Here is a 142,500-nt window from a genome sequence, read left to right on the forward strand (position 1 = left end):
ATCACCCTCTATGTTCATGTGCATCACATCACATCACAGTATCACCCTCTCTCTGTTCATGTGCATCACATCACAGTATCACCCTCTCTATGTTCATGTGCATCACATCACAGTATCACCCTCTCTCTGTTCATGTGCATCACATCACAGTATCACCCTCTCTATGTTCATGTGCATCACATCACAGTATCACCCTCTCTATGTTCATGTGCATCACATCACAGTATCACCCTCTCTATGTTCATGTGCATCACATTACAGTATCACCCTCTCTATGTTCATGTGCATCACATCACAGTATCACCCTCTCTATGTGCATGTGCATCACATCACAGTATCACCCTCTCTATGTGCATGTGCATCACATCACAGTATCACCCTCTCTGTTCATGTGCATCACATTACAGTATGATATATACAGGGTGATATTACAGTATCACCCTCTCTATGTTCATGTGCATCACATCACAGTATCACCCTCTCTATGTGCATGTGCATCACATCACAGTATCACCCTCTCTGTTCATGTGCATCACATTACAGTATGATATATACAGGGTGATATTACAGTATCACCCTCTCTATGTTCATGTGCATCACATTACAGTATGATATATACAGGGTGATATTACAGTATCACCCTCTCTATGTTCATGTGCATCACATCACAGTATCACCCTCTCTATGTTCATGTGCATCACATCACAGTATCACACCCTCTCTATGTTCCAGATCAACGATGAGATGTCCAAGATCGTACGCAAGGTCCTGGACAACTATGGCAAGAACACGACCACTGAACAGGCCTGGGACTTCATCCAGCGCAAGGTGAGCTTGCTGAGGGAATTTGCAGGATCTGTACATGCTCAGAAGAACAATACATTAATGAGGCAAGACAAGAATTCAGACTTATAAGTATGAGCATTTTTACTCGAGTAAGGAGAAAACTTACATGACTTGTCATTGTAATAGAAACCCCCAGTCTGACTCCCTGAGACATTGTACTGGTGTTCTTAATATAGCCCCCAAAAGCCCTCCAGCCGAGACAACACCCCACAAAGGAATACGGCCCCATACCAGATAACCATCTGGTGAGACTGAGGGACAGGTACTAACATTAACTCATGGGGAAAAGTTACACAGAAATACTAGTCGAGTTCCTCAAATAAATAACATTGCTCAGTGTCCTCGACAAGCTGCGAACCAGGACTCCATTCTCTAAACTACCTAAACAAAAGTAGAAGATCTGTGTCACGCTCTGCCAAGCTTGTATATCTGCTATTTTTTGTGCAGCCAACGCTAAAATGTAGTAAATTCTAAAAGGACACGGAAGCTTTTCCCAGTTTTAATGCGTATGTCTGTCATCAGGAAATGTTGAACGGGAGGAGTTAAGTAGGATGTCAGGTGATATTTCCTCCCGATGGGGGCTTCATTCATTCCCACGGGTTGGTTAGGGTACAGCAGTGCCAATACCAGAAATGTACAGTACAGTATGTCGAGGAATTGGACTAAATTGGGTAGAACAATTTACCAAAACAATAAATAAATTAAAATTAAATGCTCAAAACACAATGCTTGTAATATACATTATGCTTTATTTATTTTTTAAATCGATAGCTTGTAACATATATTTATATAATTTTCTTTGCTTTATTTATTTTCCAAATGCCCCCTGGCTCCCCCTGGTGGGCCCCCACTAAACACCTGTGGTCTTCTAAATAGTTCAAATGGCTATTAGATTTTAGATTTTGGACAAAAGCGAGACTGTTCCCAAGGTTCAAGGTTGTACTTTATTGTTCCATCTTGTGTACAGGTACATAAGAGTAAAACTTATTTTTTAGCTTCCTTACAGACAATGCAGCAGCATACTGTAGATAGCATAACATTCAAAACAACAAAAGCACAGCAAACAAAGGGATAGAATAAAGAGTGCAAGAAAGTGCATTCAAGGAGTAGAGAAATAGTACATGATTTCCCTCTAGTAGCAAAGTTAGGTAATGTTTTGTGAACAGCTTCACAGCAGGTTATGTTCCATATATACAACACAGTTTAGTTTAAGAAGGTGCAATTCGGGGCTAAGTTCCATAAAATAACGTTGCTGTCGGGAGGAAACCTCATAACTCCATTTTTGAGGTTTTTGATTATTTTTTTGGCATAAATCAGTGCTATTGAACACCCTTTATGTCTGTGTGTTGTTTCGAAAGTATTGAACCGATGGAAAGTAGTAAAAAGTGCTTTGGAGTTTGGACAAAACCTCTTAACTCCATTGGATCCTCAAAATGTCTGCTAAAGCAACTAACTCCACCACCTCTCCTCCTCTCATGGAAGTCATTGACAATATATAAAGCCACAACACCAACTTTGATGAGGTAGTATTGCTTTGTTTTAAAAATATAAGGTTTACTTAATTTCCTGAAAAATGTATATTTTTAATTTCCTGAAAAATGAACATTTTGGAGTTATGAGGTTTCCTCCCGACAGCAGAGATATATACAATAACATGATATATTCAATCATATTCGATCAAGTATATTTTGATCAGCCATCCAACCAAGAAATGTTTCTGAAACAGTGCGACTGAGCTCAAACTAAGCATTGGTAACCTGAGGATTTGATACTTGACGTACATCATCCAGGGCTGTGCGCGTCGGTCAGGGATTGAGTTGCCAGCGGAAATCACCTGAACATCTGAAGCATTGTTCATGGCTAGATTACAAATGATGTTCTGTGACTAGAGTGTCAACAACAGGCTCCATCTCTGCTCTAGAAAGTGTCCTTCGGCAGAACCGTGTAACTTGACCTACAGCAGCATCCCACAGCCTGAGGGTAAACTGACGTTTGACACCTGCCACAAAAGTCACAGTTTCCGACCAATTTGTATGGGTCGCTATTAAGTCCCAGAAATACATAAAAAAATATTAACAGGTTGAACGCCTACAATGTACGGCCGTCTTTCAGGCTAGACTGCCCATGTTTAAAGTTACCTTTGCACAGCCAGTGCACCGACCGCTGAGTTGCTTTTCATGAAAATCCACTTTAAGACGATGTAATCGCTTGTTGTAGTGTTGAAAGGTATTCCAAAGTGTCGACCACAACAGACCTGGCGCTTGCTAGGCGCTTAACCCTTTGCACACCGGAGCGACAGACCTTGCTAGGCGCATAACCCTTTGCACACCGGAGCGACAGACCTTGCTAGGCGCATAACCCTTTGCACACCGGAGCGACAGACCTTTTTGCGATGACGTAAAACTGATTCAAAATGTGGATTAAACAATGAAAACATAACTCGGGCAACTCGCGAATCGCAGGGAAAGTGTTCTACAATTAATTCCCTCGAGCAACTCGTGAATAGAAGTCAAAGTGTTAAGAAGTAGTGAAAACGGCAGATCTACAAGCTTGTAACGCGGCGTGAAGTGATGCGCTGTGACCTTGTAGATCTGCTATTTTCACTAGTTTGGGTCCCGGATAAACGTCTTAAGTTTTCTTTTATGTCTTGAGCTAAAAGGTTTGGGAACCACTGATCTAAAGCAGAGCAGGCCAGTCATCCAAATAACATTAACATTATTAAAAATGGATTATTATATAAATTGTGGATCATGGTAAATTCAGGGGTTGAACGTTTGGGTACCATTGAAAATTTAATTATGCTTTAAGTAGCATGTGACATGTCAAACTAGGGGTTATTCATAGGGGTGCACAGTTATGAAATTATGACCGATATCCCATCTCAGATTATTTGCAGAGTCATATCTGACGATACCGATTGACCAATTCCGATATTATACAGAGGACCACAATGGAAACAAGCCTAGGCCCTATAGGGGCTTGGCCCAAAGCCTGTTAATAAAGTAATCAATACAATAGCCTATACTCTTTTCAAAGTGTCTGTTTTCACAACTGAATGACTACTGAATGAGTACACAAATTAAATGTAAAGTTTATTTTTACTTTTACTGAAGATTTGATTTGATCATATTTGATTTGGCTTTAAAAAAAAATTCATTTAAAACATTTTTGCTGGTGTAAACCGATTAAATAATCTGTATTATTTTGAGACCGTTCCGATACCGATATGGCATTTGTATGGCCGATATGGCCTATTCCGATGATGCTATGGCCGTTTACTTATTTTGTGTCACCCGCCATCTTTAGCTTAGATTGACTGGCCTAGAGGTTCCCAACCACTGGTACTATACCACTGTCTGGTGGTACTTGGGCCCTCCCTCTGGTGGTACTTGGGCCCTCCCTCTGGTGGTACTTGGGCCCTCCCTCTGGTGGTACTTGGGCCCTCCCTCTGGTGGTACTTGGGCCCTCCCTCTGGTGGTACTTGGGCCCTCCCTCTGGTGGTACTTGGGCCCTCCCTCTGGTGGTACTTGGGCCCTCCCTCTGGTGGTACTTGGGCCCTCCCTCTGGTGGTACTTGGGCCCTCCCACTGGTGGTACTTGGGCCCTCCCTCTGGTGGTACTTGGGCCCTCCCTCTGGTGGTACTTGGGCCCTCCCTCTGGTGGTACTTGGGCCCTCCCTCTGGTGGTACTTGGGCCCTCCCTCTGGTGGTACTTGGGCCCTCCCTCTGGTGGTACTTGGGCCCTCCCTCTGGTGGTACTTGGGCCCTCCCTCTGGTGGTACTTGGGCCCTCCCTCTGGTGGTACGCAGAGGAGTCGCCTAAAGGAGGAAGAAAATGGTTGAAATAGGCTCTCAAGATTTGAGAACGGATTAATCACATTAGAAATATCATCAGTTGTGCCGATTAGTGATTAGACAGAGTTTTGTCAGAGCAGCAGCATTATTGGCTTAGGAATGGAACAAAAAAGGCAGGTATACGCTCCTGTGTTTTAACATCAGTTGTTATATGGTGGTACTTGGAGAGCCAAATATCTGATATAAAGGAAATTAAAGGTCTCGGAAATTCGTCCTCTGCATTTAACCGTCCTAACTTATTAGGAGCAGTGGGCACTATTCTAATACAGCACCTCGGGGAGGGAGCAGTGAGGGGTTAAGTGTACAGTGTCTTGCTCAAAACCTTCTGTCTGGCATACCTCAAGATAAGTCATAAAATGTTGTGTAATATGAATAGTTGGAACGACAAAGTAAAGTGTCTTGCAGTTCATTGCGATTTCTTAACACATGTACCAACCACCTGTTTTTATTTTTTTCATCCTGGCTCCAAACCAATATAACCACCGTGTCTCTCCTCTCCAGAGTAATCCTTATGATTTCTTCCTATACTAAAAAGAAGGAATCCGTGTTGAAGAACTGGTGATTTAATAAACAAAAATAATTCAATCACGTGAACAGCGCAGGGTTCTAATTCTGTATCAAATGTCCGTAGTAAACGGCAAAAGTAATATATAATATATCTCTCCCTCTGATTCGAGCGACCGCTTCCCTCTACACCAGAACCGAAAATAGTAACAAGCTATCCCATAATACGTCAGTGCGCTCAGCTCGCCAACACAGTTAACCCGCCCCCACGATTTTTCAAAAATAGCAGATCTTCAAGCTCATAGCGCGGCACTTGGTGACGCGCTACGAGCTAGATCTGCTATTTTTCAATAGCTAAAGTATAACATAATGCTTATAACACCAAAAGTGGTTCCCGCCCCGGAATGGGTTAACCAAATCCATAATATTTGACAATGCATTTCCATTCCTGTCTGGACACACAGAAGTTTACCCAACACCCCCGGCCCCATTTACAACATCACACAAGCCATTGTATCATTCTCTGTCTGTGATCTCTCATCTCTCTCTCTGACACGTCTCCGTTTGAATAAAGCACACAGATTATTTAATCAGCTGTGTGTGTGTGTGTGTGTGTGTGTGTGTGTGTGTGTGTGTGTGTGTGTGTGTGTGTGTGTGTGTGTGTGTGTGTGTGTGTGTGTGTGTGTGTGTGTGTGTGTGTGTGTGTGTGTGTGTGTGTGTGTGTGTGTGTGTGTGTGTGTGGCTGTGTGGCTGTGTGGCTGTGTCTCTGTGTCTCTGTGTCTCTGTGTCTGTCTGCAGATGGAGTGCTGTGGTTGGACCGGTCGTATGGACTGGGATCGCAACGGGGTGATCGTCAACAGCTCCCAGCTGCTGTTCCCCTGCTCCTGCCAGAATGTGTCTCTCGCCACGGGGGGCAACGTCTCTGACGTTGGCTTCTGCGAGGCCCCGGCGGCGGATGACTGGCCCGTTTACGACGTGGTACGGAAGCCCTTTTCCTTAAAACTGTGTGGTCGTGGTCGGTGACCCATTTTGTTTGTGGGGGGTCGCAGACACATTGTCATGGGGGATACCGGAGAGCTCGCCTGTTGTCCGACTCGCCGCAGTTTAGCGCATTTTAGTTTTACTTCACCTTCATTTAAATTGCATTGAATGGAGAGTGAGAGAGAGGATAGTTGTTTAGAGTTTACACTAGATGAAGTAGGAATGCTACATTTTAAACACCAAAGTACCGAAACAATGTAATTAATTAGTAAACAATATCCTGAAATGGTAGGCCTACTTCAGAATCAGAAGCCTTTATTTGCCATACATGTAAACATGTTAGGAATTTGTTTCAGTAGTACAGTTACAGAATGCAGTGCAGTTACCACAGCTGCCATGGACGGCGCTATATTGGATACATTGGTATTCACATACTCACGTTGTTATCATTATCTAGCTGACCATTTAATTGCACAAAATAATTTGATCACTTTGGAAATGAACTATAACATCTGTGAGTTTGACATACATGTTAGCATAACGATGAAGACAAGTTGGAAAACTGGCGAGTTCTCCGGATACCGTCATGGGTATCCAGGGGCGGAGCCATGCAGGAACTCTTTATGAGTAAGGCAACGCCAATACGAGGTAGGCAGACCGACCAGGCACTGGTCGGTCTGCCTACAGACGAGAGGCTGGTCTGTAGGCAGACCGACCAGCCACTGGTCGGTCTGCCTACAGACGAGAGGCTGGTCTGTAGGCAGACCGACCAGCCACTGGTCGGTCTGCCTACAGACGAGAGGCTGGTCTGTAGGCAGACCGACCAGGCACTGGTCTGCCTACAGACGAGAGGCTGGTCTGTAGGCAGACCGACCAGGCACTGGTCTGCCTACAGACGAGAGGTCTGCATGTTTGCGAGCGTAGGAAGAGAACAGTCCAGAGCTGCGATAGATCCCTGATTTTCTGTGGAGACCTGGCGATAGAAGCGTGCAAAAGCAGCAAAACGAGGGACCAGTGAGTCGATGTAATCCCTCTATCTGCGCCTTGGTCTGCCCCGGGGTCTCCTCCATAGAGTATATAAAAGGATAGAGACTGATCTGGCGCGAAGCTCCGCCCCCTCCGCTATTCATGTCAGTGGAAGTTGCTCAGTGGCGTTTTGAAGCACCCGGAAGGACCGTCTCAAAACGTCTACTTCCGCATTTGCCAACCAAATTTTGGTTGGCAAATGCGGAAGTGCAACCGAGCGCTCAATGTTAAAGCCCAGCTGCACGGGGTTTCCCGGTCATGAATCCACGGGTCCGCCTGTAGTCCCTCCTCTTACCACTAGGGCCCAGTGCTTCAACGTTGGAGCGCCTCACTGGCCCCTTGGTCTCCTCCCAGTGGGACGTGCATCGAGGACCTCCCTAGGGAGACACTCGAGAGGCATCCTAACCAGATGCCCGAACCACATAAGCTGGCTCCTTTCCAAATTGTTAATGTTAACCACTTAAACACTATTGTACTTTTTGTACGACAAATACCCCCAAAATAGCAGATCTATGTTTGCCATTTTTGATGGCATTTTTGATTATGCCCAGAATAGGGATTCTGGGGTTCATGTGGTTATCAAGTCATGTCAGAGCTGCTTTATGTGCCATTTCCATGCATTAAAGTTCTCAGCAACGACTGATTTCGCTCATTTCGATTCCATTGAAGACTGCACACCGAAAATAGCAGATCTACAAGCTCACAACACGTGCTGTGAGCTTTGTAGATTGGCTAGTATTTTTGGTCATTAGTTATTTTAAGATGAAAGAATATTTGAAGTGATCAAAACTAGCAATAGAATAAAGGGTTTAGAAGCATCTTCCAGAAACATGAATGTCCCAGTTAAATGTAATTTCATCTTCATTGTCATCTTCAGCTGGTCGGCCCTATAAAACATCATCATTACATTTTCAGTCTTGAGATGTTATTCAGCTTTATTCCATGCATTTCATTGTCAACTTCCTCTTCTTCCAGGGCTGTTCCTCCAGTGTGGAGAGTTGGCTCCTCACCAACCTGGGAGTGATCCTGGGCATCTGTCTGGCAGTGGCTGTGATTGAGGTACGTAATGATTAGACATGTAACGATTCACTCAACTTACGATACGGTTTGTATCACGATATGAGGTTCACGATCATTTCATGATTCATGATTTTAAACAAAAAAAATGTTCCAGGGACTCCCCCAGAAGCAAAGATTTGAGTTAAAAACAAAAAATATTTTCCAGAAAAAGTACCATTTTATTTATTTTTTATATAATTTATCTTCTCCCCCGAGCTTTTTTCACATTTTTTTATTTAACAACATTGTAAAAGAAGTAGCATTACTTTTGACAGTGCAGAAATAATTGCCTTCCTTGATGTATTAATGAGCATCAACGACCATCACCTGGGCACAGACACACAGCTTATTCACTTTCAGTAGTAGAGCACTGTAGAGGGGTCTACAGTGCTCTACTACTGAAAGTGAATAATTTCTCTCCAAAAGCACTTGAATATGATGGAATATGATTAAAGCTTTTGTATTTTTTTAAATCGATTTTTTTATTTTATTAAATCGATTCATAATATTATCGTTGGGATTAATATTGATATATATCGATATACGATATATCGTTACATGCCTACCGTCTGGTGATTAGAATTTCACAGGTTCTCTTCCCGGCCCGACGTGACTACGACGTGTCCCTGAGCAAGACACTACTAAACCCCTAACAGACAGTGTTGTTTTTGACAGCAGATTTTAGTTTTAGTCATGGTCTCTTGAATAGTTTTCATTTAGTTTTAGTCACATTTTAGTCACCTGGAATGTTTTAGTGTTAGTCTAGTTTTAGTCGACTAAATCTACAGTTGATTTAGTCAACTAAAATGTATTTTGGCAGGCAATACACTGACACCACGCTAGACAGGAACGCCCAAAAACGTCACATCCGGGGTAAGAATTTACCCCGGAATTTTCTATGGCTGCCAATGCAACTTGGTCCAATCCTTAATCACATACGGACAAACATCTATGCCGATGCTATCTAACTTGCGGAGGTAGCGTGCCTTGTCCACGGGCAACAGATCTTTCAACGTATGGCATTGCAAATGCGTTTGATAATCGCTACTCTGCTCAATATTGTTTTGAAAATGCCGCAAATTGCATTGCAGTGAACGAGCGAAAATCACAACTTCCCCCGTTTGTGGGCGGAGTCATAGTTTTAGGCGCTGTTTACGCGCCGTGGTGTCAGTGTATAGATGTCATCGTAATGATTTTTTTCACTTGATGAAAATAGCCGATCTACAAGCTCACAACGTGTCGCGCTGCGACGCGTTGTGAGCTTGTAGATCTGCTAGTTTCAGCATGAAACCAAGTGTAAAATGTACCAAGATAATGTCCCATGTTAGTCTAGTTTTTATTTGTTGACGAAATTGTCAGTATATTTTGTCTTAGTTTTAGTCATCATAGCTTAGTTTTTATTTAGTTTCCATTTAGTTTTCGTCAGTGGAAAAAGGTAGTCGACGTCAAATTGCACGGTGCACGGGGGCACCAACCTCCACGCCAGGAGCAATCGGGGGTTCAGAGTCTTGCTCAAGGACACTTGACACTAACTCTGGGGGAGCCCATCCACAGGGATCGAACTGGGAACCTTGCGGTTCCCATCGGTCGCTCTACGGGCCACTCTTATAGAGCACCGAAGTCTGACGTCACTTTCAGTAGAGGGCACCAACACACAGGTTCATGTATTTTTTTATTTGCATTGAAATCTACATAGGGCGATTTTAGGTCGCTTCATATAAGAACTGTGTTTGAAAAATAAACCGACCACCCCGGCCTTTCTGTCAGGGGAGTGGCTGTGCGTCGTTAATGATGTCCATTCATATTTGATACAGCCAGTTTCTGGAGAAAATGGAATTAATGTGACCGCAAAAGCCTTGAAACTACATATGAAGGCAATGTCGCTGCTAATATACGTCACGCCCAGCTGTCAACACATTGCGTTCCTGAGATTCCTCGTTGACGTAAGCTCAGCTGGTGGTGACTCGACTCGTACTAACCACGAAACATTAAATATCAATAAAATAAAAATAAACGTAATTGACATTCAGTTTCTCTTGTGCGACGGACAGATGCAGCCACACGCATACCCGGAAATGTAGTCTATGGGTTGTTTGACTCGTTTCTAACGCTTATTTTGTTACTCTTTGGGTATATTTGTACATTTCCACCTTCAGTCGATGCTTCATATCCATATGAGTGAAAAGGCCGGGGTGATCGGTTTATTTTTCAAACACAGTTCTTATATGAGGCGATCTAAAATCCCCCTATGGAGATTACAATGCAAATAAAAAGTACATGAACCTGTGGACTGATGCCCTCTACTGACAGTAGAAGGCAGTGACGTCAGGACTTCGGTGCTCTATTACCTGAGCCACTGCCGCCCCTAGCATCTACCATTGCATAATGCTTTTCCACGTACGTACATGATGATAGCTTGGAAATAATGGCATAATAATATGCAGGCTGCATTCTAATCTTTGGTTGTCTCATTTCACCTGCTATTTAGTGGTAACTTTCAGGGGGTATATTATCGTCGCTTTCGCTGGGGGGGGAATTAACCAGTATCGGTTACATTTTTGTAAAACCCACAGATAGACTTAACTGCTCTTGTTGCCCATGTATGCCTTTTAGCTGATAGAGAGATGAGGCAGGGACCCCCTAATGCCCAAAACCACACCAATGGGTCACCATGCAACTCCTTGCAACCAAACGGTTGTGTGTAGTAGACCCATGTAGACGCATGTAAGTTGCAAGCAACCGGTGAATTGAACCAATTGAATCACGTGGGTCGACTACATGCCTCTACAGGACATATCACACCGCCAGGACGAACGCTAAAACCGCTTTGTTGCGTCTCTCGACCCATTGGGTGTGGTCTGGGCTTTACGTGCAGAGTAACATGTAGCATGCAGTACATCCGTCACTTGTGGAGGAGTCACATGCACACATAGGAACCAGCACTGGTTGCACTGGAGCAGTGTTGTTTTCGTCGACTAATACTATGACGAAATATGTTCGTCGACTACCTTTTTTCACTGACAAAAACTACATAAAAACAAAATGAAAACTAAGCCATGATGACTAAAACTATGACTAAATATACTGTTGATTTAGTCAACAAATAAAAACTAGACTAAAATGTTAGGAAGGGACTAGTGGTCCTAGATCCAGTATAAGATCCAGTATAAGTCCTAGATCAAGTATAAGTCATTTTAAAATTGGTTGCATGCTGCAAATAGCCGATCTACAAGCTCACAACGCGGCGCACTGCGACGTGTTGTGAGCTTGTAGATCGGCTATTTTCAGCAAGTGTAAAAACAGCCATTGCGAAATACATTTTAGTCGACTAAATCAGCTGTAGATTTAGTCGACTAAAATCTTATATTTAGTCGACTAAAACTAGACTAACGCTTAAGCTTTCCAGGTGACTAAAATGTGAAAACTATTCAAAAGACTGTGATTAAAACTAAAATAGAAATTTGCTGCCAAAAACAACACTGCACTGGAGCACTGCCTTCAGAGGAGAAAGTTCCCTACATAATTTCTCTCATTTTAAATAACTGTCTTGAACGACAGTTACTCTCCACCGTGCTCTCATTCAGTACAGTCTGTATAGGCTAGGTTGTTTTGTTGTCTCCTCCTGACACGTCTGCTTTTAACACGAACCGAGGCAACCGCCATGTGCTCAACTCAAATGTATAAAAGGCACTAAAATAGCAAATGTAGTTCTCAACACTTCTATGAAGGCACAGCAGCCGAGGGAAACAGACATAATACAGTATAAGTAAAAGTAAAGTCTGGTTCGCAACAGAACACCACATTAAACTGTCATCTAGCAGTTACGACTTCTCTATTAATCATGGTCATTTATATGTTGAACCTCCTATATAAAATATGTACACTTTTGCTTGACTGGGTCTATATTGTTGTTTAACTTCTGTTGCTTTGCTAATGACGTATTCTCAGACCCCTTTCCTATCAAAAGATAATTTGGTGGTAATTTGGTGCCCCCCCCGGTTTGAATACCCATGTTTTAGAAGATAAAATGTTTGACCTGTTCGTCATCTATTTTTGTTTCACAGCTCCTGGGCATGATTCTGTCTATCTGCTTGTGTAAGAGTGTGACACAACGAGAGGACTATACCAAAGTGCCAAAGTACTAAAGCTGAGTGGACGAAGATGACACACACACACACACACACACACACACACACACACACACACACAGAGAAAGAGAGAGCAAATAATGCGTTCTGTCACCGCTTATGTGGTGAAACGTTTTGTCCAAATGTAAAAAACAAATGTTTGTTTGCTTTAAATTTTTGTTGGATTTATTCAGTTTTTTTTTTAATGTTCCATTTGAGGCACTTTTGTTCCAGTCCAGTTCCCCGACCTGGATCACTTAAAGCCTCCTAGTTCAGATGAAAGATTTGCGACGAAACTAAACAGTTTTAGACCGTTTGCAGAGACAAATCGCAGCGGTCTGCATTACCCCGTCGCAGCTCGGCTGATGACGGCTGATTTGAGTCTCGTGTGATCAACAATGTTACTGCCATTATTATGATTTATCTGTTTTACCTGACGCTTGCACAACATGCTAATGTTCCCACGTCCTTTTCCAACAACAGAGCGCTAAGGTCCCAAAATATTGATATCTTATATGGAAATAATCTCACGTGTTTTATTATTGTTTTCCTTCCCATACATGGGAAAGGACGGGCCCGCTGTTTATAACCCATAGCCTGGAGGGACTGCTATTTGGTTGGCTACACGGTATAAGCGGAATATACACAATATATAGCTCCATAGATGTAGAGGGAAAGGTTGTGCTGTCAGGGAAGTACAGGTTGACGTGATGTGAGGAACTTTTTTCTATGGACGCTGGGAAACGGCCTCCGCCAGTCGCTTTGACGTGGACTGTCCAGTTTTATAATGTTGCAAACCACAATTTGGGGGTATTCTGTTTGCGGTACAGTGGTTGTCAGGTTTTAACTCGGCTCGTCGTGAATCTTTGGTTTGACCGAGGCTTTTGGTACTATAAAACTTTTGAGTAAAGCTGAAAATGTCCAACATTGAGTTCATGTCCAAAATTGAAACCTAGTAGCGCACGTTCGCCAGAAATGGCTTATTATCTGCAAGCTCATGTTGTGAACTTGGAGATCGCCTATTTCTGGCGAAGAGATTTGGAAAACGATGGCAGACCAAGTAGTACAGACTACAGAGCCAACTGGGCTCTTTACAAAGAGTTTAAGTGGTTGGCATTTTCTGGAACAGGTTGAGCAGGTATTGATGGAAGACATAGATTAGGCATAAGGTCAGAGGGAGGAGGAACCTTGCCTCTTATCAAATACACAGAACGATATTTGTCTGCGTGCCTTGTTGCTAAAATAGAAGATTTACAAGTTTACTATTTTCGATGCGAGACACCGGCACACAACTAAGTTATAAGTGGCTTTCATAGTGCCTCCATGCTCTTAGATAAATATTATTATTATTATTATTTAAGCGCTTAAGGTGTCTATGAAGATGTCTTTGGAAGCTAATTGCAGCATTATTTCCCCTTGAACAATCTAAAGGGGAAACATGAATTTTCTTTAACGAATGACAGAATGTGATTTCATCTTGGGATTCCTCTTCCTGCTAAATCCATCCATCCGCCTGGTGATTTCGGATTGTAGATTCGGTACTTCAGTGTTGGTTGACGTTTTTTTTTGTGAATTTTAGTTTTAAGTGTATTGTGTATATATAATATTATTAGTTATGCTCATGGGACTTTGAACCCAAGAGAACATTTCCTTTTTAAGCCTAGTTTATATGTCCTCGTACGACTACGTTGCTCGCGGTCATTAACTGATTCTCAACTGCAATACAAGACTCGTTGCAACTCGCTTCTGGGTTTGTTTTGGCGAGTGACGCGGTCGCACGACAAGGTATAAATTGGCCCCTAGAAGCTGTCACTCCATGGTTAGTACCTTTTTTTTTATGTAGGCTCTTTTCTTGTATTATTTTTCTTTATTCTTAAGTGTGGACACAGGATTTCTTTGTTTACCAGTCATTTTTGTTCAGGTATTTAGAAATAATTACATAAGAAGGACCACTTATATGATGCATGCATGCCAACCCAAAAGTGTTAAAAACTCGGTTTACAATTGCCTTTTAACGGGGAAATGCTCTTCAAGAAATTACCTGATGCTGTAAAGGAGGGAAACCTTGTAAGTCCAAAACCGTCCCTTTTTATTTACTTAAAAAAAAGGTAAAATATTAATTAGCCGATCTACTTCACAATTTTTATAAAATGTAAAATAAATGGAGATACAAGGTTTTCTGTCGGCAACGATAAACATCAGAACTGTGACTTCTTCTTCCCCTGTTTTGTAATCTTTAATTGTTTAATTGTTCAGCAAAATTTTCCTCAAAGCGCTTGAGACGTGAATTTTTATTATTTTTTAAATCAGGGATGTTTAAACTTTGACTAAGTGAAGGGAAAATTGATGCTATACACAATTTAAGTTATGTACTTGATGTGAAAGAGATATTGCTTGGCGGGGGGAGAAATAAAAAGAATATCCATCTTGGAACTTAAATGTGTATGTTTATACAGTAAATCATTTGGAATACATTTATGTACATTTTTTTAACTTTTCAGCAAACGTCTTTTCAGCAAACGTTTTTTTCCTATGTTTTTATGATGTACAAAAGATATCCTGTTTTTGTTTGGTTTTTTTGTACAGTACTGTATGTTTGAAACACATTCCATTAACCTCGAAATAACTTCTAAAAAGGTGTAGGTGTGATTAAACTGGAGTAGTTTGTGTATTCTCACCACAGTTGTTCCGTTTCATTTTGCCAATAAACCCAGTAGCCAGACTGTTGTTTACGCTGTCGTTTCATTCATTCAGTAGCCAGACTGTTGTTTACGCTGTCGTTTCATTCATTCAAATCCATAGAGACACACGGGGACTACAAATGTCACGCCCCCAAATGAGACGGCGTCCCCACTTCTGGTCCGTTAGAACGGTGTACTGCAGGCCAGCCCATAGAAGTCCATTGAAATTCAACTGTAGTTCATGGGCAGAGTTAATGGGGGTGCAGGGGGGGCAGGGGCACCGCACTTTTTTTTTTTTTTTTTTTGTGACCCCCCTGGGGGGTCGCAGCCCACGGGTTGAGAACCCCTGCTTTAAGAGACTGGCATCACTATGGTTACAAATCTGCCGTAAAGCAGGTCGTCTCTGGGTGACTAACGTGAGTTGTTGTGACTCTTATGTACATGCTGCTGTGTTGTTATCCTGACGAAGCTTTTCAGTAAACTTTACTATTTTGATTATAATCATTAAGGACATTCGAGACATATTACAAAGATGCCCCCGCCAGCCCCTCCCCTCTGCAATGAACTAGCCTACTTATTTGCGCAGTTTGCTGTCAGTGTTTTCTTATAGTTGACTTTAGAAATCAGGTAAATAAACAAACTTGCAGGATTGCAGTGTCCTGTCAATGCCGGTTGTTGTTGTAACTTGTGGTGTGCTTCTGACTGTAGTTTTTAATCATCTCTCTTATCATGACATGATGACTCGGTGTGTGTGTGTGTGTGTGTGTGTGTGTGTGTGTGTGTGTGTGTGTGTGTGTGTGTGTGTGTGTGTGTGTGTGTGTGTGTGTGTGTGTGTGTGTGTGTGTGTGTGTGTGTGTGTGTGTGTGTGTGTGTGTGTGTGTGTGTGTGTGTGTGTGTGTGTGTGTGTGTGTGTGTGTGTGTGTGTGTGTCGTCTGCTTCTGCTGCTGTCCTAAATAACAAATTTGTAGGGGTTAGGGCATTGTATAAAAACGGCAAAATAATTAGGTATAAGGTATAAAAAAAAATGTGCATGCGTGCGGGATTCCCCCCAGACATTCCCACCCCCTGGGGTCAAGTTCAAGCTACGCCCATGATGTCACTCCTCCATTTAGTTGGGTTATTTCCCAACTATTCAGCCAAGTTAATTATAAAACAACAAGTTGACAACGGTAAAACACCGTCAGAGCTCTGAGGTATAGGTAGAACATACTAACATTATTAGTAAGCCCGTGACATGTTCAAAATATAGACATGAATGAACAAAATCAGTCGGTATTGGGATGTATTATTGAGAATTCCACTCTTCAAAGTCGGCGCTTGTAGCCTAGTAAAGGCAGTGACGTCCCTTAAAAGCGTCAGGTTCTCTGTCTGCCGTCTCCCCTCTGCTCTGTTAACATTATGGCTAACTCATTCAAGTGGTAAATTAAATGTGAAATACATCCTCTATTGAAAAAACAACATATTATGTTGACAAAGACACTTCATACATTTGGAAACATATTTTTATTCAAATCAATACAGTCTTCAGTTCATTTGGTATTATTTTAAAAGTAGGTTAACTGATTCCTGATGGCCTTTGCTGCGTGATATATATATATATATATATAGTAATATTAGGTTTTGTCCACATTTCCCAGTTTGAATCGCATATTTCAAACAGTTTAGATTTGTTTGTGTGGCCAAGTAAGGGAACAAGATTCATTCATGACAATATAACTGCCACCAGGTCCTCGTTGGAAATAAAAAAGCTTTATTTCAGAGAATATTATTTTACCAGCTGTAGTAAAAGGTACACTAATTGTGTGTCACTGTGTGTGTCGCTTGTCAAAAAGAGCATCTTCCATTTTTTTTGTTGGTGAGCAACATCATCATGATGCCATGGAGTAATTAGACATTAATTAGACCTGAGAGAAAGCAGTGGTGGAAAAAGTACTCAAATGTTACTTTTACTTAAGTAAAAGTAATGAAATGTATAGAAGTCCCACATCCAAAATGTACTTAAGTAAATTATCGGCATCAAAATGCACTTAAAGTACTAAAAGTAAAAGGACTCATAATATTGCAGAATGTCTCATTTCACAAGTTCAAAATGTGTACAAAATCTTGGCCAAAATGTATATAGGGCTGACCGCTGAAGTGGTAAAGTACATATACCTCAAAATTGTACTTGAGTAGGTCTACAGTTACTTTCCACCACTGAGAAAGCAGTATAATTTTAGTATTTCACATGTTGTCTTGTCTTGCCCCTGCCTGTCTGTCTGTCTCTCTCTTCACATCTTTTTCCATTCCTCAAATAACCTATCAATGATTTATAACTCACATGGGGACGTACAGTTCTGCCCAGAGCCATCTAATAGAAGAGAAGAGAATAGAAACCGAGCGCTCGAGCACTGTTCATGCAGCCTGAAAGGGGGACAAGCTGGAGTTTGAAATATATTGTTTTCAACGAGGCCGGCGCAAATATACGAGCAATTTTAGGCATGTGTGCAACGTGCCAACTGTTTTAAAGTATTGTACAGTGACAACTAAAGTCTCTGTAATGTTTATGTTGTACGATTACTACAAAACAATCTAAAATAAAGGGATTTAAGATCATTACAGCTGGGCTGTTGCCTGGGTCCAATGCATTTCTGCCTACTTCCGGTCCAAGACCTATTTGTTGTCCCCATTCTCAATAGAAGTCTATAGAAGAGCCGCCATTGGACTGGCCCTATGAAGTGAACAGAGTTTTCATAACTCTCTTACTCTATGGCTCTGGTTCTGCCTACATGGCTGGCTGGTTGCACACATGTAAGTTCAAGAACATCTTTCAAGCAGGTTTGGTATTTTATACTGAATCCACTAGAGGGAACCAAAGCTCTTGTATTTAATTTAACCAAACTGTTCAACACCTGGCGTTTCATTGTCCCCCACAATAAAAGTAGCCATTAAGGCTGTAATATATGAGGGTGGTTCCCAAACTTTTTCACGTCAAGGAAACCCCACATTGACACTATAAGCCCCGCCGCGGACCCCCTTTAGAAAATATATGCTAAGGACCCCCATTAAGGCTCTAGCAGTGATTCTCAACCCGTTAAGGACCCTCAGTTGGACATGCATTAGTCTACGGACCCCCATTTAATGGCATTTCTATCTCTGGGACCCCCAATGTTAATTTAACTCTGAGAGTGTACAAATGTATGTACACTACATTTGTACACTCAGAGTTACAGACCCTTAAGGGTCCATTTGGTTCCTTACTATCGTTTAGCTGGGGATCCCCCTGGAAGTGGAAGTCCCTCAAGGACCCCTGGGGGGTCCCCGGACCCCACTTTGGGAACCACTGCCCTATAATGCCACAGACATGTGAGAAACAACAGCTGGACAGGAAATGGACAAGACACATTAAGTTGCCACTGGTGCGCTGTGTGTGTGTGTGTGTGTGTGTGTGTGTGTGTGTGTGTGTGTGTGTGTGTGTGTGTGTGTGTGTGTGTGTGTGTGTGTGTGTGTGTGTGTGTGTGTGTGTGTGTGTGTGTGTGTGTGTGTGCGTGCGTGCGTGCGTGCGTGCGCGCGCGCGCGCGTGTCGTGCATACATACTCATGGCACAATCCAGAGCAGTGAGGTCATCATCCTCAGCTTAATGTAATTTAGCCTCACAATGAACACTGAGATGAAGTCATTATTAATATGGATGTGTCTGCGTGGGGTCGGGAGGGGAGAGGGAGGGTATGGATGTGTCTGCGTGGGGTCGGGGGGGGGGAGAGGGAGGGTGTGTCTGCGTGGGTTCGGGTAGGGAAGAGGGAGGGCATGGATGTGTCTGCGTGGGGTCGGGTAGGGAAGAGGGAGGGCATGGATGTGTCTGCGTGGGTTAGGGGGGAGGAAGAGGGAGGGCATGGATGTGTCTGCGTGGGTTAGGGGGGAGGAAGAGGGAGGGCATGGATGTGTCTGCGTGGGTTAGGGGGGAGGAAGAGGGAGGGCATGGATGTGTCTGCGTGGGTTAGGGAGGAGGAAGAGGGAGGGCATGGATGTGTCTGCGTGGGTTAGGGGGGAGGAAGAGGGAGGGCATGGATGTGTCTGCGTGGGTTAGGGGGGAGGAAGAGGGAGGGCATGGATATGTATCACATGGAACTATTTTTTGGGCGTAGTGATATGGACACAAAAATAGTAGTTCTGTGTGATAGAGGGGCCAAAAATGAACGAAAGTTGCACTAATATTTTAGAAATAGGTCAACAATACAAATTACGTTAGTTTTGTGGATTAATTTACTTTGAATGCGTGGCCCCAGTGCCCCCCACAAAATGACCGGAACTAGGCCTACTTAATATTTTACCAAAACCAGAGCAGAACTTGGGAAATCAATAAAAACACCTTAAATATTTTATTTCTTTCAGAAATGAAGAATCTTTCACTCAATAGGAACTGCTCCTGTTGAAAGTTGATGATGTCATATGTCCATGTGTGGTCTAGCCCTATGGAATGTATGGAATGCATTATATTAATAAAAACACCTTAATACTTCCTAGGGATAATATGGGCATCAATGCAATATTTTAAATACGTTTTATTAGCACATGCATTCCATATATTCCTGGCACACACATATGACATCATCAACTTGCGACGGGAGCCGTTCCTATTCAGTGAAAGATTCTCTATTTATGAAAGAAATAAAATGATTAAGGTGTTTTAATTTTTTAATTTTAGTTATAGAGGGCAAGTATAATGTTTTATGGCATATTTGTCTTATTAGCCAGGGATCCCTTTAAGTTAAAATAAATATGAACTATCCCTTTAAACCTGCTCTGTTACATCTGTCTTCCTCTCCTTGGGGCTTTGAGCTTTAGCTTTTCCACATGATGGCTATAGCATGGCTAATGTGGCATTACGAGACTCACCTGGACTTTATTGACATAGCTGCACATGTCCACAGATTCCTCTGGAGGTTAATTCATCCCAACAGTAAGTTGTATGTTTGCTGTAGAAGGTTCACTGGCTGTACGTGCAGCACTCGATCTGCTCTGAGCATTCTTAAGGTGTGTATGTGTGTGTGTGTGTGTGTGTGTGTGTGTGTGTGGTATTGGTATTGTTTGGTTTTCATTAAGCTGGTGGATTTGATTTGGAAATATTTGCATTTAAAATGCCATACCATCCAAGTGACTCTAGTGTGAGGCTTTGCTTCTCCCTTTGACAGGTAGCCCCTTTGAAATCCCGTAAGAGGGCACTTTTGGACAAAAATAGCGAACATAGCTGATCTACAAGCTCGTAGATCAGCTGTGTTCAGGGCGCAACCCAGCACTCTTTAGCTAGTGGATGGAGATGCGGTGTACGACATGGATTTCTAAACAAATTTGTTCAACTCAAAATGTTCAAGTTCAGGAGACTTCAGGGGAAAAAAATCTATTCTCCTGAATGCTGCCTTCCAGTATGGCATGGAAAGGAGAGGAGTGGCATTTGCATTTCTTTCACTATAGTAAATGCTGCATTAATTTGAGGTACAAACAGGTAAAAGGGCAGGGGCTGAAGCCCCCTTTGATGTCTATGTGTGCACGTCCCTAGGTGTGCCAAAGCTACTATTGACAGCGGGAACTCTGTGGCCATACATAGCATGGTGTTCTGGCGGGGTCAGCCATGTTGTTTTACTCTGGGCCTGCAGGTTATCTCCCTGTGGGACAGTCAAGCACTAGCCGTACAGCTTCGGTCCAGATATACCTCATATCTGTACTGACAGCACATTTATCAGTGTGAGGCAGAACGTATATATACAGTCTCGCTGTTACAGTGGCTGGCTGTCCCCTAGCTGTCAGCTGCTGCTGGACTTTGTCCATACAATTTGATAGACTTTGTTGTTGCTCTGTGTAAGCCAGTGATTCCCAAACCTTTTCATGTCAAGGACCCCCAAATTGACACTAATTAGCCCGCCGACCCAGAGATAGAAATGCCATTAAATGGGGGTCCGTAGCCTATTGCAGGTCAAACTGTGGGTCCTTGAAATTAAACGGGTTGAGAATCACCGCTAGAGTCGTAAAAGCTTGCTATGGGATCACTTTTTTGTGGAGCTGTTTTTGTGCTTTTATGGTTTGAGTGTGTGTGGTTTTTCAATCAAGTGTCATGGTGTGTGGCTGTGGAGCGACCCTATAGCTGGATGTTTAGGGTACTGTACTGTACTGTACATACTGTACCACATGTTGGGCTCTAAATGCCTGACAGTGAGTCCCTGGCTGCTTCCATCCAATGAAAGCCTGGGTATACCGAGGCCAGGGACGTGCAGAGAGTGTTAGAGAGGCAGGGGCTGAAATCCCGTTAAGAGGGTGCACTTTTGGACAAGAATTGCGAAAATAGCAGATCTACAAGCTCACTTGTAGATCAGCTATTTTCGGGGGTGGGGCAACCCAGCAGCACTCTTTAGCTAGTGGAGATGCGGTGTGTAACGACATTGGATTTCTAAACAAATTTGTTCAACGCAAAATACTGTGTTCAAGTTCAGGAGACTTCGGGGGGAAAAAGCAATTCTCCTGAATGCTGCCTTCCGGCATGGCATGGAAAGGAGAGGAGTGGCATTAGCATTTCTTTCACCACAGTAAATGCTACATTCGTGGTCTGGAAAGGGCAGTTGTTTTACAGACGGGTAAAAGGGATACGCACACTGCTGTATGTTTGCAAACATACAGTAACATAAGCCTGTTACAGCCCCAACAATACAGTGAATACTGTACGGTGGGCTGTGGTTCATATGGCCTGTGACAGAACCTGCTAGATTCAGAGCTGCATGGGTGTGACTCCTACACACCTGCATCAAACGAATCGATGCACAACAGGATGAATCGGCCATGCCCCCCCACACACACATTCACACACATTCAGAGGGAGAAACAGAGCTGTCATGACTGTCAAGGATTTATCTGGTCTTATCATATCATTATCATATCATTTTTTATTTTAGTGATTAGCTAATTCAAAGGCATGGCAGTGTGTGGTGTGCGCGCTTGGAAATAAAGAAGTTTGTTCTCAGAACCTTGGCTGTCATCTATCCCAGAGGTTCCAAAAGTGGGGTTCCGTGGAACCCCAGGGGTTCTTGAGGGAGTCCCAGGGGGTCCCCAGCTAAATGATAATTTGGAACCAAATGGACCCTTATGGGTCTGTAACTCTGAGAGTGTACAAATGGAACCAAATGGACCATTTGGTTCCATTTGTACACTCTCAGTTACTAACATTGATTTTACAATATAAATTGGGGGTCCCAGAGATAGAAATGCCATCAAACGGGAGTCGGTATATAGACTAATATGCATGTCAAACTGGGGGTCCTTGAAATTAAACAGGTTGAGAATCACTGCTAGGTCCGTATAAATCTTCTCTTATGGGGGTCCCTGGCATATCATTTCAAATGGGGGTCCACAGGCTGATTAGTAATTAGTGTCAATTTGGGGGTCCTTGACATGAAAACGTTTGGGAACCACTGATCTATCTACTTTTGAGCATGTCACTTTAAAAGACATGTATCTGTTGACCTAATAGTTATCCCACGGAAATAGGTGGACCAGCATGATGAGTGACGCTTGGTAAGTTTGGTAACAGATCTTTGGTATTTTTCGGAACAGAAAAAGGGTGGATCGAGGACCCACAATACATGTGGAGAGGTGGGTTGGATTAGGCTGAATATCAGCGGATGTGTTGCAGGTAAATTCAATCAAATAATCACTGTTCATTCTGGGCGGGAACCCCTTTTGTTTTTTTAGGCATTGTGTTATACTTTAGCTATTGAAAAATAGCAGATCTACAAGCTCATGGCGTGGCACCGAGCGTGTAGATCTGCTATTTTTGGAAAAATCGTGAAAATGTGGCGCAAATCTTTGAATATATATTCTATCAGAGCTTAGGTTTTTTAATCTTTGCTTCTGGGGGGGTCCCTGGAACTACATATTTTCAGATGGGGGTTGGCGGCCAATTACATATATATTTTTGGGAGTCCTTGACTGAAATTGTTTGAGAACGAAAACATAAGGTTTTTCAGAAAACTGTCAGGATTTTGTAGAATCGTCCTCAGGTCTAAATGGGTTGAGAGCAGCAGTGAACTGTGCAGTGTGTTCACACAGTGTTGTTGTGTAAGAAAAACATAAGAAATTTACTTTCTCACGAGAACAAACGTACGTTCTCCCACACAAGGACGTTTAATGACCTTGTGTGGGAGGTTCATCGTCAACAAACCTATACAGCACCTCAAACAGACATAGGAACAGATGATGTGAAATGGTGTTGGGAATGCAGTTCATATGCGTCTGGCTGGCACTGGGAAGCCTTTCAGAAGAAACAGTTAAAGTGATGAGCCCAACAGAACCTGGCAGAGTGTAATAATCTGTCTAGACCTGTCAGTAAGGCTTTTATGAAGACACAACCTAATATGGTCTCTTGTCGGGTGGACAAAGGACATCTCATGTCAAATATATGTCAAAACTGTTATAAATAATAATAATATAATAAAATAATAATAATAATAAATATAATAATATAAAAATAGCAAAAGTAGCAGATCTACAAGCTTTGAACATTCAAACTAAATTAAAGTAGAGGAAGAGGACTACAAAAAAGTAATCAGGGTACTTTATTAAAGTTAGAAAGCCGACATGTTTCGACTCTTTCAGAGTCTTCATCAGGGCATACAGTACATGCCCTGATGAAGAGTGAAGACTGATTTTATATCTGCCCTCTCCTCCTTTTTAAGTGGTGCAACCACTTCATTAAGTAGCTTTGTGTGTGCCTGCCTGGCTGGCTGCCTGGGTCTGAGTACGAAAATAGCATTTGGTTGATTTTCAAAACCAAGCGTCACTGTTGTCTACTGCAGCCTAACACACACATACATATTAACTGTATATATGATGATTTCAGGTGTATCAGTACAGTACAGTAGAGGTGCAGGCCCGCGGGAAGTACTTTACACTCGCAGGGGCTGAGCGTCTAGTAGGGGGTGCGCGCGCGTAGCGCGCGCCGCAAAAATGCGCGTGCACGCGCATCATGCACGCGCATTTTCGCGCATTTTCACGCGCAAACGTGGCCTTTACTTTCCCTCTCCACACGCAAGTTATATGAACGAACTGACACAGGCAATTAACCAGGATAAGGTGCCACCGTGCCAATACTGTGATACAGCATATTTTATTCTTTTTTTTCTTCTTCCCCTCCTGTTCGAGGGGGGGCTACAGCCCCCCCAGCACCCCTACTTCCCTCAGCCATGTAGAGGTGTGATTTTTTACCTTTCTGAATCTGTAGTGCTCGAATCATTCCTCTTTCTTGTTCTATAGTGCCGTTGATCCTTTTGGCTTTACACGGGCCGGGGGCCAAATGCGGCCCTTTGGCTGATATGACTCTGACCGGCTTATTCACTTACAGAATCTGTTTCCTGCCGTGAATTGCGTGTGATTGACAACTATAGTTTACCATTATTTTGGACAATTTGATTGAATAAGGAATAAGGAAACCTCACTTTTTAATTGCCTAATAATAACATACACTCTTACCAGCTTGACAAAACAATGACATTTACTGTTTTTTTACATAGAAATAAAATGTATATTATGCAGAACTGAATTCAGCCTTTTGGCCCGGCCCTCAACAATATTTTTAAGTGGTGCAACCACTTCCTTAAGTGACTGTGTGTGTGTGGGTGGGTGGGTGGCTGGCTGGCTGGGTGGGTGCCTGAAACAGCATGGTTGTTTTTCACCACCTGTGCGCAACCTAACACACACACAACCACACACGCACATATGAACTGTATATATGATGATTTCGGGTGTGCCAGTACAGTACAGTGACAGTACAGTACAGTACAGTACAGTACAGTACAGTACAGTACAGTACAGTACAGTACAGTACAGGGACCGACACACGGTAACTCTGTCATTTCTCAACCGTTTCGGACGCGGGGCGGCATGCTGGAACCGGCCCGCCCCCCTGGGCGTGTTCCTGGGGGTCCCCCCCCCCCCCGGGGACCCCCACACAGAGTTGCACCACTTACTTCACACGGGTGTGATTTTTGTTTCTCATTTGGCTATTTGGGGAAAAGATTATTGCCCACCCCTGCTTAATTAAAAGTAGAATCGAATGTTTTTAATTCACCAGAGCCAAACAGCATATTTAAGAGCAGCTTTTGTTTAGGGATTTAAGAGTTATAAAAAAAAAATTAATTAAATAAGTTTTCATAGAGGGTCATATAATGCTTATGCTACTCTAACCATAATGCACATGCTTCAACACTTTTGACTTACAGTAGCTGTGAAGACGCAATAGCAGGCAATGTTCCTTTGGGAGAGTCTAATTGATGGTTGGCTCGGGGCAAGGAGGCAGAGTTATGAGTTCACTTTTACATGTCGGTGTGATGTGCTCTGCTTCCCGCTGTGAAACCCGCTGGTGTTTTCTCACCCGCTGCGAGAGTGGAGAATGTCTTTGCATTATTTAACACCAGCCTCCGGGTGCAACCTGCAAGCCAATTGGAAAATTATACTTTTCTTTCTCTCTAAAGGAAAGACATAATAACAACCTGTTATGATCTCTGTTGGATTTCATTTGTTTGGTTTTTTTATAGCTCTTTTTCTTTTCTTTCTTTTTTCCCTTGGACCACACACAGAGACAGGGTTGATTTCGTCGACTAATACTATGACAACAAATGTTTGTCGACTACCTTTTTTCACTGCAGAAAACTAAATGAAAACTAAGCTATGATGACCTAAAACTAAGACTAAATATATTGACAATTTTGTCAACAAATAAAAACTAGTCTAAAATGTTAGGAAGGGACTAGTGGACATTGTACAAGAGAGACTTTTCGTTACTGTCGTAACAACATGGGAAAGTTAATATTTGCCTCGAACCTGTGGTACATGTACCACTGGTGGTTTGATTGATTGATTGATTGATTGATTGATTGATTGATTGATTGATTGATTGATTGGATATTAGAACTTTTGTTTCATGACAGTACAGTTCTCTGGTACAAGGTCAAGAGAACCACTGCACTAGACCGTTTTGGAAAGGCCCATTTTGTTTTATTCCTTCACTTGTTCAACAACCTGGTATTAAAGAGCATAAAGAAAGATCTTGTGTATATCCTCCTTATTAGCATTAAAAAGTAATGCAACGAGTAGTAATCAAGTAATGTAAGGCATGACTTTTTTCAAAAGTAATGTGTAGTGTATTACTTTTTTGAGTAACAGACCCCAACAAAAAGCTGTAGACATTTAGCATCTTAAAACCCATTTAGACCTGAGGACGATTCTACAAATGCCTTCTGAATCCTGACAGTTTTCTGAAAAACCTCATGTTTCTATGTCAGTCGTTCTCAAACATTTTCATGTCAAGGGCCCCAAAAATATATGTAATTGGCCGCCGACCCCCATCTGAAAATATGTTGTTCCAGGAATCCTCCAGAAGCAAGGATTTGAGTTAAAAACGTTCGCTCTGAAAGAATATATATTCAAAGACTTGCGCCACATTTTCATGATTGATCGTAGGTCTGCTATAGACCTACGATCTGCTATTTTTCAATAGCTAAATTATAACATAATGCTTAAAACACCAAAAAGGGAATCCCGTCCAGAATGGGTTAACCAGAACAAGAACAACTTCCAACTAGAAAAAGTGCCCTTCTGGGCACAGGTCTCCACCAGGAGGATAGGACTGTGTGAGATGTTTAGGAGTAATATAAACATGTTTGCCTTTGATGGCAATTGGATGATTTGAGGCATTTTGTTCCAAAAATGTGTTTAGCAAAAATCAACCTGTTGGTGGCGCTATAACAGGCCAATGTGAAAAGGGTGGGATATATTCCTCAGCCCAGTAAGAAAATGTGTGAAAGATTTCACGTAAATTGCATGCTGCGTTCATGATTTGAGGCTTTTGTTCAAAACGGGGCAATCTTGCAAACTGTGAAAGCCAATTATAGCCAATTATGATGGAATATGAAATATCGGACAGATCCGACTTGAGCACATGACCATAGAGATACTGTGTAACGATTTGTGAGATTTTTGGACAGAATCTGGAGGAGTAATATCAAAAAATGTGTTTTACAAAAGTCGGCCTCCTGGTGGCGCTATAAAAGGCAGATGCGGAAAATGCAGGTCAAAGGTTTGTCCTTGGCCTCTAGGGAGTGTGCATGCAACGTTTCACGCAGATCGGTGCAGTTTTAGGTAAAACATGTGAAAAGCTGCCTCATGGTGGCGCTATAACAGGCCGTTCTGGAAAATGCGGGGCAGAGGTTCATCGTTGGCATCCAGGGAGTGTGTGTGCAAAGTTTGGCATCGACCGGGTTAACGGTGCCGGAGATTAGCTGTACACAGACGGACGGAAGGAAGGACGGACGGACACACACACACACGGACGGACACACACACACACGGACGGAGTGCAAAACATACTCTCTCCCCATGCCTTCGGCCTGGTGGAGACAATAATGTACAAGATCATAAACAACATGAACCCTATAGTCAACAAAGGACAGCGCCGTCATGTAAATAGAGTGCTTGGCTTTGCTTTGCAAAGAAAACAATTAAGGGTGCTATTATGTTTTCTGATTAAAACAATGTCTACTCTGGAAGCACACATTATGTGCATCAAACCTATAAAGCTAGCATCTGTTATTGGCATTGGTTACAACTTACAATATAAGCATCTGTGGACAACACACATCTGAATACATGTAAGGCATGGCATCAAAAGAAACTTTGAATCAAATGAGAAGAAAAACACCTCATACAGTCCACAGTAAGAGTAGATTTCATTTAACTCGGAATAATTATACAAATGGAACCAAATTGAGGGTTCTGCTCAGAGTTTCATCATTCCATCATGACGTATAAGAGCGCCCCTCACTAGTCACTTCACACGGGTGTGATTTTGTCATTTTATATTCAGCTATTAGTGTAGATTTTCATTTTACACAAACATTACATTCCCATTGACAATGAATGGAGAATTTACGTCTGAGCAAATCATCTTTTCCGTCCTATACACAAACAATAATTCCCATTGAATTATAACAATTATATCAACATAGGTTGAAAAGTGGTCCTTTAACATCAGAAGAATGTACATGATACCAACATAATAATAATTGTCCTACTACAAGGAAAACATGCACATGTACATATGATACTCTTTTTCTACTCTTGTTTGCTCTTTTTTGCACTCTATATTCTATTTTGTTTGCTGTGTTTTGCTGTTTTGATGTCGTATTATATTTTTGCTCTTTTTTGCACTCTATATTCTATTTAGTTTGCTGTGTTTTGCTGTTTTGATGTCGTATTATATTTTTGCTGCTGCATTGTCTGAAGGAAGCCAAACAAAAATAAGTTTTACTCTTATGTACCTGTACACAAGATGTAACAATAAAGCACAACCTTGAACCTTGAACCTTGAACCTTGAACATGACAGTATGAGGGAATACCAAGGTACAGTAAGGCAGAAAATAGCAGCCTAGACAATGGGACTAACAGGACACTGCCAAAGACATCAAGAACTGCCAGCCAGCAAACTGGTGCTGTGGGAACCAAGTCACACATGGGCATCTATCACACGGAAGTCCCACACACAGGGCTGCGGGAAGGTACAGTATGTACAGTAGCAGGTGCTGAACGTTTAGGAGGGGGGGTACGCACATTTTGCGTGCATTTCCATTTCCATGCAGAAATGTGGCTTTTACTTTCCCTCTCCACACGCCAAGTTATATGAACAAACTGACACAGGCAATTAACCCATTAGAAACCCATTAGGGGAAAAGAGTGTAAGTGTATATGCTATGGCAAGGCTCCGATTATCAAAATATAAATGATAAAAGCCTATGTTTTATTATTATTTTCCCCTTCCTGTCCGAGGGGGGCTGTGCCTGGGGGGAGGGGGTGCTCCAGCCCCCCCCCCCCCCCCCCCCCCCAGCACCCCTACCCCCTCAGCTATGCACATGCACACTAACATAGATTAGCCTACTGTATACAGCCTGCTCAAGAATGATGCAGGAGCGCCAGGGTACCAGGGTACCAGGTACCAACGGACTGGTCAGATGTATGGATAACCGGGATGACACACACACACACACACACACACACACACAGAGCGAGAGAGAGACCGTTAGAACCGGTTTTAAAAGATTTTCTTTTTAAACAGTGGATTGGATGAAGCATTAGCTAATTGCCTTTGCCCCCCCCCACACACACACACACGCACGCACACACACACACACACACACACACCAGGAGGGAGGGAGGGAGGCGACAGCAGCAGAAAACCTGCTGTTTTTATGGCTGGTGGGCGTAACTATACAGCCCAAACAGTCCGTAGTAAAGACGGTGGCGCTTCACGCAAGACAGAGACACAGTGCGTGATGAGTATGAAGCTTTTACGCGCGACTAGCAGCAGCCTACTGCCTACATTAACGACTGTCACTGAATACTAGCCTATTATAATATGATCGGTGCAATCGTGGTGGATCTGGATTTATGAAAACAGAGACTCACTGGGACACATCTAGATCTGCACGTCACACTTCAACTAAATAGAATAAGGATTTGATTGAACGACTGTTGGGATTCTCAGAGGACACGGCGTTGTTTTGTTGCGGTAAGAATAGATGCGATTCTTTCTATTTATTATTTGGCTTTACACTAACTGGCTTGACGGCACATTGTTACCACGTGCTATTGATTTGAAATCAAGGAATTTCATTTCAGCAGTTTTTCATGTAAGCTACTGAAAGTGGTTCTGACGCGCTGCAGGTTAATCGCAACCTTACCGAACCTGCAGTCTATTATTATTTGACCGATGGAAGCATATTGTTCAGGAGTTGCCGTCTAGTTAAGTTGTGTGTGTGTGTGTGTGTGTGACTGTGTGTGTGTGTGTGTGTATGTGTGTGTGTGAGTGTGTGCGCGCGCGTGCGTGAGTGCGCACGCGGCATATCGATTCGTGTCCCAATAATAACAGACTTATTGAATACTGAAGTTGTTGAAAAGATACAATTCGGAAACACTTATATGTCCACTTTCAGCTTATTAGATTTAGTGAGAGTTTATTAAAATCTTAATTATTAGGCCAGAATATTGCTATTTCGAGTTTTCTTTTTGACTTTTTCTTTAACGTACGTAAATTATGCCAGTTGTCGAAGTTTAGCTTTGAGAGTGGAGAAACACTCTCAAAGCTAAACTTCGAAACACTCATGATATTATGACTGCCAGGTGTCGTGTGTGTCGTGTGTGTGTGTGTTCGTGCGTGGGAGTAGGCATATGGATAAAGTTCAGCTGTAGGAAAATGGAGAAGAGTAACATAGAAAGGTTTCAATGAATGGATGCTTTAAGCTTTAATTCTTTGCACCGGCACTGCAGTGTTTAATTTAATTAGAAAAAATGCATGCATATTAGACAATTATTTTATAGTTTTAGAGTTCATGCTCCAAAGTTCGATGATGATGATTTTGATGTAGTATCTAATGTATAGATCCTAATCTACATAGATCCAATTTACTTTAATGAGCTAATTGGATATTATTTATAGAATGAAGAGTTTTGTTTTAACAATTTCATGATTCATCTATTTTTACTATTTCTCCCCTCTCACCAAATGACTCCACCAAATGACTCCACTCAATTAACTTAGGCTAATTAACTTAATTCTCACATTGATTTTCTTTCTCTTTTAGTAGTTCACTAGTTAAATCATTGTGCCTTTAACCACTTGAAAAACACAGCAGGCCTCTATACTGTTGCTAAACATTGTGAGCTTGAATTAGCCTGGCTAATAAGCCAGACTAATATCACACAACACTGTCGCGGTATATTAGTCTGGGCTGGCTCCACTTGGATTTCATTTCCCGGGGGGCGGGTTCAAACATTTTATCTTTGACGCAATTGGTCAGAGCTACTGTCAGTCAAAGGTCTCAAGCATTGAACGTCACTGTACCAAAGCCCGCCCATATTGCATACCGTGTCCCGATTGGTCCGACCTGTTCTCGGTTGTAGGAAAGAGGCGTGCTACTGAGCCTCGCCAGACCGTAATCCGCTGGTAGGCAATTTTTTTTTGCCAACGGCTGATTCGGTCTGGTTTATTAACCAGGCTAAGCTTGAATGGCTTCGGGCCATCTCATGTTGGCTTGTGGTGGACATTTTTGTCAACATTCCAATTTTGCCACAAAATGAGTGGACAATAATATTACCAGAAACGCATACATAGATAGCCCTGAATGACCATAACAGCAAGTCCATTTGGTTCCATTTGAACACTCTCTGGGTTAAGGGAGTGCAGGGTACATTTGGTTCCATTTGAACACTCTCACAGAGTTAAGGGAGTCTTTGCAAATACTACAGACATGTTGGTGACCCCTGGTTTGGGCTAAATCATTTTGAATGCCTTCGTGTGAATGAAACTGTGACTTACTTACAGTACATGTCTGTTGGATAATGCACCATGCTAAAGGACGTACATATCTAGATTGAACATGCACTATATTTATTTAGATCTGTGGTTCTCAAACTTGGTCATTTCAAGGACTATACCATAACACAGACCTGTAAGGACTATACCATAATTAACACAGACCTGTAAAAGGGCCCATTTGGAACCCCCCTCCCTCTAGGAACCCTGAGGGGGTTCCCCCCTCCAAGAACCCTGAGGGGGTTCCATTTGGAACCCCCCCTCCAGGAACCCTGGGGGGGGGGGGGGTCTTCCACTTTAAAGACCACTGATCTAGCTAGATGTGAGCGCGCCAATGTTGTCTGGTCACGTGATTCACAGATCCATCTGTCCCCCTCCTTTGATTTGATCTATTTGTGGATTTGTGGATTGTGTGTGTGTGTGTGTGTGTGTGTGTGTGTGTGTGTGTGTGTGTGTGTGTGTGTGTGTGTGTGTGTGTGTGTGTGTGTGTGTGTGTGTGTGTGTGTGTGTGTGTGTGTGTGTGCGTGCGTGCGTGCGTGCGTGCGTGCGTGCGTGCGTGCGTGCGTGCGTGCGTGTGTGCGTGAGTGCGTGCTGCCTCGCTTGGGTCACAGAGCGTTGAAAGACCATCCAATGCCAATAGAATCACCACAGGTCAGGAAGCACAATGCTGTGTGCAGCACTGCGTGCACTGTGGTCACCATGCATGGTGCACTGGTCACATTTATATATCGCCTTTATCCAAGTCGCTTTACATAGATTGTGCATTACATTCACCCATTTACACACACATAACATTCATACACCGATGGCGGTGGAAACCATGCAAGGCGGAGCAATTAGGGGTTTAGTTTTAGTGTCTTGCTCAAGGACACTTCGACACTAACTCTGGGGGAGCCCACAGGGTTCAAACTGGCAACCTTGCGGTAGGTTACCATCCGGCCACTCTACCCCTGAGCCACCGCCGCCCGGTAAGATTCATGTGGGTTAACCACATGAATCTTACCATGAGCATTATGCATAATGTAATAACGGGTGAACATTCTGTAGACTGGATACTTCTGCAAAAGTAGCAAATCTAGTAAGCTCATGAGGTTGCTGTGAGGTGGTAGATCAGGACATTTTGGTGAAGAGATTATAGGGCCGTGATGGAAACGAGTCCCCAGGACTGTTTTGCGCAATCATTTTAACCCCGGAAGTCTTACTGTACGATGCTGTTTACATTTCTGAGTAATAAAGTATTTAATCAATTAATTAATCAATTTGATGTAGAGAGAAAAAAACGAGGAGACTATAGTAGACCCCTGGGGGAACCTGTTGGGTTTACCGGTTAAGTGGTAGCAGGTCGAATCTCAGCACTACACCTGATTGCAACTGGTTTTCTGAACAAAACAAGTCTGGGATGAATCTTCTTCTGTTTAAAGAGTTTATTTTGCCAGGTGCTTGAAAAGCATCCTGGCCTACATTCACTACTATGTCTAGAAGCGACCGTAGTAGACACCTTTTCATGATTTGCTGCCTCGTCTCTAGGGTGCCATGTCTAAGCCAATGGGAGACTTACCCATAAAACTCCATAGTCTGAACAGCATAAAACCCATACTCTGAACGGCGCAACGTGAAGCTGTGAGCTGAGGCAGAGGCTGCGCCAAACACACACATACTGTTCATAAACAAGAGCTTTCTGCACCTGGCAGTTATGACTCGTCATTCTTGTTTTTACACTATTAGGATTAAAGTAATTAGCTAATGAAGAAATCCTTTACGACAGACGGAGTGATATGGCACTCTCCTGTCGTAAAAAGGCTGTTTCTAGTAATAACATAAACGCACCCATCCTTGAAGCCGCTGATTAAATGACCACCACGCTTGAACAATGCCTATTGACATGCAGGGCTTTTCCAAAAACACACACACACACACACACACACACACACACACACACACACACACACACACACACACACACACACACTGAGAGGGCACATGATGCTAAATGCTAATGCTCGGCTACTCTTTCAAAGACTTCCACTCATAATGAGATTAAGTTGCAGTCAAACTGAATTTAAAAGCAGATGGTCGCCCTGTCACCCTGCACAGAAGACCTCCCCCACCCCACCACGTCCCACCATGTCCCACCATGTCCCACCCCCAAAAAAAAAGACAGAGCACTGTTGCTGTTCAAGGTTCACGGTTTCTTCATTGTGTTAGATCTTGTGTACTTTACTGGACTACTGGTATATAATATTCAACAACAATATTTAGCCGTATAGCCATAGCCGTCTTCACAAATGTGATCAGGTAAGTGGCCATGACCGTTTTTAGCAGAGTTTTTAGGAGTGTTTTCCGCGCAAAACTAATGCTTGGAATGGATTGAGAATCATGAATAACCCCTAGTTTGACGGGTCACATGCTACTTAAAGCATAATTCAATTTTGATTTGTTTTCCTTATATAGGTTTTCAATGGTACCCCAACGTTCAACCCTTGAATTTACCATGATCCACAATTTATATAATAATCAATTTAGAATTTTGGATGACCCTAAAGATCATAAAATACCTTGAATGATTACTATTGCAATTTCTTTTGGGTCACCCCCCCTTTTGTTTTGTTATCTTAGATTGACTGGCCTATGCAGGGGTTATGAGCCATAGCTGTTTCACCCTGCAGGGCAGCGGCTGTGTGGATAGTACTGTATGAGCCAGAGCTGTATCACCCTGCAGGGCAGCGGCTGTGTGGATAGTACTGTATGTCACCCTGCAGGGCAGCGGCTGTGTGGATAGTACTGTATGAGCCAGAGCTGTATCACCCTGCAGGGCAGCGGCTGTGTGGATAGTACTGTATGAGCCAGAGCTGTATCACCCTGCAGGGCAGCGGCTGTGTGGATAGTACTGTATGAGCCAGAGCTGTATCACCCTGCAGGGCAGCGGCTGTGTGGATAGTACTGTATGAGCCAGAGCTGTATCACCCTGCAGGGCAGCGGCTGTGTGGATAGTACTGTATGAGCCAGAGCTGTTTCACCCTGCAGGGCAGTGGCTGTGTGGATAGTACTGTATGAGCCAGAGCTGTTTCACCCTGCAAGGCAGCGGCTGTGTGGATAGTACTGTATGAGCCAGAGCTGTTTCACCCTGCAGGGCAGTGGCTGTGTGGATAGTACTGTATGAGCCAGAGCTGTTTCACCCTGCAGGGCAGCGGCTGTGTGGATAGTACTGTATGAGCCAGAGCTGTTTCACCCTGCAGGGCAGCGGCTGTGTGGATAGTACTGTATGTCACCCTGGGCAGGGTACTGTATGTAGTACTGTATGTCATCATGCATGTGGTATGAATGATAACTGTGGTTTTACTGCAGCGCTACACAAAACCAAACGCATTCATTCTATTTTACTACCGAGTTACAGCTGAGACCCTGCGATTAAGAGCAGGGTCTTGTTACAGTATGAAGCACCCATAGAAAATCCCCCCCCCCCCCCCCCCACACACACACACACACACACACACACACACACACACACACACATTTAACATCTTTATTGTCTCCACCAGGCCGAAGGCATGGGGAGAGAGTATGTTTTGCACTCCGTCCGTGTGTGTGTGCGTCCGTCCGTCCGTCCTTCCTTCCTTCCTTCCTTCCGTCCGTCTGTTACCAGCTAATCTCCGGCACCGTTGGCCCGATCCATGCCAAACTTTGCACACACACTCCCTGGATGCCAACGACGAACCTCTGCCCCAAATATTCCTCAACGGCCTGTTATAGCGCCACCATGAGACCGATTTAGGCAAAACACATTTCTGTAGATTACTCGTACACATTTTATCCATACATCACACAATTCGGTATACACTATCTCCATAGTCATGTGATCAACACGGATCTGCACCATTTCCCATCTTCCTTCCTGATTGGCTAAGATTCGCTTCCAAAGCTCACATGATTGGTCCGTTTCGAACAAAATGCCACAAATCACAAACACAGTGTGCAATTTCCGTGAAATTATACATTTCCACTAGGCTGAGGACGACATGACACAATTTATTTTCCAAGCCAGCCTCATGGTGGCGCTATAACAGAGCAATTCCTGTTTTTACCTATAACTGCATCGTTCTGTGTACAACTTTGTATGCGCACTCCCTAGAGGCATGGAAAAACATTTTCCCTGCATCCCTCCACATCTGCCGGTTATAGCGCCACCATGAAGCCGATTTCTGCAAAACACATTGTTTATATTAGTCGCACAGATTTCATCCAAATCTCATGCAAATCGGTATACATGATCTCTGTAGTCAGACGAGTCTGTTTGATTTCTCAGATTCTACACTGATTGGCTAAGATTACCTTCCAAAGTCTTCAGGAGTGGCCCGTTTTGTACAAAATGCTGCACATGTCCTGCTCATCCAGAATTCTATCCTTGCTATGAGTGATCAGACTCTGCATTTCCTCAACACAATGAAGAAAATTGTTGCAAAAAACAAACAAACTGTTTATATCACTCCTAAACATTTTGCCAAACATCACACACATGTACTCCTATCCTCCTGGTGGAGACCTGTGCCCAGAAGGGCACTTTTTCTAGTTTGCACTCACATTTAAATTCTTGAGCACAAACAATAGTGGATGCGCAAACTTGTGGAAAACTACAACAAGTGCTTCAGGATACAGGTCACGGCGGGTACAGGAAGCATCGCCCTCTCCATATATGGCGACTGCCAATTATCGCAGACATACTGAACACAATTTTGTCAAAAGCTCTCGACTTGGGCATGCCTGCAATCACACACAAACACGTTTGTATTAGCTACTATACTTATGAGGATGTCACAATTTATGTCATTATTTCTTTAATTGTTTGTGGTGGTGCAACTCCAACCCACCCCCTAAATCTAGCCTCCTAAACTACAACCCACTCCCTAAATCTAGCCTCCTAAACTACAACCCACTCCCTAAATCTAGCCTCCTAAACTACAACCCACCCCCTAAATCTAGCCTCCTAAACTACAACCCACTCCCTAAATCTAGCCTCGTAAACTCCAACCCACCCCCTAAATCTAGCCTCCTAAACTACAACCCACCCCCTAAATCTAGCCTCCTAAACTACAATCCGCCCCCTAAATCTAGCCTCCTAAACTCCAACCCACCCCCTAAATCTAGCCTCCTAAACTACAATCCACCCCCTAAATCTAGCCTCCTAAACTCCAACCCACCCCCTAAATCTAGCCTCCTAAACTCCAACCCACCCCCTAAACTCCAACCCACCCCCTAAATCTAGCCTCCTAAACTACAACCCACCCCCTAAATCTAGCCTCCTAAACTACAACCCACCCCCTAAATCTAGCCTCCTAAACTACAACCCACCCCCTAAATCTAGCCTCCTAAACTACAACCCACCCCCTAAATCTAGCCTCCTAAACTCCAACCCACCCCTAAATCTAGCCTCCTAAACTACAACCCACCCCCTAAATCTAGCCTCCTAAACTACAATCCGCCCCCTAAATCTAGCCTCCTAAACTCCAACCCACCCCTAAATCTAGCCTCCTAAACTACAACCCACTCCCTAAATCTAGCCTCCTAAACTACAACCCACTCCCTAAATCTAGCCTCCTAAACTACAACCCACTCCCTAAATCTAGCCTCCTAAACTCCAACCCACCCCCTAAATCTAGCCTCCTAAACTACAACCCACTCCCTAAATCTAGCCTCCTAAACTACAACCCACCCCCTAAATCTAGCCTCCTAAACTACAACCCACCCCCTAAATCTAGCCTCCTAAACTACAATCCGCCCCCTAAATCTAGCCTCCTAAACTCCAACCCACCCCTAAATCTAGCCTCCTAAACTACAACCCACTCCCTAAATCTAGCCTCCTAAACTCCAACCCACCCCCTAAATCTAGCCTCCTAAACTACAACCCACTCCCTAAATCTAGCCTCCTAAATGCCTAATCTCTAAAACTCTAAAAATGGTCTCACAATGTCTATTTCTCAATATTCTACTGTACTGGTTGGGGACGCACACGCACACGCATGAGCACACACACACACACGCACGCACGCACATGCACACACACACACACACACACCAAGCACCCCCCCTCCCCGTATGTTCATAGTGTGTCCTCCAGAAACGGAACCAGATGGCTCTGGCTGTTACAACGCGGCTGCTACAGCAGCAGCGGGTCTCCCTGTGTGGTCCTGCAGGTCCTTAAACACTAGTGCTCCAATGGCTCTGTTAAGAGTTGCATAATCTGTAGGAAAAGGTTCTGATGAGAAACCCACCCGCCCATAAACTCTGCATGGTGATCCTCCACACAGCAACTGCCAACATGCACCTGGTTGCTATAGCGCATTGGTTCCCAAAGTGGGGTCCTTGAGGGAGTTCCAGGGGGTCCTTGAGGGAGTTCCAGGGGGTCCCCAGCTAAATGATAGTTTGGAACCAAATGGACCCTTATGGGTCTGTAACTCTGCGAGTGTACAAATGGAACCAAATGGACCCATCGCAGAGTTAAATTAACATTGGTTTTACAATATAAATCGGGGTCTCAGAGATGGAAATGCCATTTAATGGGGGTCTGTAGACTAATGCATGTCAAACTGGGGGGTCCTTCAAATGGGGTGAGAATCACTGCTAGAGCCGTAAAAATCTTCTCTTATGGGGGTCCGGTATGTTTTCAAATGGGGGTCCGCAGGCTAATTAGTGTCAATTTGGGGGTCCTTGAAATGAAAAGGTTTACATTACAAGCACTATACCCTATACTGTGTAAATAATATATAGTCTGGCACAGTTGTTCAGTATAATGTTTTGTCCATCCAAGTTGTGCACATAATAATAAAAATCACACCCATGTGAAGTGAGGGGCGCTCTTATCATCGTACATAATCATGCATCATCTCATACTGCCCAATCAGAATGCCTGTTGCCAGAAAGTTACGTCATATTTGGTGGACATTTGACCTAATTTCTCAAATATTGAGACGTGTGGGGACAAAAGCTGTATATAGCGCCCCTCAAAAATCATGTGAAGTGAGGGGTGCTCTTATCATCAATCATCATCACACACACACACACACACACACACACACACACACACACACACACACACACACACACACACACACACACACACACACACACACACACACACAGGCTCAATATATTGACATGCACACAGGAGCAGTTAGCAGTTTGGTTCCTTGCTCAGTACACAGGAGGTGAATTGGCTCCTCTCCATCTCCGGTCCCCACAGTGCTGTGGTCTACTCTGTGCTGGAACTTGAACCAAGTCAAGTCCCTACAGACTGAGCTGCTGCCTAGTGCCTACAACCTCCAAACATGACAGTGCTTTGAATTATCCACAAGTCCTGTTGCATAAATTCTTCTGCAGGAATATGAATCATGAAAAAAACAGTGCTGTTGCCTTCATAAGTGATATTCAACATTTACAGCACAACAAAGCTTTAGCATTGACATTCAACTAAAAAAAGCTTATTAATAGACCTGAAAGGCACAAACCTAAGCTTTCTGTATTTTGTTTTGTTATGTATTTGAGAATTTAAACAATTGGAACAAAATGGTTTCTGTTATCAGAGACAGTTTTTTTTGTTGGACTGTAAATGTGAAATAGATATCAGCGGCTACACAGAGGGGGCTGCAGTGGAACATAAAGTGGTTCTGGTTCCCAAACCTCTTCTGGATTAGAGCCAACGTGAAAACATGGAAAACACGGCTGTCACGTTAAGTGGTCAGATGGGTGGGCCGCCAGTGTTGTTTTTGGCAGCAAATTTGGTTTTAGTCATAGTCTTTTGAATACTTTTCATTTAGTTTTAGTCACAATTTAGTCACCTGGAATGTTAGTGTTTAGTCTAGTTTTAGTCGACTAAATATCATAAGATGTTTGTCGACTAAATCTACAGGTGATTTAATCGACTGAAATGTATTTTGACGGGCCTTGATGCCGTCATAATGGCGCGTTGTGAGCTTGTAGATCTTCTATTTTCAGCATGCAACCAAGTGTAACATGACTTATACTTGTCCACTAGTCCCTTCCTAACATTTTAGTCTAGTTTTTATTTGTTGACGAATATATTTGTTGACCAATATATTTAGTCTTAGTTTTATTCATCATAGCTTAGTTTTCATTTTGTTTTTGTCAGTGAAAAACGAAATCAACACTGTGGGCCGCCTACATTTTCAGAGCATGTTTATTGAGGGGTGCTAGCCTTCTCCTATACACAGGTTTAATGTTTGTCTTGTCTAGACAAACATTAAACACGCCATTAACCGTGCACAGAGTTTAATGTTTGTTTTGTCTGTCACTGAGCAAATCAGCATATGCATGTCAGAGGAAAACCTCGGCCAACGAGTCTATATATAGACTATACCCAATTCAGTCCGCGATGATGAAAGATGATAAGGGTTGGTAAAGCGCCCCTCACTTCACACGGGTGTGATTTAAAAAATAATAATCAATCGATTGTGTTCTGGATTGGATAAGTAACGTATTATACTTTAAGTTGAATATGTATCAGTACCACAAAGAAAAGTCATCTTTTCAAGGTTTTAAAGAAAAAAATTCCTAGCAACATTTTCTTATTACATTTATTTTTGAGCGGTGCCTAACCTCTCCAACGATTGGCCGTGTCTGTCTGTCTGTCTGTCTGTCTGTCCAATGGCGTGTTCTTTTTTGTCCTTAGTCAATTATTTTCTCTTAGTGGTTGATCAATCAACCTGAACTTGCACATGGGCATTGACTATTGGCAGAGATTCAGAGAACGAGGAAGCTGATTTTATACCTTTCACAAAAGTAAGTTGTTTAAAATGTTGCTATGGGCTATGATGGGATCAGTAGAAAGATGAACATACCGTGGTTTTAATGGTTGCTGTTTGATTGTCAGGGAGACTGTGGTAGCGTTCTGCGATTTTGGCTTGGCTGACATTTTTTTCTTTTTAAATGTCTTTTATTTTAAGATATTTTTGGGTCTTTTTCTGCCTTTGGACAGGAAACAGATGGACAGGAAACAGGGGGAGAGAGATGGGGTGAGACATGCAGCAAAGACTGTCAGGAACAGGACTCGAACCCACAGTATTTATGAGCTTATAGGTGCCCGGACTGCAAGGCCAGCAGTCCGGGCCGGCTGGCAGGTGTTTCTAGTTGTCTAATTGTAGTGTGCTGGATCTGGGCTCGGTGTAAAGTTGTAAAGGACTTCGATCTAAATGCATAGCAAGCAGCAGACCCAGAGAGGCCTATATAAGCATTGAGATCAGATATAATCCTTGTTGTTCAAGCAGAAGCTTGAATTACAAAATGATCTCATAAATTGTGTTGGCAACAAACAACCCACAGTAGCACTCAGCATGCTAGCACTCAGCATGCTACAGTGACATCATGACAAATCGGCAGACAGGGGCATTCATACAGACTAGAGCAGTGCCCGTTGGAGCCTCTACTTTACTGCACTGGCCTACTTGGAACCCATATACTCTCATATATGGAGTTCTTTGTCTGGCAAGCCCAAATATGGAGTCTAAGCAGACGTCAGAATGATGTCAGAACAGGCCAGCTCCATATATGGACACCTTTTTCGGTGGGTCCGACCAACTCAACACCGGGCACTGCACTCCCTGTGGGGGTGTGGAACGCGCTGTGTCCAATTCGGTGGGGCGAACGGTTCTCGAGTTACGTGGATTACAGACGTACATACATGACACACACAGAGACTTGGTGCATTTATAGTTGGATATGTGGCATTGGTTGGTATATTGCTCTGATCTGATCATGTGATCGATCAATATGGTCATGCACTTTTGCCACGGCTATATGTTCTGTAGTCGCAGTTGATGTGTAGTTGTGTACCCTTCAAAGGGTATGGACTAGTTTTAACTTTTAATAATTTGTCAAATGCAAAATTAGATCCTGCATGTTACCTGAAGAACTGTCTCTGACCTGTCCTCTCTTAACCTACCTCTCCTCAAAATAAGCTCAGAGAGTTCAAATGAGTGTGTCAAGGAATTCTGTATCAATCTGTATTTGTTGAGGCGTGAAGTGTCAGATAGAAGTTTATAATTCATGAGCACAATATGGGACCATGTCACAATGTCACGAAGTTCTCCAAGAAAAGCACAGCTAGTGCTACATACGAAGATAATGGAGGAACCACTTGTGTCACAGGATCAAGCTGTACCAAAACATTTACATACCAAGCTTGTGCCATATGGCATCATTCTGAAATTCAAATGGTGAGAACATATCGAAGGCCAAAGGTAAACTCAGTGGTGTAAAGTAACTAAACCTACATTTACTTCAGTACTGTACTTAAGTACAATTTTGAGGTATTTGTACTTTACTTGAGTATTTCCAATTTCCTTTTACTTCTACTCCACTACATCTCAGAGCCAAGATTTTTGCTACTATTTACTTTGGAGATTAAAATTTTGATTAGAAAACAAAAAACATACATAACCACTTCAACCATATACATTTCGGCCATTTGAAAATAGCAGATCTACAAGCTCACAATGTGCCACGATGTGACGCACTGTGAGCTTGTAGATCTGCTATTTTCGAAAGATTTTGTACACATTTTGAACTTGTGAAATGGGACATTCTGCAATATGAGTACTTTTACTTTTAGTACTTTAAGTACATTTTGATGCCGATACTTTTGTACTTGTACATTTTGAATATGGGACTTCTACTTGTAACGAAGTACATCTACATTGCAGTATTTATACTTTTACTCAAGTAAAACATTTAAGTACTTTTTCCACCACTGCGTAAACTCATCATAACATGAGTAATTGTGTAATTGTGTAATTCTACCTTAATTCTTTCACAAGTGACAGAAGTGGACACATTCACTTTATGACAGAGGGAAAAACATTAGCAACATTAGTCACTTTGTTTATGCATAGAAAACCTCTGTAGTTTCTCAAGCAACATTGGCGATAATTGAAAGAATAAAGGGGCATGGTGGTGTGTGGCATGTGGGAAGCATTTGGTCAGCGTGAGGGTGAGTCAGTCTTGTGTACCAACTACCAACTACCAGGCCTGTCATCCTCAGCTATCTGCTGTCTAGCAACCTGGAGTGCTTTATTAATCTAATATTACAAATGTTGAAGCTCTCTCTCTCTCTCTCTCTCTCTCCCTCTCCCTCTCCCTCTCTCCCAAAGCCTAAACCACACCAAAGGGTCGGGTTGGGACAAAACGTTTTTTAACAAATTAACTGCTCATGACGGAGCGTTCCGCCAATTAGAATCCAACCGGCAACCTTTTCGTCATAAGCTTTATTATTGATATCAAACCGGATCTCTGTTTTTTTTTTTGCCTTTCCTTCTTCAGGGATCCTAGGCTGGTTTCGCTGAATAAATCTACAGAGCTCTCCATGGTTTTGATAAAACGCGCAATGTTATAAACACAACACCAACTTTGATGAGGCAGTATTGCTTTTTTTCCCTCCAAAATATAAGGTTGTCTTAATTTCCTGAAAAATGTTGGAGTTAAGTGGTTTCTTCTCGACAGCAGAGATGTTTATTTCAGTGTTTAACGTCCCTAGCAGCGAGGCTCTTAGGATGGCTGTTGTCATTCTGTTTATCCATCTGTCCGTCCAACACATTGGTCCCAATTTAAATTACATATCTCGGCAGATTGCACAATGCACTGTTTTCCTGTCAAGACACTTTACACACAGAGCAGAGACCCAACATTTCCCCCCATGAGCAAGCATTTGGCGAAGGCAGCAACTGGCAAAGAAAAACTTGAGTTAAGTAAGTAAGTAAGTAAGTAAGCAAGTAGGGCCCTCCTATTGTGGAATATGGCTTAAAACAGAAAGAAAGGCCGATCTAAAAGCTAAAACATATTGCAACGCGATGCATCGTGATTTGTGACCTTGTAGACGTGTTATTGTCTCCACCAGGCTGAAGGCATGGGGAGAGAGTATGTTTTGCACTCCGTCCGTCCGTCCGTCCGTCCGTCCGTCCGTCTGTGAACAGCTAATCTCTGGCACCGTTAACCCGGTCGATGCCAAATTTTGCACACACACTCCCTGGGTGCCAACGATGAACCTCTGCCCCAACATTTCCAGAACAGCCTGTTATAGCGCCACCAGGAGAACGACTTTCGGAAAACACATTTTTTGATATTACTCCTCCAGATTCTGTCCAAAAACCCTGCAAATTGTTACACACTATCTCTATAGTCATGTGTTCAAGATGGATCTGTCCGATATTTCATATTCCATCCTAATTGGCTAACATTGGCTTTCAAAGTTTACAGGATTGGCCCTTTTGAAACAAAAAGCCTCAAATCATGAACGCAGTGTGCAATTTACGGGAAATCTTTCACAGACTTTCCTACTAGGCCGAGGAATATATTCCATCCTTTTCACATTGGCCTGTTATAGCGCCACCAACAGGTGGATTTTTGCAAAACACATTTTTGGAACAAAATGCCTCAAATCATCCAATTGCCATCAATGGTGTAAGAACAAATGGCACCCTTTTCACATTGGCCTATTATAGCACCACCAGGAGGCCACAACCTGACCTGCCCTGGTGGAGACCTGTGCCCCGAGGGGAACTTTTTCTAGTTTTCTTTGTTTCCAAAAGAAGAATATGACATGACGCCTTGGGTGAAAGTGGTTTAACTGGCCCAATAATCTTGTGAATTGAATTTGAATTGAAATAAAATAAAATAATATACATTTTGAATCATTCATTTTTTATTTATTTTTCTCTCTTTTCCCTCTCCTTCCAACTGGCCGTCTTGGTGCTCCCTAGCGGCCCCTAGGAGGGGTCCCGGCCCCCAAGTTGAAACCCAACTGGTCAAGGTCACAGTGTATATAGTATAGTGTGAATCCACTGCGTGTACCATAAGACATGTTTCATCATTGATGTGAGGTTACAGAGCCCGGGGCGTTTCCTAGATAGCACATAGCATCACAAACATCAGCATCCATCATGATTCTGTCCTCCTTTCATGTGTTGGTTTCTATAGAAACAGCCGTTGCCGATGTAGCCTGCATGCCCTTTATATTACATTGTGTGAATTCAGCTGAACCTCTGTCCTGAGGGAGGGAGGATAAATTGTTAAGCTCTACATGTGGAAGTATGTTGTTAATCTTATTGAATATTGTGAATCATGTTAGTAATACAATATGTACATTGTACACGCACGCACGCACGCACGCACGCACGCACGCACGCACGCGCACACACACACACACACACACACACACACACACACACTTTCTGTTGCTTCTCAAGAGCAACATGTTATTTAGTCAAATTACTGAGATATAAAATAAAATTCAACCTCATGCTACTATAACCATTATATTACAGGCCTATTATATCATTTTATGCATGCAGGTTTCTGTCACGGTCAGCTCTGTTGGGGGTCAAATCAATTATTGATGATCTGTTTTTTTTTGCCAACCTTAACAGAAGATCGATAGAATAGAAGTGTTACAAATATACAGTAAGTCTGCTCATCCTCCCCAGTGGGAGTAATGAATGTATATCGCTACAATAGCTGAGCCTCAGGGTCTCACGTGAATTCAACTGCCCTGTTACCAGGGACATGCAGAGAGTGTTAGAGAGGCAGGGGCTGATATTCCATAACAGGGCACCTTTGGCCCAAAATAGTGAAAATAGCAGATCTACAAGCTCACAATGTGTTGCGCTGCGACACGTTGAGAGCTTGTAGATCAGCTCTTTTCGGGGCGCAACCCTGCACTCTTTATCTACTGGAGATGCGGTGTACGACATGGATTTCGAAAAACAAATTAGTTCAGGAGACTTTTGAAAAAAAAAACAATTCTCCTGAATGCTGCCTTCCGGTATGGCATGGAAAGGAGGGCATTTGCATTCTTTCACTATAGTAAATGCTGCATTCATTCGTGGTCTGGAGAGGGCAGTTGTTTTACAGACGGGTAAAAGGGCAGGGGCTGAAGCCCCCTTTGATATCTATGTGTGCACGTCCCTGCCTGTTACGTACACTGGCAAATATCACTGACAATCCACACTTTCCTTGCCTTTATCTGTTTGGATTTGGAATTCAGAAAACACTTAATGCAGGTTCTGTAAAAGTCTTAACAAGATTACAAAATCATTACAAAATGTTTACTGGAATACTGGCATTTACGTCTTTATTTAACAACATACTGGAGAGCCAGAGAACCCGAGTCATCAAAGACAGGACATGTACATGCAAATATTGAACATAAAGTTTTACATACATGTTGTCAATTAAGTTATCAAGTTTATTTACTGTAGTTAAGCTAATACTGTGCCTCAGTATCTGAGTAGCAGGAGACTGTAGATTGTCGTACAATTCTTGTAACACTGTGAATGGTGAAATCACAAAAGCACTTGAGTTGAATTAACAATTGCCGTCCAGTTGCCATCATTCAATATTGTTCTCTAGACTAGAGCGAACAGGACGTACTTTCCCTCGGAATCATGCACGATTCATAGGATAGTAAACACTGCTCGTATGATACAACTACTCAGCCTATAACGACTTCCAGTGAGGCAATGGCAGAACAACGTCTCACCTATAAACCAAGCTGATCTTCTCCTCTGGGAGGGAAAGAGCAAGGGGGGTGTCTAATCTTGATGACTCCTCTGGGGAATAGAGAGCAGTTAATCAGCTATTGATCACTGGTGTGGAGCCTCGTTTATTGATTCCACTGCGCCACAGGAGGAGGGGAGGGGGGTCTTGCTACAGACCTGACACATGATGAGTTGTCACATTATGTCCATCCTCGTTTTTCTTTTATAAAATATAGCGATCAATATGTTAGATTAATGACTTGTTGATGTGAGACGAACAAACAGACAGGTCTGACAGACAGGTCCTCTTCAGAAATATTTGTTCAACATTCAGAACATATGGTAGACAACAATATACCATTTGCAGACCGCGGCCATCTTGCCATCATAGTTTGGAAGCACTCGTTTTTCCGTAAAGCAATGTCCTGCTGCTGCATTATGTGCAAATTCAAAACAGGTGGTACGCAGGGCAGTTGAGTGATATCTAACGAGCACTTCCAAACTGCAACACTTAGGTCACATTCCCACCTAATACTTCGGTAGACTCGATGCGAATGGGCGGAGAATTTGGGATTCTTGCATATTTAATTGTAATCAAGTGTGATTGGAAGCGAAGCGAAACCCTCGTTTTTGCTCGGAGTAGAATGCGGTTCTTTGATACGCATTAGGATTCGAATGAGCCTTCACACCTGCCAAACGAAGTGCACTTTCTGACAATGCGCAGCAGGATTCGTTTTAATCGCAGCAAAGCTTTCTGGTGTGAATGTCACCTTAGAAAAAGAATCACCTGCAAGGACAGAAAGTAACATGTCTACAGTGGATTTTTATGAAACAAACACTTTGCAGATAGAAAGAGAATAATTCAAAGTAACTTTCCGTACAGCTGCAATGTTGGTGAGTTTGACGTTGTGTAATACAATCAGATAGGACTTTTCTGTTTGGATGAATGGGCTGCCATTGGGAAGTTGCACCTTGTTAGGACCTTGCCATTAACTTATATGGTAAGATGGCCGCGGTCTGCATATGGTCCATGGCACCCCAAGTAACAGACTGTTTGTGACGTTGTGACCTGGAAAGTGCCGGAGGTGTATCATAGTAGCCCGGAGCTCAAGGCTCAGAAAGGTTTTTTTTTTGCAGTGCTCGGATCACCCCTCTTCTTTCTAATTCTACCATGGTCTTTATCTATCTGAAGCGCGGTGGCAGGCCCTTAAAGGTTGTGCTATTACGCTATAGGAGAGAGAGAGAGAGAGAGAGAGAGAGAGAGAGAGAGAGAAACAAAAGGTTCTTTGAAAACAGTCCCCCTGTGTCTCGATATTCAGAGCTCTCTCCAAATGCTCTGAATTGGTCTAAAGCACATTGACACTTAAATCATTCGACACCACAGTGAACCACAAGGAGTAGGAAATCTGTACTTCAGTTTCACAAAGCCAACATTATCAAGACATAAAGTGGGGTCCGGGGACCGTCAGGGTTCCTTGAGGGGGGTCCAACTGGACCTTTTACACTAGGGTCTGTAACTCTGAGAGTGCACACATCTCAGAGATATGGAGGACCTTGAAATGTTTTTTTATTTTTTTATTTTTTTAAAGTTTGCGAACCACTGTTGTTAGAGAAATGCCAGAATGGGAATCCTAAACACTGCAGCTGTGATGTGAGGTGTCGTATATCTGACCAGTGACCAGTGACCACACACTCGCTGGTATCATTCAGTGAGCATTTCCCTCATGTTTTCACTACAGTGGTACAGCATGGTTTCTGTCTCCAGCAGGGAGCAGAAGGAAGGGGGTTTCTGTCTCCAGCAGGGAGCAGCAGGAAGGGGGTTTCTGTCTCCAGCAGGGAGCAGAAGGAAGGGGGTTTCTGTCTCCAGCAGGGAGCAGAAGGAAGGGGGTTTCTGTCTCCAGCAGGGAGCAGGAGGAAGGGGGTTTCTGTCTCCAGCAGGGAGCAGGAGGAAGGGGGTTTCTGTCTCCAGCAGGGAGCAGGAGGAAGGGGGTTTCTGTCTCCAGCAGGGAGCAGAAGGAAGGGGGTTTCTGTCTCCAGCAGGGAGCAGGAGGAAGGGGGTTTCTGTCTCCAGCAGGGAGCAGGAGGAAGGGGGTTTCTGTCTCCAGCAGGGAGCAGAAGGAAGGGGGTTTCTGTCTCCAGCAGGGAGCAGAAGGATGGTTTCTGTCTCCAGCAGGGAGCAGGAGGAAGGGGGGTTCTGTCTCCAGCAGGGAGCAGAAGGAAGGGGTTTCTGTCTCCAGCAGGGAGCAGGAGGATGGGGGTTTCTGTCTCCAGCAGGGAGCAGAAGGAACATGGTTTCTGTCTCCAGCAGGGAGCAGAAGGAAGGGGGTTTCTGTCTCCAGCAGGGAGCAGGAGGAAGGGGGTTTCTGTCTCCAGCAGGGAGCAGAAGGATGGGGGTTTCTGTCTCCAGCAGGGAGCAGAAGGACGGGGGTTTCTGTCTCCAGCAGGGAGCAGAAGGAAGGGGGTTTCTGTCTCCAGCAGGGAGCAGAAGGAAGGGGTTTCCAAATTGAAGCACTAAGTATTCTTGAGGCTTTAGTCCATCAGCCAACATCATGATGGTGGAATTCTTGTCTTGCCTTCCGCTTTCCCAAGATATTTTAGACCAGAACATGTTCAGTATGCGGTCAAATTCACACTGCTGGACATAGTGTGGGAGGGCAAGACATTTGTTTGTTAGTAGAAATGAGAAAAGTAGTTTCTCAACAACAAAAAAGGCAATATGTTTCTGCTTCCACTGTCTTTACAATATACTGTATATTGAAACAAGGAAGGAAAATGTTCTATTTGTGGCTTGCCAGTACCAGACCACTGATGCTAGAACAATTCACCCCCAAGACTAACATTCACTGGACACCACATAGGTAATTAATCATAGTGGTTTATAATTAGCAAAATGCCAGGAAGATTGACCGTTTACATAAAACATTCCTTTTGCGCAGAGAAAAAAAGAAGAAAGCCTTGTTGTTTTATTTCAGATGAACCATTATGGGGATCGATGGAAGATTGCATTCAGATTAACGCTCTTATCATACTTTGTTGACCATGGGGGTCTATATTGATCCCTTCCTTTTTTTCCTATCTACATCAAAGCTCAGCTGAAAATAGCCCACAAGCTGCCAGATCGTCTATTTCTGCTGAAATGTCGCCTATTATATAGTGTTGTTTTTGGTAGCAAATTTTGATTTTAGTTTTAGTCATAGTCTCTTGAATAGTTTTCATTTAGTTTTAGTCACATTTTAGTCACCTGGAATGTTTTAGTGTTAGTCTAGTTTTAGTCGACTAAATATCATAAGATTTTAGTCGACTAAAGGCAGGTCCACACTGGACCGACGATCAGCAGTCTCCAGTCGCGAGACTGTCCGCAGGAGACTCCCCGACGAAAAGCTCCCGTCGCTTGCCGTCCCTAGTGCCTTATCGACGCGTCGGAACCCGTTGATGAAGAAACGAACATGTCGGGTCGTTTGCCGATGTCGGGAGCGACGCCATCCATGTTGTAGTGATGAGGGGGGTAAATTATTCCACTGTAGAGTGGACGTCTTCTAGTCTGCTCGTCATGTTTCAGGGCTGACTATACTGGTGTAGTGTGTGAACTAGATACCATATTCTCAATATCAACTCTCAAATACCAATCAATCAACTCCAGTCTCCAAATCAACTCCAAAGCAAGACTAGCGAAAATAAGGCTATCTTTGTTTGTTTTGGTGTGAAGCACTGTGTTGCCAGATTCTGTGAGTGAAAGCGACCAGGTCTTTGAAAACAAATCCAAAAGAAGCAACCAGTTTCACTACTTGAGCCCTATTACATCAGCTATTTTTTAAATGAATCATGAAAGCAAGCCCAAATAAGCAACTACACTTCAGAAATAAGCCCAAACTATAAAGCAACGGGCAACTATGAATATTAAGCTATGTTAAAGGACAACTAGCCCAAAGTTGCTTAATAAGCAGACCTGGCAACACTGCAAACCAGCGCTTTCTGCAATTTGCATGGTGGAAAATTATCTTTCGTCGGCAGACTGTCTTTGGGCAGATAAAAAATGCTAGTCTGTTTTAAGTAGTCACCTTAAATCTACAGTTGATTTAGTCGACTAAAATGTATTTCGGCGGGCCTTGATGCCGTCGTAATGACTGTTTTTACACATGCTGAAAATAGCTGATCTAGATCTGATATTTTCAGCATGCAATCAAGTGTAAAATGACTTATACTGGATCTCTTGTCCACTAGTCCCTTCCTAACATTTTAGTCTAGTTTTTATTTGTTGACGAAATTGTCAGTATATTTAGTCTTAGTTTTAGTCATCACAGCTTAGTTTTTTCCATTTAGTTTTCGTCAGTGAAAAAAGGTAGTCGAAACGAACATTTTTCTAGTCGACAAAATCAACCCTGCTATTATAAGATGCCCAGAATGGCTATAGGGGTTTATGTGGTTAAACGCAAAACCCAGCCGGACAGGTAGAAAATGCATTGAAAGATAACGGGGCAATCCCGTAGCGAGTCACCCCTCAATGTGTTTGCGATTAAAGCCAGCCAGGTCACGATCACGTGACATCCACACGGATCCACCTTGTCCTCCCTGTTCGATACTGCAGAGCACGTACGCTGCTGTCCTGATGGATGAAACCATTCCCAGCCCCTCTGACACTGATTTATTGCACTGCTTCTCAAACATGTTCATGTCAAGGAGGACCCCCAAATTGGTATGCATTTGGCCGCAGACCCCCCCGCTTGGAAAGATTTTTGTGTCAGACAGAGATCCCCATAAGAGAATATGTGTTATGTATAATTTAAAAATCACACTTGTGTGCAGTCTCTCTAGGTCGTCCTCAGACGAGCCCTCCATCGTCGCCTCCATTCATCCCGGTTCTCCATACATCCGGCCAGCTCGTTGGTGCTTTGCGCTCCTGCATCTTTCTTGAGTACATCCACATATGTTAGTATGGGACGTCCTCGTGACCGGTGCCCATGTGTTCCCACAGCACCAGTCTGCTGGCTGGGAGCTCTTGGTGTCTTTGGCAGTGTCCTGCGAGTCTCATTCTCCTGGCAGTGAGGGGCGCTCTTAACATTATACATCATCACACATCATCTCATGAACAACTGAATTTATGTGATTGGTTAGCCGATTTGCTCGTCTACATATGACGTAAATTTTCCCTTCATTGCCAATGGCATTTAATGTTTGTGTTGCCACAAATTCACGTCATATATGGCGGACATTTGACCTAATTTCTCCTTTCATTGTCAAATATTGAGACGTGTGAGGACAAAAGCTAAAAATCACACCTGTGTGAAGTGAGGGGTGCTCTTATCATTATACATCACCATACATCATCTCATGAACAACTGAATTCATGCGATTGGTTAGCCGATTTGCTACATATGACGTAAATTGTCCCTTCATTGTCAATGGCATTTAATGTTTGTGTTGCCACAATGTTTGAGGCACATGTGACCTAAATTCTCCTTTCATTGTCAATGGCAAATATGAGACGTGTGTGGACAAAAGCTGTATAAAACAGATTATTATATTTAAAAAATCACACCCGTGTGAAGTGGTCAGGGGCGCTCTTATCATCGTATATCATCTCATTCCAACCAATCACAATGTGCGTCCTCACCTTCGTCATCAATGTTTGTGTTACGCAATGTTTGTGTTTAAACAAACACTCAAAATTGTCCATGGCATGTAATGTTTGTTAGGACAACATTTGGGTTACACAAATACACACACCAAAAGCTGGACAAAAAAAGGATTTTAGAAACACAAAAAGGGGCTATTTTTGAATGGTCAAAGTATATGGTTTAAGTGGTTACGCTTATGGTAATTGTGTTGCTATTGTAGCAGAGTGGCTCAGAGCCTCTGCCTGATGGCCTCAAAAGTCTAATATCTCCCCCAGTTCAGCAAGATATTCCTGTGGTCTAGTGGTTAAGATGCGGGAGGCCCGAGTTCGAATCCTGGGTGTTACACTATTTTAACGAATTTTGTATGCTGGGGACCCCAGTCCAATAAATCACTCCTGAGAAGCAGTGATTTATTGGACTGGAGGCGCCCCCCCTGGTCAGCAGTAGGTTACCAGCACCCAACTGGAATGCTGCTTTGTGGCTTCCATCTGGTATCTTGTTGCACTGATACAATGTGCTGACACTGCAGTCCTCCTTGCTGTGCACGGGCTCCTTGTGTTGTGAATGCTAAAATAAATCTCCATTTTGTATTTTGAACGGTGAGGTGCTTTGGCCTCTAATGCAGCATGGGAAAGGCGCACGGACGAATTATATAGGTCTATATAAAAACAATGTTTTTTTCTCTTTGCTTTTTGTGATCAGGACATCCCTAACACACACCTGCATCTTTGTATGTTTATAGCAGTGTTTTTTTTTGCAGCAAATTTCTATTTTAGTTTTCGTCATAGTCTCTTGAAACGTTTTCATTTAGTTTTAGTTACATTTTAGTCACCTGGAATGTTTACTAAACACTAATATTTAGTGTTTAGTCTAGTTTTAGTCGACTAAATATCATAAGATGTTTGTCGACTAAATCTACTGTTGATTTAGTCGACTAAAATGTATTTTGGCGGGTCTTGATGCCGTCATAATGGCTGATTTTACACTTATCACAACGCGTCGTGCTGCGACGCGTTGTGAGCTTGTAGATCTGCTATTTTCAGCATGCAACCAAGTGTAAAATGACTTATACTGGATCTCTTGTCCACTAGTCCCTTCCTAACATTTTAGTCTAGTTTTTATTTGTTGACAAAATCGACAGTATATTTAGTCATAGTTTTAACATAGCTTAGTTTTTATTTAGTTTCCATTTAGTTTTCGTCAGTAAAAAAAGGTAGTCGACGAACATTTTTCATCATAGTTTTGGTCGACGAAAACAACACTGGTTTATAGTACTATACTGTATATACTGTATTGTAGGGTCCATCCCACTATGGCAACACCTCAAGGGACAGACAGTACTACTACAGTATTGTACCGCAGGAAATATCCCTGGAGAAATATGCATGAAGATGACTGAACATCAGCAGAGCTGCTCTTGTACTGACTGCATGAAACTGGAATTGTGTGTGTGTGTGTGTGTGTGTGTGTGTGTGTGTGTGTGTGTGTGTGTGTGTGTGTGTGTGTGTGTGTGTGTGTGTGTGTGTGTGTGTGTGTGTGTGCGCGTGTGCGCGTGCGAGCGTGCATTAATGTTTATAAAGGCAAAGCTGTATTTATCAAGACTAATCTCAACAGAATAAAGGACTGCCATAGTAGTCTCTCGAAGCCAGACTGTTACAACCCACAATATTCAAATGCCTCTGTCACACAATCTGGAGCAACAGAAGTGCTGAAAATGATCTCAGGGTAATAACCGGCAAAGGAGGATTCATTGTAATGTAGAAATCATCAAACAGTAGAGCTGACATTGGCTACCAAACGTACCGTTAAAGGAGAATTTCATACTAGAAGGCTTTCTTACCTTTATTTGTAGTTGTTACGTCCCCACCAAAGAGGTCCAGGTGTTATTTGTAGTTGTTACGTCCCCACCAAAGAGGTCCAGGTGTTATTTGTAGTTGTTACGTCCCCACCAAAGAGGTCCAGGTGTTATTTATAGTTGTTACGTCCCCACCAAAGAGGTCCAGGTGTTATTTGTAGTTGTTACGTCCCCACCAAAGAGGTCCAGGTGTTATTTGTAGTTGTTACGTCCCCACCAAAGAGGTCCATGTGTTATTTGTAGTTGTTACGTCCCCACCAAAGAGGTCCAGGTGTTATTTGTAGTTGTTACGTCCCCACCAAAGAGGTCCAGGTGTTATTTTGTGCAAAAGTGCATTATTGGCTATTTCCCCTAATATAAGCCCTCAATGGGGGTTGGGTTTTTGTGCTAATTCGCTTATTTAATCGAAATAAGTAGTAAAGTGTGCCGTTTGGGATACTATTTACATTATACATAAGAAAATTGAGCGACGGAAATAAGCGAATTAGCACAACAACCCAATGCCCCATTCAATTCAATTCAATGCAATTCAATTCATTGAGGGCTTATGGTAGGGGAAATAGCCAATAATGTGCTTTTGCACAAAATAACAACTGGACCTCTTTGGTGGGGACGTAACAACTACAAATAAAGGTAAGAAAGCATGGAATTCTCGCATGGAATTCTCTTTTAAATTGAGATTATTATAGATGACAACGCTGCGGACCAGGGGCCAATTAATTGCACACTTTAAACCGATAAAGTTCATGTCTGTTCAGAACTGAACAGAACTGGGTCGTATAGCATGTTCTAACACACTCACACGAGTCACGTTCTCCCGTTGAAATTCATCACTGGCAAGTGAAAAGAAACGACTGGTGACTTCACGTTTATCATAGAAGACATATGCTGATGTCAATGTATGTAAATTGGGAGAAAAAGAATAATAATAATAATAAACTCTATCTCTCTCTCTATTTGTAATGTGTGCCTCCAAAGCAGACAATGTTTTTTTGTGATTGCAACAATGCTTTGTGTAGCCTACTCGTGTACTTGAACATTATTCACTGTCATATGCTTTCATGCTTAGTGTTTCTTGTCACAAATGAGCTATAATTGTGCCTTTTCTGATCTTTTGTAACCATGGTGTGGTGGGCGGCTTTGCTATATAACTCATGTTCTTGTGGCGTGATTCATATTGTACTGTAGCTGTCTCAGAATGGTGTTTATAGTTCTGTGCACATCTGACTATAACACATTTTCAACACATTTAGGTGGTCTTGCTTCGTTAACCCAAATCTCACCCAAAGGCGACGTAATTATCCTGAGTCACAGATCCATCCATCCATCCATCTTCAACCGCTTATCTGTAGTCGGGTCGCGAGGGCAACAGCTCCACCAGAGTGCTCCAGACTTCCCTCTCCAGAGCAACATTAGTGTCTTCCTCCTGGGGGATTCCGAGACGTTCCAAGGCCAGTGAGTCGATGTGTTTCCTCCAACTGCGCCTTGGTCTGCCCCGGGGTCTCCTCCCAGTGGGACGTGCGTCGAGGACCTCCCTAGGGAGACGCCCGAGAGGCATCCTAACCAGATGCCCGAACCACCTAAGCTGGTTCCTTTCCAGGCGAAGGAGCAGCGGTTCTACTCCGAGTCTCTCTCGTGTGACTGAACTTCTCACCCTATCTCTAAGGGAGATGCCAGCCACCCGTCGAAGAAAACTCATTTCGGCCGCTTGTATTCGCGACCTTATTCTTTCGGTCATGACCCACACTTCATGACCATAGGTGAGAGTAGGAACAAAGATTGCTCGGTAGACAGAGAGCTTTGCCTTCTGGCTCAACTCTGGTGAGTCACAGATCCTGCATTTAAATGCACCCAGCATTTACTTAATTAGAGGCTAGCTCACACAGACTGGTCAAATAGGCAGTAAATGCACAACTTACACAGCTGAGTGCCCACTGACAAGATTGCAATTAAGAATAAATTACCAGCACCAATGAGCATTGTGCCTGTGCCTTTTACAGATGGCTCTGAGGCCTCATTCAAACGTATCAAACGCAATCAAACAAATGTTTGGTCATTTTTTTGTTTTTTTTAGGCCACCACAATGCTTTTCCAATGGGAGGCACATGGTTTGACCAAACATTTGTGTTTGATTGCTGATTGCTGTTGGTGTTCTGCCCCGTAAGGGTCCATTTGGTTTCATTTTACGCTCTCAAGAGTTAAATTATTGTTAAACATATACATTACTCAATTTACAAAAAGTCTACACAATTAGAGAATATTGAATAATAGAACAACATATTCTAACTTTTGTGTCTTTTGATTCTGAAAAAGGTTGAAAAGCACTGATCTATCTAAAAACCAACAAACAGCATCAGGGCCATGTAGTAGTAAATGCACACAGCACAGTTGACCGCCTTCACACCCTCGCTGACGGCCAACGTGAACATGCCATCCTCCTCCTCTTCACATGCCCACTCGTCACGTACGTTGCTGGCATCAGAGGGGCCAGGCTGTCCGTGTCGCGCCAAACAAAGAGTGTGCCATCTGACGGTTTGCTAGGTTGTGCTCGCAGGTCCATCGTGTTCCTTTTGTACTGACTGAGTGCACTGGTGGCCACAGCCACTATTAAAGTACCATTTACAGATCAACATATGGAATGAATTCTGTACTGGCCTTATATGGAGTGTGTCTTGAGTGTACAGGGTTTGATGAGGTCAGATCAACATTATGGAATGTCAGAACAGGTCAGCTGGAGATCTAAGGGTGGCAGCGGGGGCAGTGTCCTGAATGTACAGGGTTTGATGAGGTCAACATATGGAATGAATCTGTATTGGCCATATATGGAGCATGTCACGAGGCGTGACGGACAGACGGACTGACTGGTTTTCATAGTAAACTGCGACCGTAAACACACATATTTCTTAGTTTTGAGATTTTCTGAAAATGTCTACATTTCATTTGATATCGTTGCTGTCTGGAGGAAACCACCTAATTCAATAATTGTTTTGCATATAAATCAGTGCTACCATCTTCACGTCTGTGTGTGTGCTTGTTAAAACAATGTTGAACCAATGAAAAGTAGTAAAATGTACTTTGGCTAAAACCTCTTAACTCCATTGGACCCTCAAACTGTCTGCTAAAGCAACTAACTCCACCACCTCTCTCGCCCTCTCATGGAAGTAACTGACAATATATAAAGTCACAACATCAACTTTGATGAGGCAGTATTGCTTTGTTTTCAAAATATAAGGTTTTCTTCATTTCCCGCAAAAATGTACATTTTTCATTTTCTGAAACATTTTGGAGTTAGGTACCGTAGTTTCTTCCCGACAGCAGAGATATTAGAAAGAAATTGAGATTTGTACTTTTCTACTTAAGTTTTAGTTTTTTCCCCAAAGCATGCTATTTTGAATATTGATTGATTGATTGTTTATTTATTTTCGTGTCCTGCACACAATGTGCCCAACCCTCATGGGTTTATAAGACACCATTTCACAATTGCATTTACAGCATGTTTACATTACATAATTCATTACATTACAACTCAGATTTATACAGAGTACTCTGTCTTCTTTCCCAAGCTTGACAAATAAAATCTGCCACAACAAAAGTCCCTTTGGCGAAACATATCTCCATTTAAACATCTTTTTAAATCTAGGAAATCCCCACAGATAGAAGACATATTATTAACCAAAATATCCCTTATGTCATCATATTTAGAGCAGTAATACAAAAAGTGAACTTCGTTTTCAATTTCATCAAGATCACAGAACAAGCAATATCTCTCTTCTTCAGTGGCATTAAACCTGCCAGTCTCCAGTGCTAATGGTAATGTTCCTGACCGTATTTGTGCACAGAGAGATCGTTGTCTTTTGTTTAAATTATACTTCACATAAGGTTCTACAGTGTATATTTCCTTTATAAGGCAGAACACTTAAGTATTTGTAAAAGCATGAAGTACTCCAGTACATTAACTCATGTACACATTTGACTGAGCAACTTTCACTTGGAGTGGAGTAATATTTTTTTTTCTTTTTCTTTTTGTAAACACACAAAACACACAAACATATACAACCGACTTCCAATTAAGGAAGTCGGATAAGGCAGGAGTATCTATACTTTGACTCAAGTACAGTATATATTTGTCTCTGTGCATCTCCAGCCATGCTTAAAGTGTGTGTGTGTGTGTGTGTGTGTGTGTGTGTGTGTGTGTGTGTGTGTGTGTGTGTGTGTGTGTGTGTGTGTGTGTGTGTGTGTGTACGTGTGTGTACGTGTGTGTGTGTGCGTGCGTGCGTGCGTGCGTGTACAATGTACATATTGTATTACTAACATGATTCACAATATTCAATAAAGTTGCTCAAGAGGTAGAGCAGGTCGTCCAATGATCCATGGGTCGGCGGTTCGAATCCCGGCCTCCTGTCTACATGTCGAAGTGTCCTTGGGCAAGACACTGAACCCCAAATTGCTCCCGATGTGCTGGTTGGTACCTTGCATGGCTTCCGCCGCAATCGGTGTATGAATGTGTGTGTGAATGGGTGAATGTAATGCACAATCAATGTAAAGCGCCTTGGATAAAGGTGCTATATAAATGCACCATTTACCATTTACCATTTACGTGTGTTTGTTTCTACCCAGGGCCAAGGGGAGGTTCCAGCCATGGAGGGAGACTGTCTCAGCTGTATAAAATACCTCATGTTCATATTCAACTTCTTCATCTTTGTGAGTTCACTAAATGCATACTCTGCACACAGACACACACACACACACGCGCACACACGCACGCACGCACGCACGCACGCACGCACGCACGCACGCACGCACGCACGCACGCACGCACGCACGCACGCACGCACGCACACACACACACACACACACACACACACACACACACACACACAGACAGACCATTGAAATGTCATCATTAACTTTATTCATTATGAGATAGTTTGTAATTTGTTGGTGAGTTCTGGCTGGCTTTGATTAAATGCTAAGCTATAAAACAGGACTATAAATCATATATTCTATTGTTGTCTCCCCCATCGAGCAAACTCACCTTAGGACAGCTAGAGACCATGGGACTGTCTAAGGTTATGTCTAAACCTAAACCTAACCAAGGGGACACCTTTTTGCAAAACAATTTATGTTAATGAGGTTTAGTAGAAGATTTAGAACACTTTCCTGGGGGTCTTTATGTGTGTGAGCCCAGTGTCTCTGATGTCATGCATGGACACTGGGCTCACTTACTTCCTGGACTACATCAAGGACTATTAAAAGAGGACAGGAAGCGAAGACCGTACGGCGGACTCCATGTTGCTCCCTGGAAGGAAAGAAACATGCGCAATTGAGACCAAGAAAGCTGAACGTGGAAGTGTTGGCTGCATATATAGCCCCTTGCGCATGTTTCTTTCCTTCCAGGGAGCAACATGGAGTCTACCGTACGGCCTTCGCTTCCTGTCCTCATTTAATAGTCCTTGAACTACATGAGTCCTTGAACCCTCCCCCTATCCACAAGGAGGAGCAGTGCACCAAAGCATAATTGGTCCTTAAAAATGTCCATTATAAAATGCCAAACTCCTACTCTGTCTGTGTCTCATAGGAGGGCTGTGGGCAGAAACCTGTCCACCAGTGACATCATCGTTATGCAGATTTTATTTTAAACAAGATTTTTACAAAAAATATTTAGATTTTTATTATCGTGAGAACGATGGCTTTCAGGAATTCAGGAATAGAAAGCCTGCATGCGGTTTCTATTAGCTTGGATTAATCCCTATCAATGATGTCACTGGCCTACAGCCCTACAGCCCTCATGAGACACAGACAAACAATTGTGGCATTTTATCACGAACATTAGTGAGGACCAATTATATGAAGATAAGTTGAAAAGTGGTGAAGTGGTCCTTTAACCCTAACCCTGGCCTTAATAGGGTTTACTGGAAAGGGAATTTTTTGCATATTTGCAGAACAATTATGTAAAGTGGATTGAAATGCATGGCTTTACATTGGGCTATCTAATGTGCCGGGTACACGAGGACGTCGCGGGCTGTTCCCCGCCTAAGTTTGCGAACGATATAAAACTTTACTGCGTCTACATTGCGGTTATGTTAATTATGTACGACGTCCACTCGAGACCGGTAAACTGCTTCGTTTTCAAGATAAAGATGCAGTACACATGGCTGGCCTGTAGATGGCCAACAAAAAAAAGAAAAAGCTTATTCTAAAAGTATATGAAAGCGTTGGTATTTCACACAGGTGTTGCCAAATAACAAATTATCTTGATCAGATGCGCATATGCGTCATATCAATTTAATGAGCAGAGCAGTGCTGCTTCTCTCTCTGAGTCTGCACACACTGACTGACCAGCTATGCCTACTAAACCATAATATATGACAAACCTTGGATTAATTCTTCTGAAAACAGCAGCAAGCACAAAGTAAGTGTGAGAGAGAGAGAGAGAGAGAGAGAGAGAGAGAGAGAGAGAGAGTGTGTGTGTGAGAGAGAGAGCGAGAGCGTGCGCACCTTTTTTTAACACGCAGCATCTCTCTCTCTCTCTCTCTCTGTGACTGTGACTGCGTCTGACACAGACGCGGTCAATAATATATAGCATAAATAATAGGCCAAATATAACACTTTCCCTCTATCTGTGATCAGCTCCTCACACACAACTCCTCTCTCGTGCATGCCTCAGCAACTGTTTGCGTGCGTGCGGGCTGCAGATCGGCTATTTTTGGAGAAGAGATTTATAGACATTATGTGCAAATATAAAATAGCTGTGATACTTATATGTAAGTGGTTATGGTGAAATAAACCATTAACACTGGTTAGTTTGGAGGGGGCGAGGGGACTATGACATCACCGTTTCAGCAAATTAGGCGGCATTCGCTGTACACACGGAGACGTGAAAGTCGCGTCTCCAAACTTTCCCACTCTGGAAGGTAGTTTCAAAATTAGCCGTTAAAGTCCCCCAAAACGCCGTCTCCGTGTGACAAAAAGGGCAGATCGGCTAATTACTTGCCCGAGAAACACCGAAATCGTCCTCGTCTGGATTACCCCTAAGACTTAGCAGCACAGAGAGGGATAGCCGTTAACACATAGAACAACCCTATAACCCATTTAGACCTGAGGACGATTCTACTAATGTCTTCTAAATCTAAATCATGACAGATTTTTGAAAAACCCTATGTTTCTATGTCAGTGGTTCTCAAACATTTTCATGTCAAGGACCCCCAAAAATTATATGTATTTGGCCGCGGACCCCCATCTGAAAATATGTTGTTCCCCCCCCCAGAAGCAAAGATTAAAAACATTCGCTCTGAAAGAATATATATTCAAAGATTTGCACCCCATTTTCAGGATTTTTCAAAAGAATAGCAGATCTACAAGCTCGAGCTTGTAGATCTGCTATTTTTCAACAGCTACAGTATAACATAATGCTTAAAATAAAAACACCAAAAAGGGGTTCCCGACCGTCCTGAATAGGATAACCCTGCAGTGTTCTCAGACAGTCAACACATACAGTAGGTATAGGTATTAAGCATTTAGGGCTATGGAACAGAGCTAACGTAATTACCCCGTCTGTCTGTGTCTCTCTCTCTCTCTCTCTCTCTCTCTCTCTCTCTCTCTCTCTCTCTCTGTCTCTCTCTCTCTCTCTGTGTGTGTGTCTCTGTGTTGCAGCTGGGTGGCTCTCTCCTGCTGGCGGTGGGTGTCTGGGTGCTGGTGGATCCGATGGGTTTCAGGGAGATCGTGGCTGCCAACCCGCTGCTGTTCACCGGCGTCTATGTGGTTCTGGCCATGGGCGCCATGCTCTTTCTGCTGGGCTTCCTGGGCTGCTGTGGAGCTGTGCGCGAGAACAAGTGTCTCCTGCTCTTTGTGAGTCATTCTGTTATGTTGTCAGCAGAGATGTTTTGTCATTCATTCATATACCGCAGAGTAGGATATATATATATATATATACACAACAAAATACATGCCATACTGTTGGTTTTTGTAATGCTGAAAATATACATGGTGCAATTGTGCCCCCTGGAGGAGTTGAAATGAAATTGCATCAAGTGCAGGTAACAACAGGACTTTGTGGTGCATTTCATGGGTTCGCAAAGTTAGGGTCTGGGGACCCCCAAGGGTCCTTGAGGGAGTTCCAGGGGGTCCCCAGCTAAATGGTAGTTCGTAACCAAATGGACCACTCTCAGAGTTAAATTTCACAGTACAAATTGGGGGTCCCAGAGATAGAAATGCCATTAAATAGGGGGTCCGTAGCCTACTGCATGTCAAACTGGGGGTCCTTGAAATTAAACAGGTTGAGAATCACTGCTAGAGCCGTAAAAACCCTCCCTGGCATATGTTTTCAAATGGTCTGCGGGCTAATTATTGTCAATTTTGGGGTCCTTGACATGAAAAGGTTTGGGAACCACTGGTTTATCTCAATATCTGGTATGAAATAAATAGACATTATTTAATTTTATTATCTAGGCCAGGACATAATAAAGGTGAGTGAGTGAGTGAGTGAGTGAGCAGGTCTAACCAATTTAGACCTGCGGACGATTCTACAAATCTACAAATATAGACCTGCGGACGAGTCTTCTAAATCCTGACGGTTTTCTGAAAAACATTTTCATGTCAAGGACCCCAAAATTATATGTAATTGGCCGCCGACCCCCATCTGAAAATATGTTGTTCCAGGGACCTCCACGGAAGCAAAGATTTGAGTTGAAAGCGTTCGCTCTGAAAGAATATATATTCAAAGATTTGCACCACATTTTCAAAAATAGCAGATCTACAAGCTCAGCTGCACCAGTCAGCGTCAAACATTTGGTGCATTCTTCCAGTATAGGCCCAGAAGGAAGATACTCCCTCCACACCCATGCTGGGCACAATATGCGCTGTAGAGTGCATTGCTGGAATTTGGCGGAAGTATACCAGTCAAGGAAACGACGTTGACACTTTTACAAATCTGTTAACATTCTCCGTATATGAAACAAGTGTTGTGATTGGTCGACAAATATTGTATCCGGGGGAAATACATCTGACGGATGTTCCGGACCGACATATCCGGCTAATGGCTATGCACTCTATGCCTTATATTGTGACCAGGCTTTTCTTTTTTTGAGTAAGCCTGGTACCGAGGCTACTCCACACCAGTTTTCAAATCCCCTTTTTTTTTTAGTGGCCTGATATTTCTCAGTTGTTGGTGGTAGCTGGTAGTCATGGCTGGAACTTCTCACCTGATGTTGTGAAGGGAGTCCCAAATGCTCTAGACCTTATACCTTATTATGTTACTGTATGTAACAATAAATAATCTTGACTGTATAACCTACGTGCTGCACAATTAATAGAAAATAGAAAGAGATCTAGATTCAGACACCTGTGCAAAATCTAATTTTGTGAAGAATGGTGAAGAATGGTGCAGCTCTAGTTGGCTGTCCAATTCATTTTAGTTACTCTTTGGTTTTTGTTTGTTTTTTAATACATGTTTTCGTGCAATTTTTTTTTAATGGTGTGAGAATCGTTGTACACTTTCTCTCTTCTCAGTTCTTCATGCTCATCCTCTTCATCTTCCTCACTGAGCTGGCAGCGGCCATTTTGGCTTTCCTCTTCCGGGAGCAGGTGAGTTTGTGTGTGTCTTTGCCTGTTGAATGTTTCCCTTTGGATCAATAAATACATGAAATTACAAGAGACGCTTTACGACATGGCTCTGAAAGTGTGTGTGTGTGTGTGTGTGTGTGTGTGTGTGTGTGTGTGTGTGTGTGTGTGTGTGTGTGTGTGTGTGTGTGTGTGTGTCTGCCCCATGACTGCCAGCCAAATCTAGCCTGAATCAGATCTGTGCCTCATCCAGATTGGAATCTGATTTGTTTAAATAAATAAGATGCAGACAGATCACATACAAGTCACATGGAATCAGATTATTTCCAATGTGACTTGAGCCACATTCAGAGGTGGTTTCAAATCTGATTTCAGGAGATCTGTCTCAGTCTGAAGGCAACAACCTGATCTAAATCGGATTCCATGTGACTTGCATGTGACTTTTTCGCATTTAGACTTAATTAAACAAATCGGATTCCAATCTGGATGTGGCACGGATCTGATTCAGGTTAGATTTGGCTGCCAGTCTGAACACGCAGATCGGATCTGCTCCTATGCAAACGGCAGTGTGAAAGGTCGGGCCAAAAGATCGGATTTGAGGAAAAATATCAGATTTGAATCGGATTTGACGTGACTGCAGTCTAAATGTAGTGGCTTTTGATTTTTTTTTTCTGCCTTTATTGATAGGATGAAAGTATTATTATGTGACAAAATTTGACTGAGGGACTGCCATTGGATTTTTTTGAATTTTCGTTGTCATGTCATATGAAAGCAGGGAATCATAGCTTCAAATTGACACATTGGTTGTTGAGAAAACAGGCTTGAAAGGTTCACTTCTGTGGTCTCTAACATTACACCTAGCTACATGTTTAAGCATTTATTTCATATTTCCATGTCGATTTCAGCTCTGACACATATTTCAGTCATGCTCTAGTATGTGAAGAGTCTGCCTGTGCTATTAACTCATTTTAAAAAAAAGAAAAAAAAAGTTTTTCGCCTCAGGTGAAAAGCTGGAGTTTGCGCGATCGCAGGCTCTCAGTAAAATCTGGTCACATATATACTGTGTTACCGTATACTTTGTGTATCTGTGTTACCGTATACTTTGTGTACCTGTGCTATCGTATGTACTTTCTGTGTGCCTGTGTTACCGTATACTTTGTGCACCTGTGCTATCGTATGTACTTTATGTGTACCTGTGTCTATGCAGCTGAACAGAGAATACTTCACCAGGGAGTTGAAGCGTCACTATCAAGGCCACAACACCACCGACGTCTTCAGCTCCACCTGGAACGCCGTCATGACCACGGTAAGATGGTTTCCTCTATCGCCATGGTAACCTTAACTTACTCTATTGCCATGGTAACCTTATATTACTACTCTATCACCTCGGTAATGTTTATAACAACAAAACCATGTGACCTTCTCCGGTTCCAAAGGCGCATCATTCCCAAGTATAATTCTTAACAATAGCAGATCTACAAGCTCATCACAATGCATTATGAACGTGTACAGTAGATCTAGATCGTCCACTTTCGAAAATACAAAAGCATAAAACAGCGCTTAATTGGTTAATGTACATTTTGTAATAGTAATGTAAATTTGGTCACATAACTCACAAATAGATTAAACCAATATTTATTATAGAATGAGAAGTGTGGCATATAATATTTTTGAGTGGTGCAACCACTCCAAGGAACAGCAATGTCCGTGTTAACCTATGTGACTATGTTTGTGTGTGACACATGTGTGACTATGAGTACCAGTAGGGGCGCTGTTGTGCCAGAAATAGAGAGAGAGAGATAGTGCTGCACTGTTGCCTGCTAATGAGAGAGAGAGAGAGAGAGGGGGAGGGGAGTTGCACCACTCAGTTCACACGGGTGCGATTTTTTCTTGGCGTTCGGCTCTGCTACATTTTTGTCCCTGCTCGGCACAATTAGACACCATCATTAAACATTAAGAGCAGGGAGATAGATATACAATAACAACCCCCCATGGGGAACAGAAATAACAGAGCCCACCGGTGGTGCTGGGGTGGTGGTGGTGGGAGCAAACAGTGCATAACAACAACCAGGAACCAGAAGGAAGGCAGGAAGAAACAAGGGGCCAGTGAGGCTATTCAACGTTTAAGCAATGGGCCCTAGTGGTAGGAGGAGGGACTACAGGCGGACCCGTGGATTCACGGGAAACCCCGTGCAGCTGGGCTTTAACATTGAGCGCTCGGTTGCACTTCCACATTTGACCACCAAAATTTGGTGGTCAAATGCGGAAGTAGACGTTCTGAGACGGTACTTCCGGCAGTCTTCCGGGTGCTTCAAAACGCCACTGAGCAACTTCCACTGACATGAATAGCTGGGGGGGCGGAGCTTCGCGCCAGTTCAGTCTCTATCCTTTTATATACTCTATGGGAAGAAAGCATGCAGTCTAGGTGAGCTTAAACACCCTGCCCAATATTGGTCAGCTGACTGCCACATCAGCGAATGACATGTGGGTCTTGCAAACACTGAATACACCCACATGGTAATGCAGCATATTAACCCCTTGAGTAGAGTATATATATGTATGCGCCCTTGAGCATAGCATGAAGCCGCTCGAGTATATCTGATTGAACTTACTCCGCAAGCTACATATCATTCTTCAAAATAACTAGTAGCGAAGGTTTTCAGATAATTGTAGTGGAGTGAAAAGAAATATGGAAATACTCAAGTAAAGAAATAAATACCTCAGAATTGTGCTTTAGTATAATACTTGAGTGAATATACTTTGTTACTTTCCATCACTGGTTCCCGTTTCTTTGCACAGTTTGACTGCTGCGGTGTGAGCAGCCCGGAGGACTTTGAGGAGAGCATGTTCAGGCTTATCAACCCCAGTAAGATGGTGCCTGAAGCCTGCTGCCAGAGGGCCGCTTACTATGTTGACATGGAGCAGTGTGTGGGTGGGAGCATGGCCTTCCGCTACAACAAGGTAACATACTAACAACACATTCACTATTAGCATTGATTCTCAACCTTTTCAGTTTGTATATGCATTAGAGACCACAGACCCCCATTTGATAGCTTTTGTTGGACCCCAAGCTAATCTCCTCAGTGTTAATTTAACTCTGAGACAATAATCAGACTTATCAATTTAGTCAGTAGCAAAAAAATAATCTATTTTGTGTTGATTGATTAATATATAAAAATATTTAAATAAAAATATTCCCCCAAAAATAAACGAGGGGGATAAAGAGGGGGAAATAGACCCACAGCAAAGGCCGTCGGAAATGGTACTCCAACGTGTGGACGCGCTGTCAGGCTACATCAGAGCGTACTGTAAGTGGACGGTCCGATAGACCAGCGATCCGGGCCTAAAGCGGACATTTTTAACTCAAATCCTTGCTTCTGGAGGCCCCTGAAACAAGATGGGGGTCCGCAGCCAAATACATATAATTTTGGGGGTCCTTGACATAAAGAAGTTTGAGAACCACTGATATAGCAATATATGTTTTTCAGAAAACTGTAAAAGACATTTTTAAGAACCTCATGTCTTCGTGGGTCGTGCTGTCGGTTTGAATGTTTTTTTCTTCTTCTAATTGTCACATTTCCAAGCAGGGCTGTTACTCAGCGATGATGGACTACTTTGAAACCTACATTTACATGTCTGGAGCTCTGGCCATCATGGTGCTGACTATCGAAGTATGTTCACAGACATCTTTATGATAATGATAATCAGGGTTGGATATTTCTGTTTTTGATATCCCCTCAGTCAGTGGTCATTCATTTTTATGGCCATAAAAATGCCAACCAACCAGAATGACCAGAAAGTAATGATACTGGGAAATGTCTGATATGTTCCACATTTGTAATTGATAATATCACAATTTAACAATTTCATTAAAACAAAAAAATATATTAACCACATTAACCATGGCTTCCCAAATTTGGGCACATTTGTCAAAATGTATCAAAAATATAATTTGTTTTTTTATAGATGTTTTAATTTTATTTTTTATTAATAGCACATTTACAAGCTCACAATATGTGGTGTATAAATGAGCCATGTCCAACTCTTGTCTTTCTCGTTATCTCCCCAGCTCTTTGCCATGGTTTTTGCCATGTGTTTATTCCGAGGAATCCAGTAACCTACGTGCGCCCGATGCCATGAGCTGTCAGACGAAACAGACCATGAAAGAAACAGAAGAAACGTTAAAACAACATAAAAACACATGTTTCTGCAGTATTGTTTACTTCTCATGTGTCTCGTGGAAGTGAGAGTTTGGATTTGTTCCTCACGGTCGGCCATTAAGCTACAGCAGGGCTGGGCAATATATGAATACTATATCGTTATCGTGATATGAGACTAGTAATATTGTGATATGGCACAAGTGTTGTCTTCTCCTGGCTTTAATCATTTAAGCCCTATCTTATACTAAAAATCGTCAAAAATATCAGATCTGTCTTTAGATGAAAATTTATGTTATCACAATATTGGTATTGAGGTATTTTTGGTCAAAGACTGTATCATGATATTGGATTTTGTCCATATCGCCCAGCCCTAGTTTGAGGTACAGCTTACAGCAGACGGAGAATGATGTGAAGTGAAGCTGGAACTGTTCCGACATCTAACCTACAAAATGAAGTGTCTTACAGTTGAGGTCACTCCTACTCCGTCTGCACTGTTCAAGTTGATTTTAGTGCTAAAACATTATCTAAACTACACTATTTGGACCAGTGGTTCTGTATCTGATTATATTTCAAGGAAGGATCCCCATAACTGTGAGAGTGTGCAAATGGAACCGGGTCCATTTGTACACTCTCAGAGTTAAAGACTTCCATGGTCCATTTGTACACTCTCAGAGTTAAAGACTTCCATGGTCCATTTAGATCCATCTCAAGGAAGGAACCCTGAGGGTCCCTGGGTCCCTGGACCCACTGAGTTAGACCATTAGCGGAGAGGGTTTGTACATTCAAGGTTCTGTTTGAAGTATTATGACAATGGAGTGTTAACTACTATAATGTCATGGGATGCCTGTAAATTGATACATGTCCACTTAAAGGTGCTGCAAAGGTGCTGTCTCCAGCTCTTTAATAAACAAAATAAACACATTTTCAGGTGGGTCACATGAAATTGGATTATCAGCTTACATTTTGTGTTAAAATTTCAAAGAATGTCTGCTGATTGTTCTGTTGAATCACTTCTAATTCACTTGTTTGTTTGTTTTTTTTCCTGATCCTGTTCTCTCTCTTGATTAGATGAAATTGGTATCCCAACTTGAAAATAAATGTTCTATACATTAAAGAGCTAGGGAGACAGACAGGGAGACACTTGTTACTGAGCAAACACTGTACAGTAGTGGTTACCATCAGAGTATTGAGTGTATATTTCAACAAGAAATTTCAGTTGCGCCCTCTTTAAAGTGTGTGTGTGTGTGTGTGTGTGTGTGTGTGTGTGTGTTGGGCTTGCATGAATTTGTGCAACATTTGTAGATATTATTAATAAGCAGGCCTGTGCCAGTGTACAGTGTTGTTTTTTCACGTGCCATATTGTGTAATGATGTTTATCGCATCAGTTGTAAAAAAAGAGACTTTTTAGCTATGATGGATCATTTCTGTACATGTGTTTTAAAATTTCTCTGAATTTGTATGTCAGTTGGTGAATTGACATTAAAATATCTCCTGCGATGTTAACAGTGGTACCAGTTTTTCATGTATGCACAAATACACCGTAAGACACACACACACACACACACACACACACACACAGCTTTGGTGTAATTCCACTCTGAAACTATTATCCATTATTATATTATCCATTGATAAAAACGTTTACATCATTTCAATCTATTGATTACTGACTGTAATTAATAGTTCATTAATCTGTCTGTAAAGAAATTGAGAGCAAAGCTAATGACATTAACTTTTGGACAAACAGGCTCTTTCTTCTGTTGGCTGTGATCATTTGCATGTAGATAGATATATTCATCTATTCTACATCATGTATGTCTTCAAACCGCATACATGTGCACTGACTGCACTACAATAAAACCTGCCCTACACGTGATTGCTAAATGGCACGTTGTTTACATTGCTGTCATTCCATAGAGGGAGGGAGGGTTTTTCCAGTCTTTCACATGCCTGTACACGAGTCTCCATCGGTGTGTTCTGCCTTGCGCACTGTAGTGCAGTTTGTGCACTAATGGCAGGAGAATGTTGGAACTTTTTACTTGGAAACGTTTTGTAGTTTCTGAGTTATTTAACTTAAACGCCCAATGCATTCTCAATGGCAATAGCACAAACTTTGGCATGCTATACTAGTGCTACATACTTACACCTAGAAACCCCATTCAAACCTATTTAGGTTCATCTTACGGTGGACATGTTTGCCTGAAAAGGAATCTCTGAAATGTTTAATAGTTTTAGAAATATGGTGCTTTCAAATTTGAGAAATGTATAATGGGGCTCAATGGCAGATAGTGGCAAAAAAAATGATGATTTGAACCAGCACCCTCCTACAGATTGTGTTGGGTTTGAACCAACACAATTCTACTAGGAATTCTACAGATATCATCTGATTTATCAGCTGGGCCACTTGGGCCTGATTTACACTGGCAGCCAAATCTAGCCTGAATCAGATCTGTGTCACTTCAAGATAGAAATCCGATTTGCTTAAATAAGTCTAAATGCAGACAGGTCACATGGAATCTGATTTTTTCAAATGTGACTTGTGTCACATCCAGAGGTGGTTTCAAATACGATTTAAATCCGATCTGAGGAGATCTGTCTCAGTCTGAATGCAACGACCACATGAAGTGACCTGAGTCACATTATCAAACTGTCTAACGTCACCCGCAGCGCGACCCGAGCTACTAACATTATCATTACTATCATACAGAGCGTGTATTTTTGTGTATTTTTATTTAAGTAAACAAACAAGAGAGAGAGAAAACAACCAAACGAGAGCAAAAGAAAACAAGCGAGAGGACAGAAAAGAGAGGAAAACAATATTGCAACACACATTTGTTTTATAGGAATAATGTCACTTCATTATGTCAGCACTACAGCGGAGCGGACAGACGGTGAAATCTGTACCAAAGTCCTGACGTCCCTTGCTCATCCCTTGGTCCAGGGTCGAAAAAGTTGAATTTTAAATCGTCGTCATGGAGCACATGAGCCGGGGTAGACAAAGGAGTCTCGAGACCGGTCCGTCGCCTCGTTCGGTTATTTACAGGCATGTTTACCAAGATTATATTATTTATTTATCCATAAATAGGTTATGATGTAACTAAATATATAATTATTTCTCCTCTATAGCCGCTATTTTACATTTTAGACTTTAAAAAAATTCTGGTAGTGAAGACAGAAATGTGCATAATGTCAATATGCTGCATTAACATTAACTCCAGCTCCGTTGCTCAAAGCAATAACAGGAAGAAAGGCAACATATTCAAATACAAATAATTCCATAAATGCATAAGCACTCTTGTTTCAATCCTGAAATAAACCACTGAACAAATATTTCCATATGGTAGTTTGAATACAAAGAAACCCTCTCAACACACCTGGTAGTGAAGACAGAAATATGCGTGACGGAAAAGCGTGACGACACGACACGATACACCACACAACGTCGTGTCTGTCTGTCTGTCTGTCTGTCTGTCTGTCTGTCTGTCTGTCTGTCTGTCTGTCTGTCTGTCTGTCTGTCTGTCTATCAATCAATCTATAAATCTTCAAGCCTGCCTAACTTCTAGTATTTTATTTTGAAGTTGTAGAAGGACCAAGACCATGTGATTTAACCATGTGACCAGGGAACAGAATAGACACGTGACTTCATTTTTTTATTCAGAAACAAATGGAGCAGTGTGTGGAATCAGACTGAATATTTAAAAAACAGGAAAATAAGCCACGTTTTGTTTGTGGGATTCAATTGAACCAGTTTTTGTGATTTTTCGATTAACCTTTTCACATTTTTCAATTCTGAACAAAAAAAGGAATCAAATTAAACAAACAAAAATCACATGTTTTTTATATGTTGGATTCAGATTCAAATATGGCAATTATTCCCCTGACCCATTGAGCCCCATTATAAATGTCTCAATGGACCTGTAAATTAAATTACAACAAAACAAAGGCACTGGTGTGGTACTCCTGGTTTACCAGAACGGGGTTCAAGTCCCTGCAGTGCTCTGCTCAATTTGTTGTATTTACATGGTTTATTTAAATTTTCTGCTCATTGCTCTTTTCATAGATGATAACCCCAAGGTTCTCTGTTTGTACTCCCTACAGTTAGGCTACCAAGTCTATTTATTACTTATGATTTCTGTTCACTCCGAGACCATGGACTATAGCCTTTCGCTTTCCGTGATTTTCACCTTTTTTTCAAATCTTCAACAATGATGAATTGCGCATTTATCATCATTTATCATTTATCATGTATCCCTTATCATTATTTATCATTTATAATTTATAATTTATCATCATCATTTATCATTCATCATTCATCATTCATCATTCATCATTCATCATTCATCATTCATCATTCATAATATATCATCATTTATCATTTATCATCATTTATCATCATTTATCGTCATTTATCGTCATTTATCATTCATCATTTATCATCATTTATCATCATTTATCATCATTTATCATTTATCATTTATCATCATTTATCATCATTTATCATCTATCATATCTATCATTTATCATCTATCATCATTTATCATTAATCATTAATCATTAATCATTAATCATTTATCATTTATCATTTATCATTTATCATCATTTATAATTTATCATCATTTATCATTTTCATTTATCATCATTTATCATCATTTATCATTTATCATCATTTTCATTTATCATGTATCATCATTTATAATTTATCATCATTTATCATCATTTATCATTAATCATTTATCATCATTTATCATTTATCATTTATCATTTATCATTTATCAATTATCATTTATCATTTATCAATTATCATTTATCATTTATAATTTATCATCATTTATCATCATTTATCATCATTCATCATCATTTATCATCATTTATCATCATTTATCATTTATCATTTTTCATCATTTATCATTTATCATAATTTATCATTATTTTATCATTTATCATTCATCATCATTTATAATTTATAATTTATCATTATTTTATCATTTATCATTCATCATCATTTATAATTTATCATAATTTATCATAATTTATCATAATTTATCATCATTTATCATCATTTATCATTTATCATTTATCATTTATCAATTATCATTTATCATTTATCATTTATCATCATTTATCATCATTTATCATTTATCATCATTTATCATCATTCATCATCATTTATCATTTATCATCATTTATCATCATTTATCATTTTTCATAATTTATCATTTATCATCATTTATCATCATTTATCATTTATCATTTATCATTCATCATTTATCATTTATCATTTATCATTTATCATCATTTATCATAAGACCCTGCTAAACCTCCACCAGCAGAGGATGTCCTCAACATTGACACCAGTCCTCCAACTAATGAAGAAGTAATGCTTGCCATCAAAGCTATGAAGTGTGGGAAAGCTGCCGGCATTGACTCAATACAAGCAGAGATGCTGAAAGCCGACCTTAATACATCTAGCAAGGTGCTAGCAGACCTCTTCAGAAACATCTGGGAGAAGGAAACTATACCTGGAGACTGGGACTGATAGGACTGGGCCTGATAGTCAAAATCCCCAAGAAAGGGAACCACCAAAACTGCGACAATTGGCGGGGGATCACATTACTGTCGATACCTTCAAAGGTTTTCTGCAGGATCCTAATTGGCAGAATTGAATCCGCTGTTGATCAGACACTGAGAGAAGAACAGGCAGGATTCAGAAGAGAGAGGGGGTGCACAGACCAAATCTTTGCTTTGAGAAACATCATTGAGCAGTGCATAGAATGGAACGCCCCACTGCACATCAACTTCATCGACTTCCGTAAAGCATTTGACAGCCTGCACCGTGACACCCTGTGGAAGATCGCGAGATCATATGGAATTACATTTAAAATGGTCTCACTGATGGGGTTGTTCTATCGTCACTTCGAGTGCAGTGTCCTTGCTGATGGAAAACCATCCGAATGGTTTACCGTGGAGTCTGGTGTGCGACAGGGGTGCATGTCCCCCATCCTCTTTTTGATGGCCATCGACTGGGTTATGAGGAAGACAACAGCAGACATACCCAGGGGCATCCAGTGGACTTTGTTTTCCCAACTCGAAGATCTCGACTTCGCTTTTTCGTCACGCTTTTTCGTCACGCTTTTCCGTCAGGCTTTTTTTTCAAATCCTCGTTTTTCATTTTTGACCATGGGCTGTAGCCCATCTCAGACGGCATACTATAACACGCCGTTTTTCATCATTTTTGACGATTTGAAAAAATGATGAAAATCACTCGAGACAATGGACTATAGCCCATGGTCTCGGAGTGATTTTCGTCTTTTCTCAAATCCTCGTTTTTCATCATTTTTGATCCCGCACCTCCCTCGTATTTGGGGAGGCGCTGGGGAGGCACTGGAGTCCATGGTCTCGGAATGGTTTTCGCCTTTTTTTCAAATCCTCAAAAAAGATGAAAAACGGTGTGCTATAGTATGCCGTCCAAGACCATGGGCTGGGGGGGTATTTGGGGAGGCACTGGGGGGACACTGAGGGGGCACTGGGGGGGCACTGGGGAGGCACTGGGGGGGCACTGGGGGGGCACTGGGGGGACACTGGGGAGGCACTGGGGAGGAACTGGGGAGGCACTAGGGGACACACTGGGGAGGCACTGGGGGACACTGGGGAGGCACTGGTGAGTGATTTTCATATTTTTTTCAAATCCTCAAAACTGATGAAAAACGGCGTGCTATGCCGTCTGAGACCATGGGCTATAGCCCATTGTCAAAACTGATGAAAAACGATGATTTGAAAAAACGACGAAAATCACTCCGAGACCATGGTCTCGTTTTTCATCATTTTTGACCATGGGCTGTAGCCCATCTCAGACGGCATACTATACTATAGCACGCCGTTTTTCATCAAAAAAATGACGAAAATCACTCGAGACAATGGACTATAGCCCATGGTCTCGGAGTGATTTTCGTCTTTTCTCAAATCCTTGTTTTTCATCATTTTTGACCATGGGCTGTAGCCCATCTCAGACGGCATACTATAAGCATGCTGTTTTTCATCATTTTTGAGGATTTGAAAAAAAGACGAAAATCACTCCGAGACCATGGGCTATAGTCCATTGTCTCGAGTGATTCTCGTCTTTTTCTCAAATCCTCGTTTTTCATCATTTTTGACCATGGGCTGTAGCCCATCTCAGACGGCATACTATAGCACGCAGTTTTTCATCATTTTTGACGATTTGAAAAAATTACGAAAATCACTCGAGACAATGGACTATAGCCCATGGTCTCGGAGTGATTTTCGTCTTTTCTCAAATCCTCGTTTTTCATCATTTTTGACCATGGGCTGTAGCCCATCTCAGACGGCATACTATAGCACGCAGTATTTCATCATTTTTGACGATTTGAAAAAATGATGAAAATCACTCGAGACAATGGACATAGCACATGGTCTCGGAGTGATTTTCGTCTTTTCTCAAATCCTCGTTTTTCATCATTTTTGATCCCGCGCCTCCCTCGTATTTGGGGAGGCGCTGGGGAGGCACTGGAGTCCATGGTCTCGGAATGGTTTTCGCCTTTTTTTCAAATCCTCAAAAAAGATGAAAAACGGTGTGCTATAGTATGCCGTCCGAGACCATGGGCTGGGGGGGTATTTGGGGAGGCACTGGGGGGACACTGAGGGGGCACTGGGGGGGCACTGGGGAGGCACTGGGGAACACTGGGGGGGCACTGGGGGGACACTGGGGAGGCACTGGGGAGGAACTGGGGAGGCACTAGGGGACACACTGGGGAGGCACTGGGGGACACTGGGGAGGCACTGGTGAGTGATTTTCATATTTTTTTCAAATCCTCAAAACTGATGAAAAACGGCGTGCTATGCCGTCTGAGACCATGGGCTATAGCCCATTGTCAAAACTGATGAAAAACGATGATTTGAAAAAACGACGAAAATCACTCCGAGACCATGGTCTCGGAGTGATTTTCGTCTTTTTTTTCGGTGCACACCTGTAAATGCAATCAGCAGGACACCGCAGGGAATCGAACCCCGTCCTAGTGAACCAGGAGTGCCATATCAGTGTATTACCTTTCGACTCATTTACTAGTTCCAGAAACCCCACTAATTTACATTTATCTCCCTACATGTTTTCTCGGAAACTACGGCGCTGTCCGTGGTGATGATCATCCATCCGAGGTTCGGATCTGATTTGTGAATTTTCACAGCATCGCGATTGAAATATTAACGTTTCTGGTGGCAGACCACAGGTAAGGTGAGTTGTTTACCACAGAAACACATGATGTAACATTGAAAACTCATGTAACCTTGTGTGTCTATGTAGTAAATGAGCTAACAGAGAGGAGACTGTTTTCTCTCCTCTATATAGCCCACAAACAGACATGAAGACTTGACATGAAGTTGACTTATACTCGTATAAATAAAATACGGAGAAGGTCTGAAGCAGAAGGCAGATGAATGAGGCAGATCTTTCAGCATTCCAAGTGGGGAGGCTGTTTGATAGCACTGTTAGCAAAGTTAAGCTAACGCTGTCTGATAAGCTGCCAGCTTATAGCCTACTGCCTGAGCTATGGTAGCACAGGAAAAGATAAGCTATATTCGGCTAACGCTTCCCAAAACTTGGTTTAGCGTTCTCGCTGTGAGTTAGAATAACCACCAGGTAGAATACAATTCACCTCGTGGTACAAGTGTGGGGCCACTCGTCCTTTATCGGGCTATGTGCACAAGTAATCTTTTTCCTCTCAGTGATAACACAGCTTGATTCGTTCTGTACTGCAGAAGAAAAGGAAATGGGGTGAAAATCATTCACTGAACATCACCTAGGTCTAAAATTACCTATCATACACGTTGATGATTTGCCAATGGATAGAACCATGTGAATCATTTAGCAAATAAATTGTCTGAAGTAGCTTATTCTAGTCATTGTTTTCTAAAATGGTGGCTATGGGTAAGATGAGCCAATGTCTGGGGGTAAATTGAGTCAATACTATTCATATTTTTGTTATTAAGTCTTTGCTACTCAAATTATACTGAATGACCTTTAATTTGCATGTACATACTCATTTAAGAGAAGTTTGCAATATTGCAAATATAAGGTTCTGAATAAAAATCTTTATTAAATTGTCTTAATATTGTTTAAATAATAAATAAACAAATAAATAAGACAATTTGCAAAAGGGAAAACTGTTATTATATTATTATCGAGTTTAAAGCTTTTAACATTAAAATATCATGTGGTTCAACTTGCCCCTCGACTTGGATCAACTTACCTGGGGCAAATTGAGCCACATGACCACTTTTTTTTTAAAAAGGGTCATATTTTCATGGCCCTTTGTCATAGATGCTTACTCATCATTTCAATTGATACTGATTGAAATGCTTGATGCTGATACTTGATTCTGTCAGAAAACGTGTGTTTAGTCAAATATCTCCACTTTTCCACGAGCTGCAGGTGGACAACGTACATTCACTCCAGGGGAGACTGGAGAGGATGGACTGACGTCATCACAAATTGAACAGGGAAGCACAAATGCATGCCCCACTATTATGCAATACCCGTTATACCCATTGTGAGGAGAATTCCATGCTAGAAGGCTTTCTTAGAGGAATTGAATGGGGCTACAGGGTTTTGTGCTAATTCGCTTATTTCCATCGGAATAGTAGTAAAGTGTGCCGCTTGGGATATTATTATTATACATTATGAAGAGGGGATATATACAAAAAAAAAGATTTTTGAGCGATGGAAATAAGCGAATTACACCCCATAGCCCCATCCAATTCCCATTCAATTCAATTCATTGAGGGCTTATGGTAGGGGAAATAGCCAATAAGGAGGTTTTGCACAAAATAACACCAGGACCTCTTTGGTGCATGGGGACGTAACAACTACAAATAAAGGTAAGAAAGCCTTCTAGCATGGAATTCTCCTTTAACCGTCTGTCTGTCTGTCTGTCTGTCTGTCTGTCTGTCTGTCTGTCTGTCTGTCTGTCTGTCTGTCTGTCTGTCTGTCTGTCTGTCTGTCTGTCTGTCTGTGTCTGTCTGTCTGTCTGTCTGTCTGTCTGTCTGTCCTTGTCTCTTTAATACCCATCTATGGAGTTCCCTGCTGTATCCCTATATTGGCATGGCCATGGGCATATGGGGGATCAGCGGTTCTGGAAAGTCCCTGTGAAATCTGGAATTCCATAATTCTAAATATTTTGTATTATTGGACAAGTAATGTGTGCTCATCCTGCATGTTGTCATCTGGGGGTGTCCGCCTGAGACCTTGTTTCACTTCAGGCTCTCAGCCGGTACCCCTGGGGTGATGCAGGCTTGTTTTTAGTACCTTTTGTCTTGAGTTCAGTTCCTGAGTGACACACCCAAAGGACATTTACATGCTAGAGATAAACAGTAAGGGTCTACCTATCTGGGGGAATTCCACAACTCGACTCGACTGCTCTCCCAGCTTTCAGTATTTTGTATGGTAGGACTAGGGTAGGGTGTCCTGTAGAAATAATATACGACATCCCAGTGCAGTGGTAAACGTCTGTGGAGAATGCGTGGAGAATGGCTGAAGCATGTCAAACTGTGGAAAGTAAGTAATCAAATGGCAGTTGTGGGGTATTCAACTGGTGTGGGGAATTTTCCAAATCAAGTATTTAGGGTGGGGTTTTCATGACAATCAATTGCGGCTCATTTGGGCTAACCCTAACCCAAAAATTCAGCCCACAACTCAGCAATAGTGCCCTTTTCACGTTCTGTGCAGTTTCTGCAAAGCAGCCCCTTTTTACTGCACCTAACTGATTTCTTTGTGATACCAGGAGATTAACATAGTCATAATGCACAAAATCCCAGCCTGAGAGAACGAGGGACAATGACTTTCTCTATAATACCTATCACTCCAAGGTCTACGCTCATTGTTCTCTTTGACAACACCAACCCAGATCCAAATCTCCTTGACCCATTTCTTCCATTTTGAGACATGCTGTTGTGCTCTAAGGACTGTGAGAAGTAGGACTAGACACTTTCTTTTTTTTTTACTAATGTAGTGCCCTCTGCAACAGAATCTATGATAAAAAAGCAGTACTACGCAGTTATGGCCAGCAGGTGGCAGTGTGACTCCACCACTTTCGAAGGTTCATAAACCAACACACCTCAAGTCCTTGAGAGGAAAATGTGAACCAATACTGCTTTGTGCCACCCACATTAGGATGTTCACGTGATCTTTCTCTTGTTTTCAAATCAAACTCGCAGGGACTTTGTGCTCAACCACCAAGGACATGCATAATCATATACAAGTCAATACAAGGCATGATGGTGGGTGAACTGGCTGCGTTGTTAAGGCTCAGGCAGCGCCCCCCTCCCATCCCTCCTTTTCTTTTCCCTCTGCCCTGCTCGGTGCCCTGATCCTCGTTGTTTTCGCCCACTTAAAGCCGATAATGAAATGTATGCACTGGGCAAAGCAGGCGATTAATCAGAACAGATGTGTATCTAGGTGAGTGCCAGTGCGAGTCTCTGGAGCGCGGCCCTGCCGAGGTGCAGTCTGCCTGACGGCAAAGCGACTCCAGAGCCGGGTACTGAGCGAGAGTGGAGCCGGGGCTGTCACCACCTGCACACGTGCCAGCCTTATTACAATTAATTAGCTGCTGCCGAAATGTCCCCACACTTCAGAAGCCATCATGTCAACATCTATGGCGACGTAAAAAATAAATAAAAAAAAACGGCCTACTGGTGGGGTGCTGTCGTGTTCTCTGGCTTGATAATTCACTGCCTGACACAACTCGGAATCTTTTTTCTCCATGATTTACAAGCAGCAGTCTTTGAATTTACACTTTAATGTTTTAATGACTTGCTTTGTTGACCGGGAATGAATATGTTTTCGTGTAGGCTAGTTTTTTTTGCCATCAGTGTCACTTATTGTTGGGCTATAGGTGTATAAAGATGCCTATACCTTCATACCACCACACAAACACTGGCTTTAGATGAGTACAACCAGCCAAACCAGGCCCGGATTTAGTTTTTGGGGATTTTTTGTCGTAATTATGGATGGCCCTTATGCGTACTGATTTCAGATTAGTGAATTGGAAAGTGGTGCATGAAGTTAAGAGACAATAGAGCGCCACAGTCCCCTTTCAGAACGACGAGGGCACCAGAAGAGAATTTCCCATTCATTTTTCCCATAGACGTTTCAAAAAGTATTTATTTAAAGACCTGGAAGCCTCAGACAAAGCCAACAGCCAAGTTGACAAAATATGACAATAAACAATTTTTTTTGGGGCCGAACAAATACAAACTCTAAGAGAAAAGTGTTGTACCCTGCCCTTTTTTTCTTCTAATTATTTGTTCTGCCCAAAACAAATGTTTATTATTGTCAATTGTGTATGTGTGTGTGTGTGTTACTTTTACTTAAGTAAAGAAATGGTGTAAGGTCTTATATAGACTGATTAGTGGCAGCGGTGGCCGAACGGATTGCGGAGCGGTCTTGATACCGGAAGGTCGCCAGTTCGAATCAGCGGTCCGACACGTTAAAATTACCACCGCTGAAGTGCCCTTGAACAAGGCATTGAACCACTACGATGAAGTGTTCTATGAGCAGGGCCTGGCTGGAAACAAGTTCTTGAGCTTAGCCCAGATACCCTGGGTAAATATAGTAATCATTTAATTTTCATTTCATCAACTGTGGTCTGATGTAATGAAATCACACCCGTGTGAACTGGGTGACCATAGCAACCATGCTCATTTTTTGGTACGAACAGACAGACAGACAGACACGTAAACTAACAAAGCCAGTCGTAGGAGTGGTTTACACCACTCAAAAAATCAAATCACAGTTGTGTGAAGTGAGGGACGCTCTTATCATCATACATCACATTCCGTGCTCAGCCAATCAAATCATCACAAAATGTCATTCCGGCCAATGACGTCTTCACTTTTCTGCCCTCACTTTTATCCTCAATATGTACTTATGCTCAGCCAATCAAAATCGCTATGGGGTGATCAGCCAATCATCAGCCAATTGTTTGTGTTCACACAAACCCTCAAAGCTGGGCATAGGAGGGGCTAGCGCCCCTCAGAGAAATGTGAGTACTTTCCACCTTGCAGTCACATGGAAACCACACAGAGCAGGCAGATGCTCAAGCAGTGAGAGGAAGAGGACTTTGAGGAGGAGGTCATCAACTGAATGGCAGAGGACAAGTACCTTTTCTGAGAGCTCGGTGCCCATATCCCTCGGCTGCGAGGAGGGCTTAGGCCTCATCAAAGAGATGCCGTGTGCGTGTGTGTGCGTGTGCGCGCGCGCGTGCGTGTGTGCGTGCGTCCGTGCGTACTGTGTACCCGGTAGAGGCCTGTGGCAAGTAACAATGCGTCTCTAGTGGAATCAGTGACAACAATTGTGGATTGTTTCATGAGTCATCATGTCACGGCCATGACAGCTTTATGCAATGAGCAGTGTTCAACATAATAGTATGTATGACATCACATTCCAGTATATTGCATGCTACTGGGATACCACCCAATAACAAGTATTCAAAGTCAGAAATCCAGTTATTATAGAAGTTTTCTTCTTTCTATTCTCCTTTTCACAACTTGCAACTCCTTGCAACCATTATCCCAATTGGCAGTCGCAAGGAGCTGCATTGGTGTGTAGACTGGCCTTAAAGGGGAATTCCACTCATTTTCAACATTTTACTATTTTACATTACCTTAGAGCTACCTTAGAATGGGGGGGACTTTTTTGTATTATTTCCACACAACAGCTCTTAATTAATGACATAGTAAAATGTGGAAAAGGGGTGGAATTCCCCTTTAACTGACCCCCAAAATAATTTGGCGACCGACCCACAGGTTGAGAACCCCCATGGTCTAAGAGATGTAGTACACAATTTTATTTACATTTAAGTACTTTTAAGTCTGTCTGTCTGTCTGTCTGTCTGTCTGTCTGTCTGTCTGTCTGTCTGTCTGTCTGTCTGTCTGTCTGTCTGTCTGTCTGTCAAATGGTCGATATAGAGCGCCAAAGTCCTGGCGTCACTCGCTCATCCCCTGGTTCATAGAAGTCCTGACGTCACTCGCTCATCCCCTGGTTCATAGAAGTCCTGACGTCACTCGCTCATCCCCTGGTTCATAGACGTTTTTCTCTAAGGAGAATAACATGGGGTCATCTTAAAATTGTCTCATATAAGCATTGTGGTCCAAAAATAAACAAACTGCCCCGGCAATATTGTCAGGGATGTGTCTCTGTATCGTTTATGACAGTCAGTCCCTCATATTTGATACAGTCTGTTTCTAGTAAAAATGTAACTAATTCAGCAGCAGTACACATTAGCGTTTTCTCGTGTTTTATTTTTCAATCACAGTTCTTATATGAGGTGATCTAAAATCCCCCTATGGGGATTAGAATGCAAATAAAAAGTACATGAACCTGTGGATTTAGCGCCGTCTACCGATATTGACGTCAGATTTCGGTGCTCTATAATTAGGGTACCTCTTTTTTCCCTGAGATCCTGAGATTCACATTCTACAATTGTTTAGTCAGTTAAAGGGGAATTCCACCCCTTTTCCACATTTTATTATGTCATTAATTAAGAGCTGTTGTGTGGAAATAATACAAAAAAGTCCCCCCCATTCTAAGGTAGCTCTAAGGTAATGACATAGTAAAATGTTGAAAATGAGTGGAATTCCCCTTTAAGGCCAGTCTACACACCAATGCAGCTCCTTGCGACTGCCAATTGGGATAATGGTTGCAAGGAGTTGCGTCGCAAATCATTGGTGCGGAGTCTGCAGACTTCATGGATTATGGTCCACAACGGGAGCAATTCTTGCAATTAATTCAGTTTAATTTAAACTGCTGTTTGTGTTATGAGTGCACACGTGAGTGTGATTATAACCAGTACCTAGATGAATCGAAGTAATTATTGTTCAAAACTAGTTCGATTTTTCAGCGTGAATAAAATGTCACACTGCATTCCAACCTGTATGAATGAGGCATCACCAACATAACATTGTGGTTTGTACTGTTTACTCATGTCGATCCTGGTGTGCAATGACCTTTACACCGCCCTGGCTAGGCCACCCGACCAGGGGCCCGTTCCACGAAACTTGGATTAGAGATTAAGCCAGGATTTAACAGATATCCTGGCTTAATATATCCTGGATCAGCGATTAACCGGTTTCATGAAAGCTGGTTAATCTTGCCAGATTAATTTAACCAGTTAACCTGGATATGTTGAGGCTTGATTCGGTTTCATGAAAGTGATGCTACATTAGTTACCATGGAAACTAATGCTTTGGACTTAGCCTGCTCCGGACCAGGCTAACAGCCAGGTTTAACCTAATCCTGATGTCTTTACTGTTCATTAAGCAGTCAAACTGATCACAAAGCAATTATGTTTTCCACACTTATTAAATTATTATAGGTTTATGTTGCCTTATTTTTATCGGTCTGCATTAAAGGACTAATTTAAGCACTATATAAAATCTAAAAAACAAAATATATAGGCTGCACAAAATCATGACAGCTTGTGAGCTTGTAGATCAGCTGCTTTTGGTGAATGTTCCCCAGAATAGGTTTTATATTATATTATATTATATTATATTATATTATATTATATTATATTATATTATATTATATTATATTATATTATATTATATTATATTATATATATATCTTTTTTTTTTGTAAAAGTGAAAACCACTAAATATTACCATTACTCATTGTTTTACAACATATTACCATTGTAACGTTTCACCCACTATTGAACCCATGACCCACAGTTCACCAGTCTGGCCCCTGTCTGGACAACAACCCCCTTCCCCAAAGGTAGCTCCCTCAGAGGAGGGAGTTATGGCCAAATATCACAATGCGACAATATCATTATGCTTAAAATATTAAGAATTCTGTTTTAAGTTAATAGTAGTGGTAAAATGTAAACTATATTTTTGGGGTAGTTAATCATTCAGTCTATCCACTGTTGAGAGTATGTTCTCTCTTTATTACAGCAGCAGTATTTATTTTAGAAGCTTAAGTCCTTGTATCAGTAAGTCTTGAATAGATTAGTAATGATACTGAGATATACAGAAGGGGGCAGTAATGCAACTATTAATGATGCAAACTGCCATAATACCCCATGAAGAAGAAGGATCAGTAAATCTGTGTTCCACCGAATGGGTCTAGAAACAAAAAGCCAGGCTCTGCATTCAGCCAGGCTTTATGAGCCTGGCTCGATAAATCCGCCCATTCTAAGCCTCGCTTGGCTTTAGTGGAACAGAATAAACCAGGCTGTAAAGACCAGGATTTAAAAAGCCTGGTTTTGGCCTAAATCCTGGATTAGTTAATCCAAGTTTCGTGGAACAGGCCCCTGGTGTAGATTTACACTCTGCGGTATTTGTCATTATTGCTGTTTACTATGCATACATTTGTAATTTTACATGCATTTTTTGTCTACAAACACAATATAGGACCACCTTAAAATACATTTTACTACAACTCGTCACATCGGGGCCTGTTTCACGAAACTTGGATTGGGATTAAACCAGGATTTAACAGATATCCTGGTTTAATATATCCTGTTTCATGAAAACTGGTTAATCTTGCCAGATTAATTTAGCCAGTTAACCTGGATATGTTGAGGCTTGATTCGATTTCATGAAAGCAATGCCACACTAGTTACCATGGAAACTAATGCTGTGGATTTAGCCTGCTCTGGACCAGGCTAACAGCCAGGTTTAACCTAATCCTGATGTCTTTACTGTTCATTAAGCAGTCAATCTGATCACAAACCTGATTTTTTTCCCCACACAATTATTATGGGTTTATGCTGCCTTATTTGTATCGGTCTGCATTAAAACATCATATTGGTAGTTGGTACACATTGGTACACACAAATATATACAGTAGGCTGCACAACCTCATCATGACAGCTTGTGAGCTTGTAGATCAGCTACTTTTGGTGAATGTTCCCCCAAAATAGGTTTGCTGTGGTGCTAGTGGGTCTAGTGAGGAAAATCCAGGCTCAGCATTCAGCCAGGCTTTATGATCCTGGCTCGATAAATCCGCCCATTCTAAACCTCGCTTGGCTTTAGTGGAACGGAATAAACCAGGCTGTACGGACCAGGATTAAACAAGCCTGGTTTTGGTTTAAATCCTGGATTAGTTCATCCAAGTTTCGTGAAATAGGCCCCCAGTGTCTCTACTTTATTTAGAAACACAAAAATAACTGTTATTGAAACGTATCAAATAGTTTTTACTGCTATATTAAATTATTGTGCAAAACAGTTTAATTGAAACTTCCAGCGTTCAGTATGTGATCTAAATGAATATTCCAATAGTGGGCTATTTCATATTGAGTCATTTGACCCAATGATCTAATATGAAATAAGTACTCAATGATATTGGTGCACAATCAAATGCTTTAAAACAGAGCACAATTTACAGTGTTATATCCATCGTTTTGAAAATTGAGAACAAACTGGAAAATATGGCTGCGGCAATTGTGGAAAAACTGTAATAGAAATATTGTGTTGAAAAGCAATTGCACCCCAGTTACTGTCTGATCCCCTCTATATCAACATTCTTTTTCATGGTTTAATGGTCTGAAACAGCTCTCTACACCGTCTCTGCTGATCTTCAAGTGAGGCTATATGGTCTCAGCTGTCATGATAAGAACTCAATGGAGCTGCACAACCACCTTTCAGAGTGGTGGGAAGAGGTGGGGGGGGGGGGGGGGGGGGGGGGAGGGGGAGCGAAAGACGGATAGGCCTATAGGGTGTGAAAGGAAAGCTGCCAGGCTTTATTTTGCTGTCAGAAGTGTCATACACATTCTTCACATTGCCCTGTTGTTTGATCCGGGAACATTTACTCTTTTTTATGGGTTTCTAATGGGGCAAAGGTTATGGTTCTATGGTAGGCTTATATGCATCTTTCTACACCAGGCATGTGGTGTTGTTGGCAACCGTGACAGTTTTAGTTCATTAAATGTAAATGCCCTCATACCAACGAGAGACTTGAAAGGGACGCTCAGTGGGGCGCAAATCTCTGCCAGCTGGCATGTCCCAATAATTATACTTGTACTTATATGGTTTGATTTGCTGTAGGGGAGGGGTATACATGTATACCTCTGCTTCTGATCCCCTCTGGTAATTTTTTTTATGGCCAGTGGGAAAACCGTTGCTGAGATTGAGCAGGCGTGCACGAGAGAGGAGTTATGTATTTGTGTGAGGAGCTGATCGCAGTCACAGATAGAGGGAAAGTGTTATATTAGGACTGTTATGCTATATATTATTATATTTTGTCACGTGTGCACTGCACACATGGTGGGTGGAGACTGGAGAGACAGAGAGAGAGAGAGAGAGAGAGAGAGAGAGAGAGAGAGAGAGAGAGAGAGAGAGATAGGTGCTGCGTGCTGCTGGTTACTGGTTATAAAACAAATTGTACTCATCTTTGTGTTCTGTTTCACTCTATTACTGAGTGCACGTGACGCACACAGGGAAAAGCAAAAAGGGGTTTAGAAGCGAGAATGTCCGTCGCGTAGAAAAGAAACTCCTCCGTCGGTAAAACACACAGCTTTGGGAGCGTGCCTGAAGATGTCTGTTGGAGAGAGTGAGACTCCACGGTGCACTGTCCAGCGCATTAGGGAAACAACGTTCTCCTCAGACATTCATATTTTGCTAAAGTGTATAAGCTCTATAGTCTGTATCTGGTTAATTGCGTGAGGATGCAGGATTCGCAGGGCCCGCTGGTTTTATCGTGACCGCCCGTGCCCACCCGCAGGTATTTTAATACTGCCCGTGCCGCCAACATCGCATTTATATGGAATGCATGAAGGTGTACTCAAACTCTATGGCAATCAACCAATGGACCAACCGTAATGAAATTATTGAATGTTTTACCTCTGCTTGTAGTAGTCTCATAGAGCGCCTATAAGCCCTGACGTCACTCGCTCATCCCCTGGTTCTTGTAAGTTTTTCTCTATGGAGAATAACATGAGGTCCACTTAAAAAGGTCTCATATAAGAATTGTGGTCTAAAAATAAACAAACTGTCCTGGCGATATTGTCAGGGAGATGTCTCTGTATCATTCACGACAGTCAGTCAGTCATATACTGTATCATACAGTTTGATACAATTTGTTTCTAGTGAAAATTTAACTAATTCTGCAGCAGTAACATTACCGTTTTCTCACAGTCAGTTGATTCTTCATATCCATATGAGTGAAACGGCTGGGATGATTTGTTTATTTTTCACAACACAGTTATTATATGAGGCGATCTAAAATCCCCCTATGGGGATTACAATGCAAATAAAAGGTGCATGAACCCGTGGACTTGGCGCCCTCTACCGATAATTGACGTCAGACTTCGGTGCTCTATAGTGATGCGATGACTTTTAGAAACTATATTTATATATATGGGGGCAGTGGTGGTAATGTTTCCAACATTTGTTTATTTTTTCTGGTCTGATCATTAGCCTGATTGTCCGGTGAAGTAGCTGTAAGGAGTAGATTGCTAAAGAAGAAGTAGATTGTTTCTTGTTTCTTGCTATACTGTAGCTTATAAAGCTACCCTCTAGATGTTTAGTGAAATAGCAGAACTTTTCCTGGTATGGAACACAATCTGGGGATAAATTTGACCAATGAGAAGAAATGGACTAACACCCAAAGGCTTAATTGAGTGAGACCGCAGGGCACTTCAAATGACTGAACGTATTTAATTGGGGCTTGAATGTGAAGTATTTGACTGCAAAAAACAGAGGAGGTCTTAACAGGTAATTGGGGTGGGTTAACTTGGGTGGTAGATGAAGCTTTGGGGGGTGCAGAATGTTGAGCTCTAATTGGTTAATTCGATACAGAGCTGGTCAGCTGATTCATTACTTGTACTGCGATCGGCTGGGTATGTCGGTAGTAGTGCACAATATAATCGGTAGCATATCAAAATCGGCCACATCAACCATAAAAATGCCATATCGGTATCGGATCGTCTCAAAATAATACAGATTATTTTCACAGATATTGATGATGCAATAATAATGTGACCGTCAATGACTCGCTTTTGTTTTGTGTATTTCTAATGTTTAAAGGCAGTATATTAGCGGCAGCGGTGGCCGAACGGATTGCGGAGCAGTCTTGATACCGGAAGGTCGCCAGTTAGAATACGGTCCGACACGTTAAAATGACCACCGCTGAAGTGCCCTTGAACAAGGCATTGAACCACTACAATGAAATGTTCTATGAGCAGGGCCTGGCTGGAAACAAGTTCTTGAGCTTAGCCCAGATACCCTGGGTAAATATAGTAATCATTTCATTTCATTATATAATCCGTATAATATTGGAATCGGTTTTTTGTTTTTGTTTTAATTAACATTAATTCTGTCTGATAATCCCATGTAGGATGGTTCAAGAAATTGTCTGGCCATGGAAATAAAATATTAATGAATGAATGAATGAATGAATGAATGAATGAATGAATGAACGAACGAACGAACGAACGAACGAACGAACGAATGCACATTCATTCATTCAAAGTGAAATGAAACTAGATAAAGTGCCCCTTGGGGCACAGGTCTCCACCAGGGCAGGTCAGGTTGTGGCCTCCTGGTGGTGCTATAATAGGCCAATGTGAAAAGTGTCCCATTTCTTCTTATGCCTTGGATGACATTTTGTTCCAAAAATGTGTTTTGCAAAAATCAACCTGTTGGTGGTGCTATAACAGGCCAATGTGAAAAGGGTGGGATATATTCCTGAGCCTAGTAGGAAAGTAAATTGCACACTGCGTTTATGATTTGAGGCTTTTTGTTCAAAACGGGCCAATCCTGCAAACTTTGAAGCCAATGTTAGCCAATTAGGATGTAATATGAAATATCGGACAGATCCGTCTTGAACACATATAGACACTATAGAGATCGTTGGCATCCAGGGAGTGTGCGTGCAAAATTTTGCACCGACCGGGTTAACAGTGCCGGAAATTAGCTGGTAACAGACGGACACACGCACGCACGCACGCACGCACGCACGCACGCACGCACGCACGCACGCACGCACGCACGCACGCACGCACGCACGCACGCACGCACGCACGCACGCACGCACGCACGCACGCACGCACGCACACACACACACACACACACACACACACACACACACACACACACAAGGAGGACCAATTATATGAACACAGGTTGAAAATTGGTGAAGTGGTCCTTTAATTGCATTGTGCCGTATTGAGACAGGACCAACTGTTGTGCTGCTCGCTCCGATTCTTCAGAGATAACGAGGAACCCTGCAGTGTGGAGATGGTCTGCAGGAGAGCAAGTCACATTTACATCCTGGAACAGAGACCAACCTGACAATGGTAGATGTATGCAGTGAGAGCAGAGTTTGTGATAAACACCATCATTTTGTTGTTGTTGTCATGCTGCATAGCCACAGGCGTCTCAGCATTAATCTCACCCTGCATGCTTACCACTATCACTCACATGAGCCTAGCTTGAACCCCGGTCCCCGAGAAAGATCACATCACTTATGTATATATAAAACATATCCTGTATATTTGGGAGTGGTTTGTCCCTTAGCTCTGATCTAGAATCGTTTCTATTTTTCTCACCAACAGGCCCAGATGAGGTATGGACAGGACTGCAGTTCCTCGCTAGCTGTACTGTACAGGAGACCCTGGTCTGCCTTTGGAATGAACTGTGGAACAATGCCCACATGCCCTGACACACCAAAGCTGAAGAGCCATTATATGAGGGTTTATTTGTCACTCACTCATCTAACAATGCAGTATTCTACTGAAAGCTTATAACCCAAACTTGACCCTGACTATTTGCAGATTTACATCACCCATTCCTAGCATCTACTACGCATCTATAGTTCTTCTGAGGAACCATGTTTTTTTAGAGACTGGGTAATACTGTAATACACTCAATCTCGCATAAGGATACTGTTGCCGATAGTATCGCTCTGCATCCTGCAGCCACTCCATCATGTCGGCTACTGACGGGGTGGTGGCAGATCTCTGGGTGCAGGTGGATAGGTCCAGGTTGTCTGTGTTCTCCTCATACAACTGGAAGGCTCCATGCACCTGGTTACTGGTGGCATCCTTCACAGACTGGAGAGAAGCCCTGCCAGAGAGAGAGAGAGAGAGAGAGAGAGAGAGAGAGAAAAGCAGTAGTAATTATGTAACTTATTACATAATGGGTTTGAGTTGAAGGGTAATAACGGTTGAATCTTGCAGATAAGGACATGTATAATGCACATTAATTGCGTTTAAAAGTCTTGTGAATCAAATACATTACTCACATTTTCTCATTGAGCTTGTCCAAGATTATTTCCGTTGCCTCGACGAGCTTGAAGTGCAATCGCTCTTGCAAATCAGGGAAGGAGTTCAGCGGAGTGCTGGACAGTTGGACATTGGAAAGAGCTTTGAACTGCTCTGCTACGTTTCCGAGAGACACGACCAACGGGCTGCATTCAGCCAGTACAGTGTTCCACACTTTCTGGTTGCTTTGGAGACACTGAAAGCACGCCCTCAATTTTTGGTGAAGCGATAGTAACACGGGCTTTGACATTTTAAAGTTTCACAACAGTTTCCACAAGCAAATGCCATCAGATCAAGTCACATATGAACAAAATAAAAATGACCCGGTAATACGAAACGTCTTTCAGTTGTTACAACTTCTTCCTTCTCCACAAACTACGTTGTATTCACAAATCAGGTCTGTTTAAGGTTTATTAAGTCACACTGCTGCCATGATGCTCTTGGTCTGTACACTGCTTTCCGGTCTCGTGATGTAAACACGGCCGTTCTATGCTATGATTGGTCGAAATCAGTGGTGGAAAAAGTACTCACATTTTGTACACTTAAGTAAAAGTATCAATACTGCCAACGTAGACATACCTTTGTTACCAGAATGGGTGCGTTCGGAAATGGCGCAATACAAAGTGCCAGTGCGCTCTGGTGCGCCATTTCCGAACGCCCTACCATTTTTGGAACGCCCTACCAACAGTCATTAAGACATGCGAATCCCTTGACTCCTTCAAAACCGTTCTCAAAGGGCACTGAATTCCAATCAATCAATCAATCAATTAACGCACCCAGCTTGTAGATCGGCTATTTTCAAATGGCTGAAGTGGTAAATGTATGTTTTGTAATAATAATTATCAACATCTGCCTCTGAGATCATGATGTAGTGTGAGTAGAAGTAAAGGTACTGGAAATTAGAAATACTCAAGTAAAGTACAAATTACTTTACACCACTGGTAAACACGGCCGTTCTATGCTGTGATTGGTCGAAATGAAAGTCCGCCGTTGCGCAGTTCAACAAAGCGCCCTGTTTGGCTGATCGGTCAACTTGGCTCCTCCCTCTCCACAGATTCAAAAAATTCTGTTCATTTTTCAGTGAGGCCGTTAAACCCAGAGGGACACCGTCCGGTAGCAACAAAACGACGAGACAACACAAAACACACATTAATACGGTAGGGTAACATACATACAGACCACATATAAGGTTGTGTACATTCCCATTTTATGTAGGACACAGTGTATGCAGCCAGATTATGGTGGAATGAATATGAAAAAGTCAGTCAGCTAGCCTAGCAAACGTGCCCACTTCTCTAATAGCGTTAGCTTACTGTTGCTAACGGTAGCTGTTTAACGTTTAACTAAACAGCAGTGAGTATGGGTGCCAACTGAGTGACTACCAAGCGTTATTTAAATGTTACTGTACAACACAATTGTCTTGTCAGCAGCCGTTCCGCCATACACACAGCCATGGCTCCAAGGAAAAAAACCACGAAACAAAAAAAACACGACGACGTCAAGATGAAGAAGGTGGAAGCCTTCCTTCAGGACTTCGACGGCGAAGGTAACGTGAAGCTCATTCTGTTGCGCAGACGTTAGAAACGATGACATGATAATTACAGGCAGGGTTCATCGCCATGTTTGTGGTGGACATTTTTGTCAAAATGATATTTTTGCCAAGGACATACAAATATTACCAGAAACACGTCCTCCAAGTGGGTTGGGGGACTTTCAGGTTTCCTTGAGGGTGGTCCAAATGGACCATTGTGTACAAATGGAACCAATGGGTCCTTTTACCACTGTTGTACTGGCGAACTCCTAATGGTGTCATAATAAATCAAGAAAACCTAGAGGCTGCAGCTTAACGATCAAAATAAGAAGTACATTGTTCTCTCTTTTTTGGACAAGGACAAGTTTTGCCACAGACACTTGTCTGACATTTCCATACACAGACATTTGTCTGTGTATGGACACATTGATGACCCCTGATTACAACCAATGTTATTGTGTAACAATATCTAGCTACATTCCAGGAATGTGAAATATAATAATTAATTACTAACCGTTGTTGTTTTTGTTTCTACAGTGAAGGCTATAGTTGAAAGGCTGAAAGTGAAGAAAAGCGACCTCCTGAGGAAATCCCAAAACGCTTACGACATGGCTCTGATCAAGCTTCCCAAGCAGATCAGACAAATGAACTGGTTAGAATATTACAGTAAGTATGCACAAAGCTCATCTGGAACAAATCATGTTGACATTTTTTAATTGGACAGGCCCTGAAAAAAAGAAGAGCCATCATGTTCCCCAGTTTAGTTTGTGCCTTGTGCATATATTTTTACTCTGCATATATGCCCATGCTGTGCAGGGAGTAGTGGTAACAGGGGACATCCCCCCCCCACACAGTAGTGTCATGATTTGTCAGAATCCATTATACACGGACACCACGCGCGTAATCAGCGCCTCAAACTGTGACTCCGCCCACCCCCGGGGGAAGTTGTGATTTGCTCTCGTTTACTGCAATGCAATTTGCGGCATTTTAAAAACAATATTGAGCAGAGTAGCGATTATCAAACGTATTTGCAATGTATACGTTGAAAGATCTGTTGCCCGTGGACAAGGCACGCTACCTCCGCAAGTTAGATAGCATCGGCAAAGATGTTTGTCCGTATGTGATTAAGGATTGGACCAAGTTGCATTGGCAGCCATAGAAAATTCTTACCCCAGGCTAAAACCGGATGTGACGTTTTTGGGCGTTCCTGTCTAGCGTGGTGTCAGTGTATTCAATTTGATTTTTTGATTTTGAGATATTGTTGCGTTATAAATGCAAAAAACACACATTCAAATATTTTAACAGTTAAGATCTTTATCAAACTTGATAATACACCAGTTAAGATAAATGTACATAACTACTAACATTTTTAATGCAGTGACAATGGTGTAGTCTACGTTTTCAGGACTGTAAAGAAGATTAGTCTGCGTATTCAATGATCAATTTGTCACAGCAAGTCGGAGTGAGATCCAGGTGGTAAAACCACTGGTTCCAGCGATGTAAAGCGTCAGAACGAGCTGCTATCTTGCTAGAAGGATTATGCAGAGTGTGTGAGGTCGGGCATTCAGAGCTGAGACTTTGGGAAGTATAACATGGGTTTGTCCTAAAGAGCTTAATGTATAAGTACACCCCCCTGGACATGACGCTAGTATGTCGCAGGGACTTGCCCTCAATTCAAGCGTTGATGCTAAGCGCCAAGCAGGGCGGCACTGGGTCCCATTTTCAGAGTCTTTGATATGACCCGGCCGGGGATCGATGCGACCTCCCAGTCCCTGGGACGGCCGGGCACTCTAACCACAAGGCCACTGAGCTGGTAGAGAGTGGTGGTGTGGTGGTGGTGGGTGAAAGTACAGAAGGGGTATTAGTGATTAGAGACATGCTCTTGTTTGTAATATTGAAGTGTGAAATCAAATCTGAATAGTGACACTCCCATTAAAGTGAGTAAACTAGCATTCATTATTTGGTATCTGCCTCTCTCTTAGGGTCAGAGAAAGCCAAGGAACAAGAAGTGGATCAAGAAACGGTGAGAACAGTGGTTTTAATGAACAGAACCAGATAGTGCAGTCTGTTTAGTTGTTTCGGCACCACATGTGTAGGCGGACAACCACCACTGTTACCTATGCCTTGGTACATTCAGTGATTTTCATATCTAGCTTCTCTCCTGTCTGTTTACAGAGAGATGTGGCTGCCAAGGTTGATACTGTCCTGGCTGTGGTCCATGACATCGCTCCAACAGTCAAGAAAAGTAAGTGCAGTACAGCCGCTTGACTCATCCACCCATCTGTCCTAAGAGACCATTACTGGTAATACTGCTGATATTAATCATACAGCACACCTAGTTTACACACACAAGCTTAGCTCTCAGGCTTTTTTGTGTTTTATCCTTTTGACGGCTATCAAGTACAAACTTATGTGTGCGCATTTTTTTTGCTCGAATTTTGTCTTCCAGCAGCATCCAAGAAAAAGGCCCCAACCAAGTCGAGCTCGGAGGATGAGGAGAACAATCCAACTGTGACAGTGAAGAAGGTGGTTACTGTTTTCCACGCCCAGACACAGAACAAACAAAAAAAATATGTACTATATTATAGACATGAAGTTTAAGTAGATGTGCAGCTGCATTTTTACCATAGACAGTGGTTGATTTAACGGTTTGTGTTTCACAATTCAGGGAAGAACTGCAAAGAAGCCACCTCGAACTACAGCTAAAAAAACTGCAGCCGGCTCTGTCACCAAGCAGAACACCTCTGTTAGAAGGTAAGATGGATATCTATATTTCTAATGTATTGAGTGTGATATTTTTTTTGGGGGGGGGGGGGGGGGGGGGGGGGGTCTAGCCTCTACCACGATTTTGTTGCTTTGCGCAATCTCAATATCGACTCCTGTAGTCTAGCGTCTAGAGGAGTAGTCACCTCCCAATGTATGAATGAATGAACCATTGTCAAGCGCTTTGAGCACTTGGAAAAGCGCTATAAAAATGCAATTCATTAGTAATATTGATTCCTCAGGCGTAAAAATAATTTGCTACTCTAAAAATGTGTGGATGTATGTTCCAAGTTTGCTGCAAGCTTCTCTGGCAAACAGAATAGGAGCTGACTGGAATTATGATAATAATAATGTACCTCAGATCGAATTGAATCGCTCAAATGTATTGTGTCAAAGTTGAATGCATCTCAACAAGAAAATGTATTGTGACGGGAATGTGAAACGTCTTGATAATATGTGATTCACGCACAGGGGTGAAAGTGGGCCGGAACGGTCCGGAGCTCCGACCCGGTAAGACATGACCGGCCGGAGCGCACCGGAGCTATCAAAATACTATATTAAATAACCTGCCAAAACGCATGTCCAAGAGGAAAACAATCAAAACATAATCTACTAACGTCAGAATCGGGGTTTCTTAATAAAAAGTGCTTCTGAATTGTAACAGTGTGTTTGTGTCAGCCAGCGTAATGATCCGTTGTTATTTTAATAATCCACCACCGCACGGCACGGACTGGAGGAGAAGAGTTTGGTTTCTCCCTTCGGTTCGCTCGCAGCATCGCCGTGCAGACAGTACCAGTTCACTTTGCAGGTTGGAAATCCGCTATAGAGCGGATACGGAAACGGACGTTTGTCTGACTAAGGTATACGTGCAAATGACCGGATATAGAAGGCGGGCTCTCTAATCCACTAACGTTCAAACCATGTTTCTGGTTGGCTGACAAGACTGGCACAACGCAATACTTAGTTCTGATTGGTTCATAAAAAACAAAAACAAAAAAACAGGAAACTAATAATGAAATGCCGGTGGCAACTGTTTTGAGAAGTAAACTAAAAAGTCAGCAGAAGAATGCGCTAAAAATATATATAAGCAAAATGGCAACGCAACCAACATTAGCTCAGCTCTTTAAGAGAAAGGAAAGAGTTGAAGAAGATAATGTCATTAAAGACAAAGTTAGAAAAACAACCAAGACCATACAGTTGCATGACAGAGAGTGACAGATGGGGAGGAGGAGGCAGAAGTGGCAGCAGGAACAGCATCAAGCACAGGTAATAATAATAATAATAATATTATGAAATTCCTGATATTATATCAGGAATTTTATAGCACAGTATAACTGTGCAAAAAAAAGCAGTTTTCTATGCATTTCAGGGGTACTGTGGGTTTACTTTGAACCCCAAATGTTATTGGCACAGTATAAAAAAAAGCAGTTTTCTATGCATTTCAGGGGTACTGTGGGTTTACTTTGAACCCCAAATGTTATTGGCACAGTATAAAAAAAAGCAGTTTTCTATGCATTTCAGGGGTACTGTGGGGTTTGAACCCCCAATTTTTTTATTGGCTGTGCCAAAAAAAATGAGTTTTCTATGCATTTCAGGGGTACTGTGGGGTTTGAACCCCCAATTTTTTTATTGGCTGTGCCAAAAAAAAGCAGTTTTCTATGCATTTCAGGGGTACTGTGGGGTTTGAACCCCCAATTTTTTTATTGGCTGTGCCAAAAAAAAAGCAGTTTTCTATGCATTTCAGGGGTACTGTGGGGTTTGAACCCCCAATTTTTTTATTGGCTGTGCCAAAAAAAAGCAGTTTTCTATGCATTTCAGGGGTACTGTGGGGTTTGAACCCCCAATTTTTTTATTGGCTGTGCCAAAAAAAAGCAGTTTTCTATGCATTTCAGGGGTACTGTGGGGTTTGAACCCCCAATTTTTTTATTGGCTGTGCCAAAAAAAAGCAGTTTTCTATGCATTTCAGGGGTACTGTGGGGTTTGAACCCCCAATTTTTTTATTGGCTGTGCCAAAAAAAAGCAGTTTTCTATGCATTTCAGGGGTACTGTGGGGTTTGAACCCCCAATTTTTTTATTGGCTGTGCCAAAAAAAAGCAGTTTTCTATGCATTTCAGGGGTACTGTGGGGTTTGAACCCCCAATTTTTTTATTGGCTGTGCAAAAAAAAAGCAGTTTTCTATGCATTTCAGGGGTACTGTGGGGTTTGAACCCCCAATTTTTTTATTGGCTGTGCCAAAAAAAAGCAGTTTTCTATGCATTTCAGGGGTACTGTGGGGTTTGAACCCCCAACATTTTTTTGGCCACGCCGCTTCGCGGCGCGTCCGGGTGTCGTCGCAGAATGACATTTCTGGGAGCTCCTGTAAGAAATGAAAGCCACTTTCACCCCTGAGTATAACATCAAGATACTGACAGAAAAAGTAAAACACACAATAAATAAATAAAGGAAAACCATATTTAATTTAACGGTACAAATAGAATGGTATTCTATTGGTGGTATAGAATGATAAACCTCAAGGCAGGTATGGTATATTTAGCAGCAATGAGAAGAAGGTAAAAGGCATACACATATTCATTAAATTCACTGTGTATCGATGATGGAGGGTGTCGGTGAGTCAGTCTCTGTTTGGTTGTTCAGCCTGAGCAAATCAGAGCACCAGAAGATGAGCAGAAGTGAGCAGCAAGCCACGGACAGATACACAGAGGGCACACGGACCAGTTGGCCTCAGTGGTTTTGCTCCTCGACCTCTTAGTGGGTACCAAGGCGTGCGTGTGTGTGTGTGTGTGTGTGTGTGTGTGTGTGTGTGTGTGTGTGTGTGTGTGTGTGTGTGTGTGTGTGGCGGAATCCCAGTAATGCCCCAAAATGCATAGAAAACCATGCTACATCATATACATCATATCTATCTATCTATCTATCTATCTATCTATCTATCTATCTATCTATCTATCTATCTATCTATCTATCTATCTATCTATCTATCTATCTATCTATCTATCTATCTATCTATCTTCTTCTTTGACCAACAGTGAGCAAGGGTGAATAGTACCAACCATTTGCCATTTTGGCAATTTTTTTTGGGGGGGGGGGGGGGGCTCTACCCGTCCCACACGTTTATCTGTGTTGCTCATTCCACAAATGCCTGGTCGTGAAAGAAACATGCATGTGCCTCATTTGTGGAATCTGATGTTATTTTTTTAACAAAGCCCCCAGGATATTGCTAACTATTTTAATAACGTTTCTTTTTTTAACAAAAAGGTGAACAATCTAAGACAGAATCTAAGTGGCACGGATCACAATCATTGTGACCTGATAAATAATTAAATAATGGAGGGCAAAATATTATATTATTATATGTTTGTTAATTGAAATGGTGTAGATGTGAGTAATTTAAAATGTATTATTTAATTTACTAGTAGTGCACACATTGTGGTCTGACGATTATTTCTCCTGCCTGGAAATAAAAAGGTCTGGGTTTCCGAGGTGGTCAGACCGAATCAGCCAATCAGGTAAGATCTGCAAAGAAAGTATAATGTTGTACTGTGTACTAGTAGGATGTGGCAGACAGTGGCAGACCACAGCTGAGCTATGGATTTTCCAGTATGTTCTTATCAAGCCATGGATGGGCTTATTGCTGACGTTGTTGTTGTCACCACTAATTAAAAAAAAAGCGCTCTAAACCGGACCAAATTGCTCTAGAACCGCTCTAGAACCGCAAAAGATTGTGCGTGCGCTCGCGAACTGGGCTGCTGGAGAATCGTCCCCTGTAGGTTGTAAGCCAGAGATACGTCACTGAGGGGGATTTCAGCGCCGCATTTGATGTCATTGATCATGATATTCTACTTGATAAGCTTATATGCAGTGGTGGAAAGTAACTAATTACTTTTACTTAAGTACTGTACTTAAGTACAATTTTGAGGTATTTGTACTTTACTTGAGTGTTTCCAATTTCCAATTTACTTCTACTCCACTACATCTCAGAGGCAAATATTGTACTTTTACTCCACTACAATTATTTGAAAACTTTAGTTACTAGTTACTTTGGAGGTTTTAATTTTGATTAGAAAACATGAACCACTTCAACATACATTAACCACTTCAGCCCTATACATTTCAGCCATTTGAAAATAGCCGATCTACAAGCTCACAATGCGTCGCAACTCGCCGCATTGTGAGCTTGTAGATCTGCTATTTTCAATAGATTTTGTACACATTTTGAACTTGTGAAATGGCACATTCTGCACAATGAGTACTTAAGTAAAACAATTAAGTACTTTTTCCACCACTGCTTATATGTTATGGTTTAAGCCAATCGGCGACTATACTCTGATGAGGAGTTGTCTTTCTTTAACACAGAAGGTAGTTTATCCAATTGTAGTATGCTAGCATGTGGGATTCCTCAGGGAAGTTGTTTTCAATATTCACTAATAATTACTTGTCCTCTGCTGTGAACAACGCAGGTATAACAAGATGATTCCACTGTACATTATGCTGCAAGCTCATGCCATTAATTAAATCAAGTTTTGTCTAGTGAGCTGAATATAGTTTATGATTGGATAACAACCAACAAATTAGCATATGCAAAACTAAGAGCATTGTCTTTGGGGCACGACACAAATTGGTTACTACACCTAAACGTATCCATAGCTGGTGAGCCCATATAACAGGTGGACAACGCCAACTTGCTGGGCATCGTCCTTGACAGTCAACTATCGTTGACTGAGTAAATAAATACAATAGTCTGCAAAATGGGCAGAGGTATTGCAGTCACAAGAAAGTGTCTATCTTATGTACATTCTGACATCCTGGGTCAAGTTTCCAAATCGTTCATTTTGTGTCACTTGGATTATTGTTCGACTGTATGGTCATCTACGTCTAAAATTAATCTAGCTAAATTACAGGTTGTACAAAATAGGGCAGACAGACTTGTTCTGGGCTGTTCTATAAGAACTATATGCACTCTAGCCTCTCATGGCTCACTATCTAGCAAAGGATTTCCTCAAGCTTGGCCACATCTTTCTTTTGCGTTATCAATCAAAGATGCCCTTGTTTTTGTTTCACCAAATAGATTATTGTCAAGATACACACACTCACAATACAAGACTTGCTGTTAATGGTCATATTGTTGTACCTAGTTCAAAGACAAAAGTAATTTATAGAGCTATAGAATAGATTATTGGAATATTTTAGCACTTGACATCCGTCTAACAAAAAATAAATCAGCCTTCAAGAAAAAAGTAGTAATCTACTTGAATATAGATGACCATAGTTGAAAGAACAACTTTAGGCTAAATACATTTATTTAAGTTATTCTGTACCAGTGTTTATGTTTCAATCGTGGTTTCGTAGTTTAAAAAAAATAAAATAAATATATATAGCCTCTCTCTCTCTCTCTCTCTCTCTCTCTCTCTCTCTCTCTATATATATATATATATATATATCGTGTGTGTGTGTGTGTGTGTGTGTGTGTGTGTGTGTGTGTGTGTGTGTGTGTGTGTGTGTGTGTTTTGTAATATGTTTTGTGTGGACCCCGGGAAGACTAGCTGACTGTCATGGCATCAGCTAATGGGGATCCTTTTTTAGTGAGTTGTAGTGGGGAACATGTGTATGTGGCTCACTTCAATTGTATCCTCTATGTGTGGGTTTGCTATTTCCTACTATGTCTGCTGTGTTGTGGCTGAAGTTGAAGTATGTGATCTGTGGAAGGATGGTTGTACTGGTTCATAGGCCTATTCCTTATGACTGTTACAGTTTTTGTTACTCTTTTTTTTCCTTTTCGTTCTTTCTTTCTTTCTTTCTTTCTTTCTTTCTTTCTTTCTTTCTTTCTTTCTTATGTTTATGTCTTCCGTATTGACAGTGCCATCACAAGTAAATCCTTGGCTGTGTTTGTCTATGTGTTGCGTCCAAAACAAAAGAACAGTACAGTATGGGTACATTATAATTTTGGCCATTGCTCTGGACAGGGCCCCTGCCCAGGGTCCATATATGAAGCTGGCCTGTTCTGACATCACACCACTCCATATTTATATAATTGTCTCCACCAGGCCGAAGGCATGGGGAGAGAGTATGTTTTAGAAATGTTTTAGTCCACATTTTCTTGCATGCAGGGTCCCTGACACAAACTATTTTCCGATGGGGGTCCACGTCCAAATACATTATATTCAATCAATTAGGCGGTCCCGGACATGACAATGTTTGATGACCACTGAGGTTTAGATGGGTTCCTGTGTGTGCTCAGACTATAGGAACTGTCCACAGTGGTTACCCAACACATCAGTCTGGGCCTGTCAAGCCAGTTATTAATTGGCCTGCAGTATGTATTGCTCCCGTAATTAAGCATGACATGGAACATGTCGAACGCATGGTGATTAAACGCGTGACAAAAGCCACACACTGACGCACGACACACTATTTTGTTTGGCTTGGAGCTACGAGCTACATGACAATGGGCAAATACGTATTTCAGAATGTCTCTATACTCATTGCACAGCGTGAATGTAGAAAATGTCAGTAGTTTTAAAAGCGGAGACTGCATAACAAAAGAGCATTATTTAAAAACATAAATTCAATTTCCGATTTTTCGATTGTTGTATAGCCTACCAGTTTTACCACTTTTAAACTGTTGTCACGGTTTAACGGTTGCATTGTTTTTTCCTTCCTTTCTTTTGCCATTTTGCAATGGGGTGTGGCCACAGCCAGGGCCTATGGGGAACCTCATAACTGGACAACAACAAGGCATCCATGTATCAAATTTCAAACTGTGTGTGCGCGTAATTTTCCTGAGGGGGGAAAAAGAAAGATCATGTAATAGTGATGCTATATGATAGACTATATTAACACAATCAGCGCCGGATTTCTTTCAAAATTGGAGCTCGGGGTGCCGGGCAGATATGGCAGCTTTTACTCTGAAAGCCCCCCCTTCCGTTTCGTACAAAAACCGGGAGGCATAATGTTGCTTGCTTATACCTTTACGGTGATTACGATAAAGTCTCTCTATAAGCGTTAATATTCCGGGCGAGAGGCATGTTGAAGTCAGAAACGAAGACAGACGTATACCCATCTGGTCAAAACCATGGAGAGCTCCCTAGATTACGCGCGGCGAGCCTTTCTTTCTGAGCGTTAAACAAGGAAGGAAAAAAAAGAAAAAAATCTGAATATCTTTTTCCCGTTTGATATCAATGAAAAAGCGCTAGGACGTGTGAACACGTCCTCGTAATCCATCGGTTAGATTAGCTAGGATGGCTCCACACATCGTATGGTCTGAATGTGTTAACGTTAAAAGCAGTTTAACGCCTCATGAAACCGATATTATTCTGCACCTGACCTTGAATCCTTCGTTTAATAGGCACTCGTTCCTCTTTCATGATTGTGGATGACTGTAGAAAGCATACCGTTACAAAAAACATAGTATATATGGTCTTGTTCCGTGTCGGTGAGTTGTCGCACTCCTCTGTGCGCTTCACCTATAGTCCGCGTGGCAGCCCATGTAGCCCATCTGTAAGCGTGTAAAAGGAAATATGCCTCCCTGGGTCGTACACGATGAGCCCTGGGAGGTTTGTCTCATGAGCACGCGGTGTGTAAATCGCTGCCCTACATAGCTGCACCCCTCACCTCTTCTGTCACTTCACGGGGCATGGCTTACCTGGAAGGGCCTGCTTAACAGGGAGAACATGCGGCACACAATCCTATGTGAAGCCTGCTCAGTGGACTTAGTCACTTTTTAGATTCAAAGCATTCACAGTGCGGTGTCAGGACTAGAGGGGGGCGGGGGGGGGGGGGGGGGGGGGGGGGTACTGGCAATTGGGGTATGGGTGAGTGTGGTGGGGGGGGGGTATTGAAAAAAGGGAAATACTGGACTTAATATTAGACTCAAAATCCCATTAGAGATGGACTGCAGGAAATTGAGCGGAGGGCACCGGAGGGTCGCCTTAACACAAGACAAGGCTAGAGAGGACTCTTTGATGGGAGGGGTGGCAAAGGGGATGTCCCCCATTGCAGACCTTCTTTCCCCCCTTTTTTTGTTTCCACCTTTCCGAGCCGTCAAGCTGGGGAAAAAATGCCTGAAGTGAAACGTATCATTACAGGATCTGTGTCCGCAGAGGAGCACCGCCAGAAGCAGCAGGTGACTTATCTGCCATTGACGGAGGCCTATGGGGTAATATGGCATGCATGAGAAGCTGTTCCTCCCTCTCTGAACGCTGGTGTCCCTGAGTAGCCTGAGGACTTGCTGAGGTGGTAGAGCTTAGCTTGGCCCTCTTGTATAATTAGTCTCCTGAACCATGTAGGATTGTGTTTCTACAGTAGACAGCTGGCCTGTTCTTACTTCACTTACTATACCTCGCTCACCCCCTCACTCTCTCTCTCTGTCCCTTACATAGGCACGAACTCATGCACGCATGCAGGCACGCACGCACGCACGCAGGCAGGCAGGCACGCAGGCACGCAGGCACGCACTCACGCGCAGATTAGACACACCTTACAGACTGACATGTGGAAACAAGGTCGACCATGCGCTGCTCCCGTGCTTGCCGTTAGGGTTAGGTTAGGGTTTGAGCCGGGTAGGTTGCCGGTCTAATGACCAATAGTATGTCTAAACTAAAGCCTACGCACTTTAGTTTAGACTCACTCACTCACTCACACACACACACACACACACACACACACACACACACACACACACACACACACACACACACACACACACACACACACACACACACACACACACACACACACACACACACACACACACACACACACACACGTGCGCGTACTGTACTATCCACACATGCCCACACGTAGAGTTGATGGTCGGTGGCCAAAAAGCTGTCAAGATCTATACGCTATATACCGGAGTGTTCAGCAGTGGCCTGAGTGTCTTTGTCACTGCCGAGTCCGACCTTCATCTGCAGAGCTCAGGACCAGCCTGCAGTGTTGGATGTACTCTGTAATGCTGTTCCTATTTATGCATGCAACTAACTATACAGTATGCTGTCTGTGCATTCATCGTTCTGTCTGTCTGTCTGTCCGTCCGTCCGTCAGTCCGTCCGTCCGTCCGTCCGTCCGTCCTACACTCATAAGTCTTGCTCATATTTCCACAGCACTGGCCTAATTATTCACCCTACATTAGTGTGACCACAGTACTGTGGCCATTTTCACCTGCTATTCCACTATCACAGAGTGACAAATGAAGGAATAAATGACTGGAGGCCGGGTCTGCGCGCCTGCCTTGTTACGGCAAAGAATGATTAGAAAGGAACTCGCCAGTAGATCAAATGATCAGGTCATTGTGAACCATGCATGGGGAGTGATTAACGACACAGGCAATCTGTATGAATGGCCATTTTGTGATCTCTGCCTTAACTTTTATAGTTGGACTTCCATTAAAGAAATGGACATTATATCGTCTTAGATATATTGCCACTGTAACGCCCGTCATTTCTGCTACCCAGTAGCCTACACCTTAACACCTATAGCTGCTCAACATGATTTGCAATTTAAGCATTTAGCAAACACTCTTATCCAGAGCGATTTACAAAGTGCAAGATCAAATTAAACAACACAAACCCTAGTCAACAAACGATAGGGCAAATTGTCACATAAATAGCCTACAGTGCAAAGAATGAAATGAAATGAAATGATTACTATATTTACCCAGGGTATCTGGGCTAAGCTCAAGAACTTGTTTCCAGCCAGGCCCTGCTCAATACAATTCAGTACTACAAACTAACTTATGATCCTAGGATACCAGGTATACATCAAACTGAGCATAAACAACATGCTATCGAAATAACAGTGTTATCCGTAGTTTGTGAACGGTATGAACAATAAATAACCAAAAAATACATCTGCATAAAAAGCAGATGTAAAGTAGCATATATCACACAATAGGTGGCAAGTGATACAAGGGATGTGGAACGCAAGGTGGTGAGGTGTGAGGCTATTGACAGCCCATTCATCCAAACAGAAAAGTCCTGTCTAATTGTATTAAACAACGTCAAACTCACCAACATTGCAGTACGGAAAGCGTGAATTATCCTCTTTCTATTTGGACGTTTTTGTTTAATAAAACAACACCGTAGACATGTTATGAGCTACTTTCTGTCAAGAAATTCCTTGCAGATGATTATTTATTTCAGAGTTTGGAAGCGCTCGTTTTCAGTAAAGCAACCTCCTGTTGCCTCCTGCGTTATGTGCAAATTCAAAACAGGTGGTAAGCATGGGCCGTTGAGTGATATTCAACGAGCACTTCCAAACAGGAAGTAGCTCATCATAACATGTCTCGTGGATTTTCATGAAACAAACAATTTGCAGATAGAAAGAGAGCTGCAATGTTGGTGTGCTTGACGTTGTTTCAAGTTGCAACTTGCACCTTTAGCACATTGCTGGCAAGATGAATGCGGTCTGCATATGGTCAATAGGGCTTATGGGGCTCCACTGAGTGCGTCGCGTTGCTTTCGGACGTCCGACCTGCTCCACCACCACCGGCTTTTGGAAAATGTCACCAACATTCATAGAATTATTATGGATAAAAGTATAGCTCATCTATTGTATCAAAGTACACGTTGAATCCGTATGACGAGTATACCTGTCCAAGACCTACCTGATGCTGGGTACAGATGACGAGCAGGCTTGTCTTAAGGCGTGATATCGCTATAGCACAGAGCGCCAAAGTCCTGACATCATTCGCTCGTCCCCTCGATTCCCCTGGTTCATGGAAGTAATTTCTCTATGGAGAATAACATGGGCTCATCTTAAAATCGTTTCATATAAGCATTGTGGTCCAAAAATAAACAAGCTGTCTCTGCGTTATTGTCAGGGATGTGTCTCTGTATGGTTTGCGACAGTCACTAGCTCATATATGTCTGTTTCTAGCGAAAATGTAACTAATTCAGTAGCAGTAACAATAGCGTTTTCTCTCAGTCAGTTGATTCTTCATATCCATATGAGTGAAACGGCCGGGATGACATGTTTATTTTTCAAACACAGTTCTTATATGATGCGACTTCGGTGCTCTATACAGAAGAGTCTAGGACACTTGACAGCTTGTAAAGTTGGAGTGTTGACCAGGGCAACAGATAATTGATCTATGTGTGTGCGGAAAGGGATGTTTACAGTAGCACTGAAGGGAAAAGTATACAGTATAGGCTACGTATAATGATCTCCGTTCTCTGCTAGTTTGACCTGATGTACTCCCAAAGCAGGTCAAGATGATGCATATAACCATGTCATAATGGGTGAACATTTGGCGAAAATAGGCAAACATTCGGTGAAGCAGAGCAGCTTATAGCTTACAGTCCATTGCAGCTATTTTCAGCAAAGATATTTGGTGCTGGAAGAACAAAAGGAGACCCCTGGGGGTCAAAAAAGTATATGTCTGAAATTCTTTATTGGGACTAATAGGGTTTAAGTTTTACCATGCCTCATATTTCCTCCTCACCGGTATGATTGTCTGGCTTTTCGTTTACATTGAAACCCGTTGAAGTGGCTGAATAGGTCACAGAAAGAAGCCTTCGTCTGCTGAGCTCACATGCTCTTTTTTCTGCAGATCAGAGCTCTTCCAGGAGTTGATCATAGATAACTTAAGCCCTAATGACATTTTGAACCTAGCCACTCTATCAGCACTATTTTTATGACGCAAAGAGGTTAAAAATCCCACTAGTAGCCTCTAGAGCAGGGGTTCTCAACCTTTTTGGCCGGGGACCCCCGGAAATGCTTTGGCAATGTCTCGGGACCCCCGCCCCCTCCCGACCCCCAATATGAATTGACTGCTACAATAACCTTAATAATAGAGACAATACACCAAATATAAATATTGAAATCATTAGGGAAGGTGTATGCATGTACTATGTGTACTATGTAAACTCTTCATTTCCATTTTCCAGCCATTCAGTTTGGGGACCCCCCAAAATAATATTGCGACCCCCCGAGGGGTCGCGACCCACGGGTTGAGAACCCCTGCTCTAGAGCAGCGGTTCCCAAGCTTTTTTGAGTGGTGTAAACCACTCCTACAACTGGCTTTGTTAGTTTACGTGTCTGTCTGTCTGTTCGTACCAAAAAATGAGCAGAGGTTGCTATGGTCACCCGGTTCACACGGGTGTGATTTAATTACGTCAGACATTATGTCAGACCACAGCTGATCATTCTATATAAGACCTTACACCACTCAGTTCACACGGGTGTGATTTTTTTTTTTACCCCGGGACCCAAACTATAGTGAAAATACCAGATCTACAATGCCTCAACTCCTACAGTACATTCCAAGTGCTTATCAGGGTGGGGGTCCCCAGTGCAAATATGATTATTTTGGGGGATCACGGTCTGGAAAGGTTGAGAGCTATACTGCCATATAGGACTGATACCAATGTATGTGGTTTACCTCTAAACGCTGGTATCCTAATGGGGAAAATCATTTTAACCCAGTGAACCTGTTCTCTTTGTTTGTTTGTTTGTTGGTTCTTCCGGGTGCTTCAAAACGCCACTGAGCAACTTCAACTGAAATGAATAGCGGGGGGCGGGGCTATCTCTCTGGTCTAGTCTCTATCCTTTTAATAATCTATGGTATCTACCCTATAGGGGACACGGGGAGAACATGCAAACTCCACACAGGAAGGTTTTCCTGTTTCTTTCTTTCTTTCTTTCTTTCTTTCTTTCTTTCTTTCTTTCTTTCTTTCTTTACACGTCCCAGGGCAGCCACTGCAAACCAGTTATGGCGTTGTGTTTGCTCCAATATTGACCTTCTGTCAAATTAATAACGTACTGACTAACTCTTAATTACCTTTCATTCTTGAATACGTGGTCTGCCTTAAAGATGGAGTGCCATGATTTTTTTCCACCCTAAAACATGATCATCAGGTCTTATTGTTATATAAGGAGGAAGAACTTTTTCAAAAAAGTGTACAATGTCGTTTTTATGTGGGCACCCCCACCAGTTCATTAAGTATGCCTGGTTTGCCTATAGTGGGTCCACAGCCCACAGCTGTAGTTGTATGATAAAGGGGGAGGGGTTAGGGGAGGGGCTGATAATGTGCTATATACTGTTTATTTCATTGGCTTGACTGTTTGACTGTCAAGGGTTCAGCCTCCAGGAAGATACCCTAAATACAAAGGGAATACATCATTGCACACTGTCACCTCATAGACACATGCAAAACTGGAAAATACAAAAATTGTGAAAGAAGTGTCCATTGGTCTGGAAACGCCAGAAAGCCCATCTTTATGTTTGCATATGGGCTTTATTGTACATAAGGCCATTTGAGTTGGTCATAATGGGTCTGCGGCTCTGCGCTGTCATATTGTAGACCTATAGTACACAATTATGGACGTGCAGAGAGTGTTAAGAGGGCACTTTTGGGCAAAAATTGCAAAAATAGCAGATCTACAAGTTCTCAACGTGTCATGCTGCGACGTGTTGATAAGCTAGATATGCTTTTTTCGGGGCGCAACCCAGCACTCTTTAGCTATAGTGGAGATGCGGTGTACGACATTTCTAAATAAATTTGTTCAACGCAAAATGCTGCATTCAAGTTCAGGAGACTTCGTAAAACAAGCAATAATCCTGAATGCTGCGGCATGTAATGGAAAGGAGTGGCATTTGCATTTCTTTCACCGCAGTAAATTCTGCATTTGTGGTCTGGAAAGGGCAGTGCTTTTATAGACGGGTAAAAGGGCAGGGGCTTAAGCCACCTTTGATGTCTATGTGTGCACGTCCCTGTTGTGAACTGAAGGAACTGTCCTTGCCCTTGCATGTGATGTGACTGATCACACTGGTGACAACCCACAGGACTGTGGCAGCACCACCATTAGCCTCGGTACCCAGGCGTTTATTTCCATTCGCGTTCGGCTCAAAAAATGAAAGCCTGGGGGAACGAGAGACATTTCCTGGTCTAGGTCTAGAGAGTAGGAGTAGACTACAGTGCAGAGGGGTGTCGCTTTCCTCCGCTGATTTCTACCATGGGGAGGGGAGGGGCGGAGGGGGGCAGGGGTGGGGGCTCAGATCGGTGAACCAATATTCTCCAGCGAAAGTCTCAGCCGCGACCCGCCCCTCTAGACCAGAAACCTAACACGTTAGGCCAGGCTACACTTAAAACGGATCAAACTGATCAACGCTGCCCTCATATCTATGGTATGGAATATGGTAGAGTTAATATTGAAGGCATTTTACCATACATTACTCTGATAATTTGTCTTTGGTTTGGAAGAGAGAGAGAGAGAGAGAGAGAGAGAGAGAGAGAGAGAGAGAGAGAGAGAGAGAGAGAGAGAGAGAGAGAGATAGGCGAATTGGCTGGGCCCCATTCAACGCCATTGTATACTTGTCAATAAACACACAGCTATGACTGCATTACATTACAACGGTATGACAGCGCCATACAGCAACATTGTTTCAAAATGTCAGATCTTGTTTTACTGGGTTGACTAAGCAGTGGGTGATGAGTGGTAGAAAGAGATGGACACTGAATGACACGCTGACATTAATGAGAGAGACATTGAAGTGGAAAAGTCAAGAAACAAAGCCGGCCCATGTGGTCCATTCACTGTTGTCACACCTGCTGTTCCCAGAAACATGTGGCTATCGGTTTTCAAACAATCATTGAAATGGTGCTGAACTAGTCTCTGTCAGTTTTATGCCAGTGTGAAAATATGGGAAAGGTGAACCCTATCGGTTTCAGCAGTTATGTTGCTTATTATTATTATTATTTTTTGCTTTTCTTTGTAGCTCCTCTACAAGTACAATTTATTAGTACATCCAACACATGTCTGTTGGATGTACTAACTAATACATTGCACTTAAGGGAGCTACAGCTTTCTTTGGTCTAGCACCTTCCGTATTATTCTGTCCAATAATCCCATTAAAAACACAAATCTGTTTGTCTAGGAGAGAGAGAGAGAGAGAGAGAGAGAGAGAGAGAGAGAGAGAGAGAGAGAGAGAGAGAGAGAGAGAGAGAGAGAGAGAGAGAGAGATTTTAAAAACCTTGATTTAGACGTTGTCATCGCACTTCTTCTCACTCAACATTCAAAGTAAGATTCAAATACTTCATGAGCCTTATACCAAAGCTACAAATACATAAGGTGTTTTACCTGGAAAAATATGAAAGTTATTCAAGATATGCAGTATAGGCCAGATGTGAAGTAGGTCATGGAAGTAGCAACAGGCCACATCTCTTCATGTGTTTTAGGTTTTATTTTATTTTATATGTAACCTCAATGGCAGTCGGATCAGGCTGAAACTTTGCGCAACTATGGAGTCATGCAGCATAGATACTTCCAACAGTACTGTGTAGAAGACTGATGTCATAGTAGATTCATATTAGATCCTGTATTGTTAGATCCTCTCCAGATCCCTCACTACTATACCTGTGGTGAAGGGACCATATTGTATGCCTTGAGAGGCTTCTCACTCTGGGAGTGATACTTCATTTGCATGCTGGCTTAGATCTGGGGGTCACGCTACGCAGCTCCTCGTGTACATACCATAGACGTGATTCTATGCATCGCATGTGAAGAAAGTTCAACACTTTTCAACTCTGGCAGTGGGTGGGAGGCATGAGGCACAAACGCAACAATTTGACAGTAGTGTGCCTGCTTATCAGTGGTGGAAAAAAAGTACTCAATTATTTTACTTAAGTAAAAGTATCAACTGCAGTATAAAAGTCCGGAATTCGAATTCCGAAAATGTACTTGAGTGAAAGTACAAAGGTATTGACATAAAAATGTACTTACAGTACCAAAAGTAGAAAGTGCTCATTGTGCAGAATTTCCCATTTGAAGTTTTCAAATGTATAAATGTTTTTGGAAAATAGCTGATCTACAAGTTCACAATGCGTCGCATCGCGGCGCATTAAACGAAATAATTGTAGTATTACAATATTTACCTCTGAAATGTAGTGGAGTAGAAGTAAAAGGACTGGAAATTGGAAATTCTCAAGTAAAATAAAAAATACTTCAAATTGTACTTAAGTACAGTACTTAAGTAAATGTTCTTACCGGTAGTTACTTTCCACCACTCCTGCTTATCGCTACACCTGCCAGATTACCAGTGCCTCTCTAGCTGCCCGCTCGCCCCCTCTCATTACCAGTGCCTCTCTAGCTGCCCGCTCGCCCCCTCTCACTGAAAAAGAATTAGGCACGTCAGTCACTTCCCATGTGAAAAGTCCTTTATTCTTGCACGCAAGGATGCTAATTCTCTCTACAAACTCAAAATGCATACTGCGTAATATGTCCAAAAATAGCACTTCTCCTAGGAAGATCATTTAACCAGTCTCTTCAGCCATCACGTGTAGATGGAAAGGTTAACTAGTGGCATTTTGAAGTCTAAAGCACTTTAATGACAAGCTGTAATTTTAATTCAATTAATTATGCAGAGACAAATGTGCCGGGTTTTAAAGTATGAACGCTCCTGTCTGGTATTAATGTCACGTTGTTGCTGTCGAGCAGAAACCTTGTATCTCCACATTTCAAGTTTTTGTTTAATATATTTTCATGATTGCCTGTCATACCTACAGACTATACAGTGTAAAAAAGTAGCAAAAATTGTCAATATACAAGTTCACAATGTGTTGCGCGTTGTTGATGAGCTAATTTTTTAATCTATAAACTGAAAGTGAAAGTGGTTTTGACAGTCTAGCTGTGCCCATGTCTGTTTGTTCATTTAGTTTTGAAGTGTTTAACCAATGAAGACTATTAACACAAGCTTGTGACTAAATCATAACCACATTGGATCAATTGGAATAGCAGCTCTTTTTCAGTGGCGATTTACATGAAGTACTGTACTTACAATTTTACTACTTTACTTGAGTACGTACATTTTTCAGTACTTTTACTTCTACTCCACTACATTTATTAGAAAAATGTGATTATTATTACAAGACATACATTAACCACTACATTTCGGCCATTTGAAAATAGAAAGCTTGTGAGCATTGTGAGCTTGTAGATCTGCTATTTTAAAAATATTGTAATACATTTGAAAACTTCAAATGGGACATTCTGCATACTGAACACTTTCTACTTTTGGTAAGCCTACTTTCAGTACATTTTGCTGACAATACTTTTTTAAGTAAATTTAGAATTCTGGACTTTTACTTTTTCTACTAGAGTATTTCTATATTGCAGTATTGATACTTTTACTCAAGCAGAAAATGTGAGTACTTTTTTCCAGTAAATGTTTGGACATACAAGGTCTCCGCCCGCGCCAGCAACGCTATCAGTTCAGCTAATCTATCTGTAGTCTCAGAGATCATAACCATAATTCCTTCACAGCCCAGACGCCACGCCATCAATTCGAGGGACAGTGCATTTAACCTACTCTCTGAGTTTCCCACAAGTGGTAAGTGTTCCCTCAGCTATAGACTTATATTATGTATTTAAAGCATGGATCCTATCTTACGCTTTTAATTAATTCCATAAATCATTATTAATAACCTTTAAAGTCCCCTCCCCCCACACCCCCATCTGCGTGGTTATAATCACCGCAGTCAATCTTTGGGTGTCAGGTTTGATTGCCAATCCATGTCTTTCTCTAATTGACCTTGTCCAGGGAGGGAAGAGCAGACAATATTGCTATTTCCCCACTGGTGCTCCTCTCCATTTCTATTTCAAATGGAGACCACTCTCTGAGTTTGTTCAGCAGATTGAATTCCGTCACTCTATTTATTTATTTATTTTTATATGGCTGACGTGGAGACCACTTCAATTTATAGTTATTGAAAGTGTAAAAACTGTACTGCAGTGTCTGAGAGACGTTCATCTAATGGGAACGGATGAAAAGATCATTGTGAAGCCTGAGTTGTACTGTCACGCATCAGTATAAATCTATGTTTACACCTGGATAACATAATGTATTGGACTGGAGTACATTATATTGAGTCAATCTATACTGACTGATGTGCCAGCCTAAGTTAAATTTACGGGTTATCAGGTAGTAGATGACTGACTGTGTCTGTAGTACCTACTGTATACTGTACTGTATATTGGAAGGATGCTGTGCTTTTGCAATTATTTGTAGTTATACTTCATTACTACACTTTAAGCTGAAAATGTCTGACTGTAAGGTTCATGCGTTTATATGTGTGTTCATTCTGCTGTGACTGAATGTCCTGGGATGAGAAACACCAAAGGTTCTGACACATGTTTTTATCTCTGTCTATTTATCTCCACCAGGCCAAAGTCAAGGTCGAAGTCGAAGTCAAAGATTGTGTTTTTGCACGCGTGTGACTGTCCGTGGGTATTGGGTAATCTCGCAAACCACTACCGACACAGATCAGTGTCACATTTGTTGTGCACAATGTCAACAGGCAAAGGAACCCCATCGCTCACTGACAGCCATTTTATTTTCGTCAAATCATGTACTGTAACATCAGAACCACCATTCCCCCTTGGAGGCCAGTCTGAAGACATGTGCAAGATAACATCATATTATTAACGCGAGATTATCATTCCAATACTTTTGACGTATGTGATGAAATATAATATATTTCCATTTCTTTCCCTTCCATCTATTTTTAGACTTGTATCCATTCCTGCCACGGATCCCCCTGCTGTGCATCTGAGCCCTCTGGCCATGTGTTTCTTCCTCTTTTTCTGACTTATAACAGGAGGAAATTCTCAAGGGAGATAAAGGTCTTGGCGCCGTAGTATCAACATGTTTGCTTGATCAGCCCGGGGGGTGGGGGGGCTGTCTTGAACGTCACTCCATTGTGTTGTCTCGTTCCTACAGCTGTGTATGTGTTATCTATCATCTTCTTCGTCAGGAATGTTCAACCCTCTGTGTCGTGGATGGTTTGAAAAAAAGCCTCTTTGAGATGAGAGTTGGGATTTTGGAAACAGAGACAGCACAGGAAGAGATCTAGCGCTTGGCAGATTTGGCCTGTAGGAAGCAAGCTGTTGCTGTGATCGATGATGTTATTCTAATAAACTTGTCTTATTCCTTCATCCTGGTTAGTATAATGTTTCCATGCACGGCCTGGTGGAGATTTGCTCAGTGTCTAGTTTGATGATGAACAGTGCTTCATCATGAAACGGTGTCGCTTGCATATACCGTTGTGTAGGATTCTCAGAATTTCAGTTTGGACAATGTCAGAGTGCAGCGTCTTTTTAGAAATAGAGATGGAATTACTATTCAGCAACAGTGAATGACAATACTGTTGCAATGTCAATCCAACCCCCAAGAAGAAATGAAAACAAGCAACTCAAAAGTACAACTCCATGCACATGCACACACGCATGCATGCACAGTCGCGCGCACACACACACACACACACACACACACACACACACACACACACACACACACACACACACACACACACACACACACACACACACACACACACACACACACACACACACACACACACACACACACACACACACAGACAGACAGACAGACAGACAGACAGACAGACAGACAGACAGACAGACAGACACACGCACGCAGATGCACATTGCACACAAATAGGCATGTAGGCTGGCTAAGGCTACACACGGCCACACACACTCACTCTCTCACTCACTCACTCACTCACTCACTCACTCACTCACTCACACACACACACAACTCAGAGGGCATCAGCGGGGATGATTTATTTTAAGACTCCTAGATTCTAAGAATGCCATTTAGTAAAGATGGCAGTAGGTAATAAATCCTCATCAAGCCTTGGTACATCCTGTTAGCTCCGCCTCTCTGTGACAGCTTTTTAATAAGCTGTGTGCGGTCCTGTATGCGTAGTTGACATTTACGGGCCGACGTGCCCCTCCTTGTCCGTCAGCTCGTATTATGCATATTCTTGCCAGAGACCGCCGGCACAGCATTAGAATGTGCCGCCACGTCATGTGTACTTTTCAAGGTCTAAGAGGGAATGGAGCGCTAGCTGTTTGTTGCCGTAATTGATTTCTTTTCAGCTTCACAAAATGAGTTTCTTATTTCTATGGAAGTTATTTATATGGAAATGGTGTGTGTGATGTTGTGGCTACATTAGTCGAGTTTTTTCTCACCTCCCCCCTAAAGTCACTACCTCCTGGGGAAACTCCCCCTTTGTTGCCATTTCGCTGTTTTGCTGATTCTGTCAGCAGAAATTAATTGGTGTCCATTTTAACTCCCCTCGAGCCTTAATTTCTCTGAGCAGCGAGATACCCCGGCCCAATTAGGTGGTGTAAATAACATTTGCTCTATAATTGCTTCAATAAAGATTTATCGCCATCTCCTCATTGTCCTTATGTTGAGGCATGGTGAGGCCAGCCGGAGGGATATTACTAGCTGAAGCATGCCAATGCCAATGCCTGTGTAGAAGGGGCAAGGAGCAAGGGGACGGTAGGCTGGTAATTATAGCTCTCCCTTTTCAGATGTCGTCAGATTGTGCGTGACGAAATGTCAAAAAAGGGAATATTGAAATAGGTCGGCCCTCGACGTGCTCACGGACGATCGGGGTTAAGCCCGATCTATGCTTGGCTCGTGTCGTGAACCAAACATAGCCGATCTACGAGCTCACAACGCGTCGCAGTGCGCCGCGTTGTTTTTTTTATTGATTGAAATATTTATTAACAGTTTGCAGAATTACAGTACATTTCGAGCACAAACTCAATACAAAGGCTGTTAACTGTGAGTGGACGACCCAATTAAGCATTACACTTGTTTCCAACAGGGTCCACCATGTTCAATTCATCAAAACATTTAGAGACGTACAAATAGACACTTCTATATAGACAAAGAACAGAACAGGAATTCATCATCATGTGAGCTCGTAGATCGGCTATTTTCGGCAGTCGGCAGTGTGCACACAGCCAAGTATAAATCAAGCCTTAAATGAACTTGGGGAAGTGCCCACAGTGATGGCAATACACCAGTGGTGTAAAGTAACTAATTGCATTTACTCAACTAAGTGGCCTTGGGAACTAACGGTTCCCGAGCCGTGCGGCCCACAGGTCAGGAGCCCATCTCCTGTTTCTGTAGCGTGAGGCAGCTTCGTGTACAAGTACACCGTACACTGGACATGATGCTAGTATGTCACATGATACATATATTTTAGGTTTTCTTTTTTTTTAGGTTTTCAGGTTAGCTGCCATCCCACTAAATGGCCAGCAGATGGGGTTGTTGCCCAGTGCAAGCCGTATTTGTAATACATGTCCCAAAAGCTAGTGGATGTTGACATCGGTTTGAACGGGAAGTGGAAGTCGGCCAGGTCACAGTAGTGGATTTAGGCCTTTCTATCCTAGCGATCCGTTTAAAAAAAAATCATAACTAAGTCAATCTAAGGTCTAATCAAGCACAGAATATCGATTTGCAGATTATGAGCCATAATGCATATAGAGACGGCTTGTGATTTTTGACCGTTTTTACGTGATAGTCGCTCGGCGTTAGCAAAAAATGCTACAACATGCTACGTTTGATGCAAATCAACTGCCGATTAACGTGGAAACAAAACTCGCCTTCACGGCTCTGGCACGCTGGACAGAGTAAAGGTATAAGCTCGTCTTAACGGCTATGGCACAGGAACTGTTTTAAGTATGATTTTAAATGCAGGACTCTTAATGAGTAAGACTGTGGTATTACTGCTTTTACATAAATTCAATATCTTAATACTCCAACATGCATTTCACTGGTGACACTGGTGACACGTGATTTGCGGGGAGACGAGTTGTTTTTGAAGCAAATTAATTGAATTAAGATGATTGTTATAATGTTTTGTGTGTGTAATGCAGGGCCCATTGAGGCTGGAGGATTGGGCTGTGCAGCGCTAGGTTCCTTGAGGCTGTCCGTGCGTCGTGGTGTTGTGAGGAGGCACTCTAAGCGAGCAGCTGTCTTGCTCTGTGCTAAGGAAGTGTACAGACTGACAGACAGCATTCGGTCCATTTAGTGTAGATATATTTTCTTTAGGACTCTTACTGAGTAGCCTATATAAGACTGTGGTATTACTGCTTTTACATATACATTCAATACAATATATTAATACTCCTTTCACCATAGCAGTATTTGTATAGTAAACTTGATGGAGTACAATCAGCAGTCAAACTAATACACTGACTCAGGAACTGAACTAGCAGATAAGAACTGAATTTTAGCAAATATATTGTAGTCCAGACAGTACAGAAATATAAAGATAATATAACATTCAGTGGAGATTTTGACTTTCTCTACTAGAATATGTTGACTTTCTCTACTAGAATATTTTGACTTTCTCTACTGTAACTTACAATTTGTAACTCTAAGAAGCTGTAAGCAAATTAACCATGGGTCCATTTCACTATTGTGTACACAGAGGTCCATTAAAGCAGCAATCTATACGTTTCATGTGTCTGGGACAGACAAACCATCCAACGCTCAGTCAAGACAAGAGGCAATTCCCGCTTGTCCAGGGCAGGGAGATATTGCGCTCATGACCTTCAGGCAGTACTACTACCAGGGTCTATACATTTCTCAATGGAATAGTAGGCAGACAACCTTCAAGTAGCCTACAAATTATATTGTATCTCATTGAATACAAGGACTAAATGTACGTGTTTTTCATGAACTCCCGGAGCGCCAATAGCGTCTTTTACGTGTTTTTGAGCTTTCTATTAATTCATAATCATACAATATTCGCTTACCGCTGTGCTCGATGCGTTTTGCCTGCAGCAGGATGGAGGCCCGCACACAAAGGTGGGGGCTGGGGGCATTTATAGGCCATTATCTCAGCATTTCGGCTCAGATCGAGCTGGATGAACAAAGCGACTATGTTTAGTGGCTCAATAGTAAATCTGTGTTACCGCAATGGTAAAATATTAGGCTAATGCTTCTAAAGACTCTTAAATAGACATTGTTGACATTAGCTTTAGCCAATCCTCGCTAGCTGTTTTGGGGGTACGAGAGTCTATGGTGGCAGTAGCCGACATCAGGCTACTGCCCCCTGGCCACTTAAACCCCAAATGGCTGACCGGAGTCTATCAGGGATCTATACTAGTGTCGTTTCTGTTCTCACTCTACATTAAATATTTTTGCTAAAAAAGCTCTCAAGTCTCAACGCGATCTACATTTTTCTATGAATGCTTTTCCCCGATAACAGATGCTGGGGTTTAAGTGGTTAACATACTCTGCCACACAGATTGGTAACCGTTAGCCTAATGTTTTATTCATTCAGTTGCCACTTTAAAACTCAGGTTTGGACCGTGCGCAGGATACTGCTGATTCTGATGATTAGTGAAAGAGAACAGTGTCTGGCAAGAAACCCCCGGCGTTCATCAGGGCCCTCTGAAACATCCGTTTGCCGCCATTACTAAGAAGTATCGCTTTGCTTATTCATGCGTTTCACCGTGCTCGATCCAAATAAACATGGCATGCCACGCCGGAGCGCCAGGTGGATTTGGGTCTCACAACCTCCACTCCTCCTGTTCCTTTTTCCCCCGTATTAATAGCTCCTCTGGAGAGAGCCGGAGAGGTCTGTGTGTCAGGCTTTATCTCCTGAGAAGAACTGGGGGGAAACTAAATGAAGCCTGAACTTGAGAAGAGGCCTACCTACAGTTCTCAGGGGGATGCTCGGAGCACATTAAGCGAAACATCAGTAATGTTGCAAAACAAATGGAGGGACGTGAAAACCCCTAAAGACGTTCCCCCACCAGCTATGTTGAGCTGCCGCCATAAATCTCGGGACCTCTGTGCAGTGTGCACGCTGTTGTATATCCACATGCACACAGCATGGAGAAACGGGGACCAAAGCAGCGCAGAGCCAGAATTCTTTCGGAATCCTTCTGAGTGGAAGCGGTGGTGAACCTGTCGTTCCTAATTCATGCTCCGCCGTATGGCGTGCCGCGCGAGGGAAATAGCAGATGTACAAGCGCACGACGGGCCGCGGCCGTGACCCGGCGTGCGCTTGAACCATCGGTTATTTCCGGATGTGGGACTCAGGCTTCAGAAAGATCGGCTTTTCATTTGGGCTGCGTTGCCCTGAATGTGGGCTATAGCCTGCCTGCTGTCGCGCTGCCAAAGGCTTTTCAGTCTTGATGTACTGAGCAGTTTACTTGAGGAAAGTTAGAGCAATTATCCGGCGTGGCTGTCCGCAGAGTATTTCTTCCTGCCTTTTCAATGACAGTGTGTTTGTAGCAACATGATTTGGATAAAGACTAATGGAGTGTGAGTAAAAGCATGGAGCGATGGGACTCTGCTAATAAAGACGTATTATGGCTGCATGGGACACAAAACGCCTTGGCAAGGCCGCAGAAGGCGTCTGACAGGCTGGGGGCCTGCCGTGTGTGGGAAGGTGCAGGGCGGTATGCGGGGAGCCGTGTGTGCACTATGGAATGCTACCACGGATTGCATGGTGTTCTGATCATACTGTGTCACAATGGGGGGGGGGGATTACAATTCTGAAGGTATAAGATCAAATGGAATATAGGGGTGCAGAATCGATTAAACCGTGCGTGCACGCACGCACGCACGCACGCACGCACGCACGCACGTTGATACTTTGCAGCAATAAAGTGGAGGTCTCTTTTTCAAAGGGATATCATTTCATATGAGGCTCATGGCGTTTCTGAGTCATGTGCTTATACATCACAAAGTTCAACAAATCCCATTGGCTCGCAGCAGTTCAGACAAACAATTCAACTTCATAACACTTCATCTCAAATGCATTACAACAAACAAACAAACAAACAAACAAACAGGCAATCCGGGAATGAGAGGGGAAAGCTGTCATCTGACAAAAAATAATCCTAGAGATCCCAACTTAAATACCCCTGAATACTCAAATCAGCCAGAAGTGAAAGTGTCACATGCCATTTATCAAACTGGGTGAGGGTAGTGGAGCAGTTTGCAGATTGTGTGTGAATTACCATTCTCCTCCTACCCCCTCTAGCCAGTGCCCATGCCGATTGGTCAGAGCGACTAGCCTGGCCTCATTTGCTGGTTAATTGCATTTTATAGTTGAGCTAAAGACCTGTCATCTGTTTCTGCGGTTTCATTTATCTTACAAATAACCTGGTGAAGGTGGGCCAAAGTACCTGCGCGGGCCAAATGAATGAATTGCTCACAGAGCTTTTATTGCTGATTTCGGTTTTCTTCACCTCATTGCATGGGCATGTTTAGAAGAGAATTAAATTGTGTGTTTTAATTAAATTAAATTAAATGTGAACAAAAGCATCCCCAAATACTACACGTCGCTTTGTCTTTCATGCTATATCCAGAAACAGTGTCTTTCAATAGACATTTGTAGATGTATTGTATTCTTTCAGTTTGTCATTTAATTTAAAAGATACACTATTGAAAGTAATCCCTCATAAACGCAAATGCACAGTATGACAAATCTGTGCGACTACAGTTTCTAATATCATGCTGCATACATTTTCCCCTTATCTTCAAGGTAGTGTATATCCCCACTGTGAACGCTGTCCCCATTCCTTGTAATTATGCAAATGACGCATTAATGAGGTGTAATTGAGAATTCATAAAACAGCGGGGATAAACTGTATGAAGATGGCGTGCTTTAATAAGGGAAGTGGGGAGCTTCATCACTAAAGGGCTGAATGCGCTAATTGTTTACCCACCACTGCTACTTTAAGTGTCACATTCATTTTAAGGTCATGAAGGCTAGTTACAAGTGCTTACATTATATTTAATAAATGATACTGAGTGTTTACCGTGGCTGCAAAACACTTGTTTCATACATTTTAAAAAGGCATGGAGCCACTGTAAGACAACAGAACTCCTGGGAGCCGTGCAGGCTTGAGTATTTAGCTTGGGCTGATGAGATAATTAGGTTGTAGCAATGTCTATAGCCTTCCAGACCTATTGGGTCAATTAACGGTTCAAAGATAAGTATTTAGAAAAACCCCTCAATCAACTTTAACGTCTAAAAATGCTCTTCTTGAGCTCTGCATTGAAGTTTACAAGACACAAACACTGCCAGGGATGAATTGGCTGTATAGCGGCGGTGGCTCAGGGGTAGAGTGGCCGGATGGTAACCGCAAGGTTGCCAGTTCGAACATATGGGCTCCCCCAGAGTTAGTGTCGAAGTGTCCTTGAGCAAGACTCTGAACCCCTAATTGCTCCTGATGTGCTGGTTTGTGCCTTGCACATGGTTTCCGCCGCCATCGGTGTATCAATGTGTGTGTGTGAATGTAATGCACAATCTATGTAAAGCGCCTTGGATAAAGGCGCTATATAAATGCACCATTTGCCATTTTCTGAAATTAAAACAAATGAGCAAATAGCTGATTTTAACAGAGTTGAACATTTATAAACATTTGGTTATATGGATCATATTCCAAGATGAAACGTTGGTACGTACAGTATTCAAACTAGGGCTGTCCGCTCATAGATAGTCCATTCATTGATGAAGATTTTGTGAAGGACATGTATATTGGGCGACCGGCTCAGGAGGTAGAGCAGGTCATCCAATGATCCATGGGTCGGAGGTTCGAATCCCTGCTCCTCCTGTCTACATGTCAAAGTGTCCTTGGGCAAGACACTGAACCCCAAATTGCTCCTGGTGTGCTGGTTGGTACCTTGCATGGCTTCCGCCGCAATCGGTGTATGAATGTGTGTGTGAATGGGTGAATGTATTTGCCTTGGATAAAGGCACTATATAAATGCACCATTTACCATTGTAAAATCTAGATACTAAATTCTGCCAGTCTATAACTATCAATAGCCACTTTCAACCAGGCATCCCTATTTGGGGCGTAATGTAGGTCTAATTGTCTAATTGTATCTAATATTTCACAAAGAATGTTAATGTAGTGGAGTGACAGGTGATGAGTTATAAGTATCCTAACACACACAAATACTCCAGTAAAGTACAGCTAGTCCACCACAGGTCAAGGACAACCCTAATTCAACAGTTGGAAAACACTGTGTTGGTCTTCTTTTTGGTATAACTGGAGCAAGTTAGCCAGCATGGTGTCAACAGCAGTGAGTAAAGAGTGGAAGAGAGTGTTCACGTTTGCATTCGTGACACATATACAGATGTCGAGAATCAACTGCATATGTCAGGGCCTTAATTAGTTTGAACACTTCATCGATGGGGGCTGATTAATAAGACAGGGGCCGATGTGAAGGTTGCAGCAGGTTACTGAAACAAGAGAGCTTGCTTAAAGAGAAAAACTAATTGTATGAATTATTGAGCAGGCTGTCCATCCTGAGAAATTATTTGTTTGGAGTATTTCCAGCGCTTAAAAAAGCTAACCCCAGACTTTTAATTTACCTTTATTTTTGCACCATCTACGAGAGGTTCGCTCCGTAAATTACTTTTTTAAATGGGTACTGGAGCAACTCAGCAGATTATGATGTTATGAGATGCATTGGAATTCTGTATATTGATTCTGATGTGGTGATACAAATCCAGTCAAGGATTAAACAAACAACTCAGCCCATTTGGAATTTAGCAGCATATTGCAGTTTTGTAGTCACTAGTCACCTCACCCCATGATTATCAGCAGATGAATAATGAGTGTTGAATAATTGTGTTACAATTAGTTTGTTTTAAATTAAACACATATTAATTGTTGATTTAGTCTGATGGTGAGTCACAAAACAGCATTTGAACAAGTGCTAATAATGACAAGAGACAAGCAAAGCTATGTAAAGAGTTTGTGCATGTACTGTATGTTTTCATGTGCATGTGGTATATGAAACACTACAAAAGGCAACTTAAAGAATGGTGAACCAAAGCTTTATTAGACATGACATAACATATCTGTCCTTGTATCTTTGTAATTTCAGCATTCAAATTTTTTTGGGAAAGAATGCCCTTCGTCGCATGAGAGTCATGCAACAGTAGCAAAACGTTGCTCTACAAGCTCACAACGCAGCATGATATGGATATGGTATAAAATACGTCTTTGAATGTTTTCACATATGATGACTACCCAAAATAGTGATTCCAGAATGGAAGTGGTTAAGTCTTGTCTGTGAGTTTTTATAAATGCTTAACCAATGAAAAGTATTAATGTATATATAAATAAAAACTATATTGCATCCATTGTAGTATGTTATTTTTCCCCCATCCCCTTGATATGTATATTATATTCCACTAAGGGTGAAGGACAGATTCATGTTATTAAGAGAGCATGATCATCATAACAGACCAGAACTACCAGAATCAGAAGCCTTTATTGCCATGATATGTAAACATGTTAGGAATTTGGTTTGGTAGAGTGCAGTTACAACATTAAGACACAAAACAGGACAAGACAGCTGCAAAAACAACATTGTGCAATGAATAGTGAATAAATATAAATTGCAGAGAGTTCAATTAAGTGTTCAGGTCAATCAGCAAGGCAGTCCATTTCCAGGAACGGGAATCTTTAATGGCAAGCTATTTAATTTAAATCCTTTTTGCACAAGCGCCCAACTAAGCCAACGTCTGGCTTTTACGAAATTTGTCGAGGTCAAAACTGAGCACTCTCTACAACAACGTTTCCACAACCGTATGCCACTTGATTAAAAAGCGAACAATAACCAGCTCCAATTAAGTTTGAGAGCCCCCATGTAACGACTCACTTCGGTCATAGCCACTTGCCCAAATGTGCCCAAATGTGCTGACCTCATCACATTTGTGATGACGGCTATGGGCATTTTTAGGCAAAGGAGTGTTTTTTGTGCAAATCTAATGCTTGCAATGGATTCAGAATCTTGAAAACCCCCTAGTTTGACACGTCACATGCTACTTAAAGTATAATGAACCCCAACTTTCAGCAGCTGTCACAAAGTTTCCAAAGGGAGTTGGGTTGGAACCATTTTTTCTGTGATAGTAGACACCTTTATGAACACATCTGTGAAGAAAGCTAGTGGTAAGCATTTTTTTTGCATCATTTGCCACAACTTAAGCTAACCTTACCTAACTAGACGGACAGCGGCCGGGAAGGAAGTCTTTAGGACGCATTTATGCCGTCAGGTGGACAAGGTGCAGGAGCCGGTTGGAGGAGCGAGGTGCGGAGCAGGCGACCAACAGTGGAGCGTCGGGAACGCTCCCCACCAATGGCTGCGCTGACGGATCTGTAGGGAGGGAATAGGCAACGCACCAATACAGACCCCTAGCAGACGCACAGGCCTACGGCCGTATCAGGTATTAAGTGTATAGGGTAAGTGATATTCTTTGGTTAAAATAAGTGTTAAAAAGCTCTATACAATACTGTGATAGTACTCATTGCTATTGAGTGATTGTTCAGTAACAGGTGTTACGACCCCTTGGTCTAGGGGTCTAGACTAGAGTAGCCTAGTAACATAAATGGAAGAATGATATCTGAATAAAAACAGAAATGTTTTATTAACTCAGCATAGCAGCAGTTTGAGATGAAATTTGTCACATAAGATGGACTTCAGGTTGAAGGTTCACAATTCATAACATCCCGCGCACTCAGATCAGCCAACGCAGGGAAGCTGTAAGTTCCTTTCACTAATAACGCCGGGACAACGCTCCACATGTCCCAAACTCTTCTCTTTTCTGGCTCCAAAACTATGGAATGCACTTCGCATTACAATCAGAACTGCAGCCTCACTCCCAATCCTCCGTCGTAGTCTGAAAACCCACCTTTTCAGACTCCATCATGGCCCGTAGCACTTGTCCTAACCCCTTAGATAGCACTTTATGTAGCCTTAGATAGCATTTTATACAGATTTATAGCATGTTATGTAGACAGCACTATAATTGCATTTTATGTAGTCATAGCACTTTATAGTACATATGTATAGTATAATATAGTATAGTATGTATAGTTTATATATAGTTTCATTAATATATAGATACTCCACTGTTGCGTTCTTAGCTTACGCATGTTTCATGATAACTACTTTTTATGTATGTGATGTATGCCATGCTTTTTGTTATTGCTTAATGTAAGTCGCTCTGGATTAAGAGCGTCTGCTAAATGCCTAAATTGTAAATTGTTATAACATCTATAGTTCTATACTAAATCCCCAACCTAAAGAAACAAAAAGACAATACTGAACCAACTTACCTAGACTAAAAATACACAGGAGAAAAAACAGAACCAAACAAAATAACCCTTCACCCCTACAGCTCTGTGACAATATTTTACAAAGATGAATTACGGTAAGCATTGAGGACAAACTAAAGGTGACTAAACTGAGGACCAAACTTAATCAAACAGAATATAACTAGATTCAAAAGGCACATTGTTTGGTGGGGGACAAAGTGATGGATTCTCTGCTGCTTTTCAGCTGCCATTCCCCAACACTGTCTAGGTAGAATCAGAGCCATCTAATAGAAGAGTTACGGGTATTGAGGGGGCAGAAACCGAGCGCTCGAGCGCTGTTCATGCAGCCTGAACTGGTACAAGCTGGAGTTGGAAATACATTGTTTTCAACGAGGGCGGCGCAAATAAGAGATATTTTAAGCATGTGTGCAACATGACAACTGTTTTAAAGTATTGTACAGTAACAACTAAAGTCTCTTTAATGTTTATGTTGTACTATTACTATAAAACAATCTAAAATAAAGGGATTTAAGATCATTAAAGAGTCCAATGCATTTCTGCCTACTTCCGGTCCAGGACTTGTCCCAGTCACGAGTGCCCATGCTCAATAGAAGTCTATGTAGGAGAGCCACCATTGGACTGGCCCCATTAAGTGACCGCAGTTTGCGTAACTCTGTTTATATCTAAAGGCTCTGGGTAGAATGAAGTATTTATAGATGAGGATCCAGAAGCACAGCCAATCATGGCTAGGGCGTGGACGGAGCCGACGAATGAGGAGTAGACTAGAGGACAGGGCCGGACCTGTCAATCTGCAACACTACCTGCTTTCAATCAGCCACTTCATTCACACTCAATCACCAATCAGCACCACACCCAACTCTCTACCATTCTCACAGCACCATTCTCACAGCATTCATAACACCATTCACCACACAAAAATAGAGAAATATAATACAAGCCACCAATAACAATCTATACAATAAATACAAAATATGGCTGGCCGTAACACAGGAGTGTCCACGTCTCTCCAGCGTTTTATTAAACAGAAAATGCATTTTTAGGTCGGGATACCAATTCTATCCTACCAGGCTAGAGAACGCAGTAAGTCAGGACACACGCTGGGCAAGACATACGCTGTAGACACTATCATTTGTTTTGGGCGGAAGTACCGATCAAGGAATTGACCTTGATGCTTTACAAATCAGTTTACATTCTCCGTGAATGAAACAATTGTTGTGATTGGTCGGAATAATATCGTATCCGGGGGAAATACATCTGACGGACTCTATTACTATGGAGAATATAGTGATTTCTATAACCTTTTAACAAAAATACTTTTGTTTAAATAATATATTTAAAAATAATTATAATTATAATCGTACTTCAAGGTCTGGACATCATCCAAAAACACTGACTTCTTATCAATTTGCTCTCTAGCTATGGATGTTCTAAATGTAGCAACATTATGTCCTTACTATAGATAAGTTCTGAAGAACCATCTACATTTCATTGCAATAGCAATGTCATTATAACTCTATAACAGTCATTATTGCTTATCAATCAACATACACTTATCTGCCGACATTTAGCCTCTAATTAAGGGGCTATGAATTACAAGGTTGCCGGCAATGATAAATAGTCAATTTCCGAAAACTGATTGCTATCACATTATTTATAGTTCCATGGCATGAAATTACATTTTATATATTGTATTCCCCGCCCCCGTCTTCTGTGCTTCTTGATCTATTGTCTGAAATATAGTCAGGCTTCACTAACTAATGAACCTATAACAAGCCCATAATGACTTAAACCCTATACTTTGTTGACCGGGGTCCCCCAGGCATCTATACTTGGTCCCCTCCAACATTACCCTCCCCCCCCTCCCCCCCTCTGCATTACATCTCCCTGAACATAGTCAATCTACAAGCTCACGTGTTGTAACCTTGTAGATGTACTAATGTTCACCTATATTTCCATCAAATGTTTTTGTGCATATATTATGTGACATGCCCAGAATTGGGAGCTAAAGTTCATCTAGTTAAATCAAATGTACTGTATGTCCCCGGCCCTAACATGCCTTCCTGAAGTAGTAATAATGTGCAGCTTCCCCTCAGAGAGAGAGAGAGAGAGATTATTATTAAAAAAAAATTAGCCGTACTTGAATCAACAGGCTGCAATCAATAATTCACCATTACTTCTCCAACATGCGGGTTAGACACTGCACAAAAAAGGTGCTCACTTAATACCTACCAGCCTGGTGCATGCTGCGAAAGAGGACTTGAGAGTGGATAGTCATTTGCATGTGGCCTTTGATTTTTTTTCCTCTCCAAAAACTCATTACCAATTCATGAGTCCTAAAATGTCCTTTAGAATCCTTGAAACGGCAAAATGGTCATGTAATAGTCTTTTAAAAAGTATATTATCAGGTCATTACATTACTTTCTTTTTCAGTCAGTATTGTTTTCTACAATAATACTACATGCATACATTAGTAGTGCATTGATATAACACAATGAAATAGACCAAAATTACATTTTAAATCAACCAGGCAATGCCATAGCATTGTGTGCATTCAGGTAACGAGCACAGCTGTAGCCATAGAAAGGAATTCATTTTAGTTTTGCACCAAGCATTGCATTTACATGTGTGTGTGTGTGTGTGTGTGTGTGTGTGTGTGTGTGTGTGTGTGTGTGTGTGTGTGTGTGTGTGTGTGTGTGTGTGTTGGTGGGGAGGGGGGGGGTCAAGGGGTGCAGAAAGTTAGGTGTTATGAAACAAGTTTGTCAGCATCCTCCGCCAGTTCCACGACGGGATGATGGCCCGTGTGACCATTGGAGGACTAGAGTCTGAATCTTTCCCTGTACGAACAGGGGTAAGACAGGGGTGTGTGCTGGCACCTGTGCTCTTCAATGTCTTCCTCCTGTGTGTTACCCACCTTCTCCATAAGGAGCTTGAGTCCAGCAGTGGTGTTTTAGTGGATTTCAGACTGGATGGAAACCTCTTTAATATCAGGAGACTACAGGCAAAGACCAAACTGTCCACAGAGCAGGTCCTTGAGTTGCAGTATGCAGATGACTGTGCTCTTGTGGCACACTCTCCACAGGACCTCCAGTCAATCCTTGCTGTGGTTGTCAAGGCCTACAGCAGGATGGGGCTGTCTGTTAACACCACCAAGACCAAGTGGTCTGCCAATGGAGTTCCAGTACCCCACACACCCTGCCTGCCTTCACCATTGACCACAAGCCACTGACAATAACTCCATCATTTAAATACCTGGGCAGTATCCTCTCTGAAGACTGCAGCATTGACAGTGAAATCCAAAACCGGATCAAGCAGGCATCAGCTGCCTTTGGGAGACTACGGCGACGGGTCTTCCAGAACAACAACCTTCATCTGCACACCAAGGTTTCTGTCTACCAGGCTGTCTGTATCACCACCCTCCTCTACAGCTGTGAAGCATGGACCACATATAGCCGTCACATCAAGGCCCTGGAGCGTTTCCATGTTGGATGCCTGCAGCACATCCTTGGCCTCACCTGGCGTGATCATGTACCTCAGACTGAAATACTTGCTAAGACCAACTGCAGGAGTATTGAGGCCATGATCACCCAGCACCAACTGCGCTGGCTCGGACACGTGATACGGATGCCCCAAGATCGGCTGCCCCGTAGAGTGCTGTATGGCCAGCTCCACCATGGCCAGCGCCTGGCAGGAGGACCAAGGAAGCGCTATAAGGACCAGCTGAAGACCTCACTGAGGAAATGTAAGATCAGGCCTGAGGACCTGGAGGCTGCTGCTGCTGACTGTGACGCATGGCGGCAGCGCTGTCACGATGGAACTCAGAGGCTGGAGGAGGACAGGACTGTCAGAAGACAGCAACAGAGGCAACAGAGACACAGGAGGAACACACCCATGGCTGCCAGTACCACTACCACCACTACAACCTACCCATGCCCCACCTGCAATAAAACATGAGGTTCCAGGATTGGACTCTTTAGCCACCAAAGAACTCACCATTAAGGACATAAGTGGACGTCATCATCGGATTCGATGGACAACCATAAGCAAGTTGGTGGGGAGGGGGGGGGTCAAGGGGTGCAGAAAGTTAGGTGTTATGAAACAGAGACAGGCGGCGGTCCAGTCTCCCAGCACCATTGTGCCCATGGCGCACAATTGTATTCTAAAAAAAGAATAGGTAAGAAATCAGTTCCGCAGACGTCAACCCTGTCACTATAATGCGCTACAATGAAATTTGACACAGCTGGTTTTACAAAGCAGTTAATGCATATAGGAGACCCACATTTCATTGTTGTCATGTGTGCTCTCATTGGCTGTAATACAGGCCTTATCGGGGCGCAGTCGCAACCCAGTTCATACTGTATGATAGTCAAATATCAAACGTGCTAGATATTCAGAAATGGTCGGGGAGGCGTTGGCGAGCGCTTTTATTACCGCTGGATCTTCTCGCAGCTCCTTTCACACACAGCGAGCAAAACCTCTGTGATTAAAGCCCGATCTTGCGTCAGATCGGGGGTTTTGTCGGTGAGCGCCAAAAATGCTCCCCGACAGCATAATTGGAGCAAATATCGGGCAAATATCGGGCAAATATCGTGTGTACGAGCCATAAGTAGGCCCAATCCAAGAATACATCTCTGGACGTTCTTTCTCCCACTCTGAACAAGTTGAAGGACTCTTGCCCTATAGCAGTATTCTCACAGTGGCTAATACTATAACCTTCGAAAAGTATTTTTTAAGTTTTAGCTCTAATCAACCAAAAATGTATAATATATGGATTGATATAGATAGATAAAGCATTTTGTTCAAGGTTAGGTGAGTTAGTTATTTTGGGTGACAGATAGAGTAAGATGTTTGTTTTTTACGGTTAAACTACCCTGTCAGGTGAAAAGAAGCAGCATGCATAGAAGGAAGCATGAGGTCAGTCCGCTGGGTGAAAAAATGGGTTGCAAAATCGTGGGATAAATTTTCTTTTAAAACAAATTAAGGTACAGTATAGTTTTCATTAGTAGAACCTGGAATTAGCCGTGAGGTCTGGCTCCATGGTGACAGGTGTCCTGAGTGTACCGTGCAGTATGTAAACCTATTACAGGTATATTAAGCCTGTAATTTGTTACTGTGCAGGCAGCCAGGACTGCCTTCAGCCTGTCTCCCCGGGTTGACTTTCGACTCTTAATTAGACAGGGTTAACAAAAGGGAGAGTGACCCCCGTTCTTCACCTCTCTCTGCCACACGTCACCTCACGTGGAAGGATGTTTTTCTCATGGTCAGCCCGCCGGCTACCTGCTTTGATTAATGCGCCCCTGTCTATGGGCTACATTTGGCAGGGTCTTGTCTGACATGTCTGGAAAGTTCAATTGTATTCATAGAAAGCGGCCCTTAATTCAAATGAGTGTATTAGAATTGCAAATGCCGCCGTCTGCTTTAGAAGTTCAAGTACAGTGTCTTATTAGGATACTGTTGGAGGGGGGGGGGGGATAACTAAACTAGCAAGGACTGTACATGTAAAATCAGGGGGGAGACGAGGACATTTGGATGTGATGAACTTATAGAAAGGTATAGGAAACAAGAGTTCCATATCAGAAGTGGCCCTGATTTAAATAATAATTAACCTAAGGCTTAAATATTGTCTTGCTAGTACATATAATGCCGCTAGTCTCTCGGAGACAGACTGTTGACTCGCATCATTAAAGGAAAAGTCTGTCTGTCTGTCTGTCAGGTGGAAACTTGCTGCTTGTACATCCAAAACATTGTTGTTGAGGAAAGGTGTCTGTCTGTCTGTCTGTCTGTCTGTCCGTCTGTCTGTCTGTCTGTCTGTCTGTCTGTCTGTCTGTCTTATCTATCTATCTACCTATCTGTCTATCTATCTAGTCATCAAATCTAATTTCAACAATTTCAATTGGTGATATGAACCTGATCAGAATCAACCACTCATATTTTCCACATCTCGTTTCAAGTACCCCACCACACTGTGATAGATAGAAATAGAAAATTCTATTGCAGATTGCCTGTTAAATCACCTTGGCATTTTTCTCCCAATGTGCCAAATATTTCCTCTGCGTTCAGAACTTTCATTTGCATGCTAATTATGGTGAAGGGCAGAAGCCACTAATTACAATCCAGTAAAGGCCTGCCTAATGGTCCACTAAAGACATAGCATGGCTGAGCCCATAATTCCATTATGCAAATGCATCGTCAGGAGTGGAAGACCCACAGCCACTGCATACTAGATGGACTGTTGCTGGAACTGCAGGCAAAGGCCAAAGCTGTAAAACAATCTCCTCCTCTCTCTGTACATTCTGTGATTAGTGACGAAGATCCTTTCCTCTTTCTTTAATGTTTACACCCTTTGAACACTTAACTTCCCTGTGATGGTGTGGAACGCCACACGCGTGTGTCGAATTTGAAGTCGGTGGGGCTAACGGTTCTCGAGTTATGTGGATTACAGACGTACAGACGTGCACAGAGACTTGGTGCATTTATAGTTTATCTATCTATCTATTTATAAATAATGTATTTATTATTTATTATCAGTAATGTCAACTTCCTGTTGATTTGATTTTACCACTATTCTTTTTGTTGACTTTAGCTCTGCTTTCAACACCATTCAACGTCATCACATGATCAAGAAACTGCATCATCTCAACATCCCTCCACTCCTCAAAGCAAAGCAAAGTTCTTTGTTTACCCAGGGTGAATGGACTAAGCTCGAGATGCTTGTTTACAGCCAGACCCTGCTCATAGAACATTTCATGGTAGGGGTTCAATGCCTTGCTCAAGGGCACTTCAGCAGTGGTAATTTTAACGTGCCGGTCCGGGGATTCGAACTGGCGACCTTCCGATAACAAGACCGCTCCGCAAACCGTTCGGCCACCGCTGCCCCTCATCCACTGGACTCACAACTTCCTGAGTAATAGACCACAAACAGTTAAAGTAGGTACATCATTCTCATCAACTGTTATCACCAACACATGGGGCCCCCAAGGTTGTGTCCTCAGTCCTTTCCTCTACAGTGTAGAGGAAAGGACTGAGGACACAACCTTGAGGGGCTAATACAGTCATTTGTGTATAGAGTACATTTGTGTATACACAAATGACTGTATTAGCCCCTCACCCACTAACATCACATACTGTAAATACTCTGATGACACTGCCATTCTCGGACTGCTCCACGACAATAACTCTATTACGGACTATCAGAACAACATTTCTCATTTTACACAGTGGTGCACTGACAACTATCTAGTTGAACTAGTTGAATGTGGACAAAACAAAATAACTGGTCATTGAAACAACCCACACTGGACTTAACCCACTCCTCATTAATGGTAAAACAGTAGAACAGGTTGCCAGTTTCACATATCTTGGACTCACACTGGATAATAGACTTAGGTTTGATCAACATATTACATCTATCAAGTCACACTTTCAGCAAAGACTCCATGATATCCGTAAGTTAAGATCATTATCTGTTGCTCCTCATCTTCTGCTATTATTGTACAAAAGCATTATTCAACGGTTCTGTTGTACTGTTCTGCATGTTTCTACACCATACTGTCCAACAGGAACAAACCTTTCAGTATTACCCGAATACCCGAATTGCTTCCAAGATCATCGGACTTCCTACACCCACACTTTCTGATATGAACAATAAGGCCATCACACGGCTAGCACTTTCAATATCAAATGACACTGATCATCCCCTGTATCGCTTCTTTAACCTCATGCCATCTGGACAAAGATACAGAAACCTTGCCATGGAAAAAGGTCTGTTTTAGTAGGAGTTTTGTTCCCTCAGCCATCGCGGCATTAAACAAAATGCCCCGCCGATTGGATGGTTCTGTATACTGTGGGGACCTCATGTTTTTGTATTGTCTTGGTGTTATGCGCTCTGTGTTGTTTTTGATGTGGGCGTTTGAACAGACTGTGAAGACGAATATCCTTCGGGACAATAAAGATTATTATTATTAAAATACCGAATCTGGAGCCGCCGATTCATTCCGGATCTTCTTCCTAATTCAAATGTTAAAATCAACATCAAGTTGCCATTTTCATAAAACAACAACAACAACAACACATTACATAGCTATTGGCAGAATCTGCCCTATATATATAATTATATATATACTGTATACTTTGTTGTACAATGAAGAATAGTGAAAATAGCTCAATGCCAATAAAACAAAGGTAATGACAGTCAACACTGAGGACAAAACCGTTGCCACGGCAGAGGTGCTCGAGCGAGTCGAGGACTTCAAGTACCTTGGGGCCTGGACTGCCTCAACTGAACAGGATCTGAAGGTTCGGAGAGCACTTGCCTTGCCTAGCCTTGCACAGGATGAGGAGAGTGTGGAAATCAGATATGGGAGAAGACCTTAAGAGGCGGCTGTTCATAGCTACTGTGGAGTCAGTACTGCTGTATGGGGCCGAGACATGGACCCTCACAGTGCAACAGGAAAAAGCCCTGGATGGAGTCTACACAAGAATGCTACGAATGGCACTAGGTGACACATGGACGGACCGCATCAGAAATGTGGACCTCTATGGGGACCTACCACGGGTCACGGACAAAGTCAGAGAGAGAAGGATGAGGCTGGCAGGGCACTGCGTCAGGCACCCAGAACTCAAGCTCAAGAACCTGATGTTGGATAGGAAATTGTGGAGCTAGGGCAGCGAATCCCGAATCCAGGAATCCCGAGTTGGTGTTGGCTAGACCTCACTCTCGCAGCAACAACAACAAGTGAAATTAGCTGATTTACAAGCTCACATTCTGTTATTTTTGCACAATGGCCTGACAAAATATGAAAAACTGCTTGAAAAAGGCTAACACTGAGACACCCAAACCTCTATAGAACATTTTTCCACATGCAAGTGGGTGGTACAGTAACTTCACAATGTTGTATTATGTATAGTCCAAAATGAGAGTCAATTAGTACATTTAAATACTTAAACAAAATGTTTTGACCAAAAAATCTGACCAAATACTTACCCGTAAATGTACTTTACATATTAAATGTACTTGATATATCTTATCTTGACAGTGATGTTTAAAAATGTATGGCTGTTCAGGTCTGGTAACCGAAACCAAGTACTGTGCGCCACAAGTCATATAAATATTTTAAATTGTGCTAGAAACGCTGGACAACCTGTGGGCGTACATCAATAAAAAATGTGGGACTCAGATATACTTTCTGCAATATTAAAAAAAAAAAATCCAAATCTTTCTTTCGCTACATTTTCATAAGAAACCCAGACTTTTATGGAGGCAATATGTAGCTATGGGAAAAGCCAATGTTATTTGTTCATGAGATCAAGTCTAGAGTGTGATCTGTCTCACTGTGTACACATTCTGACAGAAAAGCAAACGTTATCAGTCAACATCATAGACCGGACATGTGTAGCCGGACATAGAGCGGCAACTGGTAGTGGAAAGCAACTAAGTACATATTACTCAACTTAAAGGGGAGCGTACCTATGTTCCCCAGGTTCTATGTTCCCCACCATGCAAAAAAGGTCTTTGTTCCCCCTTTGCAACCAGAGCTTATTGTAATGATGTTTAGGACACAAACTTTCACACACACTTTCCAGGGGTTTTTATGTGTGTAATATGTATTTTTTATAATATTTTAGTCATGACACCATGTTCATGACCAAAAACCTGTCATGAAAATGGACTACAAAGTCACACCTCCATGCAGCCTCCCCCTCTCCCCACAAGGAGGGGAAGTGCACTAAAGTATTATGGGCATTGTAGGGATTCAGCAATCCAGTCAAACCCTAGTCAAACACACAGACTTCATTATATGTTCCGGGCCATATAGGGTGCAAATTTCAAATTGTGCTGCTGTTATCTAGGCTACTACAAATACCATTAACATTGAGTGTCTGCAGTTTATTCCAGCGGTGAAATGTCCCTTTACAGTGCAATTTTGAAGGACTTTTACTTATTGGTATTTCCATTTAATATTTATACTTCTATTCCACTACATATCTCTGAGGCAAATATTAATTGTACTTTTGACTCCACCACAATTATTTGAAAACGTTACTCACCAGTAACTTTGTAGATTTTGATAATTATTTAAAAACAAAAACATTAATCACATAAGCTCCATGGCCACGGGAAGATGTTAACAGTAGGAGGTGCTGTACGTTTAGTATAGGGGCTCTCCACACGCATGAGCAAACCGACACAGTTAAGGTGCCGATACTGTGATACAGCATATTTATTAGGCCTAGTAACAGAAATCTGTTTTGATTAAAAATATTATTATTTTCCCCCTCCTGTCCGAAGGGGGGCTGTGCCTGGGCAGAGGGGGTACTCCAGCCCCCCAGCACCCCTACTTCCCTCAGCCATGATAAGCTCTAATTTACACTTCGGATATCCAAATATAAACGATGTTCCAAGATCGCACTTCCCCTCCACAAGGAGGGGAAGTGCACTAAAGTATTATGGGCATTGTAGGGATTCAGCAATCCAGTCAAACCCTAGTCAAACACACAGACTTCATTATATGTTCCGGGCCATATAGGGTGCAAATTTCAAATTGTGCTGCTGTTATCTAGGCTACTACAAATACCATTAACATTGAGTGTCTGCAGTTTATTCCAGCGGTGAAATGTCCCTTTACAGTGCAATTTTGAAGGACTTTTACTTATTGGTATTTCCATTTAATATTTATACTTCTATTCCACTACATATCTCTGAGGCAAATATTAATTGTACTTTTGACTCCACCACAATTATTTGAAAACGTTACTCACCAGTAACTTTGTAGATTTTGATAATTATTTAAAAACAAAAACATTAATCACATAAGCTCCATGGCCGCGGGAAGATGTTAACAGTAGAGGTGCTGTACGTTTAGTATAGGGGCTCTCCACACGCATGAGCAAACCGACACAGTTAAGGTGCTGATACTGTGTTACAGCATATTTATTAGGCCTAGTAACAGAAATCTGTTTTGATTAAAAATATTATTATTTTCCCCCTCCTGTCTGAAGGGGGGCTGTGCCTGGGCGGAGGGGGTGCTCCAGCCCCCCAGTACCCCTACTTCCCTCAGCCATGATAAGCTCTAATTTACACTTCGGATATCCAAATATAAACGATGTACAATCGGCTATTTTCAAGAAAGTCTGATACATCTTGACAAATGTAAGTACTTTTGCTTTGGTACTGTAAGTATTCTTTGATGCCAACACATTTGTGCTTTTACTCAAGTGAAAGTTTGAATTCAGGCTTTTGAATATGGACCAATTTTACCACTACCACTGGCAGCAACAATCAACATGCATCCCGAGCTTGAGCAGTCTATACCAGTGGTTTTCAACCAGTGGTCCGGGGACCGCCAGTGGTCCTTGAGGGGGTTCCAGGTGGTCCCCAGCTAAATGATGGAGAGTTGGTAACCAAATGGAGCTTTATCTTTAACTCATTTTACACTCTCAAGAGTTACATTATTGTTAAATCATCTGCATTACTTAATATACAAGAAGTCTACATAATTAGCTACTGGGACGTAAGTCGGGATTCAATCAACCCCGGTTGGGTCGCCTGAGTGAGGGGTAAGATGTTGGTAGACCCGAAACCCCGTTGACCTCAGGATACATCACTGAGGATACGTCCCAGGTGCATCCATGCGATGTATTTTTAGTTACATAATTAGAGAATGTAGAATAATAAATTGTTATTTTGATCAACTTTTGCCAACAGCATGGAATTGTGTGTCAACGCTAACAAAATATTCTTTTGTTTTGGGTCTGAGAGGCTAAATCTCATCAAAATGGTGGTCCGTGGATCAAATGCAGAATAAACTAAAAATGCACTCTGTCGAGGTGTCAACCTCTACAAACTTACGATCAGCCCCTCTATAAAATACCTACCTTGAAGCGTACCTTAGTTACATCACCGTCAACAGCCAATAAGGGACCCCCATTCTTACCGACATACACATACATACATACATACATACATACATACATACATACATACATACATACATACATACATACATACATACATACATACATACATACATACATACATACATACATACATACGATCGTAATACTTGTGCACTCTGCTTGCGTAAGTAATAGGCCTTGATGTGAAAAAGGTTGAAAAGCACTGGTCTACAAAATGACAGACAGGCAGCTGCTTATAAGGGAAATTGTGACAGTGCTTAACTTTGCAGCATGAATGTGAGTTAAATATAGCACAGGACACAGTATAGTAATTATGGTGGGAATCGCCGAGGGAAGGACGACAAAGTCTTTAAAGCTAAAAGTCTAAGACCCTACACATCTGCTTTGAAAGACAAAAGACAACAATACAACTTCGCCTTTCAAGTCCATATGGCCAATTAGAAGAGAACTCCTTGGTGGATTTGACCTTAATTATTTCCTTACCTCTCTCCATGAATGAAATCATCTCACCGTAAAGGACTCCTAATCAAGGGAAATGGTAATATTAGAGGTATTCAGAGGAGTATAACGGCCGCCCTCTCTGTTCAAGTAAACTTTAAAAGCTACACATGGTGCAATGGGCTATCATGCAAAAGGAATAACTCGTCCTACTTCCGGGCCGGAAGTGTAGCGGCCCGGAAGCTGCCCTGTATGGGTGTGTAACGCCCTGTATGGGTGTTTAACTCTGAGTGTAACGCCCTGTATGGGTGTGTAACTCTGAGAGAACCATTTGTACACTCCCAGAGTTATGGGGGTCCTTGAAATAAATACAAAAGTTTGAGAACCACTGGACACTAAATGCCCTACTTCCTGTGAAGGAAGTAGGGAAGGGGCCCGGAAGTTTAAGAGTTATTCTGTGTGAATTTAGCCCATTCAACCTTGCTAAAAGGAAGACACTTTTTCATCCACATGTTGGGTCTTTGACTATATGTATTATGAATAAACCCAGTGTCAAACATAACCCCACTGGGTGCGGTTTAGACATCTCCCTCTTGATGTGAACAAATGATTCCCCAGATTGGTTGTAGAGCATGCAGAAAGGCCTGGAGCTAACGTTCGCTTAGTTATCCCTTCTCGACAGCCAGCCAATGACTTACTGTGACTCCTCTGGGAGAGCGCAACATTAACTGCTTCTAAAATATACCGTACATATCCACATGAGTATACAACGTCTCTGTATATCTTTGATATAAATTATGCATGAACCTCTCCTACCCTTGAATGGGCCATGACTCTATACAGTCTACTGTACCGAGTATACCATACAGTCTACTGTATATCTGTGTATCCTTGTGCGTTATAGCACTTTCTGTGGAGTCACTGAGTCCATCAGTCCTGATTCAGTTTGTGTGAACAAAAGCCTGGACAACTCAGGCTGTATTTGGTTATAACTTTATAGTATAAACTAACTTAACTGTATGAATCGTAGCATTCCTGCTCTGGGGTGAATATTTGGTGAAACACCATATCCACAAGCTTGTAGATCGGTTATTGTTGTCAATGAGATTTAGCGTAGAGTGTGTGTGTGTGTGTGTGTGTGTGTGGGGGGGGGGGGGGTTGGGGGGGTGATGCTACCAAGAATAAACCCCTGGGGGATCCCGGTCAATGAAGTATATAGGATTTAATTGGTTAAACAAACTTTACAGCTTTCCCTTATGCATTTGTCAATGGTTTTGAAGACAAATAAATAATCCATATTTATTACTTGTTTCCCGTTTGCACGACATACACACACCTCTGCAATAACTGTCATCCCACTTCCCCTGTCAGTTCATACACGAAGACAAAGGACTGACTTCCTAGAACAGTTGATTTCTCTTCTTGGACAGAGATGGAGGTTCAGTCCTTAATTATACACTTTTACTCGCTGCGGCAATTTCATCCTTTGTTTTTCCTTTCTGACATGTTCATAAAACTGTCACTCAGACGGGGTTCTTTTATTATTGGTCTATTCGCAGGTTTTGCATTTCAGGTGTTTGTATGACTGTGCCATGTCATTTAGAGGATAAAGCATGAGAGAGGAGACGTTTAACCTCCCTGCTCCTCTCCCCTCTTCCAATCTAGACTTGTTCAGTCTGAAATGGAACACACCGTGCATAGCAATGCCCCCATTTCCAGACTCATGCAATCCTGTCATTCTTTATTATACAAGAGATGGGGAGACTCAGATTCCTGACTCTCTTGCCCACAATGAATACACTGATTTTCTACTCTTTTTTTTATATAGAACCTGGTTTGTGTGTGTATATATATGTCCCCTCAAAAAGACACCAAGTCGCAGCTCACGCTGCTACACAGCTTCAATTCTGGGGATATAAAGCAGAGTAGACTTGTCCATAATGACCTGCAAGGGCTGGTTCATAACGTAGTAGATTAGAAATGTCGAATTTGGGCTGTGAATACATTATTTGACCGAAGCCAGTATAAAATATCTGACAGCTATAGTGATATATGATCCACTTTCTTGATCTAAAGCCAAAACCACACCAAAGGGTCGAGAGACGCAACAAAGCGGTTTTAGAGTCCGTCCCAGCGGTGTCGGCACATGGTGCCGCATGTCGACCCAAGTCGACCCATGGTTTAATTCAATGGTTGCTTGCAACTACATGCGTCTACTCGCAAACCGTTTGTTGAGTTGCATGGCGACATTGATGTGGTTTGGGTTAATGAGGAATTTCCAAATCCTGCAGAAACATAATGTCATTAACTCTATACATGTGTACCGTATTCTTAAGGTGATATAGGCTAGCTTGGTATAATTGTCTTATTGTGGCTATGTTGGAATTCAAGTCTGAGTCCATGTACGTACATCGTTTGCATGTTTTTTTAAAACCAATTAAATCTGAGCACTGACTTTTAATTGTTCTTCCTTGTCTGAGCCATTTGTCTTTGTTCAATTGAAGAAAAGTTTGGCACATCATTGGATGTGCATAATTGGATGTGCCCAATCATTGATGTGCCCAATCATTGATTTGTTCAATGCACTCATGTGCTTGCATTTGATCATAGTCCACTGGAGATATATGGTTATGTAAATGTGTGCATCATCTGCATAGTTATGCTTACATATTTTGTTGTTTTCCATAATCTAAGCCAGTGTGTATGACAGCATGTATATGCTGAATAGAAGAGGTCCTCTGCATGCCATTTTTGCCTGCCCAAATGTAATGTATAATTAGACAAAAAGTCGAGTCGTCTATAGTCTGTCTAGTTATTGGTTGTGTGACTGTGTCAAATGGGGCACTGAGAACCAGTAATGTACTAAAGGCCTATATTCATACTCCAGTTTTAGGTGATAAGGTGACCACCGGAAACTACAACATGACGTCACGCCACAGTGGTAAGCGACTCACCACTCACCCAAACACATCTCTCTTGTTTTTACTAACGACTGTTTGTGTTTAAAGGGATAGTTCAGATTTTTTTAACGTAAGCTGTATGAAATACTTTCCATTAACATAGTGGTTGCAACTGTATTAATTAATTGCCCGAGTCCCGTGGTGGGAGTTCTGCTCTGGTTTTGGTCAATATTAAGTAGTTCCGGTCATTTTGTGGGGGGCACAGGGGGCCACGCATTAAAACTAACGTCATTTGTATTTTGTATATATTTTGTATTCTAAAATATTAGTGCAACTTTCGTTAATTTTTGACCCCTCTATCACACGGAACTATGTTTTTTAGGTCCATATCACTACGCCCAAAAAATAGTTCCTTGTGATAGAGGGGTCAAAGTTGAACGAAAGTTCCGCTAATATTTTAGAAATAGGTCAACAATACAAATGATGTTTTGTGGATTAATTTACTTTTACTGCGTGGCCCCAGTGCCCCCCACCAAAATGACCTTAGTCACTGTCAACCGAAGCGGTTGAGAAATGACAGAGTCACTGTGTGGGAGTCCCCATGGGGTCCCTCATGTACTGTACTGTCACTGTACTGTATTGTCACACCCAAAATCATGTCTGCTAAAAACTCACCTTCCCATCATGCACCTGTGCACATTGAAGCTCAACAGCGCCACATGGCTGCTACAAACTCAGCTTCCCATCATGCACCTGAGCACATTGAAGCTCAACAGCGCCACATGGATGCTACAAACTCAGCTTCCCATCATGCACCTGTGCACATTGAAGCTCATCAGCGCCACATGGCTGCTACAAACTCAGCTTCCCATCATGCACCTGAGCACATTGAAGCTCAACAGCGCCACATGGATGCTACAAACTCAGCTTCCCATCATGCACCTGTGCACAGTCACTAGATTTGGCCGCGACAATCTGCATACAATAACTGAATGTGAGGTTAAATGCGAGCGCTAGGCTATTCCAGGTGGCAATTGTCACCCCAAATAACCCCTGAAGACGGCTGTCGGCTAAGCAGGGAGCTATTCCTGTGTCATGAGGCGAGGCAGGACACCTCATTTAGGCAGAGTAGTGCCCAATAAGTTCCTTTGCCTGTGCTTCACGGGAGCTGTGTTACCATCGTGACTCCTGATGGAATAAAATACCTCATCTGTTGGTGTCACCTCTAAGGTGGTAAAACCTCTGCCTTGAGGGAAGCAAATTAAATTACACTATGTAAAGGTGCTGGCCAGGGATCCAATAAGATTACCTGAGCTTTCTGTGGGGCTCTGGGTTGGTACAGGTGGCAAAGATCATTTTAATGTATAATGCACCCATAACCTTATTGCACATCTTCACATTTTTCCCCAGCAAATGTTTGTTTTTCACACTGAGATTGCCAAAGTAACAACTCAAAACTCAAAGTATAGAACAATTTCAGCAGAGACTTCAGTTTAGACCCGAGGCTGATTCTAAAATACCTTGTAAAACCAAACCTAACCTAATCTATCTATCTATCTCTACATGTATAGCAACAACTAATAAATAAGACACAGACATAGCTCCTGCGGGTTAAGAATTTCTTAGTATACTTGCTTCCTTAAGAAAAAAAAAAGTTGATCTTAATTCACTTGTCGACTGTGCCTGTTCGGGGTTGACCTCTGTGGGGGATTTTTGTCTTGGATTTTCCACTTAATTTTAACCACTTGAACCCGTTCACCAGGGTTCACTCTACCCCCCCCCCCCCCCCCCCCCCCCCCCCCCCCCCCCCCCCCCCCCCCACCCCCCCCCCCCCCCCCCCCCCACACACACCCTCCTATTTCCCCTCTAGGCCTACACCAAAAATATGTGTAGAAAATAGTCATTTCTGAACAGATTAAATTAAAATGTCTGGGTCCCCACCTACTCACTCAGGGTTGACGTGTCACACCTGCAGTGACAGGAGGGGCACCAAAATGTGGTGTTTTGATTGGATAATGGAGACATTCCCTTATTATAAAAGTACAAACTTTTGTGTATGTTCACATGACCTGATGAAGATCAAATAGATTGAAATTTGAAACGTTGTCAGAATTCTATCTTGTACCTGTGGTGTGCATCCATTATCTGTAGAAAATAGTATTATCCAATTGTGTAGAAGTCAGAGTTCGAGAGTTATATAAATATCTGACTTTCTCGCATCCATGTTCTAGGAAGTAAAAAAATGCAGATCAACAAATTCACAGCACGTCGCAATGTGATTCGTTCTAAGACTGCTATTTTAGACGAAGAGATTTGATGAAAAAAGGGGTCCAAAACGAGTACAATAGACACTCTGTTTTACAAAGCAGCCTATAGAAAGTTTAACCCCCTTATGGCCACCCTAATTAACAGTGGATTGTGCCTTCTACCTGCACTATTCATATTTTTAATTCATCATTTTAATGCCAATAGAAAAATCCATGATCTACACACTATATCTCATTTTCACGGGGCAATCCTATAGTATTAGACACCCAGGACTGGGTGTCTAATACCCTGGGTGTCCTGATGGGTGTCCTGATGGTGGCGGTAACTTCACCATTATGCAGATTTTGACCGAATAGAGCGAATCTGGGGTCGTCATTTCCGGTTAAACGGAAAATCAACATCCTCTTTCTGCACTGTATTACACAGTCATCTGTCCGGGATGCTAAGCGATCATCGTTTATTTTTATATCTAAGTCAAATTAAGCTCTAATCAAGCCCAGAACAACGCATTTTACGCAGCTATGCACATAAAGACCGCGCATGTGCGTGCGCGACAGTGCACACAAGGATTTCGTCCGGTTTTAGGTAGAGTACATCGGCCGTTAGCCAAACATGTTAAAAATTGCTACTTTATTTAAAACAAAGCACCCAATTATAGGGAACAAAACAATTACATCAATAATGTCAACGGTAGTGGGGGATTAATTCGTTTACTATGTCAATAACGTCAAGGACAATAAGAGGGTTTTAAGTGGTCACATTTTCTGATATCCTAGGTCTAATGTAGGCATCCAGGCTACATATCCAGTATAAAGCACCCAGGCAGACTAAACAAATCAACAATCTGAGCAAAGTGAAACGCAAATGAATCAACACAACCGACATTGCTTCTTGATTACCGGGAGAGAAAAAAGACAATGACAAATCTATCAAGAGTGTAAATGAAAATGCATTCAGCCAGAAGGATTTCAAACAAGGTTTGTGAGATTAGTCAAATATGTCACCTCATCAGCGGCGTATCATATTGCCATTCATGTCCAGGAAAAACGAAGCTAACAAAACAATACCGTTAGAGCAAACCTTTTCAGCTCGAGACCCATGTGGAAATACCTAACCAAAGTGTCTTATGAAGGCTTTAGGGAGGCAGACTCACTCAGGATAAATTGTATGATGTCAAAGGAACAAAAAACGTTCATCAACTGAGAAAACATCAAGCAGTGCAGCCTAGCATCTCCCCCTATGGCTTTAAACTGCAAGAACATTAAAAAACTACTTATATTTCACAGACATTTTCTCAATTCATCCCTA

The 142,500-nt window shown here is 42.3% G+C and overlaps 3 protein-coding genes across 3 annotated transcripts in view; 2 read left to right on the forward strand and 1 right to left on the reverse strand.

Annotated features, from left to right (window-relative positions):
* LOC306920069 (CD82 antigen-like) overlaps window positions 1-15,122 on the forward strand; it is a 57,228-nt gene extending 42,106 nt beyond the window's left edge. The window contains exons 6-9 of the mRNA XM_079496685.1: window positions 733-828; window positions 6,001-6,180; window positions 8,185-8,268; window positions 12,333-15,122. Of these exons, the coding sequence (XP_079352811.1) occupies window positions 733-828; window positions 6,001-6,180; window positions 8,185-8,268; window positions 12,333-12,413 (441 nt within the window). The 3' untranslated portion in view covers window positions 12,414-15,122. The remainder of the gene's footprint in view (window positions 1-732; window positions 829-6,000; window positions 6,181-8,184; window positions 8,269-12,332) is intronic.
* Window positions 15,123-29,435: 14,313 nt separating this feature from the next.
* Window positions 29,436-68,671, forward strand: LOC306919892 (tetraspanin-18B-like). Its single transcript, XM_079496440.1, has 8 exons — window positions 29,436-29,658; window positions 58,086-58,169; window positions 61,122-61,316; window positions 62,976-63,050; window positions 64,234-64,332; window positions 65,826-65,987; window positions 66,614-66,697; window positions 67,096-68,671. Exons 2-8 carry the CDS (start codon window positions 58,107-58,109, stop codon window positions 67,141-67,143), a joined length of 726 nt encoding a protein of 241 aa, XP_079352566.1. The 5' UTR covers window positions 29,436-29,658; window positions 58,086-58,106; the 3' UTR covers window positions 67,144-68,671.
* Window positions 68,672-78,629: 9,958 nt separating this feature from the next.
* LOC306919699 (AFG2-interacting ribosome maturation factor-like) lies at window positions 78,630-89,884 on the reverse strand (the record flags this gene model as incomplete). The annotated part of the gene is made up of 4 exons (XM_079496253.1): window positions 89,442-89,884; window positions 89,084-89,263; window positions 88,747-88,869; window positions 78,630-78,732 (listed from the first exon to the last, which is right to left on the reverse strand). Exons 1-4 carry the CDS (start codon window positions 89,708-89,710, stop codon window positions 78,630-78,632), a joined length of 675 nt encoding a protein of 224 aa, XP_079352379.1. The 5' UTR covers window positions 89,711-89,884.
* Between the last annotated feature and the right edge of the window lie 52,616 nt (window positions 89,885-142,500).

The sequence above is a fragment of the Electrona antarctica genome (assembly GCF_951216825.1).
Source record: "Electrona antarctica genome assembly, chromosome: 3".
Classification (NCBI taxonomy): Eukaryota; Metazoa; Chordata; class Actinopteri; order Myctophiformes; family Myctophidae; genus Electrona; species Electrona antarctica.

Bases quoted from the DNA above. Each gene is read 5' to 3' on its own strand.
- LOC306919892 (XM_079496440.1), top strand. From the start codon at position 58,107: ATGGAGGGAGACTGTCTCAGCTGTATAAAATACCTCATGTTCATATTC. The intron at 58,170-61,121 runs GTGAGTTCACTA...TCTGTGTTGCAG, and splicing joins TATTCAACTTCTTCATCTTT to CTGGGTGGCTCTCTCCTGCT. The intron at 64,333-65,825 runs GTAAGATGGTTT...TTCTTTGCACAG, and splicing joins GGAACGCCGTCATGACCACG to TTTGACTGCTGCGGTGTGAG.